We start from the raw sequence: 144,179 nt of genomic DNA, 5'->3' as shown, positions 1-144,179 counted from the left end.
CAGCTGTGAATTCTCTGTTTAGCTCTGAACCCCATTTTTTAATAGGGTTATTTGTCTCCCTGCTGTCTAACTTCTTCAGTTCTTTGTATATTTTGGATATAAGCCCTCTATCTGTTGTAGGATTGGTAAAGATCTTTTCCCAATCTGTTGGTTGCCGTTTTGTCCTAACCACAGTGTCCTTTGCCTTACAAAGCTTTGCAGTTTTATGAGATCCCATTTGTCGATTCTTGATCTTAGAGCATAAGCCATTGGTGTTTTGTTCAGGAAATTTTTCCAGTGCCCATGTGTTCCAAATGCTTCCCTAGTTTTTCTTCTATTAGTTTGAGTGTATCTGGTTTGATGTGGAGGTCCTTGATCCACTTGGACTTAAGCTTTGTACAGGGTGATAAGCATGGATCGATCTGCATTCTTCTACATGTTGACCTCCAGTTGAACCAGCACCATTTGCTGAAAATGCTATCTTTTTTCCATTGGATGGTTTTGGCTCCTTTGTCAAAAATCAAGTGCCCATAGGTGTGTGGGTTCATTTCTGGGTCTTCAATTCTGTTCCATTGGTCTATCTGTCTGTCTCTGTACCAATACCATGCAGTTTTTATCACTATTGCTCTGTAATACTGCTTGAGTTCTGGGATAGTGATTCCCCCTGAAGTCCTTTTATTGTTGAGGATAGTTTTAGCTATCCTGGGTTTTTTGTTATTCCAGATGAATTTGCAAATTGTTCTGTCTAACTCTTTGAAGAATTGGATTGGTATTTTGATGGGGATTGCATTGAATCTGTAGATCGCTTTTGGTAGAATGGCCATTTTACTATATTAATCCTGCCAATCCATGAGCATGGGAGATCTTTCCATCTTCTGAGATCTTCTTCAATTTCTTTCTTCAAGTCTTGAAGTTCTTATTGTACGGATCTTTAACTTGCTTGGTTAAAGTCACACCGAGGTACTTTATATTATTTGGGTCTATTATGAAGGGTGTCGTTTCCCTAATTTCTTTCTCGGCCTGTTTCTCTTTTGTGTAGAGGAAGGCTACTGATTTATTTGAGTTAATTTTATACCCAGCCACTTTGCTGAAGTTGTTTATCAGCTTTAGTAGTTCTCTGGTGGAACTTTTGGGATCACTTAAATATACTATCATATCATCTGCAAATAGTGATATTTTGACTTCTTCTTTTCGATCTGTATCCCTTGACCTCCTTTTGTTGTCTGATTGCTCTGGCTAGAACTTCAAGAACTATATTGAATAAGTAGGGAGAGGTGGGCAGCCTTGTCTAGTCCCTGATTTTAGTGGGATTGCTTCAAGTTTCTCTCCATTTAGTTTAATGTTAGCAACTGGTTTTGCTGTATATAGCTTTTACTATGTTTAGGTATGGGCCTTGAATTCCTATTCTTTCCAGGACTTTTTTATCATGAAGGGGTGTTGAATTTTGTCAAATGCTTTCTCAGCATCTAATGAAATGATCATGTGGTTTTGTTCTTTCAGTTTGTTTATATAATGGATCCGTTGATGGTTTTCCGTATATTAAACCATCCCTGCATGCCTGGGATGAAGCCTACTTGATCATGGTGGATGATTGTTTTGATGTGCTCTTGGATTCGGTTTGCCAGAATTTTGTTGAGTATTTTTGCATCGATATTCATAAGGGAAATTGGTCTGAAGTTCTCTTTCTTTGTTGGGTCTTTGTGTGGTTTAGGTATAAGAGTAATTGTGGCTTCATAGAAGGAATTCGGTAGTGCTCCATCTGTTTCAATTTTGTGGAATAGTTTGGATAATATTGGTACGAGGTCTTCTATGAAGGTCTGATAGAATTCTGCACTAAACCCGTCTGGACCTGGGCTCTTTTTGGTTGGGAGACCTTTAATGACTTCTTCTATTTCCTTAGGAGTTATGGGGTTGTTTAACTGGTTTATCTGTTCCTGATTTAACTTCGGTACCTGGTATCTGTCTAGGAAATTGTCCATTTCCTGTAGATTTTCAAGTTTTATTGAATATAGGCTTTTATAGTAAGATCTGATGATTTTTTGAATTTCCTCTGAATCTGTAGTTATGTCTCCCTTTTCATTTCTGATTTTGTTAATTTGGACACACTCTCTGTGTCCTCTCGTTAATCTGCTAAGGTTTATCTATCTTGTTGATTTTCTCAAAGAACCAACTTTTGGTTCTGTTGATTCTTTCTATGGTCCTTTTTGTTTCTACTTGGTTGATTTCAGCTCTGAGTTTGATTATTTCCTGCCTTCTACTCCTCCTGGGTGTATTTGCTTCTTTTTGTTCTAGAGCTTTTAGGTGTGCTGTCAAGCTGCTGACATATGCTCTTTCCTGTTTCTTTCTGCAGGCACTCAGCGCTATGAGTTTTCCTCTTAGCACAGCTTTCATTGTGTCCCATAAGTTTGGGTATGTTGTATCTTCATTTTTATTAAATTCTAAAAAGTCTTTAATTTCTTTCTTTATTTCTTCCTTGACCAGGTTATCATTGAGTAGAGCATTGTTCAATTTCCACATATATGTGGGCATTCTTCCCTTATTGTTATTGAAGACCAGCTTTAGGCCGTGGTGGTCCGATAGCACGCATGGGATTATTTCTATCTTTCTGTACCTGTTGAGGCCCGTTTTTTGACCAATTATATGGTCAATTTTGGAGAAAGTACCATGAGGAGCTGAGAAGAAGGTATATCCTTTTGCTTTAGGATAGAATGTTCTATAAATATCCGTTAAGTCCATTTGGCTCATGACTTCTCTTAGTCTGTCTACGTCTCTGTTTAATTTCTGTTTCCATGATCTGTCCATTGATGAGAGTGGGGTGTTGAAATCTCTACTATTATTGTGTGAGGTGCAATGTGTGTTTTGAGCTTTAGTAAGGTTTCTTTTTTACATTATGTAGGTGCCCTTGTATTTGGGGCATAGATATTTAGGATTGAGTTCATCTTGGTGGATTTTTCCTTTGATGAATATAAAGTGTCCTTCCTTATCTTTTTTTGATGACTTTTAGTTGAAAATTGATTTTATCTGATATTAGAATGGCTACTCCAGCTTGCTTCTTCTGACCATTTGCTTGGAAAGTTGTTTTCCAGCCTTTCACTCTGAGGTAGTGTCTGTCTTTGTCTCTGAGGTGTGTTTCCTGTAGGCAGCAGAATGCAGGGTCCTCGTTGCGTATCCAGTTTGTTAATCTATGTCTTTTTATTGGGGAGTTGAGGCCATTGATGTTGAGAGATATTAAGGAATAGTGATTATTGCTTCCTGTTGTATTCATATTTGGATGTGAGGTTATGTTTGTGTGCTTTTCTTCTCTTTGTTCTGTTGCCAAGGCGATTAGTTTCTTGCTTCTTCTAGGGTATAGCTTGCCTCCTTATGTTGGGCTTTACCATTTATTATCCTTTGTAGTGCTGGATTTGTAGAAAGATATTGTGTAAATTTGGTTTTGTCATGGAATATCTTGGTTTCTCCATCTATGTTGATTGAGGTTTTTGCAGGATACAGTAACCTGGGCTGGCATTTGTGTTCTCTTAGGGTCTGTGACATCAGTCCAGGATCTTCTGGCCTTCATAGTTTCTGGCGAAAAGTCTGGTGTGATTCTGATAGGTCTGCCTTTATATATTTACTTGACCTTTTTTCCCTTACTGCTTTTAATATTCTTTCTTTATTTTGTGTGTTTGGTGTTTTGACTATTATGTGACAGGGAGGTGTTTCTTTTCTGGTCCAATCTATTTGGAGTTCTGTAGGCTTCTTGTATGCCTATGGGTATCTCTTTTTTTAGGTTAGGGAAGTTTTCTTCTATGATTTTGTTGAAGATATTTACTGGTCCTTTGAGCTGGGAGTCTTCACTCTCTTCTATACCTATTATCCTTAGGTTTGATCTTCTCATTGAGTCCTGGATTTCCTGTATGTTTTGGACCAGTAGCTTTTCCGCTTTACATTATCTTTGACAGTTGAGTCAATGATTTCTATGGAATCTTCTGCTCCTGAGATTCTCTCTTCCATCTCTTGTATTCTGTTGGTGATGCTTGTATCTACAGCTCCTTGTCTCTTCTTTTGGTTTTCTATATCCAGGGTTGTTTCCATGTGTTCTTTCTTGACTGCTTCTATTTCCATTTTTAATTCCTTCAACTGTTCGATTTTTGTTTTCCTGGAATTCTTTCAGTGTTTTTTGTGTCTCCTCTCTATGGGCTTCTACTTGTTTATTTATGTTTTCCTGGATTTCTTTTAGGGATTTTTGTGACTCCTCTCTATGGGCTTCTACTTGTTTATTTATATTTTCCTGGAATTCTTTTAGGAATTTTTTATTCCTCTCTGTGGCTTCTACTTGTTTGTTTATGTTTTCCTGCGTTTCTCTAAGGGAGTTCTTCATGTCTTTCTTGAAGTCCTCCAACATCATGACCAAATATGATTATAAATCTAGATCTTGCTTTTCTGGTGTGTTTGGATATTCAGTGTTTGCTTTGGTGGGAGAATTGGGCTCCGATGATGCCATGTAGTCTTGGTTTCTGTTGCTTGGGTTCCTGTGCTTGCCTCTCGCCATCAGATTATCTCTAGTGTTACTTTGTTCTGCTATTTCTGACAGTGGCTGAACTGTCTTATAAGCCTGTGTTTCAGGAGTGCTGTAGACCTGTTTTCCTGTTTTCTTTCAGCCAGTTATGGGGACAGAGTGTTCTGCTTTTTGGTAGCGTGGTTTTTCTTCTCTACAGGTCTTCAGCTGTTCCTGTGAGCCTGTGTCTTGAGTTCACCAGGCAAGTCGTTTGTAGCAGAAAAGTTTGTCTTACCTGTGGTCCCCAGGCTCAAGTTTGCTCGCGGGGTGTTGCCTATGAGCTCTCCATGGCCTCAGCAGCCAGGAAGATCTGCGCCGCCCCTTCCGGGAGGTTCCGTGCACCAGGGTTCCAGATAGCTTTTGTTTTCCTCTGGGGTCAGTACTGTGTGCAGCGTGCAGTCTCTTCTGGTTTCCCAGGCGTGTCCGCCTCTCTGAAGGTTTAGCTCTCCCTCCCACGGGATTTGGGTGCAGAGAACGGTTTATCTGGTCGGTCCCTTCAGGTGCGGTGTCTCAGACACAGTGGATCTGCTGCTCCTGGGCCCTCCTCTCTGGTACCCAGAGGCCGTGTACAGTTTCCCTCCTGGGCCAGGGATGTGGGCAGGGGTGGGCAGCGTTGGTGGTCTCCTCCCGCTCTGCTGCCTCAGGAGTGCCCGCCCGACCAGGCGCGAGAACTCCCCTCCAGGGGCCTGGGAGCAGAGAGCTGCTGAGGCAGGATCCCACTGGTCCGGACTCTGGCCAAACACCCCAGGAAGTGTCCGGCCCCAGAGAACTCCGCCTCTGTGTGACCCGAGATCACCAGGCAAGTCGTTTGTAGCAGAAAAAGTTTGTCTGTCAGAGTCCAGGGTCAATCCATGTATAGTCTTTAGGTAGTGGCTTATGGACCCCATTTTTTAATAGGGTTATTTGTCTCCCTATAGTCTAACTTCATGAGTTCCTTTGTATATTTTGGATATAAGCCCTCTATCAGTTATAGGATTGGTAAAGATCTTTACCCAATCTCTTGGTTGCCATTTTCTCCTAACAACAGTGTCCCTTGCCTTACAGAAGCTTTGCAGTTTTATGAGATCCCATTTGTCGATTCTTGATCTTAGAACATAAGCCATTGGTGTTTTGTTCTGGAAACTTTCTCCAGTGCCCATGTGTTCGAGATGCTTCCCCACTTTTTCTTCTATTAGTTTGAGTGTATCTGGTTTAATATGGAGGTCCTTGATCTACTTGGACTTAAGCTTTGTTCAGGGTGATGAAAATGGATCGATCTGCATTCTTCTACATGCTGACCTCCAGTTGAATCAGCACCATTTGCTGAAAATGCTATTTTTTTCCATTGGATGGTTTTGCCTCCTTTGTCAAAAATCAAGTGACCATAGGTGTGTGGGTTCATTTCTGGGTCTTCAATTCTATTCCACCGGTCTATCTACCTGTCTCTGTACCAATACCATACAGTTTTTATCACTATTGCTGTGTAATACTGCTTGAAGACAGAGCCTAAAGAACTTAGATTTCTGAACGAACAATGTGGTTGATGCACAGGCTGCAAGGGTGTAACAAGCAAAACAGAGCCATACTCACAGGGGGCGTTTGCTTCTGAGGGAGATACAGTGCTACACAGAGAGATGACAAGATCACTGGGAGACTGTATTGAATAATGGGTTGACCTGGAAAGAAGGAAGTTTACTAGAAGCAAATATACTGGAAAAAGGTTTGGTCAGATGACCAAGGATTAGTAACTAACTCAGTTGTGCAGGTGGCAGGCAGAAGGATATATCCTTAGTCATTCTTGCTCCAACAACAGATGAATGTTGAGTGAGGGAACACATGGGAAAGACTGGTTTTGTAAAATGCTGAGATTTATTTGTGTGTCATGAGAATAAATAGGGAGATAAGGAGATATGGATCTGGAGTGTAGTGAAGATGCTGATGAAGAATTGTCAACAGGAATTGGTGCAAGTGTGCAATTACTTACCCACAATCCTAAGGCTTAAACACTTTGAAAAGTGACTTGTTTCATGCAAATGAAACAAAGACTGATACCAGTGTTTCAAACTGGTGCATATGTGTGTATGTGTATACTTCTGTGCCTGTATGTATACATACATGCACACGTGTGGGTGAACATGTGAATATGTATGTGTGTAAAGAAGGAGTTTATTAAGAAAGGCTCCATGGGTATTAAGGAAGAGAGACATATGCTGAAGACTAGGACACTAGAAACCTACACATGGATGTGACCTTCTCACCTGAGCTGGGTTTAATTTTTTTGTTTTTGTTTTAAGGCAGGGTTTCATGTAGCTCAGGTTGGAAAAAAATCCCTAGTGGTTTAACTTCTGTTTAACTTGTTAATTTTCTGGGTTGTCATGGTAGAAACCAACAGAAGACCTGCAAGCGCTCTATGTGTTCTCCTCACCCAGTCAGAGAGACGAACATGTACTTTATGCTCTTGATGTTTTTTTCCTTCTATTTAACAGTGTTTAAAGTCTGCTCTGTTGATCTCTGACTCCTTTGTTGACTGCTGACATTGACTGTGTGGTAGCCACTAGCCCTGGCCATCATTGCTTCTGTTGACTTTGCACCTGTCTTGCTGACTGTTCAGGAAACTGTTCTCTCTTTGTTCTCAAGTTCACATGACCACCTTGCTATTTCACCATGGAGCTGACTCGTCATAGCTACCAAGATGGAACTACAGTCTTGATTGCCTTATATTTAGCACCTCTCTGTGGCGTGGTCTGGGACAGTCTCCTTTCTGTTGGAATCCACCCTTTCCCGAAGTTTAGTCTGTTACAAATAGCAGCATTAGAAATGAAAATATATGAATAGCAACAGTTCCTAGCTCATGTTTCACAGTTGTTCATTGGGGCAGCTAGCTGGACAGTCATTTCAATTCTGTCTGTTCTTTCCAGAGCCCTGTCTTCCTTTGCCTAGTCAGTTTGGTTCTCTTATAACAAGAACTTCTCTTATTTTTCTTCCTCAGTGCTTCTGGCCTCTCTGTTTTAACCCTAACCTTCCTAACCCTAGCATCTTTTTCCACTGCAATATTTGGATCAACATGCAGCTTTCATCCTGAGCTCTTTTCCCACACTATCTATGGCAAGCTAATTCCTGCCTCAGTAATTTGAATATTTTAATGGAATCAATATTTGCACCCAAATCGAATATTGGGAAATGTGTTACATCATCAAAAACATAACTAATTTTGCTTTCCAAATGGAAGCTAAATGGCTACAAATACCTTGAAACAAAGCACTGTTTTGAAAGTCTAGCTCAACAGATTATTTTCATGCTACCAGGCAGAGACTGAGTTCTGGATCTGGTATGTTACTATTGTGAAAAGGAAAAGCTAGCAGATGTTCGAAAGATAGAAACAATACATTTCTGCTGTTTTGACAAGTACTGTGACTAGGCAACTTACGAAAACAAAGAGTTTAAATGGGCTTACCATTTCAGAGGTTCAGGTCCCTGGTGACAGAGCAAAGGCATCTGTTCACAACTTGATCTATGAATAGGTGGCAGAGAGAAGCATTCTGAGAATGTGTAGTCTTTTGAAACCTTAAAGCTAAGCCCCAGTGACACATCTTCTTCAACAATGCTACATCTAATCTTTTCCAAGTAATTCCACCAACTGAGAGCCAAGTATTCAAACATGAGACTATAGAGGGTATTTTAATTCAAACCACCACAATTGTCAAGATATATTAGCATGGACCCGATCTCTGTTCAATGTTTATGTGTGATGAATCAGAGATTTTAGGTCATGTATGTCCATGGATTCACACACCATCTCATCCATTCTCAGAGGTGGTGAACTCCAGCCATTCTTTGGGAAACACTGACATATTCTGATTACTGGCTTGTCATATTTTTCTTGTCATACTTTTCTTTTCTTTTTTTTTGTTCTTTAAAATTTCATTTGACAATTTCATGCATGTTTTGTTGCTTCTAGTTTCCTCTGAGATTAAAACATTCTATCCTGTAAGGAAGCTCCTTTAGCCAGAAAGTAGACAGCTCAAAGTTGCTCTAGGAAGTCCCTGGAACTGACTAGATTTGCTAGCGTTTCCCAATACTATATAAACAGGAAAGGCTGCCGAGAGTCACTCAGAGAAGCTATGCTGCAAATTAGACTCTGAGGCCAGACCAGATGCTTAGAGGAAGTAGGGACCAGCCAAGCTATGTGGAAAAGTTTTAGAGCAACAGAGTCACTTGGAACATCTACTTTCCAACATGTTGAGCTTCCTGCATGTTGTGCAGTATGTGCCAGGTTCCCATCTATTGTGAGCTGTTGCATGTGCTGCAGTGGCCTTTGGTGATGCAACTGTCCTTGAGTTATACCTCCTCCTATAAGTAATCAATTACTTATATTCCTATAAGTAATATAATAAAATCCCAATAAAATACATTGTTCTACCAAACTGGACTTCAATGATATCCATACTTTGGTTGGTCATGGGGTCTTTATCTGGGCTGAATAAATGTGTTGCTGTATCTCCCCAGAAAAAGATTTGTATACATGATTCTGTGACATCTCCCACCCCTCCCATTCTTGCTGAACCTCTTCCACTTCTCAGTTAGTCCTATTCTTACTTGTGTGTCTTTCATTTTTGTGGTAACTGGATTAATTTATTTAGAGTTGTTTGCATAAGTACAGGTGGCAGGGTATTTCTTAGAGCATGTGCAGCTTATCAGTGGCTACACTACTGGAGAAAATTATTTTTCTCTCATAGTGACCATTATCTGCCTTACAAGTACTTCTAGGATGTAAGGAGCCCCTTAAGCTTCTCCATCTGGGCTGGAATATTGGTGTTGAAGGGCTGATCTGGTACAGGCAACCCCTGCTGCTGTGAGTTCATCTCAGCAGGGACTCACATGTTCCTGTGAGCTCTGCTAACAGACATTGCCGCAATAGAACCTAATTGGTCATTAAACAAATACTATACACAGATGTTTTCTAATGGCTTATTATATTTTCAACGGCTTAAGAAAAACAAGCATCATTGTTAAACATAAATAGCACGTTCTCCTTAATAGGATTGCTCCTAGTTTAAGGAATTACTACTGTTGAACATCAATTCTGCAGCAATGATAATGTGTCTTGAAAAATGGAAACACTAAGTATATAATAAACTATTTTCCACTCAGGTACTGAACACCCAGAAGAATATTGGATTCCATCAGAGGCTCTTCATCTCTTAACGACTTTCAACTCTTTCATTATTTGTAGATTATAGACAGCTAATAACACTGGAAATACATTTTGGCTATAACCATTCAAGCAAATTCTGTCTGATAAAGAAAACCCACTATTGACTATTTCACCATTCTTTTATTCTATATAAATGAAAACTCACCAGCTCTTTCTTTTAATGTACTTCAATGCTGCTCTGGTTCCCAAGTGTATTACTGAGTCAAACAAAGTGTGGTGTTTTCACTTTGTATATACCTTAGAGTCATGATTAAAGTCTTCTAAAGTTGTCTTTTAACTTTGAATTTTGAAGTTGATATTTAAATTTTAAATACTTTTACTGGCATGAGAGTTTTTCCCCTCTTGACTTGCAGTAATTTTAAAAGTCAACTGTAATTATTGCTGGGATTAAACATTCTCAAAGAACTCTGACTTAGCCTGCTGAGAAACAAAGACTAATTCCCTCATAATTTTCATATTGTGAGGAATGTAATGTGAGACCTAAGAGACTCTTTGTTTCCCTTCTGGCTGTTAGCATTCATGTGAGCAGCCTCCTTGTTGTTATAACAGAATCCACAAACTGGGTGTGCGCATCTCTCATCTGTGAAATGTACAGTTGTGTATTGAAGGACTACAATACTAAGTCTGGTAAACAGGAGTTTACATGTGCAGAACTTTATGTACATTTTTTGTAAGCACAGAAATATGTAACCTGTTGCTCAGATTGTAGAAGGGGAGCAGAGGAGAGACAACAGACAGGTTTGTGACGTGCCGACTTAATAAGACTGTGTCATTATCAAGGTTAAGGGTGCAGACTCAGCTAGTAAAGTCATAGTTAATGCTGGAGTAACGACAACCATTAGTAAACAAGCCTGCAGAATTTGTAATATCTACTTATAAATATTTGTCCTTGTACTCACAGATAACTGTAGTCCTCTCTCCTCTCCAAAGAAACTTCACTTTGCAATAGATGGAGACCACTCCAGAAAACCACAGTCAGTCAGTATGTAAGGTTATGGAGCCCAGTGTCACTGGAAACATCTATAAAACCCGTCCACACGGAAGACTGAGGAAACCTGTAGAAGAGGAGGAATGGTGATAATACCTCCCAGAGGATTGGAACCTTGTTGTGAGTCTCCTAGTAATGTCAGGTGCTACACATACAAAAAGCTTCATCAGCATGATTACCCAAACCTGAGCTGAACAAGAGAGACACCAATGAACATGCCAAGGTGAATGGGGGAAAAGCCCACTAGACCTCAACCCTCCACAAAATACTATAGACTACTGAGGAAAGCAGAGACTGGGAGAGGTGGCCCTCCTCAGGAAAGCACACATGAGTTGGTTGTTTAGTGCCAAACAGCCCTGGAAACATACACGTTCTTAGCATCATATGAATGGAAAATGCTACATTTTGGAACATATGTGTGTGTATGCACAGTTAATGGATAAAAGAGGCCAGGGATTTGAAAGATATTGAGGAGGGATTGTGAGAGGGTTTAGAGGGAGGAAAGGAAATGGGGAAATGTTATGATTAAATTATAATCTCAAAAGTGAAAAAATTACACATAAATTGCAATTGAAATAATGATAATTATTTATAAAAATACTGATAGTGATTCAGAACTAGACAGGTCAGGGCTTTTCTTCCCTCATTGCCAGTGAAAGGGGCTAAAATAGCCTCGGTTTCTTTCAGATCTCCTCATGGAGCCCTATTAGTATTTCCAACACAATCTCATGAGCCTGGCACAAAGAATCAAGTGAGCTACTTGACACGCAAAACTAAATCGTTTCCTTTCTTTCCTAGTACTCCACCTTTGTGCAAAGTCTTTATATTGGCAAGTTGATTTTCTTGTAAGTGTTCTTAGTGTGCCCATTCGGCCCCAGTCCAAGCATCCCTCTCTGGAAGGTGAGAATAGAATAAAGAACTAATGTTTCCTGCAGGGTTCTGGCCATGGTTTTCAGCTGATGTCCTGTACTCTAGTGAAATCCCCCCCACTGGCCTTTGTCAGACTTTTAGGACTTTATCAGATTTTGTCAGACTTGCTCTTCTGACTGTAAGAAAATTATCAAATTCATCACTTCCTTATAAACTCGTCACATTCTTCTGTGCTGTTATTCTTGGGTTTTATTATCTTATTGTTACCAATGTGTAATATCTTTTAAGATATTTTTCATTAAATTGATTGATTTATTGTGAGAAGAATGCATGCTCACACAGTAGTGCATGTGTGGAACCAAGGATCTACTGAGCCGTTTCATCAGTGCAAATACTTTTGTTTAATATTTTTTTACTATTTAATAATCTTAATAATCTTACCCCCACACACAAATGCACTTTGCTCCTTTTTAACATCAACCTCTCATCCCCGCTGGACACCTTTTTCTTCACAAGGACCTCTTCTTACTTTCATCTATGTTGTTGTTGTTGTTTTAGTTCTTCTTTTCACAATCTACTGAATTTCATTAGAATTGCTTGAGAGAGCATAGGTATATAGTTATTTACTAGAATACTAGTGACTATACCATTTAAAATGATTACACCTTCTCCTATAGCAGCCATTTACTTCTAATAGTTCCTTGGGGAAGAATGGAGACTTTTGAGCCTATCCTGCATCCATGGATGGACAAGTCCTGTGCAGGTAAGAAAAGTCTCCATGAGTTCATAAACACAATGGCTATGCCACATCCAGATGACAGCATTCCATGGCATTTCTTCACAACCTCTGGCTTTCACGTTCTTTCAGTCTACTCTTTTGTGATGTTCTCTGAGCCATGGAGGGTATAAGGTAGGAATTAAATACTCAGCAACTATTTCTTTTCTATACTTTGATCAATTATGAGTGTCTGCAAGTTACTGCTCCATTGCTTCCCACTATACTCAGTAGCGTCTCTAACTACAACGGAAAGTCTCACTAACCTGAAGACGTGAACACAAACACATAAAGGAAGCTTGACAGTGTGTTATCTTAGAAAAACAGCATTAGCAGGGACTAAGCCACTACCTAAAGACTATACATGGACTGACCCTGGACTCTGACCTCATAGGTAGCAATGAATATCCTAGTAAGAACACCAGTGGAAGGGGAAGCCCTGGGTCCTGCTAAGACTGAACCCCCAGTGAACTAGACTGTCGGGGGGAGGGCGGCAATGGGGAGAGGGTGGGGATGGGAACACCCATAAGGAAGGGGGAGGAAGGGATGTTTGCCCGAAACCGGAAAGGAATAACACTCAAATGTACATAAGAAATACTCAAGTTAATAAAAAAAATAATAATAATAAAAAAAAAACATCTGTGCACATAAAATAAAACAATTCTTAATGATTTCTTACAAGATGATGTTATATCCTTCCTTCCTAACATGACCCACTCTCAAAATCATGCTCACCACTCAAATCAGGCAGTAACAATTAAATAGAATTTCAGTCCATTGGCAACTGCTGCCAAGATGCTATGGTATTGAAGAAAAAAAAAAAAAAGAAAGTTCTCTGTAACATTTCTAGCTATAGGCTTCTGACAATTACAGTACCAGGCATGAATACTATCTTGTGAAGTGGGCCTCAAACCCAACTTTTAAAAGGTTGTTGCCAGTCCAATAGACATTCCCCTATTGCACCAGAAGGTACATCTTTGATGGAACGTTGGTATTGAACCTCACAAGGCTCATAGATGGGTCTGATCATTGATGGATTTTATTCTCCAGAAACTTAGAATTTGGGGTCACTATAAAAGCTAGACTGCAACGAGGAAGCTTCTGTCTCAATTTAACTGCACTTCTCAATATCCTGTAAGTAAATATATATATAATCTTTGCCAGCAGGAACTTAAATCTAGGTGTAGTGTAATAAGTACCTGGGTTGTTTGGAGAGGGACTCTGTTGCCTCCTTGACCAATAACATAAAAAGAGTTGTTCCACATCTGGATTGAATTTTTTTAAATAATAATAATTAATATGTGAAGGTTTTTGTTTGTTTGTTTGTTTTGGTTTTTTCTTTATTTTTTAATGATTGATGTGGAAGGGCCCAAACACATGGCTGTGGTACTACTCCTAGGTATATGGTGGTTCTGGAGGGCATAAGAAAGCAAGCTGAGATCAGGGTCCCCTATGCACAGGGACCCAAAAGTAGGGGCAGGCCCTTCTGGTTGCTGCCCTCAGGGAGAGCTGAAACCTAGCTCCAAGGAGCGACTTCAGGCTCAAGACCAGAGGTAAGACCAACTTTTCTGCTCCAAGTGATCTGCCTGGTGGACTCAGGACACACATGCACAGGAACAGTTGAAAGCCAATGGACAGGAATGACTACATGCCTAAAAGCAGAACACTTTGTTTCCATAATTGGCTGAAAGAAAGCAGGAAAACATGTCTACAGCACTGATGACACACAGGCCTATAGGAGAGTCAAGCCACTGTCAGAAATAGCAGAACAAGGTAACACCAGAAACAACCTGATGGTGAGAGGCAAGCACAAGAACCCAAGCAACAGAAAACAAGACTACAAGGCATCATCAGAGCCCAATTCTCCCATCAAAGCAAACACTGAATATCCAAACACACCAGAAAAAGAAAGATCTAGATTTAAAATCACATTTGATCATGGTGATGGAGGACTGTACAAAAGACATAAAGGACTCCCTAAAAGAAATGCAGGAAAACACAAAAAGTAGAAGCCCTTAGAGAGGAAACACAAAAATCCCTGAAAGAATTCCAGGAAAATGCAATCAGGTGAAGGAATTGAAAATGGAAATAGAAACAATAAATAAAGCACAAAGGGAGACAACCTGGGAAAAGAAGACCAAAGGAAAATACAAGGAGCTGTAGATACAAGCATCACCAACAGAATACAAGAGATGGAAGAGAGAATCTCAGGAGCAGAAGATTCCATAGAAATCATTGACTCAACTGTCAAAGATAATGTAAAGCGGAAAAAGCTACTGGTCCAAAATATACAGGAAATCCAGGACTCAATAAGAAGATCAAACTTAAGGATAATAGGTATAGAAAAGAGTAAAGACTCCCAACTCAAAGGACCAGTAAATATCTTCAACAAAGTCATAGAAGAAAACTTCCCTAACCCAAAGAAAGAGATGCCCACAAACATAAAAGAAGCCTACAGAACTCCAAAGAGATTGGACCAGAAAAGAAACTCCTCCTGTCACATAATAGTCAAAACACCAAATGCACAAAACAAAGAAAGAATATTAAAAACAGTAAGGGAAAACATCAAGTAACATATAAAGGCAGACCTATCAGAATTACACCAGACTTCTCACCAGAGACTATGAAAGCCAGAAGATCCTGGACAGATGTCATACAGATCCTAAGAGAACACAGATGCCAGCCCAGGTTACTGTATTCAGAAAAACTGTCAATTAACATAGATAAAGAAACTAAGATATTTCATGACAAAACCAAATTTACACAATATCTTTCTACAAATCCAGCCCTACAAAGCATAATAAATGGTAAAGCCCAACAGAAGGAGGCAAGCTGCACCCTAGAAAAAGCAAGAAACTAATTGTTTTGCAACAAAACAAAGAGAAGACAAGCACACAAACATATTCTCACCTCCAAATACGAAGATAACTGGAAGCAATAATCACTATTCCTTAATATCTCTCAACATCAATGGACTCAATTCCCCAATAAAAAGAAACAAATTAAACTACATACATAATGAGGAATTTTGTTGCCTAAAGGAAACACACTTCACAGACAAAGACAGACACTACCTCAGAGTGAAAGGCTGGAAAAAAACTTTCCAAGCAAATGGTCTGAAGAAGCAAGCTGGAGTAGCCATTCTAATATCGAATAAAATAGACTTTCAACCAAATGTCATCAAAAAAGTTAAGTAAGGACACTTCATATTCATCAAAGGAAAAATCCACTAAGATGAACTCTCAATCCTAAATATCTATGATCCAAATGTAAGGACACTTCACACAATAATAGTAGGAGATTTCAACACTCCACTCTCATCAATGGACAGATCATGGAAACAGAAATTAAACAGAGACATAAACAATCTAACAGAAGTTGTGAACTAAATGGACTTAACAGATATTTATAGAACATTCTATCCTAAAAAAAAGGATATATCTTCTTCTTACCACCTAATGGTACTTTCTCCAAAATTGACCATATAATCGGGAACAAACAGGCCTAAAGAGATACAATAAGATAGAATTAATCCTGAGATCCCCCACAGTCCAGACTATGCCCGGACCTGAAGGGAATCGGTCAACAGTTCTCTGCACCCAAATGCCGTGGGAGAGAGAGCTAAACCTTCAGAGGGGCAGACATGCCTGGGAAGCCAGAAGAGACTACACTCTGCCCACGTTTCTGACTCCAGAGGAAAACACCTAACGTCATCTGGGACCCCGGTGCACGGGGGCCCCGGGAAAAGGTGGCGCAGGCCCTCCTGGTTGCCGCCCTCACCGAGAGCTCAAAATCAGTCCCCCATGAGCAACTTGAGCCATGGGACCACAGGTAAGACCAACTTTTCTGATCCAAATGACCTGCCTGGTGGACTCAGGACACAGGCCCACAGGAACAGCTGAAGACCAGTAGACAGGAAAGACTACACGCCCGAAAGCAGAACATTCTGTTCCCATACATGCCTGAAAGAAAACAGGAGAACGTATCTATAGCACTCCTGACACACAGGCCTATAGGATGGTCAAGCCACTGTCAGAAATAGCAGAACAAAGTAACACTAGAGATAATCACTGATGGCGAGAGGCAAGCACAGGAACCCAAGCAACAGAAACCAAGACTACATGGCATCATCAGAGCCCAATTCTCCCATCAAAGCAAACACTGAATATCCAAACACACCAGAAAAGCAAGATCTAGATTTAAAGTCACATTTGATCATGGTGCTGTAGAACTTCAAGAAAGACATGAAGAACTCCCTTAAAGAAACACAGGAAAACATAAATAAAAAGTAGAAGCCTATAGAGAGGAATCACAAAAATCCCTGAAAGAATTATAGGAAAACACAATCAAACAGGTGAAGGAATTAAAAATGGAAATAGAAGCAATAAAGAAAGCACAAAGGGAAACATCCCTGGATATACAAAACCAAAGGAAGAGACTAGAAGCCGCAGATATAAGCATCAACAACAGAATACAAGAAATAGAAGAGAGAATCTCAGGAGCAGAAGATTCCATAGAAATCATCAACACAATGGTCAAAGAAAATGTAAAACAGAAAAAGGTACTGGTCCAAAACACACAGGAAATCCAGGACTCAATGAGAAGATCAAACCTAAGGATAATAGGTATAGAAGAGAATGAAGACTCCCAGCTCAAAGGACCAGTAAATATCTTCAACAAAATCATAGAAGAACACTTCCCTGACCTAAAGAAAGAGATGCCCATAAGCATACAAGAAGCCTACAGAACTCCAAAGAGATTGGACCAGAAAAGAAACTCATACCATCACATAATAGTCAAAACAGCAAATGCACAAAACAAAGAAAGAATATTAAAAGCAGTAAGGGAAAAAGGTCAAGTAACGTATAAAGGCAGACCTATCAGAATCACACCAGACTTCTCGCCAGAGACTATGAAAGCCAGAAGATCCTGGACCAATGTCATACAGACCCTAAGAGAATACAAATGCCTGCCCAGGTTACTGTATCCTGCAAAACTCTCAGGATAGATGGAGAAACCATGATATTTCATGACAAAACCAAATTTACACAATATCTTTCTACAAATCCAGCACTACAAAGGGTAATAAATGGTAAAGCCCAGCATAAGGAGGCAAGCTACACCCTAGAAAAAGCAAGAAACTAATTGTCTTGGCAACAAAACAAAGAGAAGAAAAGCACACAAACATAATCTCACATCCAAATATGAATATAACAGGAAGCAATAATCACTATTCCTTAATATCTCTCAACATCAATGGTCTCAACTCTCCAATAAAAAGACATAGATTAACAAACTGGATATGCAATGAGGACCCTGCATTCTGCTGCCTAGAGGAAACAACCTCAGAGGCAAAGACAGACACTACCTCAGAGTAAAAGGCTGGAAAACAACTTTCCAAGCAAATGGTCTGAAGAAGCAAGCTGGAGTAGCCATTCTAATATCGAATAAAATCGATTTTCAACTAAAAGTCATCAAAAAAGATAAGGAAGGACACTTCATATTCATCAAAGGAAAAGTCCCCCAAGATGAACTCTCAATCCTAAATATCTGTGCTCCAAATACAAGGGCAACTACACACAAAAAAGAAACCTTACTAAAGCTCAAAGCACACACTGCACTTTACACAATAATAGTAGCAGATTTCAACACTCCACTCTCATCAATGGACAGATCATGGAAACAGAAATTAAACAGAGACATAGACAGACTAAGAGAAATTATGAGCCAAATGGACTTAACAGATATTTATAGAACATTCTAACCTAAAACAAAAGGATATACCTTTTTCTCACCACTTTCTCCAAAATTGGCCATATAATTGGTCATAAAACAGGCCTCAACAGATACAGAAAGATAGAAATAATCCCATGCATCCTATCAGACCACCACAGGCTAAAACTGGTCTTCAATAACAATAAGGGAAGAATGCCCACATATACGTGGAAATTGAACAATGCTCTACTCAATGATAACCTGGTCAAGGAAGAAATAAAAAAAAATTAAAGACTTCTTAGAATTTAATGAAAATAAAGGTACAACATACCCAAACTTATGGAACACAATGAAAGCTGTGCTAAGAGGAAAACTCATAGCGCTGAGTGCCTGCAGAAAGAAACAGGAGAAAGCATATATCAGCAGCTTGACAGCACACCTAAAAGCTCTAGAACAAAAAGAAGCAAATACACCCAGGAGGAGTAGAAGGCAGGAAATAATCAAACTCAGAGCTGAAATCAACCAAGTAGAAACAAAAAGGACCATAGAAAGAATCAACAGAACCAAAAGTTGGTTCTCTGAGAAAATCAACAAGATAGATAAACCCTTAGCCAGACTAATGAGAGGACACAGAGAGTGTGTCCAAATTAACAAAATCAGAAATGAAAAGCGAGATATAACTACAGAATCAGAGGAAATTCAAAAAATCATCAGATCCTACTACAAAAGCCTATATTCAACAAAACTTGTAAATTTGCAGGAAATGGACAATTTCCTAGACAGATACCAGGTATCAAAGTTAAATCAGGAACAGATAAACCATTTAAACAACCCCATAACTCCTAAAAAAATAGAAGCAGTCATTAAAGGTCTCCCAAACAAAAAGAGCCCAGGTCCAGACGGGTTCAGTTCAGAATTCTATCAGACCTTTATAAAAGACCTCATACCAATACTATCCAAATTATTCCACAAAGTTAAAGCAAATGGAGCACTACCGAATTCCTTCTATGAAGCCACAATTACTCTTATACCTAAACCACACAAAGACCCAACAAAGAAAGAGAACTTCAGACCAATTTCCCTTATGAATATCGACGCAAAAATACTTAATAAAATTCTGGCAAACCGAATCCAAGAGTACATCAAAACAGTCATCCACCATGATCAAGTAGGCTTCATCCCAGGCCTGCAGGGATGGTTTAATATAGAGAAAAAATCAACATAATCCATTATATAAACAAACTTAATGAACAAAACCACATGATCATTTCATTAGATGTTGAGAAAGCATTTGACAAAATTCAACACCCCTTCATGATAAAAGTCCTAGAAAGAATAGGAATTCAAGGCCCATACCTAAACATAGTAAAAGCCATATACAGCAAACCAGTAGCTAACATTAAACTAAATGGAGAGAAACTTGAAGCAATCACACTAAAATCAGGAACTAGACAAGGCTGCCGACTCTCTCCCTACTTATTCAATATAGTTCTTGAAGTTCTGGGCAGAGCAATCCAAAAACAAAAGGAGATCAAGGGGATGCAGATTGGAAAAGAAGAAGTCAAAATATCACTATTTGCAAGATGATATGATAGTATATTTAAGTGATCCCAAACGTTCCACCAGAGAACTACTAAACCTGATAAACACCTTCAGCAAAGTAGCTGGGTATAAAAATAACTTAAATAAATCATTAGGATTCCTCTATACAAAAGAGAAACAAGCCAAGAAAGAAATTAGTGAAAAGACATCCTTCATAATAGTCCCAAATAATATAAAATACCTCGGTGTGACTTGAACCAAGCAAGTTAAAGATCTGTACAATAAGAACTTCAAGCCTCTGAAGAAAGAAATTGACGAAGACCTCAGAAGATGGAAAGATCTCCCATGCTCATGGATTGGCAGGATTAACATAGTAAAAATGGCCATTTTACCAAAAGCAATCTACAGATTCAATGCAATCCCCATCAAAATACCAATCCAATTCTTCAGAGAGTTAGACAGAACAATTTGCACATTCATCTAGAATAACAAAAACCCAGGAAAGCTAAAACTAGCTTCAACAATAAAAGGACTTCCGGGGAATCACTATTCCTGAACTCAAGCAGTATTACAGAGCAATAGTGATAAAAACTGCATGGTATTGGTACAGAGACAGGCAGCTAGACCAGTGGAATAGAATTTAAGACCCAGAAATGAACCCACACACCTATCGTCACTTGATTTTTGTCAAAGGAGCCAAAACCATCCAATGGAAAAAAGATAGCATTTTCAGCAAATGGTGCTGGTTCAACTGGAGGTCAACATGTAGAAGAATGCAGATCGATCCATGATTATCACCTGTACAAAGCTTAAGTCCAAGTGGATCAAGGACCTCCACATCAAACCAGATACCTCAAACTAATAGAAGAAAAAAGTGGGGAAGCATCTAGAACACATGGGCACTGGAGAAAATTTCCTGAACAAAACACCAATGGCTTATACTCTAATCAAGAATCGACCAATGGGATCTCATAAAACTACAAAGCTTCTGCAAGGCAAAGGACACTGTTGTTAGGACAAAACAGCAACCAACAGATTGGGAAAAGATCTTTACCAATCCTACATCTGATAGAGGGCTTTGCAGGGAGACAAATAACCCTATTATAAATGGGGTGAGAGACAAACAAAGAATTCACCGCTGAGGAATGCCAAATGGCTGAGAAGCACCTAAAGAAATGTTCAACATCTTTAGTCATAAGGGAAATGCAAATCAAAACAACCCTGAGATTCCACCTCACAGCAGTCAGAATGGCTAAGATCAAGAACTCCGGCAACAGCAGATGCTGGGGAGGATGTGGAGAAAGAGGAGCACTTCTTCATTGTTGGTGGGATTGCAAACTGGTACAACCCTTCTGGAAATCAGTCTGGAGGTTCCTCAGAAAATTGGACATTGCAGTACCTGAGGACTCACTCTCTTGGGCATATACCCAAAAGATGCCCCAACATATAACAAAGATACATGCTCCCCTATGTTCATAGCAACCTTATTTATAATAGCCAGAAACTGGAAAGAACCCAGATGCCCTTCAACAGAGGAATGGATACAGAAAATGTGGTAAATCTGTGCAATGGAATACTACTCAGCTATCAAAAACGATGACTTTATGAAATTCATATGCAAATGGATGGACTTGAACATATCATCTTGAGTGAGGTAACCCAATCACAGAAAAACATACATGGTATGCACTCATTAATAAGTGGATATTAGTCCAAATGCTAGAATTACCCTAAATGCACAGAAGATATGAAACTCAAGAAGGATGACCACTCCTTCTTTAAAAGGGGAACAAGAATACCCTTAGAAGGGTATAGGGAGGCAATGTTTAGAACAGAGGCTGAATGAATGCCCATTCAAAGCCTGCCCCACATGTGGCCCATACATATACAGCCACCAAACTAGATAAGATGGATGAAGCAAAGAAATGCAGGTTGACAGGAACTGGATGTAGATGTCACCCAAGAGACACAACCAGAATAAGGGAAATACATATCCGAATGCCAGCAGAAAACCACTGAACTGAGAACGACCCCGTTGAAGGAGTCAGAGAAAGGACTGAAAGAGTTGAAGGGGCTTGAGACCCCATATGAACAACAATGTGAACCAACCAGAGCTTCCAGGGACTAAGCCACTACCCAAAGAGTATACATGGACTGATCCTGGGCTCCAACTGCATAGGTAGCCATAGCCTAGTAAGAGCACCAGTGGAAAGGGAAGCCCTTGGTCCTCCAAGAATGAACCCCCAGTGAACGGGACTGTTGGGGGGAGGGCGGTAATGAGGGTAGTATGGGGAGGGAAATACTCATATAGAAAGGGAGGGCAAGGGGTTAGGGGGATATTGTCCTGAAATCCGGGAAAGGGAATAGCATTTGAAATGTAAATAAGAAATACCCAATTTAATAAAGATTTAAAAAAAGAGAGAATAAGAAATGAAAAAGGAAAGAAAGAAAGCAGTTTGAGTAAGGAATGGGGAACAAACTAGCAAAGAGCATCCTCTCACTTGCCTCATCTGCATCATGGCCTCTGCATCTATTTGCTTCCTTCCTGTTCTAGCCTCAAGTGCCTGCCCTGACTTCTCTGGATGATTAACTGCAAGCTATATGCTGAAATGAATTCTCTCCTCCCCACGTTGATTTTTTTGTCATGGCATCTTACTATAGCAGTAGAAATTTTGAGTTATGTGTGTTTTGTTCATACATCCATTGTTGACCCCTCTCCCTCATCCCTGCTCCTATTCTGCTTTTATAATTGCTCTACTATTCCTTCCCTTTAAGATCTCCCCTCCCAATCCCACAGTGGTCTCATTCTACCTTCTGGCTTCTTGAGACATTTCACATTAAAACATACAAATCTAAAACTTTTGAATCCAGTGTTCTCATTTAAGGCAGAATGCGTGGGATTTGCCTTTCTTGGTCTGGTTACCTCATTGAGAATAATATTCTCCAGTTTCATCATCTTCTTACAACTTGCATTTTTTTTCTTCCAGCTGAATGAAATTCCAGTGTATGGAATCCTCACTATGATGAATATCCTTCCATTCATGGACACCTAGACTGTTTCACCTTAGCTGGAATGAAGAGAATGACAATGAACACAGACATGCAAGTGTCTCTGTCACAAAACATAAAGTTCATGGGGATCTGACCACGAGAGGTATAGAGCGGTCACAGTGCAGTTCTGTGGTTTGGCTTTTTGAGAATGTCCACACTGATTTGCAGAGTATGCTATACCACCAGTGGCTAAGGCTGTCTCTTTCCATACAAGCATGCCAGCACTTGCTGCATAAATCTTCTTGATGGCAGCCAGTCTCGAGAGGGGCGGGATAGAGTTGCAAAGCAGTTAAACTTTCCATTTTTCTGACGGTTAAGGGTGTTGAATACTTAACAGTTGCATTTTATGTGTGTAGATGTTTTACCTGCAGGCACCTGTGCACCACTTGCAGGCTTGGTGCTTGTGCAGACAAGAGGAGGGTATCAGAACCTTTGGGCCTGGACTTAACAGACATTTGCTAGCCATCATGTGGATGCTGAAAATCATACCCAGGTCTCTGGAAGAGCACCCAGTGCTCTTCCCTGCTGAGCCATCTCTTTAACACTGTTGAACACTTCGAAAAATGTTTACTGGCTATTTATATTTCTGTGTAGATTAAAGATTACTGTTAATATTCTGTAGTAATTAATTCATGCTGGAAATTAACATATTCTCAACTAGCTTTTCCACAAATAATCACACGAAGGCCTTTTAATATTTCAAAGCCTTAGGCCTTAGCTGGGCAGACTCTAAACTCGCTCATCTAAGTTGACCCAATCACCTAGCCCCATTCAGCCACATAGCAAGCTATGCCTTTCAGGCCCATAGTCATGTACGTCTCCTCTGATGTCTCTCTGGCAAAAAGCCTTTTCTAATTCTCCTTCCCAGAGTTCCTTTCTCCCTCACAGGAAGTCCCAACTTCCACTTCCGGCACCGCTAATTTGCCATTAGATTTTTATTAAAGCCAATCAGAGAATGCCTTAGGTAAGTGGGGAGGGACAGATATACAATTTCACACAGTGTACCCCAACATTTCTGTATTTGAGATCTGTTTAGTTTCTTTGTCCGTTTGATAGAGCGCTTTGTTTTCTTGATGGTATTTTTTGAGATTTTACTTTTATGTGTATGTGTGTTTGACTGAGTTTATCTATGTGCACCTCAGAGGCCAGAAAGGGGTATTGGGTACTCTGACACTGCAGTTACAGAGTTGTGAGCTGCTGTGTGGGTCCTGGGAATCGAACCCTGTTCTACTGGAAAAGTAGCCAGTGCTCTTAAACAATGAGGCAACTTTACAACCCCTTTGATATTATTTTTTAAAGCTGAATATATATTCTAGACACTAACCCTCTGAATATTTGTAAATATTTTTCTGAGGATTTTTTTTGGCTGTTCTTGGTCTTTTGTGTTTCCATATAAATTTAAAGATTTTTTTCTCTATTTCTATGAGAAATGGGGTTGGAAGTTTGATAGGGATTGCATTTATTCTATGCATTTATTCTTTTAGTGGGTTTGCAATTTTGACAATATTAACTCTTCCAATCTTTGTTAGGAAGAAGAATTAAAGAAACAAAAGAGAAAACCTCACTAAATGAATGTATGATATTGTGAAGAAGTAAAAAAAACTAATCATAAAAATATTAGTTCTTCTTTTATGAAACATATTCTAAATGTATCCTCAGACATAATGAAAAGAGAAAAGCAGTAAGAAATTGCTAGAGAACACAATCAACATATAATTCAGAAGAGAATGGAACTAAACAGAAACATGAACAGCTTTAGTAAGGTATTTTCACTTTTACTGATTTTAAATAGTTTCAAATGATAAGCTTGAATGTAATTCCTTAGGTGCTACTCACCTTGACTTGTAATTTTAATTATGTGTATATATGTCTGTATGGGTATATACTACTTGTTTGTGGGTGCCCACAGAGGCCAGAAGAGAGCACCAGATCCCCTGCCACTGGGTTTACAGACTGTTAAAATCCATCTGATGTGAATGCTGGAAACTGAACTCTTGCCCTTTGGAAGAGCACCAAGTGCTTTTAACCATCTCCACAGCCATCATTTTACACACACACACACACACACACACACACACACACACACACACACACATTGATTTTTTAGATAGCGTGTCTCTTTGACCTAGAATTTGATAAGCAGGCTAGGCTTACCATCCAGACCCAGAAACAGACCTTCCTCCATTTCCAGCCCTAGGGTTAGAAGTATGCTGTCACATACAGGTATTTTTATATTGGTTCTGGGGAATCAAATTCAAGTCCCCAAGCTGTCAAGGCAGACACTTTACCTCCTCAGCCAGGTTTTACACATATTTAAACTCTACATTGGATGGCCTAAAAAAATGGACAATTCTTAGTCTATAAACTCAAGAAGATTAAATCATAAAGAAATGGAAAACCTATGTAGACCAATAATGAAGAACAAGGTTGGATATGAAAATTGTTTTAATTTTTTATTCATTTATTTTTAATCAAAGTCCATAAAATAAGTTAATAATTTGATAGTTATTTCTTTTTTTTCTCTAGATAGACCTAGTAGAAATTAATTATTCCTATAAAGACAAAACTGGCATTTGATCTTACTTTAATGTTGTATCTCTGGCTTCTCAAACATTTGAATCATTAATCATGATTTTTATCAATTCTAAATCCCTTATGTAAGAACTTCAGAGATTACATAATCAGGGCAATTAAAATTTTCCCACTAAGCAGAAGAATTATTTATTTTCTGATTGCTTTCTTTCTAATTACTTTCTGTACATGGGGAATATACTGGAATACTTATTAATCCATTTTTTAGAAATTTGATTCATTTATCAAAACATTTTTTTTAACTTTTAATTGACATACAGCGATGCTACATGTCCATGGGGTAAAAAGTATTGTTTCACTGCCCAGTATGTGATGCACAATGATTAAATGTGTGCACTTAGATGGTCATCTCCTTAAATATTAGTCATTTCTTTATGGAAAACCTTCAGAACCTTTCGTGATAGAGTTTCTAAATATACCTTATATTGTTAGCTAGAACCAGTCCTTACAATAGAACACTAAAATCTACTCCTACTCTCTGTGGCTTTGTAACTATGCTACTTAACCAGTCTTAGTAAGCATAAGTCTGAAATTATTTTCCAATATCTTTTCCACCCACAATGCTATCGCACTAAATCAACAATAGGATGACCTTCAGAAACTTTCCAAGCACATAGGAGTTAGCCTGCTTCTGAACCACTAATGGTGAAAAAGAAAGTAGGAAGTTGTAGGCACATTGTGGAAGAGAGGCAAAATGAATCTAAGAGTCAAAGATCAGGAAAACTATATGCCCTCCCACCCCTAACACCCCACTTGGGCCCCTGTAAATTCTCCAGAAAAGGCATCATCATTTCTAGGGTCAAATGAATATATATTGTTATTCTATGGTCAAAGCTTAGAGTCCTCCATAATTATTTAGCATGAGAAATAACATCCATAGAGTCTATACACTAGTCTTTGGGAGTCATTTCTGCCTCAGAGTAGAGTCTCTGGGCTCTGCACCCAGCTCTGAGCATCCCCCTTTCCGCCTAGTGCTCCCTGTGAGATATGTCTTGTCCTGATTCTAATTGCTTTTTAATTTGCTCGTACCGGTCAGACATTTTGTTACATTCTGCCATCCTTGACTCAACATTTTGAACTCAAAACCCATTCAAACTGGGGTTCAGGTGGACACTGAGCTATGTACCAAAGCTTCTGGGACATAATATACCTCTGGCTGCTGCTTAAATGTCCCAGGAGGAAACACTGCTTCCTAATGTGGAGAAAGCGGAAGTGTGGCTCTTGGGCTGTCTGAAGCCCATCGTCACGCATGATACCCTTAAAATCTTCTATCTGTAGCATTTATGTAAACAATGCTTATAAAGATTTAAGCTAATCTTTGGGGTCTGGGAAGACTGCAGTTCAAACCAGGAGCCTGTAGTTTCCTTCCAAATCAGAGTACCCACTGGTGTGTGGGTGGGCAGCGGTTACAAGTCCTGACTTGCTGGGCTCATTTTAGCTCTGAATCCTTTTTCATTTGTCTACTGCAGACATATCAAAACAAAACAAAGAAACCAGTTAGGGGCAATTCATCTATAGCGAGATTCCTGTAGTGTTGTCACATGCTAATTGGTATGACCAGGTCAAACTGAAGCTTTTAATGTCAGGTCGAGCACTAGGTTCCTTGTGTCCCCGTCCTGGCTGCTTGATTAAATGATTCATTCTGTAACCTTGAGGCTGCTGGTCTAGGTTGGAATAAAAACATTAATTTCTTTTTTGTGTAAAGGAAAGAAGACTGTTTTTGCAATGCTCCAATCATGGGTGAAAGGAAACCATTGAGGTGCAAAAACAAGCTGTGAATATATTGCTCTCTCTTTTAGGAAAGTCTTTGTAAAACAATAAAAAAATATTGTCCTTACTGAAATATTTAAGCCCCTCTAAACATTACTGAGATATTCAGGTAACTGGGGTGACAAATAGGACTCTAGCTTGAAATATTTACCTCGTTTTTTCCTTTACTTTCAACGGGAAGGTCAACACCAAATAGCTAAGCTAATTGATTTACTTGTTAAAAAAAAAAAGGAAAAGAAACAGAAGGAAGGAGGAAATAAACAAGTTTTTTTTTTGAAACTTCAGAATTAAATTTATAGTAACAAAGAAAAATCTGCTTCAATTTAGCATGTCTACTGCCGTCCCCAAATCCTTTGTCTCTTCTGTCTTTGGGAAAGCATTCTTTTATTCATTCATCAAAAATATTTTTGAAGTACCTAAAATCTTTGAAAGTCTGCTATGGGTTACAAGCAAAAAAGATGTAAAGAAGACACAGCTGAGATCTTTACCCAAGTGACTTATGAAAGAGACTTAGTGAGTGGCAACAGAGCCATGTGACACTAGACTCACCTGGAGTGTGGCAGTCTGATCTCTGATGCTCTACGAGTCTATCTGGAGACTGCGTAATTTTCAAGCAATGGGATTGCGCAAACTTCTGAATTCTAGACCTCTAAGACTATGGCAACAGCATCTGCCAAACTACTCACCGGTGTCTAGTGTTGATTCAACTCCTGGTAGAAAACAGAAGCTCAAATAAGTACAAGAGGAAGAAGAGAGGCTAGACACGAAGAATGGCTAAGCCATTCCAGTGAGAAAGCATTGAGGACTCTGCCCTAGTGACTCAAAGACCCTGACTCAGCTATATCTCTCCTATACTGCCACACGGAGGAGCAAGGAATCTGAGATAACAAGCCATAGCAGAGGATTTTGCTGAGGACTTTGGGCTTTAAGTTTGAAGGAAAGCATTTAACAGGGTTGGGAGTTGGTAGAGAGACACTCCAGTTTACATTCTGAAAGGTAACCTCAGTTGCTAGGTTGTGGGAACCTACATAAAGAAGCATAAACAGCACCCATACTGCATACACTAAATGGTTGCAAATGTTTGCACAAGAGACCATGGCAACTGGACTGGACTAGGGGCTGTAAGATGTGCAGAATGATGGGACCAGGAATATTGGAAGTAGAGCTCAATGGTTGTGTTGTGGGTTGAATGATGACCCTGAAAAGATGTATGTCCTTCCTTATCTTATCACCTGGGAGCCATGAATTATGATCTTATTTGGAAAATGAAGATTTAATCAAGTTCAAATTTTCTAGATGATTTTATTCTGGGTTATCTAAAAGGAACCTAAATTCAATGATAAATTTCTTTATAAGAGATCAGAGCAGAAGACACACTCATAAAAGGGAAAACTTTAAAATAAAGCTATTCCAAGTATTATTGAAAGGGTACTTGAAAGAGCTGAATATGTGTGAAATAGATACTATCACAATTCCCATTTGTGCTGAGGAGAAAGTGGGTTGGAGAGATGAAACACCCTAATTCCACAGCAAGATTGGACTTCACAGCACTATTAAAAAAAAAAAAGACTGCATTAGGCTGTGGAGAATACCTGAATGCTTCCTCACAGAGCAGTTATAAAAGCAAAACCGGGAATTTGAATATATTCTCCAAAAGAAATGATGAAAGTTGATGTGCTAATTACAAAATTGAGTGTACCCAATACATACATGGATCAAAATATTACATTTTATTTCATAAATATATAAATATATGTCAGTAAAAATAAATACGAGTAAAAATGACTCAAACACTATAAAACGGTACATAAGGAACTATGGTTCAGCAAATATAGAAATTTGAAATACTAATAAATGATGAATATGAAATATACATGCATAATTTTAGGGCATGGATGCTCTTCCTTCATGTATGGTGTATACCACATGCATGCCTGGACCCTACATAGGCAGAAGAGGACATCTTCTGGATCTGGAATCATAGGTCATTGTGAGCTGCCATGTGACCGCTCACAACTTCAGCTGGGTCTCCTGCAAGAGAACCAAGTGCCCCTAACTGCTATTGAGACATCTGAGGGATACTGAGCCGTTTCTGCAGCCCAGAGGAATGTGTCTTATCACCGTACTCCAAAGTATCCTTTGGTAATCAAGATGTTACTTCATGACTTAGATTGATGGCTATATATTTCAACATGTTTATATCCATAAAACCAAGAAGTAATTCCATACCATTTCAGTGTAATTTTAAATATTTGTGTTTTATATTAACTACTTTGTAAAAAGTTAATCACAATATAAAATGGTATAAAAGCATACCCTGTGCAAATGTTTTCTATGGTGTTATTTTGGTCCATTCGAATAGAGACCATCTCTAAGGAGGAGTGAGTGCTTGTGAATACAATGGTGATGGTTTCCTTTGGACTTAGAGGTCAGGGTGATGAACATAATACGAGATAGTAATGAGCTGCATGTCCCTGCGGGGTTTGCAGAGGTATTGTATCGGAGTCCAGCAACTCTTACTACAGAGAAGAAGAAAGAAATGGGTTATGCTGAAAAAGCATCTGTGCTGAGGCAATGGACTTTAACACTACTCACAAGGCGGAGTAGAGAGCGTGAATACTGCACGCACCGCCTGGTTACACATGATTCGTCCATTTGGCAGAAACTCAATAGATAGCAGTAGACCGCCTGCAACTGGCATCTTCCGAGCCACTAATGCATTCATTCACAGTTCTAACCCAAACAAAACACAACAAAAAGCCCAAACCAAACAAAATGGAAAGTACAACAACAACAACAACAGCAGCAGCAGCAACAACAACAACAACAACAGCAACAACAACAACAGCAACAACACAACCTCTCAATGGGCTCCTGAAAATTTTTTAAATGGAAAAAAGTAACATTTGGAGGTTTTTAAATTATTACTATTGACACCCTTTTCTAAGTTTTTAACACAAACATTCCCTGGAAGTCTAGATTTAAAGAAAATAGGGAAAAAAAGAGGAAGAAACCTCTTGTGGCTGCTGGTTGGGGGCTCCTGAGCAGTCTTCTGCAAAGACCCTTAGGAGTTCTGGCTCCTGCGTTAACTTGGATGGCCACAACACATTGTGACATTAAAAGGGATGAAAACTTAAAGCCACCAATAGGAAGGTGTCAGTGGCTCCTGTCACCTGGAGCACTGGGCTCCTGTGCACTGCTTTGCTGTCTGCCAGCCAGGTGTGTCTGAGGCTGTCAGGATGCCCAGTCCCTACATGCCCTCCTTGGACAGCTCCAGACATCACAGCCCATCAGAATCAAGGCTTGTAACTAGCAGACGGTTTTGGCAGGGTGTGACTGGGGTGGGAGGTATCCGTGCACACTGGATTCCAAGCTGTAGATGCCGATGAAAACAAACCTCATTATATGTGTGGCGTAAAACCCTGAAACTCTGCTACCCTGCAGCCCTATTCAACATTTATTTTTTTCCTGATACTGAACACTGACGGGCCAAGACTCAAATTAAAAGAACCATCTCTGCCCTGCCATTATCAAATCCAGAAAAACCAGCGATGTACACATTTCTGTAAATTTCATGGCCAACCTGTATTCTAATCCTTGCACTGTAAAAAAAATCCCTGGATACAGAAGCCAAATGAATTTTGTAGCAAACCAGCTGCCCCATTGAATAGAGAGAAACACTGGGTACCATTTGCCTTTCATTCACTATCTGTTAGTTTAGAAATCTAACAGAGTTGATTTCCACTCTATTCCCTAATATAAGAAAGTATTAAGCAAATGATAGCTTTGTCTTCTTTAATGCCACCTTCGTCACCTGGAAAATCTCCTGATTGGTTTTTCTTAACATGGTTTCCATCCAGGAGGAAGTACTCCTAGTAGGGAACTCTCCGAAAGAATATTGCTTATCTTTATTTTCTCCCCCTCAGAATGTGCAGTTGGGAGTCTGATTATCAAAGAGACTCTTTGTGCCTCTGGTTCTATACATGACAAAGTCAGAAGGAATATTGAATTGGAGAAGCTGTGAGAAATATTTAAACAGCATTTCTGTTCATATGCATTCCATCACTTCTTATTTTCCACCTCTCTTAAAATCATTTCTCCCTTTCCCCATCTCCTTTCTAATTATACCACACACACACACACACACACACACACACACACACACACACACACACACACGCACACGCACACACACGCACACAAACACATACACACACATACACAGATACATACACATGTACAGACACCAACACACACACCCGACACACCCCATGCAATTGTAGATAATTGTAGACTAATTTTAACTCTAGGTTCCACACATAAGGGGGAAATATTTTGTTATCCTTCTGAATCCAACTCTTTCACTTGACATTGTGATCTCCAGTTCTATCCATTTTCCTGCAAATGTCATGGTTTTATTTTCCTTTACCTACTCACAGTTATCTATTGATGACTGTCTAGGTTGGTTCTATTTCCTGGCCTATGCAGATGTGTAAGTGTGTGCTATATTGTCTTGTGGGTATACTCAAGAGTAGCACAGGATGATACTGATGGCCTGCCTGCCTGCCTTCAATCCATCCATCCATCCCTCCATCCATCCATCCATCCATCCATCCATCCTCCATCCCTCCATCCATCCCTCCATCCATCCATCCATCATCCTTCCTTTCTGCCTGCCTGACTGCCTTCCTCACTGCCTCACTGCCTGCCTGCCTTCAATCCCTCCGTCGGTCCATCCATCCATCCATCCATCATCCTTCCTTTCTGCCTGCCTGCTTGCCTCCTTTTCTTCCCTTCTTCCTTTCTTCTTTCCTTCCTTCCCTCCTTCATCACTTCCTTCCTTCTTTCCATAAGGCACTTCCATCCTGAGCTGCAGCTGTTCACATCTCTCCTCACAGAGAACATGGATTCCTTTAGGCTCACATCCTCACTGACCTTAGTTGTCATTTGTTTTCTTAATGATAGCTCTTCTGACTGGAGTGGGATAGTATTTCAAAGAGGTTTGAATAGGTAGGATGATGCCATGCTGAAACCCACTACTCTGTGTGCTAACCTAAAACTTAATTTAAAAAGGAAAATGCATTCTTCAGCAATTTGAAAAGAATTAAGTGATTTGCAGGTCTAGATTTGTTTAAACTATAAACATCACTTGAGAGAAAGAAGTTTAACCCTCTCTGTGTGTAAAAGACTCTTGGTATAATCCTATTGGCCAAAGGATGTTTCCCTCCTGTTTAGCGAATGCAGTGGTAACTCCCCACTTCACACTTAATGAAAACAAATTATAGAAAATTTTCTGCTCATTGTCTCATAATTGGTCTTTAAGCAGTATATAATTTCCTGACAGTTGTTTCTATCTAAAACGCTGCAACAGATTCTGGCTGTGTGCCTAGCTAAACTCAGAGGATATGCTGGTATGTGCTCTACATGGAACATGGGTTATAAGGCTAATCAGTGATGGTGGTCTCTTTCTCATCAGATTCAGCTGTGATAATGGGCAAAACATTTTTCCTTCCACTGGACAATAGAACTGTTCACTATTTAGACTCCAAATTGGAGACAGATTTCTTATTTCATGACATTCAACATTTTCAGGAAAATGTAGCATTAATAACTATGTTTATAGCAGTGCCTCCAAAATGGCAGTGGGGAAGAATTTCTGAATAAGCCAATAGTATGTAGGGTATGCTATCCTAGGGATATCAGCAGTTATGTGGTGCCCTCATGATAAGCCAACCCAGAGGAATAATAACAGCTTATGATTATAATCTTTGCATGGGGCACACACATTCTGAATAGAGCAGACTTACCCTTGTGGTTTCAACTGATCTTTTGTCCCAGTGCAGTGGCCATTATCTATTAGTTTATGCGGTTTTGTGGATATTCCCATAGGATGAGAATCCATCAAACAAGCATCATGGATTCAATTCTATCACAACCTAAATTGAAGCCTCTGATTTCTCCCACTTAGGGGTATATCTGAGGTTTATTTAGGTGTCATTAGTGGATTAAACTCATCTATGACTTCATTATATAATTGCCTGTTTGATCAACAATACCCCATTATTACTAAAATCAAGGGATTCATTGTATAAGTGATTCTCAAACTTGATTACCCATATGTCTTCAGGGGGAACCTGATGCCCACACTCATCCAAATTGGCTACATTAGTATCTCAGAGGGTGGGAACCCAATTCCATATGCATTAACATTTCCCAGGTGATTCTAACATGTGGTGCAAGTTGAGAAGTACTTGAAACAAACAGACTGTTAAATGAAAATGTAATTTAGTAATATTTACAATAATAAGGAATCACCGTGTCCCTGATATGTATCATGCAACAGTCTCTGGTTCTCATAAATTATTTCGCTATTATCTGTTTTTACCAATGTTATTCATATCCCTCTGATACTATGCAGATCTCTATGTTAAAGCTGCCAAAATAAGGCACAAAATGAGCTCGATTGAAGTGGCACACATTTTAAGTGAGTCATGATTCTTTTTTTGCTCCATCAGTTTGTCTGTGAAGCTCTATCATTGTCCCTCTGTTCGTATATCTCCAGGAGTGTAGTTGTGGCTGGGGTGACAGCAGGCACTCCTGAAACGCTTACATTAAAGGTTAATTCCTTGTTGCTTCAAACACAGAAATGAGTGGCAGATACGAGAATCCATCTGCAACAAGCAGCTCTGATTAGAAACTGCTTGGCCTAATACCATTTAGAAACATAGCTCTGTGAATAAACCTCTTTACTCCTCACCTACAATCTTAAGGTCGTATAAATTGTAAATTGCTTCCTAGGAAATCTCTTTGACACTACTAGCATGTTTTGTCATACACTAATTGAACATTGCTTTCCAACATTCTCCATGGGCCTCCCATCTGTTTCCTTGACCACTGGACCTTAAGACACTGAGAAGAGAACTGGTTTAAAAAAAAAAACCCAGATGTGTGGAATGAAACAGAAAGGGGCTCTCTTAGTTGTAGACTAATAAGTGGGCACTCTGACTGCAGTTTCTGCTAGGAATCTATAGTCTTCTTTATTCTAGAAAGACACTAAGTTCCTATAAGTCCATTGTAAGTTTACAACATTGCATTCAATATGCCTACTAGATGCCACTGGTTAGCAATGCAGCACACTGTAAAGAAAGGGTTGTTAATTCCCTAGATTATGAATCTCATGAGGAACCTTGACTAACTGCACTTCCTGAGATCCTGGGAAGACAGCACCACATGTTGTGCGTCTGGAAATTAAAATACTGTCTTACTGTCTTATCTGATTGGTGCTTGTTTTCTCACATCAGGGCAACCATGTGCCGGGACTAACTGTCTATTCGCAATGTCTTGAGTGACTGGCTGGCTCCCTGATGTGGAGTCCTCTCTGAGGACTTCAGCTGATGTCACTGAGCTGCTGCTGAACTGTTGCCAGCTGTGATACCTGGAGTCAGTCTTCCGTGAGGCACACAGAGCAGTTCCTCCATGTAAAGCTGCACATACACTATGTCATTCTTGATTGACCTTTTCCTGTACTTCCAAGTGGCTTGTTAACTTGTTTCATTGCTATACTTTATATTTCAGTTTTACGAACTGGGCCTCTGTTTCCATTTTCTTTATACTTACCTTCATAGCCAAGAATATGACATACCCCTAACTCAAGGCAATGGTCCTTTCCAATTTTCTTAAGTCCCATTGGATTCTGTCATGCCTAATGCTAGCTCCCACTCTGAAATTTCCTCCTGCTGCCTGAGGCCTATAATATCCATTGCTTCATGGTCCCATGTAGGACTATTACCAGGAAAGCCATTGTCCTATGGCCATGTTCCTATTGCTGTGAATGGCATTGTTTCATGATCCCACATCTATTACCAGGCTGCTGTGATCATCTGAGACCTTTACTTTATTATTTCCTGCTGTGTTTTCTTGCTCTGACTTAGTCTACTTTGAGATTCTGGGGTATTTCCAAATGTCATTGTTCTCTATCCAGACCTATCCTGTGGGTCACTTCAGTCCGAGGTTCGGTAGATTTCTCTGCACTTACACTAAGCTTTGTAATAAATTATTTATATTCATATAGAATTTTGTTTTCACTCAGCTATGTTACATACTTTTATTTCTTCTGCTTCCATGGGGGGGGGCAATAGATGTAGCTGATTCCTTTTTTAAAGGGTCCAGATATTATTTATAAGTCATACAAGCACCTTATTTAAAATAAAAAAAACCTGAGAAGCTAAAGTGGCTCAGTGGGTAAAAGAACTAGCAGACAAAACAAAAAACAAAATGCAAACATGACAACCTTGGGTTTAGTAACCAGAACCTTGAACCCACTATAGGACAAAACCAACTCATGACGCTGTCCTCCATATGCACTGTCTGGCATGCTCAAGTTCATGTGAAAGAAAAATTTAAAGAGCAAATCTTCAGGCATACATTAATCCTTAGGGCACCAATAGCAAAGATTGTCATTTCTATGCACGCTGCGGTCCTTATCCTCTCCAGGATCACTGATGAGTCTTCAATATAATACAGATTCATTATTTACTTTACCATATAATACTCCCACTCCCACTCCCACCCCCACGGCTTTGTCAATGCCACTTGCTAAGCAGTATTCATTCTTCAGGCTGTGGCTGAGAACTGGGGTTGCACTTGGTTCATTCTAAATTAAATCCAAACGCAGCAGGAGAGATTGGACATTGATCGAATAATTCTAATGAAACTTTCAGCTTGGTAATCTTGGACTTAGAAACATTCAGACTTCTTGATTTCACAAGGTGTAGCCTGGCCCCACAAATAGCAGAGAGGGAATGTGGACTCTGTTTCATTTGTAAAGTATGTGTGATATATCCCATAGAGATGTGTTCTATTCACTGAAAAACAAAATTCAAGATAAAGGTCTAGGATGCAAAAATCTGGGATAAATATAAAAGTCTGGGGGAATTCAGGTGTTGCCTGGCCCCACAGATAGCAAAGGTCACCAGGCCACGAACTGTACCTTCAGTGCCTTCTGGGTAGAGAGCAGGTTATAAACGTCTTCTGTTGAAGAGATGACCCTTGCATGTTTAACATTTTTTTCTCTAGAGCTTGTCTGTGAGAACAAGGATTTTGTGCCCTCTGCATAGAGATTTTTCAAAAGAGCTGTATGGGGACACACAGTGAAGAAGCTTCCTAAAATATATCTATACACATATAAAAATATTAAAAATGGAATTATCCAATAGTGAAGAAATAATGTCTCCACTAGAGACCAGAGACTAACAAGTATAAGGCCCAGTACCTGAAATGCATTACTTCTTTTGGATTTACTGGCCAATAAGGTCCCACTGACCTCTAAATATTTGAGGCAATGGCCAGTGCTTCTGGCTGCCCTCCAGAATTTGACAGTAAGTTAACCTCTTCCTGAAGATCTCACATACTTGAGTGACAGAACATGGAGAAATCAAGCTGCAACTGACATAGAGGCTTCATCCTTACTACGAGGTCTCATGGTAGTAGCAGGTGTTGTGCGCGCTAATGGAGAGGGGGAAGAAGGAAAGGGAGAGATGGAGGGGGAAGGCCAGAGAGGCAGGGAGAGGGTGAGGGAGTGGGAGGGGAGAGGGATAGAAGAAGGGGAAGAAGGAAAGGAAAAGGGAGTGGAGAGGGAGGAGGAGAGTTGGAAGAAAAGGGAGGATGGAGCGTCAGGGAGAAGTGCAGAGGGAAAGGGAGGGGGAGGAAGAGGGCAGAGAGAGAGAGAGGGTGGAGGAGAGACAGGGATGGAGGAAAAGAAGGTGAGGGGTAGAGGGAGAGAGGGAGGGAGGGGGAGAGAGAAATGGGGAAGAGGGAGAGCAGGAGTGAAAGTTAGAGAACAAGATCGAGAGCAAGGGAGAGGGAGGAGAGGGCGATTTCTGGGGAAAATGTCACTTGGTCCTTCAGTTAATGTGATGGATCAGTCTATTAGAGTTGAATTCGAAGTCATTGTTTTAAAATACCCGTTTTAATTTTTTTAGGGGAATTTAAAATTTGGGAATATGTGCACACCTGCTTATTCTGGACTTCTTATTGCCAGAATATTTTTTAGAGACAGCTCTTCAATTGTATAAATTTTCTCTATGCTTTATTATTTCCCAACCTATTTCCATCTCAATGTAGAATCAAGAGTTTACTTACACAATAGGCCAACCAAGCTTACTCTCTTAATTCAGCAGCAAATCTACTCACTGCTGGACAAATCTTGCACAGAATACAAGGATCTCATTTTAGTAATCAGCGGAGCTTATGTCACTTATCTCAGATAGAACACAATTCTTGGGTCAAAACCTGGGACTGACAATTCATATTCGGGGCTGGTAGTTTGGGATGTGAATGGTTTCACGTGTTCTAAATTTTCTCTAATTGTGTCAAACCATCAGAAAGCAGCACACCCACCGAAGTTTGACTTTGAAAAGTCCCACTCATGTATTTGAACACTTAGTTTTCAGCTGGTGGCAGTGCTAGAAGGTTATAAAATGTTTATGAGGCAGAGCCTTATTGGAGAAAGTGAGTCCTTAGAAGTAGGCATGGAGGTTTTATAGCCTGACCCCACTTCCTCTCTACTCTCTGCTTCCTAACTGTGTATGCAGTATGTGCAACTGACTATTATAATAGGCTCCCTCTGTATCTTTCCAAAAGAAAGACTTCTTCCTTTAAGTTGCTACTGGTTGGCTATTTATTTATTCCCTGGGACAGGGAAGTAATTATTGCACCTTCTTCATGTTATTCTGCTTCTCCACAGAAATAATTTTTTCAGAAGTATGATTTGAATTAGGCCATAAGCTTACAACACAGAATGTTCATTCTTAGAAATAACCACTATAGAATCTTTACTCCCATTATGTACTTCATAGTTTCTTATACAAAAACTAACAAGGTAAATTCTTTCCCAAGGTCAGAGCTAGAAAAGCTGGCCTCTTCTGGCATGCTGGTTTGTCTCCTCGGTTTTCGCATAGTGAAACCTGTGTTGTTTCTTTATATTTCCCTTTTGGTCTTGATTCTCCATCAGAAGTTGGAAGCTGTTGTATGCTATGTTCCCCCCGTTTGTAATAATGTCCCCCCCAAACTTCCTCTGTGAGGGAAGGAGATGCTATGCTACTCTCAGGAGGTAAGCAAAAGGAGAGGAAAACTTGGAAGATTCTCAAAGGGCCCTACCAACATGATAAAAACGAGTTAAACAGTTGCTTGGGGTGGAGACTCTGACCAGCTGAATTTCAGGAAGAAGAGACGTTGGGAGAGCTGAGCTTCCTGCATGCTGTATACATAGCTCCATGGTTGCAGTTTTCAGTCTGCAGGTTGCAGTCATCGGTGGGTTTTCTGGTGATGCCTGCTCCTGATAAGTAACAAGGCACCCATGCTCCTGTTAGTAATCATTAAATAAATATTGATTAACAAAATTGGACATTAGCAAAAATCATTACTGTGGTCTGTCACAGGTTCCCTTTCAGGGGGAGAGTAGGCTGTGTATTGTGCTACCCCAGGAAAGGTCTGTTCCAAAGATAGTTAAGCCCATTACTCAGTTGCTATAGCTCCCTGTAATCTACATTTACAGGTGCAATTGCCTACTTCGCTTTTGAATCAATCTTAAGTCATCTTCCTCTTTTTATCTTGTTTTGTCCTTTTACGTTTTTAAAGTACTTTGCTAGAAATCAAGACTGGCTGCAATCTTAAAGGATGAATTACTGCTCTTCCATGTATAATCTGAAGTAAAATCCAGTTGAACTATGGGTTTTATCTGTAAAATGAAACTTTTTCATCTGTAAGATAAGAGTGGTAAAAGCTCATCCCCCCCTTAATGTTTCTCTTTTTCTTTTATTTACTTCCTTCCTCAGTGTTTGATTGTTTCCATTTTTACTGCAATTGAATATTCTTATAATTACTCTTTTGAATTCATCTTGGATTTCACCTAAGTCAGTCTCATCGGAATTAATTTCTATGGAGATGGTATTTGGTGTGGTTTTTGCTTGTTTGTTTCTTGTGTCTCTTCCCTGGGGCTTGCATGTCTGGGATCATCTCACTGGGTTGTTTTTATATCCAACAGTCTCATATCATCGAGGTACTTGTAATTCTCATTTTAGATTATATTGCAGTGGGGTTGAAGTGTCACTCCCTCCAAATAATCTAGAATATTGAAGAAAGAAAACTGAATCAAAGAACGAATTTGGGATATTGTTATGATCAACAGTGATTAAAGAATATGAAAGTTAACGACTCTGGAAATCAGTCTGGAGGTTCCTCAGAAAATTGGACATTGCACTATTTGAGGACCCAGCTATACCACTCTTGGGCATATACCCAAAAGATGTTCCAGCATACAACAAAGACACATGCTTCACTATGTTCATAGCAGCCTTATTTATACTAGCCAGAAGCTGGAAAGAACTCAGATGCCCTTCAACAGAGGAATGGATACAGAAAATGTGGTACATCTACAGAATGGAATACTACTCAGCTATCAAAAACAATGACTACGTAAAATCCATAGGCAAATGGATGGAACTAGAAAATATCCTGAGTGAGGTAACCCAATCGCAGAAAAACACACATGGTATGTACTCACTGGTAAGTGGATATTAGCCCCAAAGCTCAGATTACCCAAGATACAATCCACAGACCACATGAAGCTCAAGAAGAAGGATGACCAAAGTGCGGATGCTTCACTCTTTCTTAAAAGGGGGATCAAAAATATTCATAGGTGGGATATGGATGCAAAGTTTGGAGCAGAAACTGAAGGAATGGCCACTCAGAACCTGCCCCACATAGGTATGCAGCATATATATATATATATATATATATATATATATATATATATATATATAGAGAGAGAGAGAGAGAGAGAGAGAGAGACACTAAAACTAGATAGGATTAATGAAGCTAAGAAGTGCATGCTGACAGGAGACGGATATAGCTGTTTCCTGAGAGTCACAGTCAGAGCATGTGAAATACAGACGTGAATGCTAGCAGCAAACCATTGAACTGAGAATGGGATCCTCATTGGAGGAATGAGCGAAAGGACTGAAAGAGCCATGTGAACAACAATGCCAACCAACCAGAGATCTCAGGGACTAAATCACTATCCAAAGACTATACATGGACTGACCCATGGCTCCAGTTGCATATGTGGCAGAGGATGGCCTTGTTGGGCACTAAGGGAAGGAGAAACCCTTAGTCCTACCAAGGCTGGAACCCTTAGTCCTACCAAGGGGAATGTCGGGGTTGGGGGTGGTGGGAAGGGGGGTTGGTTAGGGAAGGGAACTCCCTTATAGAAGAAGGGGAGGGGGATGGGATAGGGAGCTTATGTCCGGGAAACTGGGAAAGAGAATAATATTTGAAATGTAAACAAAAATATCCAATAAAAAAGAATATGAAAGTTATTAAAAGTCATATTTTTGTAAGAAATGTTCATTTTCACAAGGCTCTTTGGTGGTCTCTCTCTGTTTTCATATCCACAATCTTCATTTGTCTAGTTTCAGATCAGGTCCATTTCAATGCGATGTAATATGATGAACCTATTTCTTAGCTTCTGCATTGTTTTTGTCACTAGTTCAAGCCAATGTGGGGATTCCTGGGGTATCACTTCAGGTGCCTGGGGAGAATCTCCCCTCCAGGCTCATGGGTCACACTTTTAGCGTCACCTCTACACTGGTGCTGATCCTGTGTTTCTCTGAAGACAGTGTCTTATATGTGTGGAACCAGATCCCTCTCTCCTGGCACTTCCTGTTACCCTCAACCTGAGCTCTGTAATCACATGGACACTGGTTTCCTCCTTGTCCAGTCTCTTCCTTTGTGTTACCTGGCCTATGCTTGATTTTCAGTTATTTCTTACAGGAACCTAGAGACAGTTCTGCCTTATGCTGACAGTTTTATTCATGGCATCATGGCATGTGGGGGCTTCTACCCTACCATCTTACCCACAAGTTCTATTTTAACCTGTTGACAATTGTAAATCTAACCCATGAATACAAAGTGTCTTCTCACTTGTCTCTTTAATGTCTTTCAATAAAAGTTTGTACTTATCTGAACGAATCACCATGTTCTTGGTAAAATATAGCCTGAAGTATTTTATCCTTCCTGGTGTCATTGTGCAAAGAACTGCTTTTCTGTTCAGATTGTTCATTGTCAACGCACAGATATGCAGTTGATTTTTGAATTGCTTTTGTATCCTCCAATTTGCAGAACCTACATATCAGTTCTACGACTTCATCCAGTAGTTAGATACAATTATTTTTAAGCAAAAACGACCTCCAGTTACCTTTTGGGCAAACTAAAATCCTCACTATATACGATTAAACAGTCTTCTTTCCCCCTCTTCTGTAGGCACTTTCACTCACTCAAACATACAAATTATTTTGTACTATCCGAAAGTCTTTATTTCTAGATATTTCTGTATTTGCATATGTGTTTATAAGTATAACTCTCCTATATTGGAATAAATATTTGTTCTCCAGCAGTATTGATGATGATTTTATAAACTTTTCAAGTGCCAGTGGATATAATGTCATCATTGTTTTCCATTGTGTTCTACTATGCTGTCAGTAATCTAAATGCCCATGCCCTTGTATCCTCATTTGTCAACTTCCATTGTGGAAACTGCAGCCAAGGAACCACTTATTCTTTACTTTGTCACCAGTTTGGCTCCTTGAAGCTGGAAACTCCTACCTGGAAATGTGTGGTGCGATCCATTTTATACTTTCTTGGGCTTCTATCAGTCTCACTTTGTCACTGAAAACTGGACTTCCTACAACCTCACAGTACTTGTGATCTTTACTGAAAGAGTTCACATGAAACACACAGAGTATAAGTAGTTAATTACATAATAAAATGCAACAGCTTACAACCATCTGTAGCTCCAATTTCAGAGGATCTGATAGTGTCTCTTGGCCTCTTCAGGCATCAGGGCCATGTGTGGTACACAGAAACATGTGCAGGGAAAACAGCCATATTTGAGAGTTGGGCAGGAGCTATCTCTAGCTTAACTGATGTGCTGCTTGAGTTGACTTCAGGATCCTCCTTAAAGAAGAGTTAGACACCGTGAAAGTCCGAAAGTACTTACTGGAAGAGGTTAGCAATTAACAATACAACAATTGCCTTTCTTAGTGTTTAGGGCACAGTATTGGGCCCATAAAAATAAATAATTCTTATGCTGAGCATAAAAAGGCCGAAATAAAAGTCTGGCCAGAAGCAGTTACAGAGAATAAAGCATGGTTTCTTAATGAGGGAAGAACAAACAATACATCATTTAACTGCTCATTTAATCATGTATTTAAGGTTGCTTCTTTGTTAATTTCCCCAAAGGTTTGTGGGATGTATTTCTAGGGTATTTTCCTTCTAAATTTTAACAGAGGATTGATAAATTCAGCCCACAAGTCCTAGGATGGACTTGTACAGATGCCAGGAAGGGATCCTTACACAGAATAATTAGTTGTTCCTGAGGGCCTTCCTGTGAATTCTAACTAGCATCTGTCTTCTCTTTACAAAAACAATCTTCATGCTCAGCAAGTGAGTGACACATTCTCTGTTAATATCAACTTTGATGACCTGTTAGAATCCACTGAATCTATTGGCAAATTGGTTTAAAGATGGATTGATTATATCAGGGAAGAGACTGCATTTACAAAAGGGCATCCATTAAGCACCTCAAGAGGTATTAGGCTGAGATTCAAATGAAAGCTAGTATGGACTCTAAGGGGAGGTAGGAAGAATTGCTTGACTCGGCTTCATTTATGCATGTTTTCTAGAGACTTTGTGAACTACAAGGTTGCTACAAATAGCCCGTCCCTCAGTTTAGTGAATGTTCCTTAGAGATTTTTTGGTTATGTTAACAGTCAGAACACTACAGGCAGAAAACATGCACTGACAGAATAGCTTCAAAGCCTTTAAAGGTCTGTATTATAGCACACGATTCATGTTAAGCAACCCTCTCTAATGTTACAAAATGTCTGCACGGTACCAAGGATCGTTAATGTGACTAAAATGGAGATGTTTTATTCATTATGAAGCTCATGCATTACAGAAGTCAAGATTTTCTTTTCCATACTTCAGTCTGAAATGTATTTGAAAAAATTAAGGATCATTGATTATAACCAACAGAATATCCCAATTTATTTCTAAATGATGGGAGACTGATTGCTGCCTTCAAAGATTACAAAACCAAATAGTAAAGGTGAAACAAGTAAAATAAAGTTCAATTTATAATGTAAGATACAAGCCTAAAGGCATATATAACTTTTATACAATAATATGACTTGAAGACTCTTCTAGAAATGCTTGATTAAATTACTTTTTATACACCTGAATTTATCAATTACCACATATTGACAGATATTTTTCTTCCCTACAATAGTGATAACTGGTGAATATTATCATGTCCCATGTGGCATACGCACATTTTTCAAGAAGATAAATATCCTATATTTTCTCATCTTTTCTTAATTCTTTGAGGATTTCATATATAATGGATAAATGTAGGTCTGATTAGCATATTTCATCTCTCAGGAGGAATGAGGTCTTTAAAATGAATGAAGATAATATCTAATTCCCAGAGGTTTAACTGTAGCTTGAACTATCTGGAAAATCAAGAAAGGACCATTATCACTTTGATGAGATCTTTGGAGGCCAAATGGGGGAATATTTATGTGAAGAACAGCCTGAATAGCTTCAGCAGCTTTAAAGAAAAGCTACAGTAATCATGTTTTTAGTTCTTTGGTTCTCAGGGTTACTTTATGGTATAAAATCTGGTAATATTTTATTGAAATAGGGTGAAGAACTAGATGGGCTCAGAATCTAATTCTGGGCTTTATATGATTGCTAGCTAAGGTACACAGGTATGGCTAGATGCTGTAGAAACCCACTAGCTACTCTTAAAAAATAGTATAAGGACTGCTATAGTACTTAGATTCTGTCTAAGTTACTCTCAAATTGCTATATAGACACCAGGACTAAGGCAAATTACAGAAGGAGGAGTAATTGGGACTTACCATTTCAGAATGTTAGTTAGAGCTTATGACCATAATTATATCAGGGAGCAATGAGGCAGGCAGGTATGGCACTGGTGCAGTAACTGAGAGTTTACATCCTCGTCCACTGAGAGAAAGCTAAATGGTGCAGGCTTTAGGAACATCAAAGCCTGATCCCAATAACACACTCAGTTCAACAAGGCCACACCTCCTAATCCTTCCCAAGCAGTTCTACCAGCTAGGGACTAAGCCTATGTAAACCTATGGCATCATTCTCACTGAAACTCCTACAGAGTCCCTTTCAAAATATAGACCAGTTCATTCACTCCTTTTGTTTTATGTTATTACCAATTATTTCATGGTATGACTATTGCCTACTATTGGGTGTTTAAGACCATGTGGGTGGCTGGAATTTAAGGACTGTGCTTTGCTATTTATGCAGAGTTTTGTAGGGTCTTTTAGGTTTTTGTCATCTGTTGTTCAGGGTCATGCAGACCATATAGCTTCAATTGGTAGTAAGTACTGAGGAAATTACCTCTTGTAATGACTGTCTTCTTTTTAGAATGTGCCCTGGTTAGAATATAACCTCTGGTGTCTCCAGGACCTCTCTAACCAAAGGATGGTGACTTACTGGCATCTAGAACCATTTTAGAAGGGCCCATTGTCCTGAGAACTGGCAACTGAGAGCATAGTCCAAAATATTGGTTGTCTTTTCAGCTCCTTTGTCTTCAGAACAGATTTTGGCTTCCAAGCATGGTTGCTGAACATCCAGAAAGCCATTTTTTTCTGTCCTGACAAAGGAGCTGTGGCAAGTGGCTTTTAAAAAAGATTTATTTTTGTTTTTGATATACGTGTGTTTCGCCTGCTGTATGTATGTACAATGCATGCATACCTAGTGACCAAAGATGCCAGAAGAGTGTCTGTACTGTAGTGGCAGAAGACTGTGAGCCTCCCGTGGGTGCTGGGACCCGAACCTGGGTCCTCTGCAAGTATAGCAAGAACTCTTAACTGCTGAGCCATTTCTCCAGCTGAAAATAGCCTTAAAATACATCTTGGCTTTGAAAACTCGGTTTGTTTGGTAGTTAAAAGTCTATCAAACTCAGGGGGAAAAAGTAAATTTTTTTTTAAAAGAAGATTGAGTTTTTAAATGTTAAGTCATTTTTATTCTTTTGTGTTTGTTATTTTTGTGGTTTTGTTTTGTTTTTGCAAATGTCACTAAGAGTGGATCAATATTTTTGGAAAATATTACTGTAAATAGTGAGTTTCGTTTCAGGGAATCAAATGTCAATTTATCATACTTTAACATGAGGAATTTTAAGTAGTAGTCTTATTAGAATCCATAGCAACTTTGTATTTGGGCCATCTTTCACAGCCTTTAGCTAGTTTGTTTGCTTTTTGTTTTTTCTCTGTTTAATAGTTCTGTCTGTCCTGGAACTTTCTTTGTAGACCACCTTGGCTTCAAGCTCACAGAGATCTGTCTGTTTCTATCTCCCAAGTGCTGGGATTAAAGGCATGGGCCACCATATCCTACCATAAACTTTAAAAAACAAAACAAAACATGTTTTGACCTTGTGACTCATCCTAATTTCTATTTTCTTTTTGGAATATCTCTTGACTTGTAGAGCAGAACTATATTTTACCATGATTTATTTATTATATATGAGTACACTGTAGCTGTGTTCAGACACACCAGAAGAGGGCATCAGATCCCATTACAGATGGTTGTGAGCCACCATGTGGTTGCTGGGAATTGAACTCAGAACCTCTGGAAGAGCAGTCAGTGCTCTTAACCACTGGGCCACCTCTCCAGCACCGACAAAGCAATGTTTTAAACCAGAAATGTATCTATCTAGCTTTAACTGTTAGGTATCTTTTTAATATTTCCTGGTTTCTTTCTGTCTTTCCTTTACAATATATTTTGGTGTAATTTGAGTTTTTAAAACCACCAGCACCTATACATATGGCATGTCCGACTATTTTTTCTTTTCTTTTTCTTTTTTCATTTTTGGTTGTTTTCTCCATCTAGCTACAGAATCACTGTAAATTTTAAAATACCAGTTACTAGGATTACTCTAACACATAGCAGTCATTGCACGGCCAAATTGTCCGTAATCATCAGGAACTTTTACATTACTTGAGATAATTTCTTTAGTAACTTAAAAAAGGGATAAAAATAACAACGTTTAAAGTCAGTTAAACCGTTTTTTGTTTTAAAATTTAGAATTTGAATTGTCCTAATCATGGGGAACACTTACGAATGGTGAGTTCATGGGCGCATCAAAGGGGAATTAGCAACCTAGTAGAGAAAGAAAAAATACAAGGTGCTTATGGAGGAGGCAAGCAGGTGATCTGAGGCACATAAAAACAAATACAGGAAAGGGAGAGATCTCATATCCAGGTATAGAAGTTCATACACAAAGGACCTCATAAGCATAAAGGGACAGATAATTCCATGACCTCACCCCTGTAGGATTGTCGTACAGGTGAAGGCAGGTACAAGATAGAATGAGGCTTTTCATTGGATGAGAAGGAAGGATGGGCGGGAGAAAAGTTTGAGGGAAGAGGAGGAGACTGGAATGGAAGGAGACGGGAAACAGGAGGAGACTGCGGAGAAGCAGCGGAGAGAACATGGAGGCTGACGTTAAGACTCTGTATTTACAGGTTGTTATGAATGTTCTTAAGGAATGGATGTGTACAGGGCTTTGTATGTTTAGGTGGACAATTATATCTTATCGATTGGATCAGAGGTTATTGTGTTGTGTGTTCTTTCATGTAGCAATTTAAGTTTAAGAGAGTGTGTGGTGACAGAGACACTGGGTCGCCACAGAGTTGGGATGTGTGTTTCTGGCAAGATATCTACCAGATATCTTGGGGCACTGCGGTGCTGGATCTAGTAGGGGAAAAAGAAAGCCATTTTTTAAATAATTTTACAACAACACACCCCAAAGAAAAGGAGACCATAGCATGATAAATGTAGAAAAACTATGGCCAGTATAGGAAAGAGGCTCCAGTGGGTGGTTTTGAGGACTCATTCTGCTCTCCTCTTGACTCCTTGCTCTTTAGCTCTTCATGAAACATCTGCAGACAAAAAAAAAAAAAAAACCAAAAAAACAAACCACTGTGCAGATGCAAATATAAACAGAGTCTATTGTAATGTGGTGCCCAGTGGATGATGTTGAATAATGCCCAATAAAGCACTGTATTAATCTATGCTCTAGACAAATATAGGAACATTTCTAAATTCTTTAAGAAGCCTTTTCTGGGGGACTTAGTCTTGTCTAAGTGATTGACAGGCCCATTTGATTTGAGTGTTACAGGAGGGGTACTGTTATGTCCTTAGCAAAAAGCTTCCTGATAGACATCCTGTAGGGCTCAGGGCTCCTGGAATCAGGTATAGATAGTTTTCTTAGTGTTTTCTCTATCAATGATCCTCCAGGTAGTCCAAGATGTCACACCTCTTCCCAGAATCAGAAAGGAGTAAGGTTCCATCCCTGTGATCAATAATTAGGATCCTGCTGTTTCAGTCCTTGATTATGAAGGAGGGGCCCATCCCCACACCCTCCAAGCCTGATAATACCCAACATCTCACAAGCTACAGTTATATCACCAATTCTTTACGTGCTGATCAGAATTCAGAACAGAGAACTAATTCTATGGGAAATAAGTATCCTCCCTTTTACTCTGTCTTCCTCCTAGACCAACTTATAGTATACTCTGCTTTCTCTAAAAAACCATTTATGGTTATGATTAGTTTAGATTCTTAGAACACAACTTCTCTGCTTACTTGTTGAGCTAAGGATACTATGGATATATAACCATTCTGCCATACTGACAGGATCAGAGGCTGATAAAACGTTTCCTGTAAAGTATCAAATAGGAAATATTTTTTGCTTTGGGGTGATTTCACAAATGAGCAGCTGATATGCAACTATTATATAGTAGCAATATATGTGTAGATAATGTATGAATCAATGGGCAAGGTTATCCTAATAAAACGTTAAAAGTTTTGTAAACAATGAAAGTTGAGTTTTATGAAACAGCAGAGAGAAATTGGTCTCTACACTCCCAAAGCTGGATAGAGTCTTAGATCCCTCTGGGAATATAACGACACTTGACTTTTATATCACCATGAGACCAGATAGGCAAAAGGTTATGTATACCTGAGAAACTAAGGAAACTGAAGATATAGCTTGGCACTTGTGCTTCCTGATAGTCAGGATGCCCCCTTGTGGTGTCAAACTCAAATGCTAAGAGAATTTCCTCAGTTGCCAAACACGCACACTAATTTAGGCTTTGTAGACATGGAAAAACTAGCTTGCTGTTATGCATGCATGTATGTATTTTACTTTTTTTTTTTTTTTTTTGAGACAGAGTTTCTCTGTGTAGCCCTGGTCTTGAAACTCACTTTGTTTACCAAGATGACCTTGAACTCAAGAGATCTGTCTGCCTCCGCCTCCGCCCCCTGCCCCCCCCCCCGCCCCCCCTCCGCCCCCCTCCTCACCTCCGCCTCCGCCTCTGCCCCCCGCCCCTGCCTCCGCCTGTTTTGGGATCAAAGCTTAGTACTAAGGTGCTTGTTGCTAAGCTTTATTAGAATTTTTATTTGCATTATGAGTACTGTTCTGCCTCATAATAATTTCAAATGAGATATTGGGGGAAAGTACTCTGAAAGGGATAACTAATCCATGATTGGGGTGGATAAGCCATCTCATAAATAATCATTAAACATCCTCTTTTATCAATACCCACCTGAGATTTCTTACTGTTACTCGTCCTGGCTCAACTGTCTGGACTATATTATCACTTTGCTGAATGAACTGGATTCCTCACTTCAAGAAGATAATAAGAGAAAAACTGTAATCCTCCAATATTTAAAGTCAAGGAAGAGAGAACAAAGAAGATATGGCTTAAAAGGGGATATAGAGGGCTGGAGAGATAGCTCAGCAGTTATGAAAAACTTTTGCTCTTCCAAAGGACCAGGGTCTGGTTGCCAGTACCTACAATGGTGGTTTACAACTCTCTGAAATTCCAGGATCATGGATGCTGCTCCTTCTTCTGACTTTCATTGGCACTAGGTACTTCTGTGGTTCACATCCATGCATGCAGACAAAACATTCATCCACATAAAATAAAACTAACAACTCTAAAAGAAATTTAAAGAAGTAATAAAGGCTAAGATGTCTTAGATATAGTAAAAAACAGGAGTTCTGAATTCAAGACCCTCAGGAAATCTAAAATAAGGTAAGCTCAAGAAGTCAGCATGAAGGCAGATGCCCTGTAACTGCTGTGGCAGGACGGAGATATGTTTACAGAGAGACACTCGTGTCCCTCAAGCTGTCTATCTGACTACTGAAACAATGGGCCTCAAGAAACTAGAGTTCCTCCAGCGAGAAAACCAAAATCCTGGGCTAGCCAGAGACTGACAACTTGATGACCATTTTCCATGGAGTCGAAGATGGCCAATGGAGGCCAGGACTGCACGGACTAGAGGCTACTTAGCTATGTACTACTCTGTCGTTAACATCACATCAGGATCCTGAGCACAGCCTGGGGCTTCATTTTCTTTCTTCACAATTGGATACCATTGAATAAATCCCCATTTTCCTTCTTTTCAGTATTACTTGGCTCATTTAATTAATTTATCTAGGACAGGTGGCTAAACTTAGCTTGTTGGGACATAGGCTAGAACCCCAAGTCTGGTAATATCAGCAAAACTTATGAAAGACAAGGACAATACCAAGAGATGATATCACACCTGCAGAAAGAAACAATCAAAGTAACAATAGGTTTCACCTTAGAGACCACAGAAAACAGAATGAAGTCAGAAAGTCTTTTTCAAATATTGGGAAAAAAATTAAAAAACCTTCCAAGCCAGACATGCCCATAGAAAATGTTCTTCATATACAAAGGGGGAAATGGGGCATTCCTTACTAAAGAAAAACAATGAGAGATTTTGATTCTAGTATTCTTAAGTAGAATGTCTACTAAGCAAAAAGAAAATAATAAAAAGAATTATTTAGGGTTAATCAGTCTTATTAGGAAGAAGTAAAGGCCTCATAACCCAAGTTTGATCACTAGATCCCATAAGGAGGACTGAGAGAACAGACTCTTGAAAAGTTGTCCTCTAACCTCTTTGTGTATGTTTGTGAGTGTGTCTGCGTGTATGTGTGTGTGTGTGTGTGTACATGTGTGTTTGTGAGTGTGTGTATGTATGTATGCGTACTGTGGGTCTGCATGTATGCATGTGCATGTATGTGCGTGTGTGTGTGTGTGTGTTTTAAAAGGAAAAGAATTATTAAATAGGAAATATTGGCATAACAAGAAGGAACAGTAGAAACAAGCAGAGTAGGAATAAATTCAATAGATTTTCCATTTCCTCTTAAGGATCTTGAACTTTCTTAACAGGTGAAATAAAATTGCTACAATAATGGGTCATTCTAAATGGCTGTAGAAGACATATTTGAGACAGTTATATTTGGAGAAAGCTAAAGAGACGTAAAAAATGAAATTTTTACATTTGGCTTAAAGTAGTACACTAACTTCTCAGAGTGTGATGAGTTGTATATATATACGGTCATAAATAAACTATTGATATACTTTTCGGTCCACTAAATAGTCCCATTGGAGGGGGCACCCCAACTTCAATACTCAAACACTCCACTCAGCTTTAAAAAGCCAGATAAATCAACATTGCCCTTTCTTAAATGTGAGTCAAGGTCAGAGAGGAGAAGGCTGAGAAGAGGGCACGGCAGCCAGACAGGCAGTTAGTGTAGGGATCTGAAAGCAGCTCTGTCAGAAACATCCTCAGGCCTCTAGTGAGCAATGCAGCCAAGAATTATTTATCTTCCGGATGAGTCATCTATCCAAAGACTCCATGTGAAGGTGGGGACTAGAATGCCAGTCCAGTCACCAAACTCATCTACTGAAAAGCTAGTTATGTTTGGACCAGATCTTTAAGTCTTCATGGCAAAATATGTTGTGTCCTCCCTAAGTTTGGGCCATTTTCCAAAAGTGTGCACAAATGTGTAGCATTAAAGTTTTATTTTGAACTATAGGGCTCCCAGAGCTTCTTTCTGAATTCCTTCTTCTCATGAAGCTAGAACACAACTGGTGACCCCCATTTCAATGGTCCAGAATCACCTCAGTAGGTATAAAACATAAGGACAAAAGAAAGCTGGGGAGAAAAGGGTTTATTTTAGTTTCCAATTCTCAAGTCATACTCCATCACTGAGAGAAGCCAGGGCAGGAACTCAAGGAGAAAGCCTGAAGGTAGAAACCGGTCAAGGCATGAAGCGGTTCCACTTGCTGGCTTGCTCTCTCATGGCTTGCTCAGCCTGTTTTCCCGTCATCCAGAATCACCTGCCTGTGTTGGCACTGCCCACAGAGAGCTGGGCTCTCCCACATTAGTCTTTAACCAAGAAAATAGTCCCAGACTTGCCTATAGGCCAACCAATGTATGAATTTTCTCAACTGTGGTTTCCTCCTCATGTGTGCTAACCTGATAAAACAAAACAAGACAAGTAGCCAGGACAACATCATAGACTAGACACACTACTTGGTGCTTCCTATAATAAAAGTGCAAACTATATCCATACAGAAATCAGTCCATGTTTCTTCAGGGATAGACCAAAGCCGGAGACACCCCAACTGTTTTACAAGGAGGGAACAGTTAAATAAACCAGTTCATGTTAGCCATACATCCCACAACTTTGATTTGCAATACACCTCACAACTTGGATAACTTTATAGCATATTGTGTCAAGGGGGAGGAGATCACATATGGACAAAGTATTCATTATCTGATTCTGTTGATATTATACTCTTGACAGATGTGCAGAGGTTAGAGATGATGAAGGGAGGAGTGTGACAATGAAGTTCCAGAGTGATATCTGGGTGGTGATGGAGTTTTCTATGTTGATTTAGGTGCCAGTTTTAGGATTCTAATCCTGTTTATCATAGTGTCTTGTCTGTCTGTCTCTGTCTCTGTCTCTGTCTCTGTATCTGTATGTCTTTCTCTGTCTCCTTCACTCCATCTCCACCCCATTTCTTTGTTTTACACACACACACACACACACACACACACACACACACACAGTGTCTACGTCGAATTTCTAGATTTGTACTGTCTCATACACAGTTATGACACAACAGAGAAAACTGTATGCATGACAGCAACTTCTCTTCTGTAATTACTATTTCAGTGCTGAAAAGACTTAAACCCCATTTTGCCATGGATAGTAGTGGCACGTACACGATTTTACAAGAGGAAAACCAAGAGGCTTTCCAAACCTCAACAGCAGTTTTTGTCTTAGCATCATCAGCCTGGGCTGGGGCAGCATGGCTCTGGGTGGCTACAGCAAGGCAGGACACTCCATGCTGGGTGCTTTGCTGCAGGAGGCGGCCCTCCAGGGGCTGGGGAGTGCGCGGAAGGGCGGGGTTCGGCTCCACTAAGGTCCAGAAAACTGGACACTGAGCCTCGCGTGGCGCTGCGAGGTTTCTGAGGACCGCAGCGCCTGGCTGGGAACTTTCTTAGAACTGCAAACAGTTTGGCCGGCAGCTCTGACTTTGCTTTGGTCACTGCTAGCCTCTCTCCCGCGGCTCGCACAGAGGCGCAGCTTCTGGCTTCTCTCCCATACCTCCGGGACCTAGGACGGCCCCACGCGCGCCTACCGAGCCCAACATGTCGTGGAACTTGACCGCGGAGCAGCTCTCGGCGCTGCTTCGGCTGCACAACCTGACGCGCGCGCAGTTCATCGCGCGCTATGGGCTGAGGCCACTGGTGCTCACCCCGCAGCTGCCCCCACGCGCCAGGCTGGCCCTCCTGCTTGCTGGCCTGCTCATCTTTGCCCTGGCGCTCTTCGGCAACGCCCTGGTAGTCTATGTAGTGACCCGCAGCAAGGCCATGCGCACCGTCACCAACATCTTCATCTGCTCCCTGGCACTCAGCGACCTGCTCATCGTTTTCTTCTGCATCCCGGTCACCATGCTCCAGAACGTCTCAGACACCTGGCTGGGGGGTAAGGAAGTCCCCGCTAGGCATTCTCCTTTCTGGTCACCTTTTGTTTCTCCAAGAGAACCCCTGAATTGTTGGAACTTCTCTGCAGGGCTTACTTGCTGAGGAGGTGTTTGTTTCTTTGTTTTATTTTCTTTGCCTCTTCTGCTTGGGGCCAGCATCTCTCTTTGTCCCGTAGATATATTGATTGTGGTAAGCTTTAAGTACAGTCCAGGGCAGCGTGATTCTTCACTCATTTCGGCCTCTCATCATAATTACACGGTTCCCCTCACACGCTGTTTAAAATAAACCATTACACTTTTAACATAATCTTTCAAATAATAAAACATTGCAAAGGTCATTTTTTTCTCCTTTCCCCCAACTTCCAGTTCCTTTCCAGTTATTTATGTGGCTCCCAGACAGGTTTTTGCATGTATTAACTAATAACACCCAGAGTTAAATCCTTTCACAACAAATATACATTGGAGTAAACATGTCTTGGTTTAGTAAAGGATATGCGGTGAAATTGCTGTTCAGTAGAACAAGGGGTGGGACTGGCAAAGAAATCACATAGACTGGAGGTAATGAGAGAGGCAGAGTGTTGCACTGAAGAAAGGTGGAGGCTGGGTTCCAGGGGCCTCTGGACTAGTGATAATGTTCTCCCCACTGCTCTCAGAGCACCTTAGGCAGGAAGTGACAATCCTACCCTTGCTTTCCGGAAGGCTGTATCCTGTGGATACATTAACATCCTTAGAAATTGGTTATAAATGCATGAGAAATGGATCCTTATGCCTCCTTATGCTGCCATTTCTGTCCCTAGGCTAATGTATTTAAACTACTGGAGGCTCTATCGTCCCACCTTACCTACTACCACTAGGAAATTACCAGGGAATACTTTCAATATTGCTGTTTTTTCATGAACTTGAGTTGCACTAATTGTTGGGCATAAGGATACTAAATTGCTGTCATTTCATCTATCATATATTTTCTTAAAAGCATCAAATATTGAGTACATAGCTTTGGCTTGAAAGTGACCCAGGGTATAGAGATCAGTGTAAATAGATTATTGACTAGAAACATTTTATGCTCACTGATAAAATAATTGCATTTGGCATTCTAGAGTTACCTGAGATAGCTAATATCATCAATCTAATGGAGAGTTTCGGATTATCAAATATTACATTTTAGGAGAAGTCATAGAGTTACTTCTTTTCCTGCACATACATGTATTTAGAAACGTATTTGTTCTACTGAGTGGTTACATCACCACTGTGACACGGACCACAAGCACTGAGGATCTCTGCTGGCCGTGGAAAGACCAGGTTTACTACTTTGCTCTAACACAGGCTCGTTGAACATGTCTGGGCCCTGATTTTTAAATAACATGATAAAATCTGAAGAACTTGATGAGAAGAGTGAGGCAGATCTTCTGTTCCAGGCCAGGCTGAGGGATGTTGCCCAGGAAGGTCACAGATCTTCCCTAAGAGGGAAGTCTGAGGATTCTCTCAAACTTTCTGCTTCCCTCCTACTCTGGGAAAGATATGTCATTCTAGATTCCAATTATTAACCAAGGGTCATATGATATTCTTATATTTTATAGAGATCGTGCAAGAATAAAATGTGTTGGAAAAATTGGTTTGTAAAACATGATTATCCCCAGTTCAGCAGAACATATTTCTAATTTCAATACTGAGAGAAATAGAGAGGCAGGAGGATTTTACGTTTCTGGCCAGCCTGGGCAGTTTGGTGAAACTCTGTCTCAAAATCCAGAAACAAATCAAAAAAGTTGTCAAAACATGGAAGCACAACGTATTAAGAAGTATTATGGATGGCCTCTTCTTACTTATCTAGAATAAGACTTATAGAATAAATAATACCCATATATTGAATGACCAACAACAAAACTTCAGAGGAGGAGAAATTGTCTTCAGAGTGCCTGGACAAGGATATGAAAGAGAGGTATCTTGTATATTATACGTTAGGATAGTATTGCAAATTTCCTATGATAAATTAACACAGGTTAACCAAAACTAATGAGAGCTAAAGCTAACTCTTAATTTATTCATCTGATAAAGTGATTAAGATTCTGCTATATGGTAAAGGATTTTTCCTTGCGATCATAAAAACAAAGAAGCTGATATCATTTCTTGCAGGGATTCTCAGAGAATAGAATGTAGCCCAAGGGAGCCAAGACATATTTAATATTTAGAAGAAGATCCAATTTGCTCTTGGACCATGGGGGCGATGGGAAGGATTTCTGAGGCTATGTCATTTGAACTGGGTCTTGAGGAATGATTCTGATCATTTTCCACAGAGAAGAATGATCTGTGCTGTAAGCATGGTCCATCCACAGTTTGGGGAGAGAAAGGTTTGATGTTCTAAGAACACTGTGTAAGGTGATTCAGAAAGGAAATAAGGAAAGAAGGCTACTGTAACTGGGGAGGAAAATGTTATATAAAAGTGCAAAATATAAATACCTCTCAGATGCCTCCAGGGATAAAATGGGGCAGACAATGGGAGAAAGGAGGCTGCTTCCTGTATGGGCAATGAAGCCTCCTCCAGAGCTGTGGGCAGGGCTGTCACATTTTCTAGTGTAATCACTATTTTCAATTCTTTCCCCCTTTCTTTTCCTAAGAGAAACCATGAACATAGATTTTTTTTTTTAGTGATACTGGCATCTAACTCAGATTTAAAGAGAAAAATGCACTTGAGCTAAAGAAAGCACCTGTATAGCCTTGGCCATACATAACCCATAAACTCTGAGTTCATGAATTTGCTAACCATTTCTCTCCTAACCGTTTTTGACAGCAACAGTCTTCTATGGATGACTGCCTTTCCATCTAGTTCACTTCTCTCCTGTCCACTTGGCTTTCCATTGCTGGGATACAGCAACTCCGAGAGGAAAGGATTTGTTTGTTTCACATATCTGGGTCTCGGTCCACCATAAAGGGAAGTTGGGACGGGAACTCAAGGCTGGAGCTTGGCGGAAGGAACTGAACAGTGGGCAGAGAGGAAAACTGTTTCTTCCCAGTACGCTTGCTCTCTCTACTTGCTTATCCCATCTAAGAACACCTTTCCAGGGTGGCGCAGCCCCCAGTGGGTTGAGTCCTCACATCTTTCACTAATGGAGGAAGTGCCCTGCAGACTTGCAGGCAGGCAGTCTGATGGAAGCCACTCTTCTTAATCAAGGCTTCTTCCGCCCAGACGACTTTAGCTTGCATCAAGTTGGCACAGAACTAAACTTTCATTTCCCTTCCTAGCAACCACGGCACCAACTGAATAAGCCTTTCCCCCAAATCCTCAGGTCATGTCTGTGCGGCTGTAAATGGCACTGTATGAAGCTATTCTCAGACCTGCCTGAGTAGAGACTCTTAGAAATTGCTCGGTGTGAGTCCAAATAACAGTAACTCTCAGCTCACATCCAGCTTGCTCTGACTTTTCGAAGCTGTGGTATATAACAACTGTACGCAGGAATCATGTCAGGATGTCTTGTTGTGGTCCTAAAATTATCCCTACTGGGAGTATTTACACCATAGAAATCAACAGTCACAAATTAGGCCTGCAGAACAGAGAGCCAAACAAATGAAAACACCAGTCAGCCTCTTCTACGGAAGCATGGGGCAGAGATGTTGTTTCTTTTTGATATTACTAGTGACAGCTGAGTCACTAAATCTGTAAACATGAGACAATTTGCCTGAGTTTAGGAGATGCACCTGATTTGCAGCAGTTACATTTATGTTCAGCGGGAGGTGAGCTGGTGTGCGGTGCCCTTCATCAAACCAAGTCCCATGCTGTTGTCTTTGGCCCACTCATCACCACAACCCGCCCACCCCCAGCCCCATTTCTCAGAGCTAGCAGGAGAGGAGCTTCTCTGCCTTGGGGTACCTTCAACAGCATAGTTTTATATCCTTTACTGAGATGGGTTCTGGGATGTTCTGTCTGCTTTCCTTTGAGTCTGTTTGGTCAGATGTCAGGGCTGAATTGGCCTGTGACTATCGTGGGACTATGACATTTACCTGACCTCCTTTCAAGACTCTTCACCACGTCATCTCCCTTTTCTTCCCTTTGTATCTTGCTTTGCAATGTGTTGAAGACCAGTTTCACTAACCAAAAGTGTTTCATTTCTAGGTACATTCAGAATAACTGATTTTGCTCTCACCAATTCTCCAGGGTACGTCCTTCTGGCTTTCATTAACTCCTATATTCCTATTGTTCCCTTCACATTTCTGTAACCCTTTACTCTTAACACATCTGTCTTAATGCACGAGCACGGAAGCAGCGTGTAATCTCTTCCTTCATATCTTGTCCTTTCGACCAGTCTCAACTACAGTCACACAGTCTGAATCACACAGGTATTCAGCGTCTTTGCAGGTGCGCTGTAGATGCGAGAAAGCAGTGTTCTTGTAGAATATTAAGAAGGGGAGGGAAGTGTTCAAGGAAGAGCTGGGGGAAGTGGGGTGAATTTGTAGCGCTCAGGGTTCCTTGAGTGCACAGCAGGACTCAGCAGGGGATGTTCAGAGCCTGATGGGCTGAGACTGGGGACAAGGGTTTAGGAGAGAGAGGTAATAAAAGCTTCAGACACTGCTGGGCTGTTTTGAAGATCTTCCAGAAGGAAGCAGAAAATAGGTTCTAATTCTAGCTACATTTTAAATGCTAGGCATTAATAAATTGAGACAGGAGTGTTTGGGAGAAGCCTGCAGTGGCCTGTGCCCATTTCTTGCTACCATGGGTACAGAGCAGACCAGGGTCAGGAAACGTCTTTTGAACACACAGAGCTCAGTGACTCCTCCCATCCTCTTGTGTGGGGAGTGACATTAATTTTTCGAATAGTGACTGGAAAACCAACCAAAATCAATTTCAAAACTGAAGACATTCCAAAAAACAAAACAAAACAAAACAACAACAAAACAAAAACCAAAACCTAAGTGGTGGTGGCAAGCTCAAGAGTACTTATCCCAGACGGTTTCCTTTTGAAAGGTGCTCGTAGGGAAAGGAGAGGTAGGACATTGAATTTCCCCATGCCTGATCTGAGAATTCTCAAACAAGGAATGGTTCTTACTTTTGACAACACAGAACACCTTGAGTTTTACAAGCTCTAGATAGCCTGGTTCCTACCCCTACACATACTGAATGAACTGGCATGAGTGTAGATACTGATACTATGCTTTCAAAGTCTCAGAGATCAGGAATTATGATTTACAGCTGACACAGAACCACAGAGACAGCGTAAATGCCTACAGCACCAACCCTGTTAAAATAATGAAATGATAGGTGCAGTGCTTTAAATAGCCCAGTCCTGTCCACATGTACCAGCTACACTTTGATTTTAATCTACTTAAGGAATAGAATTAATTTAAAACTGCTTACAAAATGCAGATGGTGGTGGATATAAGGAGCCCAGCAAAGATTCACGGCAATTGCATCACATGCAGACTGTTCTATCTTTACTGAAGCCCTGAACCATTTTGGAGTCTCTCAAGATGACTTTAGAATACTCAACTCAATCTCTGGCCACACGCATACATGCACAGGTGAACATATTCTGGCACACATATGCACACATACCACACCACCACACATACATCATATATACATACCACGGGCCATATATACTTCAGAGCGCACACACACACACACACACACACACACACACACACACACACACACAGAGAGAGAGAGGGGGGGAAGAAGAAGAAGAAGAAGAAGAAGAAGAAGAAGAAGAAGAAGAAGAAGAAGAAGAGAGAGAGAGAGAGAGAGAGAGAGAGAGAGAGAGAGAGAGAGAGAGAGAGAGGTTGGAATTCAAAACACAGAGTAGAATAACCTCCTTTCTAGAGAACTTAACTTTATAGTAATTAGCCCACCTCATATCAAGGTTTCCAGTCTATTTTCCCTACAGGTGGTAGTGTAGGTGGATGATGCAGGAGGATGGTTCTCAGCCTTCATCAGAACAGTACCTGCATTTCCTATTAACAAGCAGACCTTTGCAAGTGATTTCATGTGAGGTATGTAATAAAATTTCGCTCAAAATGGGGGGGAGAGAGAAGAGAGAAGAAAGTGTATGCCATACACAGAGTATATTGTATCCAACTAGTTTTTAGAATATGGTATTACTTGGCAAGACCTGTTCTAACTTCATTACTTGGAGAGGTGTTATAAAACATCAGGTATGCTTGTTATTAGTTCCCCTTTTTCCTATGACACTTTGCAAATTCACATGTGATGACATTGTTGTAATATCAGAACAACCGTGGGTTTTCCTTTTAAAATCTGTTAACAGGGATGACGGCAGCTATTGAGAAACAGTCCTGTTTAAAAAGAAGTATTAAAAGAGGAGCAACATGAAGGACAGCAGCAGAGTTACTCTTGAAGTGAAGGCAGGAACCGGGCCATGTGGTGAGCCTCTGGAGGCTCTTGGCCACCCTCACATTTTGCAAGGCAATGACACTGTAAGTCAAGAGTCACTAAGTTTTCCTGAGAGACAGAAGCAGCACTAGCAGCCATCAGTTTTTCTTTGGGAAGGCCTATCCACCTGGCTCAACTGTAGTTAGGGTTACATCATGGGAGAAGAGGGCAATGACAAAAGCCCAACAGTTCTCCATGTACCCTTAGCTGACAGCCCAACTGCGGAACCATCTTTTCAGATAGTATTACTCTCATGTCCTGCTGGAGGTGAGCTTGTGGGGTCCTGTGATGGCCATCTGCTGCAGGTGAGCTTGTGGGGTCCTGTGATGGCCATCTGCTGCAGGTGAGCTTGTACAGAGGGCTGGACTCACTCCTACCTGTGTAACGTGGGTAGAATAGGTAGTGTAGACAGGGTTTCTCTGCCATGGCACTCTGGCTGACTTACAAGTTTTCACCCAGACTTCTGCAATGTCCAACCCAAGTCTTCACAGGATTTCTAGAGATACCTCCTGGAGCAAGACACTACTCAAGATTGATTCTTGTCCCTTCCTCTGGGAAACTACTTTCGGCCATCTCCCTACTTTGGTTTCAGTTGCTTTGAGAACTTCTCACCTCAATGCAGGCTGCACAGTGGCATGGACTACTCCGCTTTGTGACTATATCACCTCAGGTTTGCTGTCTTCCACCACAAACCTGCTGGGGAGGGATGCTTGACTGGAAGAGAAGTTTTGCTGGAGGATGAGAGTATGCAGGGTCATCCAATGTGTTCCCTACGGGAGGTCACATGCATCCTTGGGGCTGAATTCAGTTGATGGTCTCTAAGATCCTCGAACATACATCCTCCACCTTTGATTTCTTTGATGTTCTTCTTCATAGCCCAAGTCCCAAAGTAGGCTTTTTGAGATCAAAATGAACCCCAGCCAAACTCTCCTACTCTGGGATGAGTAGGGCTCTCTGACACTCCTTTTATGTTTATGTCCTCAGTTGTGGACCAACTCCTCTGCTCAGTTTCCTTCACTGCCTTTTTTTGCTGAAGCATCATGGTAGGTTAGTGGATGGAGTTCGGTACCTTCTCTGGCCAGTTCCCTTTCAGCCTGTGGTGTCACTAGAAGCTGTGCTCACTTCTAGTCACATCTGAACACTCACTGCAGGTTCCTGATGTATTTGTACTGAAGTACACAGATAAAGGCTTATTGTTTGATGTGATTTCACAAAACTAAAATTAAATAGACTACATTTATTCTATGACTATGTTTTTAAGAAATGTATCCTCATACCAACTAGACTGCAAGTCATTCATACAATGGAAATCTAAAAAGATAGTCTGGACCTTTCCTGGGAAAAAGACAAATACGGTGTGGGGCAGAAAAACAAATGTGTCTTGTGAGATCACACAGCCTTGGCTGTCAATTCTGTTTCCCCACTTATTGCCGTATTAACTAGATTCTACAATACATGCCTGGCCTTAAATCATTCCCTGTTAGAGGACAATGCAGAGACGATTTGTAAAATGGTGCTCAAAGCTGTCCCCGCAGTGCCTGATGAAGCCGCAGAAGAATTGTATGGCAAAGATGTAAGTTGTACAACTTGCTGAATTTTAGCAAAAAATACTAATGCATATCCAGTTCTTAGCATTTTCAGCTTATCTTTAAGATGAATGTAACATTTACACCTCGGAGCTGGAAGGAGGGATTGCTCAGTGGTTAGGCTCACTTCTTTTTTTTTCTTCTCTCTCTGTGTGTGTGTGTGTGTGTATGTGTGTGTGTGTGTGTGTTTATTGGATATTTTATGTATTTATATTTCAAATGTTATCCACTTTCTTGGTTCACCCCTCTCTCATCCCCCTCTCCCTGCTTCTATGAGGATGCTCCTCCTCCCACCCATGCACTCCCACCTCAACATCCTGGCATTCCCTTATACTGGGGAAACAAGGCTCACTTGTTCTTACAGAAGACAAGAAGTGGGTTCTAAGCTACCATGTTAAGCAACTCACAAATACTGTAACTCTAGCTCAGGGGATTTAATACCCTCTTCTGGCTTTCAAGTACTACACACACACACACACACACACACACACACACACACACACGCACACACACACACACAATTAAAAAATAAAATAAATCTTATAGGGTTATTTGTATTTGTCACCTTAATGCTCTTTCAAAGGCAAGTATGATGGTTCATGGTTACAATTCAAGTATCTGGGAGGCCGAGGCAGCAAAACTGATGCAAATTTGAGGACATCTTGAGTTATTGAGTGAGACATTGTGTAAGTAAATGGGGGGGTGGGAGCTGGGGGAATCTTCAGTATATGCATGAGAAGAGAGCAATATTTTTAAAAATTCCTTGTGGGACTGAAATAAATTTACAATCTGTTAACAATAGAACTTGGCAAAAGCCCGTGTTTGACATTGAGGTAACTATTTGATTTTTTTTTTAAAAAATATTGTTTCTTCACCTGTACTCTTGGGAAAACATATGCACTTGGAAGGACTGATATGAGAGAAAAGGATCTCATGCATTAAAAGGGCTGAGCACTTATGAACACCTCACTGAAGGGAGACTATACTAGTTACAAAGTCAAAATGTTACTTTGTATTTATTTGGTGTATTTGTGTGTACAATAGATTTTTATCAAATAAAATGATGTTTAAAAAGGAACTGGGGACAAGGATGAAGCTAAGTTGGAAGAATGTTGTTCCAGCATAGTTAAGGCCCTGGGTTTGACCATAGCATCACATAAATCAGGTGCACTGGTAAACACCCATATTCCTAGGAAGATCAAAAGTCTAAGGTCATTCTCCACAACATAGTGAGTTCTAGGCCAGGATGCCTAGGCATAAGAAATGGCTCTGTAGTTAAGAACACTGACTTCCAGAAGAACCAGGATCAGCTCGAGCACCTGTATAGTGGTCACCTCCAGTAACTCCAGTTCTAGGGGACTCAACAGCCTCTTTTGACTTTCCTTAGCACTGCCCAAACAATCATGCAGGCAAAACTCCCATATACATAAAGACAAACCTCAAATAAAATAAAGTGACAAGAGGTTAAAAAACTGTCACTATATTGTTAGTAATTTCTTAAATGTGTACATTATATATTTGTACAGAACAATTGCTTTAATCCTATCCATCTAGAGATAATTTATATTAACATATTGAATACTTATACAACAACCATCTCTTCTATTCTGAAAGTATTAGGCTCCCAACTGGTCCTTTTTACTTAGAAAAAAGAGCATAGTGCCGCTTTCATTTATAGCAGAGGCAGGGACAGTTCCCTAGAGCAGGGTAGTGGAGTGGGGCTGTGAAGGCTTGTTGGGGTTCACATTGCTTCAGTAATACTTGCAAGACTTCTGTGGCTTTCCAGACTGTAATTGATAATGTCGACACACCAGATGAGCTGACTTGTTCCCCACTCTTTTAATTGAGGAAAGTCACTTGTGACAATACTGCCTCCTCCACCCTGACAACACACACTAAATCTTCCATTAAAAATGTACAGGATCATTTTTTTGTGTGTGTGTGTGTGAATGTTCTTGCCATCTGATTCATGGCCTGGAGAGGGGAGTAAGATCTGCTGTCTTTGACCACCTGGTCTAAGCTACTATGAAACAGTACTGGTTCCACGATGTTGACTGCTTCTCCCCACAGTGCATAGGTTTCCTCCATCTGGACAGTAATGGGTGACCTGACTATGCATATCAGAGAAGAGATAGTAACAGTGAAAGAATACCCAGCTCAGAGCAGAGCTTACTGTGTACTAGGTACATCATCTTCATTAGTGAGGAAGGGGGCTCTAAGGTACTGTGTGAGTAATTACATGTCCTGTGTAAAAAGCCACTCAGAAGTGGGTGATTTAAGAAACCGTTGCTCACATTCTGAGAGGCAGCACATTCATTTTGGCTAAAATGGAGGCTTTTTACACTGATCTCTCTGGAGTCACTCACGACACTACATTCAAATAATGACCTGTTTGGCACTCATTATACTTGTCTCAAGCAAGGGGCAAACCATCTCTGCCCTAGGTAGTTTCCTTCATCAGGAGAGCCCACAGTTTTTTAAATAAAGTTTTATTTATTTTATTTTATGTATGTGAGTACACTGTCACTGTCTTTGGACACACGAGAAGAGGGCATCCAATCCCATCACAGATGGTTGTGAGTCACCATGTGGTTGCTGAGAATTGAACTCAGGGCCACTGGAAGAGCAGTCAGTGCTCTTATCCACAGAACCATCTCTCCAACACCCCACAGTTTTTTTTGAATGGTACTATTTCAAGCAGGTTAGCACCAATGTCTTGCCTCCCAAGATTTGAAGATGAACAGTGGTAAGCTGGGCATAACTCCTTTGATCCCAGCACTTGGGAGGCAGAGGCAGGTGGATCTCTGAGTTTGAGACCAGCCTGGTCTACAGAGTGAGTTCCAGAACAGATAGGGGCACACAGAGAAACTCTGCCTCAAAAGACAAAAACAAAACAAAACAAAAAAATGACCCCCCCCCCAAAAAAAAACCTAACTAAACCAAACCAACTAAACAAATACCAAAAAAGAAGTTGTATCATGTCATCTGGTGACAGAGCAAGTCATATTCAAAGGTCTGAGCAACCTGCTTCATCATGAGAAAGGTAGTCATATCTGTAGAGGGGAAGGTGGAATTTGTAGCCTTCTGTTCCTCGTCTTATAGTAAATGATCTGTGCTCACTCAGGAGGGAAGTATGGATGCCAGGATATAACCTGAAGAATGTGCTCCAGTGTGAGGTTTTAACTGTAGTGGTTGTACTAGAAAGTTCTCTCTGTGCCTCATCACCTGCTGCCAGCGCTACCTGTAACAGCTCTTCTCTTGCAGTCAGGTTCTGTGAAGTGAAAAATGTCCACATTCTTAGAGCTTTTATGAAAACAACATTTCTGTTAACTAACTTTCCTTGGCCCAGCATTTACACCTGTCGTATTGTACACATGCTCTGTGTTAACTCAGGACATGGGTAACTGTAGCGCTGCCCGGTAGATGATACTTCATGCATGGTTTTAAATGTTTCTTTACTGCAACAATAAAGAATGTATTTTTAATAGCAAGTATTTTATTGAAATAAAAGCTAATCTGAGTATTAATATGAGCCTGACTCAAGCAGTGACTTCACCAGCATGTTCTGAGGAAGAAACGGGAGTAGAATCGGAGACTTTCTTAATGGTAAATTAACAAAGCCTTAGCAATTAGTCATGGCTTCTGTTTAAATAATTAAATCAGTATTTAATGAAATAAAAGAAAACTCCAGGAGAGAAGTACATTCAGTTACATTTATATTACAGAATAATCACAAAGTATAATATGTTGGCAAGATGATGGTTGATTTAGTAAACACATTCAAAATTCAAATTAAATGTATATTTTTAGCATTGAGAAAATAATACATCTGGATAATTTTATGACATTGTTATGATTTGTTTATCTAGTTTCCATCCCACCTCCTAGTGTATAAGTACCGTAAGGTCAGAAGCAGGTATTTATAATCTAAAATAACCTGTTGAACAGTTCCTAGCACAGATTTTAGGCACTTATATGAATGAATTCATGAATATCATTTTTCCATTGTAGTCATATTTGAAGCTTTTAGAGGGGGTCAATATTCATTTCTATGCTGACCTATGGAATTGTACCTGCTTTTTCTGTATTTTCTATAGGCTTTATTTAGTTGCAAGGAACATTGATTCAATTTACTTCAAGTAGTTGATGTTATGGGATGGCTTATTTTGTGTCAGTAATGAAGGCGGGTAATGTTTTTTGACTATGAGGCAAGAGGTAGGTAGCTGTCATGGAAACTGAAATAGAACAGCTCTGTGAAGCTCAGCAGAAGGAATTTGCCATCTCCAGGCTCAGCCTCGAATGCAATTTTGTCCTATGAGGCAGCGAGCAAAGGACAACATATTAAAGTCTATTGCTCTTTATCACCAATTTCTCTATTTTGATTTCTTCTGTCTTGTTGGATTTCCTAGCGTCTGCATTCATGGAAGGGTGAGTAAATCCTTGGCCTCAAGAGTTTGCTAAAGCACAATGTAAAATTCAACTGAAGTGTGGTTCAGTGAACAACACTATGTAAATGAATTTTACTGTTTAATTATTTATTGGGAGGAAATTTAGAGGAATTTCAATTTGTTGCTCATCAGAATCCTAGTCTCCCTCTCTTACTTGAATATATTCAAGTCTTTCCTGCCATGCTCAGTGCCACCCTGCAGCTCCACTTTGTAAGGCTCAAAGCTCATGTGTCTTCTCAGCCCACCAGTACAACACAGAGCTGGTGTTCTGACTGGGGCCTGCCTTGATTGTAGAGGGGACCTCAAGGACCCGAAGCTCCTTAATGCCAGCTCTGCTTCTCATCCTATTTGAATCCCCTTGATTAAACAAGTTTATCAGGTCGTCCTTTGGACTTCTTGGACATCTGATTTTTCCCCTCTGCTATAGTACAGGACGTTTTCACTCCCCTCCCTTTGTCCTTCTCTTTACTCTTGACCTCTCCATCCCCAGCTTCACTCATCCAAATATCCCTTTCTGCTTTCTTGACATCAACTACCACTTATTCCACCCACCTGGTTAATTAAATCACCAGCAGAGGGAAATCACCATCAAAGATTTCCTTGAGTTAAGAATGGCAGGAGGAAGAGAGGAGGAAACCAGAAGGACTCAGACCATGGTGTTAGACTTTGAGTAAATACAAAGGAAACAGTTTAAAGGCACAGACTCCATTTTGCTGCATGGTTCCTGTGCTCTCGTCCTACCCCAGAGGGAGAACTTGACAACTCAGAGCAGCTTACAGCAGCTTAGCTGGCTTCATAGTGGCCACACTGCAAAAGAGATCGGGAGAGCTGTACTATTCCACACCCTGCCCTCAGCTTATGGGGGTCCCATGTGGTCTTTGAAATAATCCTCCCTAGAAAGGCTTTCAAAGATCACCAGAGTGTGCCTTGATAATCTTCTAGGCACTTCTTAATCTGTGCAGTTAGCATAATGATTAGGTATCACAGGCCTTAATGAATGTTTTCTGTCTCTGTATTACTATTTTCTCAAATCCCTTTGGCACCATTCATTTTCTCTACATCTTTATGAATTCAGCTTCTATTGCAGCCTCATTAGTTTTTTCTTCTTCGTTTCAAGAAAGACGATTATGAAATGATGGAACCGAGTTTTCAAGTTGATTGGACGAAGAGAGCTTCACATCAAGTTTGTGTTGGGGGTATTTACCATGTGGGGGCAAAACCCAGAACCATCCTGCATTGCAGGGGGGGGGGCCCTAGTCCATCCTGGATGCATAAGGGAGAAGTGAGAAGGCAATGTTAGCCAGCATGCTTCTAGGTTCTGAGTGACTCTGGGTGTCCCTGCTGCTCCTTCCCAATGTCAGACTCCAGCTTCTTCAGCCCTTCACCACACATTCCTTACTTACCAGTGACTCTCTGCAGAGCCTCCATGTTTTCAGTGTCAGATCAGAACTACTGTGGTGTCCTATTTCCAGGGCTGGAAACCTGATTCTCGGCCTTAAAACCATTGAGATGGCATTGCTAGAATGCTTTGCTCAGTTGTATAAGTCAATGCAAAGAAATCCTCTTTGATAGCTGTATTAGGCAGGGTTCTCTAGAGGAACAGACAGAATGAGAGAGAGAGAGAGAGAGAGAGAGAGAGAGAGAGAGAGAGAGAGAGAGAGAGAGAGAGAGAGAGATTGATTTGTTAGACTGGCTTATAGGCTATGGCCCAAATAGTCCAATAGTATCAGGCTCCTGATGGAAAATTCAAGAGTCCAATAGTTGTTCAGTCTACAATGGGGTCCTTAGTAATTTCAGAATCCTAAGAATTTGGCTTCTTTAATACAAGTGAAGGAATACCTCTTCAGTGGGATGTATGAGATAGCCGTGAGAATGAGGAGAATGAGGGCAAACAGAAAAAAAAATTAAAGCTTCCTTCTCCCAAGTATTTTTATGCAGGCTTTCAAGTGCGGCCCAGATATAAGGTGGGTCTTCCTACCTCTAGTGATCCAATCAACTAAAAATGCCCCTCAGGTATGCCCAGCCAGTCTTTGTCCACCTGAGTCTGAGCTAAAGTCTTGTGACTAATAGACTAAAGCCTTTTAAAATCTATTAACTGAGCAGATGACTTCCGCCAACTCAGACAGCATCTTGTTGCTGTAGAAAAGCTCCCCTCCCCCCGACTTGCTGTACCTTCCTCTCTGATGTCAGTCAATGTATTTTAAATTGCCTTGATGTATGACTTTCTTTGTTCTGTAAAACTATAAAAAAACTTCATGAAAACTGCTTCCGTGTTGGAACAGGGACTTTGGCGTAACCCCAATATCTGTTCCTGGGCAATGGTGACTCCAAGTGCCTCCAGAATAACCTCTCTATTACTCCCTTAAAGGCCATCCGTAGTCTCAGCACTGACAGAACAGTGCCTATGTCAACTGTTACTACTTACCTAAACTGGCTTTACTGCTCGAAGGGCAGTATGTGCTGAGCTGCTCGTCAGGGCAAGGCAGGAGGATTACTGGTGCTCAGGAGGTAGAGTTAATACAACACAGTGCTACATCCTCTCTCTCCCTTTTCTCTCAGAGGAGAATTGGATTTGCTTCACCCTCATGAGATAATCTGAAAGGGGAACATGTGTTTGGGGTGGGACTCAAAGGAGAAAAGACACTAAGGAAAGGGAAGGTACTGTCATGATGAAACCATCTCATCTCAGTTACAACATATAGAATGCCTTCTCCAACATGGTTTTTAGTAAAACAGGTTTTTTTTTTTATTCTGGGACAATACACTTTGGGGAGTGGGTAGGTGTTTGGGGAGGATGAATGTACATTATCAGTTGGGGCTGAGGTGCTAGAAATTCTTCATTTACATGAAGAGGAATTTCAGGTGCTTGCTGGACATATCCTTATAGGGAGAGAGGAAGTTAAATCTTAATTTAGCCGAGAGTCTACCTCAATGGTGGCGGAAGTGGAAGTCACAGGGATATGTACACCAGAGGATGCAGGCCCAGAACAGGGAGGGAACAGCCTTTACTCCTGCCAGTCTCAAGATGAGACTTCTGGGGTTTGGACACATCTTGACTTCACTCCGGCTTTAGGCCAGTTCCTCCAGTCATACTTGCCCTACATATCCCCCCACCTTTTTTTTTTATATAAAGAGAAGATGTCATCATAGTCATCAGACGCTATGCCGGCAACAGTTTGGTATTGAACCAGAACCCAATTGGTAGTAATATTTACAATGCTACTTATCTGCTGTTTTAGAATTTGAATGAGGCAAAGTACCAGGAAAAGTATGACTCCTATGGCCTGTATGGGGTCAAGGAGGGGGAGAAGCTAAGCTATCGGAAGGTTTGGGTGCCATGGGGTGTGGGTGCTGGGCTCATAGCATGCCCAGAGATCTCACCTGAGATCTTTGAGCATTTGTCTTGTTCTACCAGCCCAGATTGATTGAAACAGAAGCAACATTCTTCCCTCAACATAATGCAAGTCCCTCCCTGTTCACCAATCATTACTTCCAAGGCCCTCCAGTTTTGGAGAGCAATACCCTCTAGAGATCTGTTGTTGAAAGGATTGGAGACTGTCCATATTGGAAGTCACAGCCTGGCCAAGCCTGGCCTGGAGTTCGATGACCAGAGGGTGTGTTTGGATGAAGGCCGCTCCAGTGGCTTCGGTGGTGCCCAGTGAGCTGGTGGAGCCCAGTCTGATGAGCAGAAGGATGGAGGTCTCTCTTCCCATTTCCTCCCAGCTGTAGAGAGAATTCTTGGGATCATAGAGATAAACCTGAGGAACAATCATTATGGAGGTGCAGAAACCTTGAAAATGGGGTTTAATGCAAGAACCAGTAGTGTTGTTGCACCAGAGAAGCTGGGATGGGCATTAGTACATATTGGCTTGATGACAGGGATCATATAGGATGAGAACTTGAAGAATGTCCTACAAGGAGAAAGGGGAAGGGTAGATTGAAGAGAGAAATGTTTTGTGATTTTCATGGGGGTAAATGTCCATTGGCTTCACGGAGTGAGATGTTCATGAGAAAAGCTGCCAGCAGTGGCCAGGAAAGGGAAGGACAGGAAACACTGAGAGGAGTAGGGTGGGAGGTCTAGGGGAAGGCGGTCAACTGTATATTGGACATATTACAGCCAGGAGAAAGTAGCTTAGATCCTTCTCAGTTTGATTTTCCTGTTGAGGAATGTTAACGTGGCTAACAATTGATTTGGAGGCAGGGTCAAGCTGGCAAGACACACGTTGATTGGCTGTGGGATATTTAGCATAGCCATTACAGTAGAGCTTACCCATGACTTCCGTACTCCATTGTTCATCCCTGGGATCATTGATGGAAAGCTGAAAATGAGTTTTGAGGTTGGTGAGCATGGTGACATCATGACTGGTGGATTCAGTTTGGCATCCCCAATGTCTGCAACCTCGATATATGGATGCCTCCTGGAGGCAGTCACCTGTACTGCAGTAAGAAAAACAGAAGAAAGGGCTGGGGATAGTGGAGATGGAATTGGAGTGCAGAGGAAATTCAATCCTAGTCTGGCATTTTTCAAGTGGGCAGTCCTGGGTTCTTATGATTTTGTTGTGTCCATTGTAGGCCTTCCTAGCAAGGAACCTCCAGTGGTGGTTATTGGGAGGGTTAGGGGAAGGCTGGGCAGTAGCAGAGTTAGAATGAAGAATAACAAAGACAGCCAAAAGGAAAGAGGAAAGGGAAGCCTGTGGAGGCCACATGGCTTGGGCAGCGGTCACCGGGTCATGGGTTTCGTTCCAGGAGATCTTATTCTGTCAGTAACAGTGCCTCCTCTACCTCTTCAGGCCTTTTGCTCTGAAAACATAGAAACCTTTATGGGTAACACTGTAGGTATATTTCTGCATTAACATGTGTATGGAATGTATGGTGTGTACAAATCAGCTCATGATTGCTTTCGCTCTAAGTTTGAGCAGGTGATAAGCATCAAACTGTAAGTTCATTTGGACTGCGTTTCTTGGTAACCTTTTAAAATGGACTGTAAATGATCTGACCTCCATTAAATTTATTGAAGGCTAAGTAAGAAAAGCAAAATAAAAGAGGTCAAAAACATATCTCCCAGTTAATTTTTTTTACCAAGGTTTTTCTGAAGTAGCATATTAGGTAGATTGGTAAATAAAAAAGAAATAATCCATAGTTCATTTGACCTGTGCAAGGTAGATCCAAGATGATTTTTCTGAAGCTTCAAATATTTTTTAAGTTTACTGAAACCTATACAGTAGGGAAGGCAATGGATTTAAAAAGAACTTTACAATCTCCCAGTTATGTTTTTATAATATTAAAATAAAGTACTTTTGAAGAGTAAAGTCAAAGCATAGCTGTAATGTAAGAAAGCAAACTAACTAAAATACAACCGAGTTCTAGAGCCAAGAAAACCATTTGAGTGCCCACTGGCCTTTAGCTGAGAGGCAGCTAAGCAGCAAGTGTGTGCAGTCTGCCCAGGGGACACTGGGTGGTTTGTCTGGCTGTTCAAGTGGCCCTTCCTGGTATCACCCATGCCTGGCCTGGATCAAGGGTCTGTACTACTAACTTGTGGCTCAAGTTACTTTGGTTTCAAAAACACTTGGGCTTAGAACATGTTTCCTAGGCGCAATAAGAAGTCTCCAGAATGCTGTGCATTTTCCCCCATTGCATGAAGTCAGTTTCATGGGTCAGAAACCTTGGTGCCACTTTTCACTTGGAACACCGTTGAAAACACAACCTCAGTCACCATCCCGAGTGTGCATGGTTAGGTTTCCCACGAGCACTTGTTTCATTTTGCTTCTGAAGACTATGGGGCAGATTATTATTTTCCCATGTACAGGTGAGCTCTAGCTGCTTCTCTTGGCAAATCAGTGTGGCTGCATAGTTCTCATGCTTCCACACTGTACCCACAGCATGGCTACTGAAGTCATTAGAAATTTTTGTTGGCAGTGTCTATGGTTCCACATCATTATGCCAACAGTTGGTATAAACTTTAGTACACTGTCTGTCTGCCTGTCGGCCTGTCTGACTTGTTGTTTACTGACAGACATTTGGATGACCAAAATTAAGTGTTACCTTTCATATTGTTGTGACAAATAAGCAAATTAAGGGAGGAAAGTTTTGGGTCACAGTTTTGTTCTGTCATATCAAGGAAGGATGGTGATTGGTGGTTTGGTCTATGTAGATCGGAATGTGAAGGGTAGTTTGTTCACATGTATGCATATCGTGAAGTAGAGAGCTGGGAGCTGGGCTAGACCCTTCCAGGCATATTTCTTATAGGCTGTGTTTGGCTCTAATTTCCAAAGATGCCACAGCCTCCTAGAATGTGCCAATAGCTACAGACCAAGTGACCAGCCGCATGAGTCTCTGGAGAATCTTTTCACATTTAAATCTTAGCAGTAAATAAAAATGTCTTCAAAGCAAATGTAGTCTTTATGGAATTTTTTACTCTGGTATATTTGTTCACTTTTCATTGCTACAATTAAATACCTGGGTCTCAGTGGTGTTTTATTCAACTTACCATTCTGAGGTCCAAGGACCCACATTTAGTAATGGCGTTCTTCCTGGTAAATTCTCTAGATAAGATAAGATAAGATAGGGTATGACATCACAAGATCACAAGAGTCAGGGAATGGGTGTGTGTGTGTGTGTGTGTGTGTGTGTGTGTGTGTGCATGTGTTCTATGATCTTTCTTTCCCTCAAACTATCTCTTCTCAGTAGTCATGGAGACCTCATGGACTTGTAACACCTTGGAAGGCCACACTTCTGTACACTCCAGTCAGATTTGTGGCAGAAATATTGTAGTCAGATTGGTATCCAAGAGATATTGCAGAATTCATTCTTCTGGAGAATGCCATAATCTGAATAAAGGAATTTAAAGCTAGGAGTTATAATCTGGTAGTGAATTAGGAAGTCTTTTGGCGAGCATTAGCCATTTAAAAAACTGAAGTATATTAAAACAGAAAGCTTCAAACAGCATAGTCATATAAACTTTTAACTATAAATACACACTGCTACATGTTTGCTGTAATTTGAACCTCAAATATCCTCCAAAACTCTGGTCATGTGTTAAAGGTCTGGCTCCTTTGGTCATCATTGTTAGGAGATTTTTGAACCTTTCTGAGGTGGGCATTAGGGGTAGGTCTTGGGCCATTGAAGGCATGACTTAGAAGGGCATAGTGAGAGCTCAGCCCCTTCTTACTCTGTAGCTCATTTCTTGTCATGAGGTAAAATAGATTTTTTTCTTCAATGGGCAGTCTTGCCCCAAAATCAAGCACACAATTCTTCATGTACCAGAAGCTTCAAAACGAGGCAAAACTAACCTTTTTTATTTCTGTTAATTATCTTAGGCTTCCATTAGGATGATGTAAAATTGGTGAGTACTTCCACTTATACATATACCATGGTCATAATCAAACCCCTAAAGGAATCATCAAATGTACTTGATGTAGGAAATTAAATCAGTCTCTGAAGACTAGCATGAGACCCAGCCCAGAACTGCTGCCAGCCGGCTGGAGGAGTCCATTAGCCTATGTGGACGTCCAGTCAGTTACAGCTGCATCCTCAATTGACCACAGAAAGGAATTTCAGGACAACTTACTACAAACAGATTTGGAGTTTATTAGGAATAAAGTTTGACATAGATTTAAGCATGGGGAGTTAATAGAAAGAGAGGCTCTTTGGGGACACTCTCAAAAGCCTGGGAGAGGGCTTCTCAAAGGGCAGCTTTTTACTGAACAGTCATCAGTTATGGGCTTTGGGGATTACAGTGCTCCGAGGATCTCTGAAGGACACCTCTCCATCTCTTTCCATATATATACATATATATGTATATATATAATGTATATATGTGTGTGTGTTTGTAGTGTTTGTGTGTATATATATATATTACATATATTTACAAGTATTTTTGCAGATATCATATATTCTACCAGAATGCTAGTAAAAGCCACCAAAGCATAAGTTGAACTCTGCCATAGATCTGAGTATGCATATCTTTGAGACCTGACGACGTGGTCCTGGAACTGCAAGGTATACATACCCGATCTCTAATAATGCCACAGGTTCTCTCTTATGCTGCTGTCAACATTTCAAGGCATTTTGGTTTTGTACTAACAACTGCCCTTATCTTGGCATTTGCATTTAGGCATGAGATCTCTTGAGCTTTAAATAAACATACTGATGGCTGTGTATTGAGAATCTGCCAGAGATGAAAAGCATGACTCCAAACAAGTAACCAGTGGTGAAATGGACAAAAAGGAAACACAGTGTTAGATTTTAATTATTGGCTATATAGTATGACAGTAGTGCTTAAAAGGGAAATAATGAAACAAACACAAACACAAAGCAAGGATACAACTGATAAGTTTATTAAGTGAAGCTTCTGTGACCCTAGGAACATTACAGGCAACTGACCCTGCTGCTGGTTGCCTGCCAGCACCAGGTAGTAGGACTTCATTGCTGAACACACCACACACCCAGTTTGCAGGACATGGAATGGTCAAACTGGAATTAAGCTGGAATTTTTATTCTTTCTGGTTAGCCCCCATATTGACAGGAACTACTCTGTAAGATATCCATCAGCAGCAAGGTTACTTAGCTGTGGTCCCTGCACAGTACATTGCTAACCAGTTTCTAATTGAATGTGAGGCGACTCCAAAGGAGAGACTTCATATCTGGCTCTATAAACCTGGCCCAAATCACACAGCTAAGAGGCCACAGACCCTAGTATGGAAGCCACTGCTGCCAGTTTGTAAACCGGGCATGATAAACCTACATGGTCACAGAGGTGGGCTGCTGCCAGCCAGCTTCGGTTGGAGAAGCTTCTGATTGCGGTGGGCAGTGATAAGCAAACACATGCATAACTTGTCAAAGTGCTGAAAGTAAGTGACTGCTGAATACTTAGCCATGAGTGAGGCATCCCTGTCACTTCCTGCAAGGTTCAGAGGACATCATGGAAGAGGAGGCAGAAGGAAGGTAAGAGCTGGATGAAGGGATAGCGTGACAATGAGTGCTGTCTCCTGGGCACAATGATTTCTTTGTATTTGTGAATTCTTGGAGTCACAGATTTAGCATTCTTTGGACAAGATCTATTTAAGAGTGCACCCATCAAAATCCTGCCATGGAGAATGGTAGATTCATGAGAACCCACCCCTGCCTGGACACCAGTAGGCAGCTACTGGTTGCTGGTGGAGGAAGAGACGTTTTCTTCATTGGCTTAGCTACTTTGAAGCTGCCCAGGATCCTGCAGATAAAAACTCAAGTTCTTACAAATAACCTCAAGAAACACAGATAAAATAACAAATAAAACCCTATGAAAATAGAAAGATGGGGTAGTTGGGGGAAGGAAGGAAGTAGAAAGTGGACGAAAGCGGTTAGCGTGGTGAACATGGTTAAAGAGACCATATACAGGAATGAAAATGTTACAAGTCATTGTGTGGAATTAATATATGCTAAAATACTTTGTAAAAGAAATAATTTGTTTTGGAATAAAATCCTTATCAAAGTGTATAACCAATGTAAAATGTGCAGTTTAATATGTTTTATGATTACAGTGAATTCTGTTTTCACATAAACAATCTATATTCACAGCAAGGTATTTTAGATATTTATTGTTTGTGTAAAATACTTGCTTCAGAAGATTAGCTATGTGGAGTAGCTAGCAGACACTCCTGTGTGCGGTCTCTCTGGATGTTGAAATAATAGGTCCACCAAAAGGCTCTCTCCAGTGATCTTTTCATCTGTGTGGACAGAAAATGTCAGAAGACATAAGAGAGCAAGGATCTGGCTCTGGATAAGAAGGAGTGGCCAGGATAGGAAGGATGGCAGGAGAAATAGAGACTGGATAGGATTTAGAGCTGAGTCTAAAGAAAAGTAGAAAGCTATAAAGGACAGGGAAGAGAACCCACAGACCCTGGTCACAAGAGGAGTTCGAAAGAACTGGCAAGTCTCCAGCTGTGACAGGCACTGCTACCAAGAGCTTAGGAATCACAACTTCCAGACATGGGAACAAGCTGCAGCACCAGGCATTATTACCAGCTGCATCCTAGCTCCCGGAGCTGCTACCTTGTGGACTCAGGTACAAATATCCTCTGCCTGGACATCACCTGTAACACTAAAGGCACCATGTGCTGCCACTCACCTTCCTGAGACCAGCACTTGAAGAGCAGCTGATAAACTACTGCAAACTCCACATCCATCCTGCTCTCATTTGAAAACAGACATCTATTTTTTTTGTCCTTGCATAATTGGCATCAATGGAAGGGGAGGCCCTTGATCCCCGTGGAGGCTTCTTGTCCCAGTATAGGGGGATGCTAATAGGGGTGAGACAGGAGTTGGTGAGTGGGTGAGTACCCTCTTAGAGGCAAAAAGGGGAGGGGGATGGGGCAGGGAAATGGGGACAACATTAAAAAGACTGCACTAGTAATCCTGTTTGTGTGTGTGTGTGTGTATGTGTGTGTGTGTGTGTGTGTATGTGTGTATTTCCATATGAAGTTGAAAATTATCCTTTCAATTTAGGTAAAGAATTTTGATAGGGATGGCACTGAATCTGTACATTGCTTGTGGTAGGATGGTGATTTTTATTATGTTAATCCTACTGATCCATGAGCATAGGAGATATTTCCCTCTTCTTCTGATATCTTTTTTAATTTTTTTCTCCAGAGACTTGAAGTTTTTTTTATACAAGTCTTCATTTGCTTGGTTAGAGTTACCCCAAGATATTTTATCCTATTTAAGGCTATTGTGAAAGCTGTTACCTTCCTGATTTCTTTTTCCTTGTGTTTGTTATTTGTATATAGGAAGACTGATTGACCTTTCTAAGTTAATTTTGTATTTAACTTCTTTGCTAAAAGTATGGATCAGTTGTAGCAGTTTCTTGGTGTAATTTTTAGGGTCACTTATTTATACAATCGTATAATCTGCAAATAAAAATACTTTGACTTCTTCCTTTTCAATTTGTATGCCATTGATTTCCTTCAGTTGTCTAATTGCTTACACTGAGAATTTAAGTACTACTCTATTGATTAGATTTAAAGAGAGTGGACAACCTTGTCTTGTTGAGGATATTCATGGAAATGCTTTGGATTTCTCTCCATTTAGATTGGTGTTGGCTGTAGGTTTCTTGTTGATTGACTTTATTATATTGAGATATATCTCATATCTCTGATCTCTCTATGACTTTTATCATGAAAGGGTATTGGATCTTGCCAAGCCTTTTTTGCACCTAATAAGTTGATCATGTTTTTTTTAATTTAATTTGTTTATATGATGGATTACATTTATTAATTTATGTATTCGAACCCTACCTGAATCTCTAGGATGAAGCCTACTTGATGATGATGGATGATTTTTTTGATATATTCTTAGATTCAGTTTACAAGTATTTTATTAACAAATTTTGCATCTATGTTCATAAGAAAAATTGGTTTGCAGTTATTTTTCTTCTTTGTGTATTTTTAGGGTTTAGGTATCAGGTTAACTGTGGCTTCACAAAAAGAATTGGGCAGTGTTCGTTTTGCTTTTATTCTGTAGAGTACTTTGAGGAGAATTGGTTAATCCTTCAATGAAAGTCTGGTAGAATTTGCACAAAAATTCTAGCTCTGAGAATTTGGAGGAGGCGAGAGACTTTTAATTACTGCTTCTATTTTACTGGGTCTATATAAATTGCTTATTTGATCTTGATTTAACTTTGGTAAGTAGCACATATCAAGAATCCTTTCTGTTTCTTTTAGATTTTCCAATTTGATGGAATGAAGGTTTAAAAGTATGTCTTCATGGTTCTCTGGAGTTCTTCAGTGCCTATTATTGTATCTCTTTTTTCATTTCCAATTTCATTATTTTGGATCTTCTCCCTCTGCCTTTTGGTTAATTGGACTAAAAGTTTGTTAATCTAATATTTTTCAAAGAAGTAACTCTTTGTTTAATTGATTCTTTGATATTTTTGTTTTGTTTTGTTTTTCTATTTTATTGATTTCAGCCCTGAGTTGGATTTTTCTTGCCATGTACAAGGACGTGATTTTCTTTTTCATTCTAGAGCTTTCAGGTGTGACATTAAGTTACTAGTATGAGATTTTTCCATTTTTTTTTAAAAATAGTCACTTAGTGTCATAAACTTGCCTCTTCAAAGCATCTTCAAAATATCTTTTAAGTTTGGGTATGTTGTTTTTTATTTTCATTCAGTTCTAAAACAATTAATTTATGCCTTGATCAAATTTTTATTCATTAAAGAGGTGTTCAGTTTTCATAAATTTGTAAGCTTTCTGTCTTTCTGTTTTTGTTGATATCCAACAATAGTCCATGGTGGTCTGATAGGATACAGGGGCTTACTTTAGTTTTCCTGTATCTGCTGAGATTTGCTTGTTTTGGAGGATGTAATAAGTTTTAGACAAAGTTCCATAAGGTAATGAGAAGAAGGTATATTCTTTGGTGTTTGGATGAAATGTTCTGGAAATTTGGGTTTCTAGGGTGTTGGCTGGTAAGAGAAAGGTCTGGGGTGAGGAAGGAAGGTGGTGGGAGAAGATCTGCATGGTTCCCTGGGTGTCTGGCAGAGGGAGGAGAAGCCATATCTAGGGAAGGTCTACTACAAAAGTGGGGGTTAGCTCAGGGATTAGGGGGTGGGAAAGAGAGTGAATATCATCTACCTGGCTGGAGAAGTGACCAGTGGGATTCCAGGGAGGGAGCACAGCAATGAGAGGATTTACACTTCCAAACAGCTGGATAGCAGGACAGCCAGGAATACATAGCAGAATGTTTGTGTGAACCAGAAATGCCTAACAACACAGACAAAACTTACAGGCACTTCCTTCTTGAGATAAAAACAAAACAAAACAAATCAAAAACCTTGAGAAAATAATTACAGAGGACAAAAACTTTTGGAAGACAAAGGTCCTTGTGGTAAGTTCAGTTAATGTTAAAAACAGCAACCAAAACCAAACCAAACTAAACCAAACCAAACCAACCAAAGAAACAAAAACCCAAACAAAAACTCTGAGTCACAGTGGAGAAGAGGGGAGGGAGATGATGCATGTTCATGGCTTCCTGACAGGACCTGTGTCCACATGTTGCACATGCATGACTCCCTAACAGGAAGCATGTCCTGTAGTTTGCCTGTGCCAGCAAAGCTCAAGAGAGCTTCTGTTGTATCTTCTAAGCAAGCTAATGAGAATCTAATTTTAAGGCTACCTTTGGTGATCAGGAGTCTTTAAAGGACACTGCTAACTTTTCTACAGTTCTACAGGAGCGGACAATTCTGGGTACTCCCAGAATTCAAACTTCTCAAAAAGAATTGCTGGCAGACATGGTCCAGGGGCAAAGCAGGTTACCCAGAATAAGTCTTTCTATTAAAGAAGAGCAAACAAAGGAGATAATACAGAAAGAAGTTAAAAAACTCAACAGAGACAATTCTTATCCTGACCTCAATTGACCCAGTAATTAAGAAACTTGGAGATGTGTTAAGCCCAGGAAAGTGGCCTGAGTGGCCCAGAAACCAGAGAAGCTTTTGGAGCAATGCCAGTACTGGGCTGCTTATTAAAGTGGGATGAATGTGTATATCATCATCCGTTTCATCTCGCTGAAAACAGTGCTTGTTTGTGCATCTAAATTATGGTGCAGGGTGTTAAACCAGACTGGCCCTTTATGCATGTGAATAGAATTCCAAGGCTGGCACCAGCTTCTAATGGTCATCGCTGCCAGTACTTCCCAGCTAGAAGGAAATGGAATGTCCTTCCTACCATTCAAATCACTGTAGGTTTAACACTCATTATCTGATACCAGGCTGTACAAATTGTCATCTCACCAAGACATGCCTTGAAAGGGATTTAACTTCCAACCAGAAAACAATAGCCCAGTCCTACTGGCAGATAATCATATAGTTTGAAAGCTTAGCCTGTGAAAGAGTCTACAGAGCTTACCATGTTGTTGAAATTTAGAATATATCACTTTCATAATATGAATTTTATTGCCCTACTTAATACCTAATTTTTCAAGTTTGTAATAGGTTTTGTTCACTTTGACTATGAAAAAGTTTAAAGAAGAAGGAAATTTATGAAACCTTCAAGGCATGTTTATTCATGGTTGTTCAACAACAGTGGTCATTGGTACTTCAGCTCAGGGCAGCAGTGCTATGGGGAGACCTGTGTCTTCAAAACCAACATTGCCTTCAATTTCCCCAAAGATGACTTGGTGTTTTCTACTCACCACAGAACCAGCAGTAGTCACAAATGTCAAGGCATCATTGAACCAGCCATTTTGAGTTGCTTCTTAATGTCTAATCAGTTTGTTTTGAGAAACCCTTGATTTGAGTGCTACATCGGAAAAATGGTCCCTAGGTCATTTGCTTTCAGTAAGAGACGACAGAAGAGGGAACAAAAGCAAAACTGATTTTACATGACACACTAAAATCTAGGGCCATGAAGTGGCTGGCAGGCATAAAGCCCTAGTGTGTTCAGAGAGTGGCTATGCTCTCAATGCTCTGTGTCTCAGAAAAGAAGAGGAGATGGATGAGGGGAGAGAGGAAAGGTTGGCTAGAGAGGCGGGTGGACTGGGGTGAGGGACGCCCAAGCCCTCACCTTGTTTCAGCACTAAGTGTTAAATCAGGATTGATGAAGACAACATGGAAATAGAAGAAAGCAGAGAGGGCTTGTCTAGGAGCAAAATTGGTCTTTAAATCAGAATGACTGGCCACAGTCTCCATGGAAGTGAAACCATGTGGGAGTGGCATGGGACATTGAAGCTTTATAGGACTGAAGTGGGGGAAATTGGGAATGGAAGGATACACGTGCAGATCAGTTCTCCTGTAGTCAAGGTATTGCTATCCACAGATGATATGATAGTTTAATAAGAGACTCCAAAAATTCTACCAGAGAATTCTCCTAGCTGATAAAACACCTTCAGCACAGTGGCTGGATACAAAATCAACTTAAAAAAAAATCAATAGCCCTCCTTCATACAAATGATAAATGGGCTGAGAAAGAAATTAGGGAAACAACATCTTTCACAAAAGCCACAGGTAATATAAAATATCTTGGTTTAACTCTAACCAAGCCAGTGAAAGACCTGTATGACAAGGACTTCAAGTATCTGAAAAAAAAGAAACTGAAGAAGATATCAGAAGATATAAAGATTCCCTCATGCTCATGGATTGGTAGGATTAGCATAGTAAAACTAGTTGTCTTACCAAAAGCAATCTACAGATTCAAAGTAGTTCCCATCAAAATTCTAACACAATTCTTTACAGATCTTGAAAGAACAATTCTCAACTTCACATGGAAGCATAAAAAGCCCAGGATAATGAAAACAGTCCTGAACAATAAAAGAACTTCTGGGGGAGTCACCTTCCCTGATTTCAAGCAGTACTAAAGAGCAATAGTTCATGGTATTAGTATAAAAACACACGGGTAGATCAATGGAATTGAACCAAAAACTCAGAAAAAAAACCATACACCTATAGACACTTGATTTTTGACAAAGATGACAAAACCATACAATGGGGCAGGGAGGGGAGGAAGCATCTTCAATGAATGGTACTGATCTAACTGGGTATCTACATGTAGAAGAATGAAAATAGATCCGTATTTATCACCCTGCACAAAACTCAAGTCCAAGTAGATCAATGACCTCAACAAAAAAATTGGATATACTAAATCTAACAGAAGAGAAAGTGGGAACTACCCTTGAATGAATTGGTACAGGAGACAATTTCTTGAACAGAACACCAACAGACTAAACACTAAGAGCAACAATTAATAAATGGAACCTTATAAAACTGAAAAGCTTCTGTATAGAAAAGAACCATCAACAGAACAAAATGGCAGCCTACAGAATGAGAAAGGATCTTCACCAATCCTACATGTGACAGAAGCTAATATGCAAAATATAAAGAACTCAAGCACAAACAATCCAAATATCCTCCCCCACCAAATGTTGGAGAAGCACTTAAAGAAATGTTCATCATCCTCAGTCATCAGGGAAATGCAAATCAAAACCACTCTGAGATTTCATCTTATACCCATCAACATGACTAAGATCAAAAACTCAATGTGCTTATTTTGGCAGCACATATACTAATAAAAATCAAACAACAGCTCATGCTGGCAAGGATGTGCAGCAAGAGGAACATTCCTCCATTGCTGGCAGGAGTGCAAACTGGTACAGCCACTCTGGAAATCAATTTGACACTTTCTCAGGAAACTGAGAGTAGTTCTACCTCAAGACCTAGCTATAACACTGCTGGGCATATACCCAAAGGATGTTCTACCATACCATAAAGACACTTGCTCAACTCTATTAATAGCAGCTTTGTTAGTAATAGCCAGAAACTGGAAATAACTCAGATGTTCTGCAACTGAAGAATAGATAAAGAAAATGTGGTTCATTTACATCATCTGATACTACTCAGCTATTAAAAACAAATGCATCGTGAAATTTGCAGGCAGATGGAACTAAGAAAATATCATCCTGAGTGAAGTAACCCAGACCCAGAAAGACATGCAGGGTATATACTCACTTCTAAGTGGATATTAGCCATAAAGTACAGGATAACCATGCTACAATCTACAGACCCAAAGAAGCTAAATAACAAAGAAGCTAAATAACAAAACTCACTCAAAAGGAATCTCACTCAAAAGGAGAAATAAAATAGATATGGGGGAAGTGAATAGAGAGAGGGAAGTGGGTGGGAGAGAGGTTGTGGAATGGATGTTGGGACCAGGTATGGGGGGATAGTGTGGGAGAGAGAGGGCTGGGAGAGAGAAGAGAAATCGGTAGGGGATGGTATCAGCTTGAGATCTGAGGATATGGGGTGATCCTAACTGAAATTCCTAGCACCAGGGGATATGGAGCCCGAAGTGTCCACTTCCTCTAGCCAGACAGGACTTCCAGTAGAGAAAAGGAGACACCAGGCCATCCACAAAACTTAGACCCAACTTTGCCCTGCCTTAAGATGTGCAGGGATAAAGATGAAACAGAGATTTTTGGAATGGCCAACCAATGACTGGCCCAACTTGAGACACACCCTCTGACACTATTAATGATATGTTGCTATGCTTGCAGACAGGAGCCTAGCACAACTGTCTTCCTGGGGGGGGGGTTATACAGAAGCTGATGGAAATGGATGCAGAGAGCTACAGCCAAACATTAGGCAGAGCTCAGGGAGTATCATGAATAATCGGGGAAGGAAGGATTGAGAGGGCTAGAAGTATCTAGGATACCACATGAAGACCTACAGTTCCAACTATCCTGGGCCAATGGGGGTTCACAGAGACTAATCCACCAACCAGAGAACATGCATGAACTGGACCTAAGCCCCTTAAACATAGTTACCTGATATGCAGCTTGATCTTAATGTGGGTCCCTCAACAAATGGAGCAGGAGCCGTCTCTGACTCAGACTCTGTTGCCTGCCTTTGGATCCCTTTCTCTTAGTTGGGCTGCTTTGTCTGGCCTCAGTGGAAGAGCATGTGCTTAGTCCTGATGAGACTTGATGTTCTAGGGAGGGTTGGTACACAGGTGGTGGACTTCCCTTCTCTAAGGAGAAGGGGAGGGGATATAGGGGAAGAGGATGATATGATGGATCTGGGAGGAGAAGTAGGAGTGGAGGGCATAGATCGTGACATAAAGTGAATAAATAAATAAATGACAATACATATTTATTATCACATTCAATGTATATATTTTTGGAGAAAATTGACATCTTCATAGTGTGGTGACTGTATGATGCTGAGTTAAGTTCATAGTGGAAAATAAGATGCTTTAAGGGTTGTTTCCTAACACTTATGCTAATGAGCACACTCCTTTGTACAGCAGAGGAGGCACTGCTGGTACAATTTAGTTATAGATCTGTTGGTGAGGTATGGATTATCCAGGGGCTCAGTGTAACTAACAAGGACATTTATGAAAGGAAGAGGCTGACAGGGACATGTGAAGATTGTCTGAGAACTTGGGCTGATGAAGAGGAGCAGATGAGATTGTCAGTGTGGCTACTTTTTGACCAACAATAGTTGACATAGGTCAACCGACCTACAACCAGGACCATTCTTGACTTAAGAGTTGACTGAGACTGAATCTCCTACTACCTCTTCCCAACATTTTCAGCCAATAACACTACACCAATGAAATACTGAGTCATAGAAGTGAGTAAAAGACTAATCTATTTTGTTTAATTGGTTTTAAATATGGTTTCCAATGAGGTTTGTGGATGATTGGAGTGCTGTGTCTTTATTAGATGTTTGTCTTTTGTGCTGGAATGATATTAATATCACTAATGGTGACACTCTTCAGTGTTGTTTCAATTTGACTCCAAGCACAGAACTTGTTCCTCAAAACTATTTTGTTTTTAGTAATGGACTCATGGATTGTATACAGGTCTGTAAGGAGGGGCCCCAGAAAACATCGTAGAAGAAAATGAGAAATTTTGGTGGAACTCTAGATGTAGAGTCTCAACTCTCTCTCTCCCTCCCTCTCTTACCTTCTCTGCTTATTTGAACATACATCTTACACAGGGTGTGTGTGTGTGTGTGTGTGTGTGTGTGTGTGTGTGTGTGTGTGTAGTCAAAAGAAATCTCAGATGTTGGTCCTTCCTTCCCATTTTGTTTGAGACAAGGTATCTTTTTCCAGAGATTCTGTTTTTGTCTCCCATTTTCCTGGAAGACTGGGCTATACAGTGTGCACTGTTGTGTTTGGCAATTATGTGGGTTGTGGGGCTTCAAGCACAGTAAGAGTGTTACCCACTGAGCCATTGCCTCAGCCCTGGATGCCTTTTAAAAACTAATTTGGAGGATTACGAGATGGCTCAGTAGTTAGTACTTGCTTGCTGTTCTTGCAAAGGATTAGGCTGTGTTCACAGCATCCCCATGGCAGTTCACAACCATCTGTATCTCTAGTTCCAGAGCAACTGAAGCCCTCTTCTGATTTCCAAGGGCACTGGACACATTCATGATATACAAGACATACCTATAGGCAAAACAATTGTATACATAAAATAATATATAAATCTTTAAAAATTATTTGGACTGAGGCATAGTTACCTGTTCTGTTTTGCTTTGCTTTGTTTTGTTTTATTTTGTTTTTCTTCATTTTGGTATGTATCAGATCTTCTGAGCTCTCAGGAGAAAAGGAAATCTGCATACCAACTGTGGCTAGAACTCTGGTTGGATTTACTTCAGTAACAGAAAAGTCCACTGGAATTGAAAGAAATAATAGAGCCTAGGAAGTTTTCTTACAGTGTACTGTGCTGATTTGTCTGCTAATGTTTCTGAAGACGGCTTGATTTCACTCGCCTGGTGTGCTGTGAAAAGCCCATGCCCACAGTGTATTGGCATGGCCATAAGTTGTAAAGATATGCTTTCTGAGAAACATTGTTGGTATGCACAATGGTTATGTCCTGTTTACATTCCGAGGCACCATTTATTTCCTATTCTTGTTTGCTTGCATACATGTTTGGTTGGTTTTGGAGACAGTCTCATTCAGTAGGACTAGCTGGTCATTCAGTAGGACTAGTTGGCCATTCAGTAGGACTGGCTGATCAGGAACTTGTAATCTTGTTGCCTTGGCCTTAGTGCCAGGTTGACAAGTATAAGCCACCCAGCCCAGTCGCATTGCCAACTCCATTTCACAGCTGCTGGGACTTAACAAGCCATTTGATGTCATAACATCAGATGTAACTTTATACATAAAAAAGTTATACAGTTCTATGTTTTGGCATGTATTTTCCTTATGAAGAACACTTGCTAAAAAATAGGCATTTATGGATTATTACTAAGCTGATTTTTCAATTAATTAAAGTTATTCTAGCTTGTTCTTCATGATTAAATCATATTAATTTGAAAGTGGAGTTTTTTACAGAAACACAATAATTCTAATTATATAGCTTCAGTTATAAATAACTATAGCCATACAAGGTCTTACTCAGGGGCTGATAAATGGCTCAGATAGTGTGTTTGCCTTGTGAAGACCCAAGTTCAGTTCCCAGAATCCACATAAAGAAGGTTAGACACACTGGCACACATCTGTTATCCTGGTATCCCTAAGGTGAAATGGAAAGTAGAGTCATTACAACCACTTTGGAAATCAATCTGGTGGTTCATCAGAAAATTGGACATTGCACTACCTGAGGACCCAGCTATACCTCTCCTGGGCATATACCCAAAAGATGCTCCAACATACAACAAAGACTTATGCTCCACTATGCTCATAGAAGCCTTATTTATAATAGCCAGATGCTGGAAAGAGCCTAGATGCCCTTCAACAGAGGAATGGATACAGAAAATGTGGTACGTCTACACAGTGGAGTACTACTCAGCTATCAAAACAATGATTTTATGAAATTCATGGGCAAATGGATTGAACTAGAAAATATCATCCTGAGTGAGGTAACCCAATCACAGAAAAACACACAAGGCATGCATGCACTCACTGATAAGTAGATAGTAGCCCAAAAGTTGGAATTACCCAAGATACCACAGACCATATGAAGCTCAAGAAGAAGGATGACCAAAGTGTGGATGTTCCACTCCATATTCATAGGAGGGGATATGGAGGAAAACTTTGGAGCAGAGACTGAAGGAATAGCATTCAGAGCCTGCCCCACCATGGGTATACAGCCCATATATATACAGCCACCAAAACTAGATAACATTGATGAAGCTAAGAAGTACATGCTGACAGGAACCGGATATAGATGTCTCCTGAGAGGCACAGCCAGAGCATGTCAAATGCAGAGGTGAATGCTAGCAGCAAACCATTGAACTGAGAACGGGATCCCCACTGGAGGAATGAGAGAAAGGATTGAAAGAGCTGAAGGGGCTTGCAACCTCATAAGAAGAACAATGCCAGCCAACCAGAGCTCCCAGGGATTAAACCACTACCCAAAGACTATACATGGACTGACCCATGGCTCCAGATGCATATGTAGCAGAGGATAGCCTTGTTGGACAATAGTGGAAGGAGAAATCCTTGGTCCTACCAAGGCTGGACCTCCCCAGTGTTGGAGAATGTCAGGGGGAAATGGGGTGGTTGGGGAGGGGAACACCCTTATAGAAGAAGGGGAGGAGGATGGGGTAGGGGGCTTATGTCTGGGAAACTGGGAAAAGGAATAACATTTGAAATGTAAAGAGAAAAATTCAATAATTAATTTTAAAAAAGAAGGTAGAGTGAGAAGAATGTCCCAGTAGCTGATGAGACAGCTGGCTTAGAGCATACAGTGGGGCAGGAACAAGAGAGACCATATCTTCAAAACGAGACAGACAGAAAGAAAGTTGTCTTCAGATAACCATGTCATAGCCTGTTACACAAATCCATGATCAAATCATACACATTTGTATGCCTGCATATAACTAAAATATGAAAGTTTAGGTGGAACACTCAAGTAACACTGTTCCTAATATTCATCTCTTATAAAGATTTTTGTCTTTCTTTCCTATAATTTAGGTGACTAGTGATTTCTACTCTGTCTTCAACTCAATTCTACTTTAAAAATGATACTTCCTATTACTAAAAATTTAGAAAATAATCCAGAAGTGATAATAATTCAGCATTCTTGTGGAGAAAAAAATCACTTTGAATTGTGGAGCTCAATCTCTGAGATTATTAGATATTAGATATTAGATATTATAGAGTAATCTTATTTTACTGAGTATGCTCGGTACTGCAGAAATGTTTAAATTGTGTATTAAATGATTTATTTAGAACCCCTAGGTCTTGTACATATTTAAATTATGTAAATAAGTAGGTAATAAAGAAAGCAATAGAAGATAGTCATCCCATATTATCATTCATTATGGCCAAATAGCACATTGATTTCTTTAATTCGAACACATTATGTTCCCACCCACATTTTATTGCTTAAGGCCTCAAGTGAGCTACATTTCCTCTGATTAAAGAAGTGGCTAGCTATTCTTTTATTGTATCTTCCCTGAGCCACCAACCTAAGAGCATGCAGGGATTGGACCTAGGCCCCAATACATTTGTAGCAGATGTGCAGCTTGGTCTTTTAAGTGAATCCCCTAACAATTGCAGTGATGGCTCTCTGTGATTCTGTGGTCTGCCATTGGATTCCCTTCCCCTACCTGGACTGCCTGTTGGGCCTCAGTGATAGAGGATGTGCTTTTCTGCTGGGACTAAATGTGCCAGGGTAGGATTATTCCCAAGGGTAGAATCTTCACTTCTTGGAGAAGGAAAGGGTGTAATGTGGGGAGGGGTTTGCAAACATATGACCAGGAGGAGGGGGTGGAGGGCTGAGATTGGGATATAATATGAATAAAAAAATAAATTATGAAAAAAGAGAAGTGGCTATTTTTCCTATATAAACCTGAAGCAGTCATTTGTGTGGTGTGGAGTTCTCTGGGTTTGATAAAACCTTCCTTACTGAAGGTGAGAGAATAGTGACACAGTCCACGTGACCATGGAAAGTTAAGGTTTATTTAAATATGGAACTGCAGCATGGCTGTCTCTTGGGTAATAGAAAGAGGATAGCCAGAGGCATTTGTGGAGACTAAGGCTGCCTTGGTTGCCTCTTGGGGACAGAGAGGAACAAAATGAGGAGAAGTTTTGCCAGTTTTAAAGAGAGCAGTTGGGGAGGAAGCTGTAAGCCAGAACAGCCTGGGAACCAACTTAGCCTGGGAGATGAGCAGAGCTGCGAGGCCAGTGGTGTTGGGGCTTTGAGGTGTGCTACAGGTATTCATCCATAGGGACTGAACAAGCCTGAGGGGGAGCATGGAACATTTATGTAAGCAAATGTCCACTTATGTGAGATAGGAAGAGATAACGGGAACAGCTTGGCAGACAGAGCCCCCTTTGCAGGTTTGTAAAGAATGTTTGAGTGTAGGCTTTTATCTCATCATCAGAAACTGTCAGCCGAAGCAGAAACCAGACTGTCATTTTGAGACAGTCAGTGACACTGACGTCTTGGAGTTTGGGACCTAACACTTCTTACTTCTGACATAGAGGAGTTTCTGTCAGTTGTAGTAAATGTTCAGTTCACTCAAAGTTGAATCTCCAGAGGAAAATCCCATTGCATCTACACTGTTAAAAATAAATGGCCCTTGCACAAGAGCAAATCTGACTCACTAACACTTTAATTTACACAGTCGTTCTTTGACTTTTGACATTAATTCTGTCTACACAAAAACTACAGCTCCCATCTTTAAGGGACTAAGAGGGAGTTTATTCTGGACCCATCTTGAGTAACCATGGCTCAGACACAGATTTAGGTTATCCCAAATTCCATGTTCCAATATGGAAGCAGTTTCATAAAGTTTTATAGGACAAAGAAAGCCATAAATAAAGGCAAATTTAAAATACATTGCTATACACATCAGAGTGATGGACACAAGCAAGATGGGGGAGCTTTTGCTCCAGGTCCAAGATCACATCTGTAGCTTTTGGATTGGTAGAATCTGGTGATCTGCTAAGTTAAAGGCTTTTTCTCCATTAGCCACAAGATGTCAGCTCTGACACAGAGGTGGCCAGGGAATGGCCATTCTGGAGGGCTAGAGCTAAATGCTACTGCAATCACCAGTCAGTCTTTGCAACATAGAGAGCTGTGCATTTGGTACATGTACATAACGAACTGCATAAAATCCCTATATGTCCCGTATTTTAAAGGCACTTTTGAAGGTCACATTATAATACATTTTGTTGACTCAACATCTTCTTTCTAATGCTTACTCTGAGCATTTCTTTTCATTTCTAAGTATATATTAAAAGCAACCCCCCACCCGACTACTTCATAATGAGTTACTTTAACATTCTCAGCACAATGAAACCATTATTTCTGATTTTTATATTATTGTCCTAATGTTCAACGCATGCTCATTTCAGTCCATTAGTGGGAACTAGAAAGTCAATTCAGTTACTTTTAATAGCATTTTTAGGTCTTAGAATAATAAAAATTAGAGACCACTATTATAGATAGTTTTATTCTGGTGTATTAGTCTTTTGATACAGATACATCAAGGACATTTTTGTACAATGCGATTGAAGGAGCATCCCAAGGACAAATGCAGAAGTCCTGTGAGCTTCAGGCCTACTAGTTGGAAACCTCCAGGTGTGCAATCCATGAGGTCCTTAGGATGGGTCCATCTGTCTAGACCGAGCTGCTCAAGCCACTCGCTCCCAAAGAGAGATACTTCCCTGCTCTACTCTTAGATGCTTGAATTTTACAGGTTTGTCTAAGTCTGGAGGGCAGGATCTGAGGACAAAGTGGGGACCCTGCAGTGGTGAGCCAAGATTTTGTAGTGAATATGTTATAGGTCATTAATATAGCAGACATATTCATATAATGTTCATATAATGTGAGCTTTTCTAAGCATGCTCCTTTGGTTGAATGAAGTCTAGGTAAGGAAGGGCTTCCAGACATTTTTGGTGCTGCTATTTGTATGTTAATCCCTGGTACCTTTCCTTCCTCCACATTTCTTGTTCTGCTGTCTCATGTGGGCAACCAGGAACTGTTGGACAGTGAAAGTAACATTTCAGAGTAAAGGACTACCAGACTGATGTATAAAATTTAGAAAGAAGAGCTTTTGTTTGTTTTGTTATTTTTTATAGAAGGGAATTTAGAAGCAAACATTAAGTTGTAATTTTACTTTAATTAGATATTTTAATAGATATTTCTTCACTTGCTATGTTCCCCATGGGACTGTTGTTGTCTTCTGAGAGGAATGTGTCATCCACTATAGATGAGTATATAAAAAGAAAAATGGGGCCAGCAAGATGGCTCAGAACATAAAACTCACTGCCAAGCCTGAGTTGGATCCCTGTAGGCATCTATAGTGGAAGGACAGAATGGACTTCCTCACAGAAAATGTTACCCTCAAACTTAATAAAACATTCTAAAAAAATCATTCTCACACACACACACTCACACTCTCACACTCACACACACACACACACTCACACACTCTTAAGCTGTCTTCCAAATGAAATTGGAAGAACATCAAGATCACAAGTAATTGCCTTGGAAAACATGCCTGTTATTCTCAAAGGGAGGTCTGTGCTTAGGGTTAATGATACAGGAGTAGGATGCAGTGTGCTACCTCATTTGACTCAGTGTGAGGTGTTCCCTGCAATTGTTACTTAGTAAAAAAGACTGTCTTTAAAGGGGCCAGGAAAGATGCTAAAGGGTCGTTTGGTGTCATGTTGTGAAATCAGATGATCAACTTCATTTAGAAAATCGGTCCGCAAAACTTAAGCACAGTGATAACCTGAAATGTGTCAAACAAATGGATATCACTTGTAGACTACAAAGCGAGAGTGACAAACTTGACCCTGAATGTTGCGCCCTACAATAGCCTCATTTTTCCTGTACCACTGTGCAAAGAATTCTGTAAGCATAACTTGAGACTGAAATGAGGTGCAGCTCTTTAGTTTTGTAGCCTGAAATGACAGCTACGTCTGAAAATCCATCTAGAGGGTCCTACCAGGATATAAAGATGATAAGGAATGTACCAATTTACCCCCTTCGACGCAGTCATCCATCACTGCCCTTCATGCTTACTGTGAATGAAGATATCTTAACTCGTTCCTGCTTCCCCTTTCTCAAGTCCTCAGTTTTCTCTCTTTTTCATGAATTACTGGTCACCTGTTTCCCTATTTCTCTTGCAGATTTTACCTGAATCTCTTTACCTGTTTATTAATTGGTATGTGCTGACTACTCTGCTTTGTTGGAAACATGTTACTAATATAGAGCAGACGAGCACAAACTATTTAATATTTTTTAAGAATCTTGTAAGAGTTTTGTACCAGAGACAATGTCAGGTCCAAAGGAAACTCCAACTCCCCTCAGTTCTAAAAGCAGTCCAAATATCCAGATAGTGTTCCGCTGGCCTACAGGAGGATTTCTGGGGTTTAGAGAGGAGACAGCATTCCTCAGGAACATGTGAAACTGGTCCCTATCTACTAAAAGAAGTCATTTTTCTTATCTCTAGCAGAAGGGACATATGGCTACCTGTGGGGCCTATCAGCTTATCGAAGCCCATGCTGGCCTCCTGGATCCCTCAGTGTCACAAATACCTGTTACACAGTTCAAAGTCCATGCTATTATCCTGCCCTCCTTACCCTAAACTCTCTCCAGCTCACAGGCTTCTTCCCCTAGCTATTTATTGTCCTTACCCTGCCATTCTTGATATTCTCTCGGTATCTCTCTCTGTGTCTCTCTGTTTGTCTCCGTCTCTGTCTTTCAGTCCCTGTCTCTGTCTCTCTCTGCTTCTGCTTCTCTCATGATGTTGTCTCCATTCTCTAGCCCCTGCTGTCCTCTCCTCTTCCACAGATTGCCTTGGCCAGGTCCAGTCTGATGCTCTGTTCAGTCAACTTTTGTCTTTCTCTGCCATGGACTCTTCTAGATGCCTCTGGTTGTTTTTTCTCTCTCATCGGCAATAATCTTCCCTTTAACTGTAACATGCAGTGATTATGCTGTCAGTTTATACAGGAAATTATTTTAAGAATATTACATATGACATGATAGTCTTTCTGTGCTTTGATTACACCCAATAGAATCTATAGGGAATGGGACATTTTAAGGGATCAGAACACATTTTCACAGAGACTGCCACACTTTCCGAGATAGGTTACTAAGGTAAACTGCTGTTGTTTGCTTCAAGAATGTAGTGACCTTGCAGATCAGAAGCAATCTCCATTAAAAAGACTTTTATGAGCAAGAGAAGGTGCTGATCAGTGAAAACACAGGTGCTGAGAGTACCTATAAAGAAGAGGAATCAGAAGACAAAGGCAGCATTTCTATACAAGGGGATTTATTCTGTAAACATAAAGGATCTGATTAACAGGAATGCCATGAAAACTACAGGAAACTGGTTCCTAGATTTGAAGGGATCACTAGGGCTAAGGAGAAGGAGAAAACAAACAAAACCCCAAATTAAACAAAAAAAGAAATTTGTATGCTTCTGCATGCCCTAATTTCAGAATTCTAATAGTAAAGAAACCAATAAAGGCTTCCTAGTAATTCACCAGTAGGGTCATAAAGAAATAAAAAGCAGGGTGACAATGCTTACTCATTAGCACTAGCAGTGCATGCCAAGAGCGAGTGAAGCCAGGCCCTCCACACTCTCATTTAAAGGGAAGGCAATATTGAGTATTCCATTATAATAATCATTTTCAAATAGCTTATTTTGCTCATTTTTCGAAAGTTACTTAGAAAAGACTTGTTAAGAGCAAGAGTAAAATACAAGAAACACATTCACTGATGCAAGGGCTGCAAACTGGTGCAGCCACTCTGAAAATCATTGTAGAGAATCCCCAAAAGGCTAAAAAGAAACCTGCCACACCACAGAAGCACACATGGCAATCAGCAGATTGTTAAGGGCAATGACAAAATGTTTCCGCTGTTTCTCCAGGTCACTCTGTTTCAGGGAGCAAGTGAAGTCATGATTAACAAGTAATCATACAAGCAGTGCTCTCAGTAAATCACCAAATAAAAGAACAAATCAGAATGATTGGTGTTTTCTACCTTATTTTACTTCATTAGCTCTATCATTCCTTGCCACATGCCCAAAAGACTTGACATTCTACTCCAGATATAGGCTCAATTATGTTTATTGAAGCTTTATTCATAATAGTCAGGAAATCAAAACAACCTAATGACCTTCAGCAGATGAAAGGATCTGATAGGGCTTAAGTCCCACTGCTCTTTTTTTTTTTAACCTTACTTGTTTTTTTAATGGTCTCTCTCTCTCTCTCTCTCTCTCTCTCTCTCTCTCTCTCTCTGTGTGTGTCTATCTGTCTGTCTGTCTATCTGTATGCATGTATATCTAAATTTCTTTTAAATTTTTTCTTAGTTTTTTTTGTTTCAGTTTGCTTCATATTATTCTGGTCATTGTTTGTTTATTGACTTCTCTGGCCTGTTTGTTTTCTGAAGAGAGAGAGGAAAAAAGGCATGGAGTTGGATGGATGTGGACATGGGAGGATCTAGGAAGAGATAACGGAAGGGAAATCAGGAAAGGGAAATAATGATCAGAATATACTATATGAAAAATATTTTCAATAAAAATATTGTATATAGGGAATACTATTCAGCTATAATGAAAAATTAAATAACAAAATTTGTATACAGTGGATTACAGAACTAGAAAAGATATTGAGTGAAGTAACTCAGACCCAGAAAAACAAATGTCTCATGTATATACAATATGAGGTTCCAAGCTACAAATGTGCAGATGTGATCATATAGCTAGGGAGACTGCAGAAACCAGGGAAGTAAAGAGAGTATATTGGGGGGTGTAGGAGTGGGAAGCAATAGAGAGGGAACTATCATGGTACAAGTGATCTAATTTGGGGAAAAAGAGCCCCTCATTAGGGAGGGAGGAGATAAGTACAGAAGAAGTATGGGGGAGAGTAAAATAATAGTAACATTATCTGAGAAAGTCATAAGGAATCACATTATTAACTACCATCTTAAAATATCTATAATATATACAAGTGTATATATTATATAATATATAATACATAAGTATTTTTGAATGAGATTTTCCCATTTGGGTTCCCATTGGTAACTAAAAAGAATCAAACAAAAACCTCAATCCAGAACAAGAGAGTTGTTGGTCAGAGCTGTCCAAGAGATGCCCAAAGCATTGCAGGTTATTGCTATCGCCTTTGGTTGCTAGGGGTAAAAGTTAAATTCCTATTGGTAAGGACTCCATGCACTTCAGAGAAAGGGCCCAGAGGCCCTTGAGCTATAATTGACTTCAAAGACTTCTCCCTGAGGGCTATCTTTACTGTACCAAAAGGCACCATGCAAGCTTCATGAAGGAGGGAATCAACCAACAGAGCTACACATCAACAGAACTATAACATCTATGAACCATATCAATGAGCAGCATGCCATGAAAACTCTATAGGTGCAATAGTGGCACCACATACTTTGCTAGTAACCAACAGCTCTCTAAGTGCAATTAAGAAAAGCTCAACAAAAGTCTTCCACTAGCACCACTAGCAGCCTTTATGTAGAACTCTCAGCTCTGCCTGTACCGTGCTTACCTAAATGCTGCCATGTCCTACCTTGATGATAATGGACTTACCCTCTGAAGCTCACTTCCTGCTACTGACTTTTGTGAAGTGGCAGGAAGCCTACTCCACAAAAATACTTCAAAAATCCAGAAAACAGATTTATCTTTCTACTCTCCATATGTGCCCCAGACCTAACCCTGTGGCACAGACCTTAGGACTCAAATCCTGCCCAAACAGAGCTGGTCTCACAGGAGTGCAGTCACTCATAAATTCACAGTTGAGACCAACATTTTTGCTCCAATAACTGGCCAAAGAAGGACCCACCAGGAGATCACTGGACATAGGAATTGTGGGACAGCCCGAGACAGGTTTTTTCCGGTCTCCATCAGCATCCCAGAGCTAACCCTGTGACATAGGTCTCCACACCCAAATCCCACCCATAGAGAACTGGTCTCCCAGAAGTGCTGACACACCTAAGATCACAGGCTCACAGGCTTACAGGCTCACAGGAGGGACAGGCTCCAGTAGGAGACAGAAGGACCACCTGACACCAGAGATATCCAGATGGTGAAAGGCAGCCAGAAAAATGTAAAAAACAGAAACTTAGGCTAATTGGCATCATTAGAACCCAGTTTGCCCCGAACAGCAAGTTCTAGATACCCTTAACACATCAGAAAATCAAGATTTGGATTTAAAATCACACCTCATGATAATGTTAGAAGACTTTAAGAAGGACATAAATAAATCCCTTAAAGAAATACAAAAGAAACCAGGCAAACAGGTAGAAGCCCTTAAAGATAAAACACAAAAATCCCTTAAAGAATTACAGGAAAAGACAACCAAAGAGGTGAAGGAATTGAACAAAATCACCCAGGATATAAAAATGGAAATAGAAACAATAAAGAAATTGCAAAGGGAGACAACCTTGGAAATAGAAAAACCTAGGAAAGAGATCAGGAGTCATAGGTGCGAGTATCATCAAAAGAATACAAAAGATAGAAGAGAGAATCTCAGGTGCAGAAGGTACCTTAGAAAACATTGACAGAACAGTCAAAGAAAATGCAAAACAGAGAAGGCTCCTAACCCAAAACATCCAGGAAATCCAGGATAAAATGAGAAGACCAAACCTAAGGTTATAGGTATAGAAGAGAGCAAAAATGCCCAACTTAAAGAGCCCATAAATATCTTCAGCAAAATTGTAGAAGAAAACTTCCCTAACCTAAAGAAGATATGCCCATGAGCATACAAGAAGCCTGCAGGACCTTAAATAGACTGGAGCAGAAAAGAAATTCCTCCTGTCACATAATAATCAAAACACAAAATGAAAAAAAACAAAGGAAGGATATTAAAAGCAGTAAAGGGAAAAGGTCAAGTAACTTATGAAGGCAGACCTATCAGAATTACACCAGACTTCTCAACAGAGAGTGTGAAAGCCAGAAGATCCTGGGCAAATGTCAAAGAGACTCTAAGAGGACACAAGTGCCAGTCCAGGCTACTATGTCCAGCAAACCTCTCAATTACTATAGATGGAAAAACCAAGATATTCCATAACAAAACCTAATTTACACAACATTTTTCAATAAATCCTGCTCTACAAAGAATAATAGATGAAAAACTCCAACACAAGGAGGGAAACGACACCCTAGAAAAGGCAAGAACATAATCTTCTTTCAACAAACCAAAAAGAAGATAGTCAGATAAACATGATTCCCCTCTAAGAACAAAAGTAACAGGAAACAATAATCAATACTCCTTAATATCTTAACATCAATGGACTCAATTTTGCTATAAAAAGACATAGACTAACAGACTGGATACATAAACAGGACCCAGCATTTTGCTGCATACAGGAAACAGACCTTAGTGACAAATATAGACACTAATTTAGAGTCACAACTGGACAGTGTGAAACTTGTAAAAGGCTAGGAAAAAATTTTCCAAGCAAATGGTCCCAAGAAAGAAGCTGGAGTAACAATTCTAATATTGAATAAAATCAACTTTCAACCAAAAGTTACCAAAAAGCATAAGAAAGGACACTTATACATTTCAAAGAAAAAAATCTACCAAGATCTACCAACATCTATGTTCCAAATGCATTGACAACCACATTCACAAAAGAAACTTTACTAAAGTTTGAAGCACCCATTGCACATCACACAATACTAGTAGGAAACGTCAAGACCACGCTCTCATCAATGGACATATCATGGAAACAGAAACTAGAGCCACAATGAAACTAGCAGAAGTTATGAAAATATATATTTAACTGATACCTGTAGAACCTTTTATCCTAAAACAAAAGAATATACCTTCTTCTAAGTGCCTCATGGTACCTTCTCCAAAATTGACCATATAATTAGTCACAAAACAGGCCTCAACAGACACAAGAAGATTGAAATAATCCCAATAATAATCCTATCAGATCACCAAGGGTGGTCTTCAATAACAAATCAGAAAGTCTGATGGAAGCTGAGAAAACATTCTACTCAATAATAACTTGGTCAAGGAAGAAATAAAGAAATTAAAGACTTTTAGAATTTAATGAAAATGAAGTTACAACATACCCAAACTTATGGGACTCAATGAAAGCAGTGTTAAGAGGAAAACTTAGAGCTCTGAGTGCTTTAAAAAAGAAACAGGAGAGAGCATACACTTGCAGCTTGACAGTATACCTGAACACTCAAGAACAAAAAGAGGCAAATACACCCAAGAGGAATAGACTGCAGGAAATAATCAAACTCAACCAGAAATCAACCAAGTAGAAACAAAAAGAACTGTACAAAGAATCTACAAATCCAGGAACTAGTTCTTTGAGAAAATCAACAAGATAGATAAACCCTTAGCCACTAACCAAAGGGCACAGAGACAGTATCCAAATTAACAAAATCAGAAATGAAAAGAAAGACATAACAACAGAAACTGATGAGATTCAAAAAATCAACAATGACTTTATGAAATTCATAGGCAAGTGGATGGAACTGGGAAATATCATCCTGAGTGAGGTAACCTAGTCGCAGAAAAACACACATGATATGCACTCATTGATAAGTGTATATTAGCCCAAATGCTCGAATTACCCTAGATGCACAGAACACGTGAAACTCAAGAAGGATGACCAAAATATGAATGCTTCACTCCTTCTTTAAAAGGGGAACAAGAATACCCTTGGGAGAGAATAGGGAGGCAAAGATTAAAACAGAGACAGAAGGAACACCCATTCAGAGCCTGCCCCACATGTGACCCACACATATACAGCCACCAAACTAGATAAGATGGATGAAGCAAAGAAGTGCAGGCTGACAGGAACCGGATATAGATCTCTCCTGAGAGACACAACCAGAATATTGCAAATACATAGGCGAATGCCAGCAGCAAACCACTGAACTGAGAACGGGACCCCCGTTGAAAGAATCAGAGACAGGACTGAAAAAACTTGAAGGGGCTTGAGACCCCATATGAACAATAATGCCAAGCAACCAGAGTTTCCAGGGACTAAGCCACTACCCCAAGACTATACATGGACTGACCCTGGGCTCCAACTGCATAGGTAGCAATGAATAGCCTAGTAAGGGTACCAGTGGAAGGAGAAGCCCTTGGTCCTGCCAAGATTGAACCCCCAGTGAACAGGATTGTTGGGGGAAGGACAGTAATGGGAGGAGAATGGGGAGGGGAACAGCCATATAGAAGGGAAGGGGGAGAAGTTAGGGGGATGTTTGCCTGGAAACCGGGAAAGGTAATAACAATTGAAATGTAGATGGAGAAAAAAAATCATCAGATGCTACTACAAAAGCCTATATTCAACAAAACTGGAAAATCTGGAGGAAATAGACAACTTTCTAGACAGTTACCAGGTACCAAAGTTATCAAGATCACATAGACCATCTAAACAGTACTATGATCCTTAAAGAAATAGAAGCAGTCGTTTAAAGTTTCCCAACCCCCCCCAAAAAACCAAAACAAAAACAACAAAAGCCCAGAAACAGATAAGTTTAGTGTAGAATTCTATCAGACCTTCAAAGAAGATCTAATACCAATTCTCTTCAAATTATTCCACAAAATAGAAACAGAAGGAACACAACCCAATTTGTTCTATGAAGCCATAGTTATACTGATACCAAAACCACACAAAGACCTAAAAAAGGAGAACTTCAGATCAATTTCCCTTATGAATATCAATGTCAAAAATACTTAAAATTCTCACAAACTGAAGCCAAAAACACATCAAAATGATCATCCATCATGATCAAGTAGGCTTCATCCCAGGGATGCAGGGATGGCTTAATATACAGAAATCCATCACTATATAAACTATATAAACTATATAAATCCACTATATAAACAAACTCAAAGATTAAAAACCACATGATCATTTCTTTAGATGCTAAGAAAGCATTTGACAAAATTCAACACCCATTCAAGGCAAAAGTCTTGGAGAGATTAGGAATTCAAACCCTCACCTAAACATAGTAAATGCAATATACAGCAAACCAGTAGCCAACTGTAAACTACATGGAGAGAAACTTGAAGCAATGCCATTAAAATCAGGGACTAGACAAGGTTGCCCACTCTTTCTCTACTTATTCAATATTGTACTTGAATTCCTAGCCAGAGCAATCAGACAACAAATAGGTCAAGTAATACAATTTGGAAAAGAAGAAGTCAAAATATTACTATTTGCAGATGATATGATAGCATACTTATGTGACCCCAAAAAGTCTACCAGAGAACTCCTGCATCTGAAAAAATCTTCAGCAAAGTGGCTAGATATAAAATTAACTTAAATGAATCAGTAGCCTTCCTCTACTCAAAGGATAACAGGCTGAGAAAGAAGTTAGGGAAATGATACCCTTCACAATAGTCACAAATAATATAAAGTATCTTGGTGTGACTTTAGCCAAGCAAGTGAAAGATCTGTATGACAAGAACTTCAAGTCTCTGAAAAAAGAAATCAAAGAAAATCTCAGAAGATGGAAATATCTCCCATGTTCATGGGTTGGTAGGGTTAATATAGTAAAAATGGCTATCTTGCCAAAAACAATCTACAGATTCAAAACAACCCCATCAAAATTCCAACTCAATCTTTCTTAGAGTTAGAAAAAGCAATTTGTAAATTTATTCCGAATAACCAAAAGCTCCAGATAGCCACAACTATTCTCAATAATAAACAACTTCTGGGAAAATCACCATCCATGACTTCACGCTGTATTACAGAGCAATCATGATAAAAACTGCATGTCATTCATACAGAGATAGGCAGGTAAATCAGTGGAATGAACCCACATACCTATGGTCACTTGATCTTTGTCAAAGAGCTAAACCCATCCAGTGGAAAAAGCAACAAATGTTGCTGGTTCAACTGGAGATCAGGGTGTAGAAGAATTCAAATCTATCCATTCTTATTGCCCCGTACAAAGCTCAAGTCCAAGTGGATCAAGGACCTGCACATAAAACCAGATAAATTGAAGCTAATAGAAGAAATAGTGGGGAAGATCCTTGAATACATGGGTACTGGGGATATTTTCCTGAATAGAACACCAATGGCTTCTGCTCTAAGATCAATAACTGACAAATTATACCTCATAAAATTCCAAAGCTTCTGTAAGGCAAATGACATTGTCAGTAGGACAAAACAGCAACCAAAAGATTGGGAAAAGATCTTTACCAATCCTACATCTGATAGATGGCTAATGTCCAATATATACAAAGAATTCAAGAAGTTAGACTCCAGAGAATCAAATAACCCTATTAATAAATGAGCTGCAGAGTTGAACAAAGAATTCTCAACTGAGGAATACTGAATGGCTGAGACGCACATAAAGAAATGTTCAACATCCTAAGTCATCAGGGGAATGCAAATCAAAACAACCCTTAGATTCCACCTCACACCAGTCAGAATGGCTAAGAACAAAAACCCAGGTAACATCAGATGCTGGCAAAGATGTGGAAAAAGAAGAACACTCCTCTGTTGTTGGTCTAACCACTCTGGAAATCAGTCTGGCCTTTTTTTTCAGAAAACTACCTGAGGACCCACCTGTACCACTCCTGGGCATATATACAAAGGATGCTCCAACATATAACAAGGACACATGCTCCTCTATGTTCCAGCAGCCTTATTTATTATAGCCAGAAACTGGAAAGAACCAAGATGTCCCTCCATAGAGGAATGGATACGGAATATATGACATATTTACACAATTGAGTACTACTCAGCTATTAAGAACGATGACTCCATGAAATTCATAGGCAAATGGATGAAACTAGAAAATGCCATTCTGAGTGAGGAAACCCAGTCACATAAGAAGACATGTGGTATTCACTCACTGATAAGTGGATATTAGCCCCAAAGCTCAGAATACCCAAGGTACAATTCACAGGTTATATGAAGCTCAAGAAAGAAGAGCAAAATGTGGATGCTTCAGTTCTTCTTAGAAAGAGGAACAAAATATTTATGGGATGAGAGGGTTTGAGGGATTTGGGAGGAAGAGAAGGGGGAGGGGAAAGGGAGGTTAAGAGCAGATATGAGAGGATAAGGGGATGATAGACAGAGGGTCAAGAATTTGAAAAGAGGTGTTGCTGGGGAACTGGGAGTAGTCACCAGCAAGTCCCAGATGCCAGGAAAGCAGGAAGCTCCCAGGACCCAATGGGGATGAAATTAGCCGAAATGCCCACGAGGAGGAGGGAGAACCTGTACTGACCATATCCAGAGTTTAGACAAGGGCCCCAGTTGGGGATGCAGCCACCCCCTCATCTCCAATTTTTTAACCCAGAATTGCTCCTGTCTAAAGGAACTATGGAGATAAAGTGTGGAACAGAGACTGAAGGAAGGCCTTCCAGAGACTGCCCCACCTGTGGATCCAGCCCATATGCAGACACTATTGTGAATGCCAAAAAGTGCGTGCTGACAGGAGTCTGATATAGCTGTCAACTGAGAGGCTCTGCCAGAGCCTGACAAACACAGAGGCAAATGTTCACAACCAACCTTTGGACTGAGCACAGGAACCTCAATGGAGGAATTAGGGGAAAGACTGAATTTTTTGTAACTGCATAGGAAGAACAACATTATCAACCCCCCTCAGACCTCCCCTCCCCCCCGAGCTCTGAGGGACTAAACTACCAACCAAAGAGTATACACGGAGCAACCCATAGCTCCAGAAGCATATGTAACAAAGGATGGCCTTATCAATGGGAGGAGAGGCCCTTCGTCTTGGAAGGCTGGATGCCCCAGTGTAGGGGAAAGGTAGGGTGGATGTGTGGGAGTGGGTGGGAGTGGGAGCACCCTCTTAGAAGCATGGGGAGGGGTGATTGGATGGGAGTTTCCAGAGGGGAAACCGGGAATGGGAATAGCATTTGAAGTGTAAATAAATAAATTATCCAATTTTAAAGAAAAGAAAGAAAGAAAAGTTCAACAAGGTAGAGACCGTGCCTGGTACTCAAAATCTAGATAACTAACCAGTGCTAATAAAATCATGATTATTGGAAGAGAAACCACACCAATAGTTTACTAAACCACACAATCCCTAACAACAATCTATAAAGATTTGTCCTTTTACCCACAGGTCTTCAGCCTTCATCAAGAAAATTTCTTATTGCAATACAGGGAAACTAACATAAAACAACAACGAAAAGCAAAAAAATAAACAAAACCCACAACCCATCAATACGTAAAGTTTTGGAGCCAGATTCCAATGGATACATGTAGAAAATACTTTTCACACCTTTGGCTCAAGGAACATTGTGGAAGAGAGGATGAAGCGCTTGTAAGAGCTAGAGTCTCAGGGAGTTTGCTGTGATATTGTGTACCCTAGTAATTCCAGAAGCTACACCTGCTAAAATTTCACCAACATAACCACTCAAATGTGAGCTGAATAGGACACCACGCACATGCCATGTGCATAGGGAGAAGTCATTCCTACAGAAAGAACTACAGGCAAGTGAGTAAAGCTGGGAGCAGCTGGGGTAACCCTCCGTAGGGAAGATCACACCAACTGGTTTTCTAATGCCAAATGGTCAGCCCTGAAAACATACATATAAGTTATATTGCATGGACTTAACAGGTTATATTTGGGAATATGTAGGTTTATAGTACTACATTTATTCATGCAACAACAACTGCTGAAAAGAGAGGCCTTGTATTTGAAGAAGAACAGGGAGGGAGGAAAGAGAAGAGAGAAATGTTGTAATTAAAATATAATCTTAAAGCACCAGTGGAAGGGGAAGCCCTGGGTCCTGCTAAGACTGAACCCCCAGTGAACTAGACTGTTGGGGGGAGGGCGGCAATGGAGGGAAGGGTGGGGAGGGGAACAACCATAAGGAAGGGAGGGGGAGGGGGGATGTTTGCCTGGAAACCGGGAAAGGGAATAACACTCGAAATGTATAGAAGAAATACTCAAGTTAATAAAAAAAAGAAAATCTAAAAAAATACATATATAATCTTAAAAATAAGCCAAGAAACAAAGAAAAGAATGTGCAGTGATCTATCCACTACGGAAAAGATGCAGCAGCTTTTAAAAAACCAAAAACACAGTCACTAACAAGCTTAGAAATAGATTTGGGATGTTGATCTTAAATAAGATAGCAGTGGAGTGGGACAGAGTTCCATTAAAAATTCTATTGCTAATAACCAGGACAACATATGCTCATAGGAACAATAGTGATACAAATATGGAGATAACCAACTTCTCTCTGTTGGATTTCATGCCTGCTACTTGGGTAGCTCACAAGGGTCATCCTACTACTGTTTTTATGCTAAATGGATAAAGTATCAAACTGCCCTCTAAATTCTTGTCTTGGTTTATAAATGAGTCAAGCTCTGAGCCTTCATCAGAAAAGTTTCTCTGTACATCAGATAGTGGTTAACACGGAAGTTCACGATTGTCAAAGTACAGAAGATAAGAAATAGTGGAGTGCTCAACCAAAGATGGGACATCTGTACACCACCTTCCACCCTGAAGTCTTAGCAACCTTCAGGAGAAAAGAAAGACTATGAAAGCCAGAGGTCAGGTAGGACTGGGAAAGGTAGGGCACAGCAGGGTCTTTTCACCCTTGAACTCATAGCAAATGTGATTGCCCTGTACAATGTTTGCATAATATCAAGCCACTCAAAACTCCAGCCTAGAGAGAGTAGTTCCAGATCCCCCACTCCTGACTAGGGGAACTATGAACAATTGTTGGCTTCTGGGGAAAAGAGAGCCAGTTTTCTTAGAGGTGCAGTTTCTGATAGGTCACCACAAACCCAGGAGTTTATACCAGCACAAAATGGTCCCAGTGGGTTAATTTTTTTAAAAAATAGAAAACTAAGCTGGGGGATGTAGAGAATACAATGTATCTTGAAGGAGGGATAGAGTGACTATGATTAAAGCACATTATAAGAATTCTCAATAAATTTTAAAATTAAGAAAATATGTTTTGTTGTGAAAGTGGTTGGCTTCATTGTGAAGAAGAATCCAGTGTTGTCCAGAGAAACAGAGAAAAACAGTTTTAATGTTTAGAGGCAGGCTCTCATTCTCATTCAGGCTGCTGTGTTCCATTATCTGCTCTCTGTAATCAGGAGGCTCAGGAAATCTGGTGGTGAAGTCCCGTACAAACCAGAGGGGCTGAGAACCACTTATCTAAGGAAGGGGGAGAGGGATGTTTCAGAGAGCAGTTTTGTTTCTTCAACCTTACTTTTTGTTCAAGTACTCAGTAGATTAGATGTTGGCTATCTACACTGAAGAGAGATGATCTTTATTTAGTTCATTTATCAAAAGGTTAATTTCTTTCAGAAACACATCGCTAGTTATAGTCAGAAATGGTGCTTCACCAGCTGTTCGAGATATTCATTATCCCAGTCAACCTGACATACAGAATTAATCATCATAATGGCACTTGAAGAGAGATTTCTGTGAATTATAGGAGGAAGTTATTTTAGAAGGAAATTTTCAAGTATAGAGAAATGCCATTGAAAGGCTTCAGGTGGATGTGTACAAAAAAGTAGGCTGCCTTGGAGATGAGAGTAATTTCTAAGAAATTTTTAAAGAATTATAAAAATATCTTTAAAATTCTGTGGTTAAAGTGGATTGACCTCATTATGAAGATGATCACAGGAATCCAATGTTATTTGGAGAAGCAGAATGGGTATAGCATGAGTTTGAAATACAAAAACTTTCAGGTGTCCTCTGAGTTGCTGCATCTCTGACAGCAAATAGTTAGGAAGAGATAAGACGGTGCTGCTGTATTCAGTCAGTGCTGTCAGAGCAGGGTTCTCAGCCTTCCTAATGTTGTGACACTTTAATATAGTCTCTCATGTTGTGGTGCCCCCACCCATAAAATTATTTTTGTTGCTACTTTATAACTATAATTAATGTAAATCTCTGTGTTTTATTAGAGTCTTAGGAGACCCTGTGAAAAGGCCATTCAATCCCAAAGGGTCATAACTCACAAGTTAAGAACCACTGCTCTAGAATAAAAGAACTTATAGAATAAATCTCTCTGTGTATCAAAAGGGAAATTATTAGAGTGACAAACAGGCTGATCCAACAATGGCTGACTGTGAATGAAAGTCTCAGAGTCCAGTTATTGCTCAGTCCATGAAAGTGGATATCTCAGCTGGTCTCAGTATGTACCCGAAGAATTGGGCTCTAATGACAGTGAAAGAATGAACTTGCTAGCAATGTGAGAGAAAGCAGCCAAAGAGAAGATTCTTCTTTCTTCCATGTCCCTTATATAGGTTTCTTGCAGATTAGATCTGGATTAATGGCATGTTTTTCTACCTAAAATCTGTAGATTAGTGGTGGATCTTCCTATTTCAATTTAAACAGAAACTTCTTATTTCTTAATTCCACATGTGGTCAAGTTGACAACCAAGAATAACCATCACAGACACACCAGAAATAGCAGACATGACAGAATACAGCTTATGACCCCAATGATAAAGGGCCAGGAGGGACAGATAAACATCTAACACGTTTAGCAATGCATTTAACTACTTAAAAATGTTCACACAAACCAAATGATGTGTGTTCCCAGTGCAGCATCATGCTCAGCCACAGCAGAGAAAATACATTCAAAAGAATAGTGCTAGGAGACTTATATAAAGCATTGGGCAGAGGTCCAAAAGAAAAGTAAAAAAATAAAAGCTTCATTTTGGGACTCTGGTAGTAGTTATTCCATTGCTATGACTTCGCAGAGAAGCTATAGGGGAGTGAGCAGATGACTCTGTATCTAAGACCTCTTCCTTAAACAGGAGTCATTGCTGTTGTCTTTTATTTTATTTTTGAGTTGAGGTCTTACTGTGTAACTCAGGTTGATTTGGACTTCAATATGTAACCCCGAGTGAACTCAAACTCTGGATCCTTCTGCATTTATCTCCTGAGTGCTAGGATTGTAGATATGTTCCATCATCTCTACCTACTCATATGAACTTGTTCCTGCCTATTATCAGTAGCTAGGTACAGATTTGTTCTCTCATTGTTTTGGGAAGCATAATTACTTGACATTTAGAACATGAAAATCAGTCAGAGAAAGAAGATATAAGTCCAAATACACTTTTTCAATTATGTTGTGTCTGCAACGTTATTATAATTATGAAGCCTCAAGCAGAGAGAGGTTCAGAATTAATCTATTGTGACAACTAATAAGAGACAGACTGAATGTCATTGTTTTTCATATATAATATTTTTTCTTTCTTTGCTATAGGTGCCTTCATTTGCAAAATGGTGCCATTTGTCCAGTGCACTGCCATTGTGACAGAAATCCTTACTATGACCTGCATTGCCGTGGAAAGGCACCAGGGACTTGTCCATCCTTTTAAAATGAAGCGGCAGTACACCAATCAAAGGGCTTTCACAATGCTAGGTATGTTTGTCATTTCGTGTCACCATCACAAAGCACCTGAGTTGAAGAACTTAAGAACAGATTCATCTTTGCTGGTCATTTCAGTCTGTGCTGTCTTGGCTCTGTTGTTTCTGGACCCTTGTGTGGTGAGGTAGATCATGTGATGGGAGCATTGCCAGAACAGAGTTCATACACCATGCTAGACAACAGGCAGGACAGAAAGCAATGGTCTAGGAAGAACAAAGGCTGGTAACCTATACCTTGCATCCAGACTTACCTCTCAATAATTGAACTCAATTTTATCAATGGATTAATCTGCCTTTGAAGTTAGAGCCCTCACTTCTGAAGTCCATTAGCTGATAGCCAAGCCCTTACCATAGGAATCATTAATGTACATTTAAAATTCAAAGTGTAACACTCAGTAAGACCACAAGGTATATCAACTCTATGTTAATGCCACTACAGAACTAACCATATCTAGGCACTTTTAGTAGTAGCTTCTCACGATGTATGTTAGGATGTGATTTGAGGGTACAGTCTTTTCTTTTCTTTTTTTTTCATCTTTATTAACTGGGGTATTTCTTATTTACATTTCGATTGTTATTCCCTTTCCCGGTTTCCAGGCCAACATACTCCTAACCTCTCCCCCTCCCCTTCTCTATGGGTGTTCCTCTTCCCATCCTCCCCCCATTACCACTCTCCTCCCAACAATCACATTCACTGGGGGTTCAGTATTGGCAGGACGAAGGGCTTCCCCTTCCACTGGTGCTCTTACTAGGCTATTCATTGCTACCTATGAGGTTGGAGCCCAGGATCAGTCTTTGGGTAGTGGCTTAGTCCCTGGAAGCTCTGGTTGGTTGGCATTGTTGTTCATATGGGATCTCAAGCCCCTTCAAGCTTTTTCAGTCCTTTCTCTAATTCCTTCAACTGGGGTCCCGTTCTCAGTTCAGTGGTTTAATGATGGCATTCACCTATGTATTTGCTGTATTCTGGGTGTGTCTCTCAGGAGAGATCTACATCCGGTTCCTGTAAGCCTGCACTTCTTTGCTTCATCCATCTTATCTAGTTTGATGGGAGGATATGTGTGGGCCACATGTGGGGCAGGCTCTGAATGGGTGTTCCTTCTGCCTTTGTTGTAAACTTTGCCTCCCTATTCCCTGCCAAGGGTATTCTTGTTCCGGGTTTAAAGAAGGAGTGAAGCATTCGCAGTTTGGTTATCCTTCTTGAGTTTCATGTGTTCTGTGCATCTAGGGTAATTTGAGCATTTGGGCTAATATCCACTTATCAATGAGTGCATACCATGTGTGTTTTTCTATGATTGGGTTACCTCACTCAGGATGATATTTTCCAGTTCCAACCATTTGCCTATGAATTTCATAAAGTCATTGTTTTTGATAGCTGAGTAATATTCCATTATGTAGATGTACCAATTTTCTGTCCATTCCTCTGTTGAAGGGCATCTGCGTTCTTTCCAGCTTCTGGCTATTATAAATAAGGCTGCTATGAACATAGTGGAACATGTGTCTTTGTTATATGTTGGGGCATCTTTTATGTATATGCCCAAGAGAGGTATATCTGGGTCCTCAGGTAGTTCAATGTCCAATTTTCTGAGGAACCTCCAGACTGATTTCCAGAATGGTTGTACCAGTCTGCAATCCTACAAACAATGGAATGAAGTGTTCCTCTTTCTCCATATTCTCACCAGCATCTGCTGTCACATGAGTTTTTGATCTTAGCCATTCTCACTGGTGTGAGGTGAAATCTCAGGGTTGTTTTGATTTGCATTTCCCTTATGACTAAAGATGTTGAACATATCTTTAGGTGCTTCTCTGCCATTCGGCATTCCTCAGCTGTGAATTCTTTGTTTAGCTCTGGACCCCATTTTTAATAGGGTTATTTGTCTCTCTGCAGTCTTAACTTCTTGAATTCTTTGTATATTTTGGATATGAGCCCTCTATCTGTTGTAGGATTGGTAAAGATCTTTTCCCAATCTGTTGGTTGCCATTTTGTCCTAACAACAGTGTCCTTTGCCTTACAGAAGCTTTGCAGTTTTATGAGATCCCATTTGTCGATTCTTGATCTTAGAGTATAAGCCATTGGTGTTTTGTTCAGGAAATTTTTTCCAGTGCCCATGTGTTCAAGATGCTTTCCCACTCTTTTTTCTATTAGTTTGAGTGTATCTGGTTTGATGTGGAGGTCCTTGATCCACTTGGACTTAACCTTTGTACAGAGTGATAAGGATGGATCAATTTGCATTCTTCTAAATGCTGACCTCCAGTTGAACCAGCACCATTTGCTGAAAATGCTATCTTTTTCCATTGGATGGTTTTGGCTCCTTTGTCAAAAATCAAGTGACCATAGGTGTGTGGGTTCATTTCTGGGTCTTCAGTTCTGTTCCACTGGTCTATCTGTCTGTCTCTGTACCAATACCATGCAGTTTTTATCACGATTGCTCTGTAGTACTGCTTGAGTTCAGGGATAGTGATTCCCCCAGAAGTCCTTTTATTGTTGAGGATAGTTTTAGCTATCCTGGGTTTTTCAGTCTTTTCTTTTGAAGGCACCCAACTGGTTCTGTCCTTTCTGTCTTAATCCTGAAAATGTGTCATGTTGAATATTCAGTTTAATCTATAAGCTTGTAAGCATTTATTTCACCTAACAAATGATAATACATCAGGAGCATTGCTACAGTAATATTCATTAGACCAGGAGGCTATTACTTTGAGGTAGGCTTTAGGTTTACAAGGGCAAGTAGATTTTGCCAAAGAGAAAGAGATGTGCTTTTTTTTAAAAAAAAGAAATTGGAAAACTAACTTACTTTCCTGAGAAGTGTCAGGTATTCAGTATGTGTTACAGAAGGTTGTGGGGTACTTGGGAGTCACATAGACTCGTAGAGATGCCTGACAAAGACCAATGCATTCCTCTTCATAATTTCATTACTGAAGATCGGAAATGTTTAGCTTACTATAACTGTCCCCAATGTGTAGTGACAAACAACAGCTTTAAGGATGTGTTCTAAAGCCTAGCACAGCAGAACAGAAGAGTTTACTACTCACCGATAACAAAAACTCAATGTGCAGATGTTCATCATTGTTTGGCTCTGTCATTTCTAAAGGCCCAGACCTGTGATGAGAAAAGAGAGGAACTTGACTAATGTTCATGTGGCAGGAATAAGCAGAGTTATTCTAATTACAATAATGGACCCAATAACAGAATGTAGAATCATAGAAAACACTCCTGAAGTCTTTGTAACCCAAATTTTTCTTTTTAAGCAGTTGGAAGTGAGCAGACAAATCTACAGGAAAAATGTCATTAGTTACTGTAAAATTTATATCATATCTTATTTAAAAATAACTCAAATATCTCTGGGCTTCTAATAATTAACAACTTTCCAATATGCCAACACCAGTGTATAGGTGTGGAAAGAGTTTAAAGTAAGGAACACATGGTGAAGGAATGGTATTAAAAAGGAAGAGAAATAGGGTGAATCTCAATGTCACAAAGGCGAAGATGGTAACAGGCAGCTAAAGCTGTTCCAACTAAAATAATTCAGAGAAAATAGCAATGCTTGAAATCCAGGTGACTCATCTCCCTGTGAGATCTGCTGTGCACTCTTCCCTGACACTTTCTGTCATGTAATATCATGGACCATGCCTGCCAGTCACACATTCTGTGCCTTCTGCCTAAAACTGCCTAGACTCCAAGCTTATGCTGAGGGAAGCATCCAGGCTTTCTCATCCTGATAATGTAACTAAGTGCATCAGTAATGTTCTTCTCACCCAAAGGTTTCTCTATCTGGAAGGTCAGGGGCCCAGGAGAGGCAATGAGTTTCATTCAATTAGACTCAGTCCCTTCAGAATTTGATATATTGGAAAAATGATTGGGCAAAAGATACTCAAGTAGAGTAGAAGAAAGGGTTTATTGATGTGGAGACAGAGACACCCAGACTTAAAAGCCTTTAGAACTGACTTGGAACTGAATCGTGGTGATATTCTATGGGTAATGGTAAATTTGTTTATGTCTTTCTAGGAAGCTCCAGTTATAGATTGAGTTTCAGTTCCTTGAAGCTATAAGTAATATCCTGTTTTCTAAACAATACAAAAACAGTTAAAAAAAAAAAGGACAAGTAAAAATTTATTCCCCTCTTACTGTGATAAGATTCATAGCTTGAAATGGCCTTTAGTAGTTAATCCATTTTTCTATGCCAATGGCACATAATTAATTTCTTTCAACAGACTCACAAAGGACAAGCAACTTGCAAAGAATGCTGTTTTTCGTTTGTGTTTGTTTTATTAATACCCATTTTCTAAGTAAGTAAAATGCTGCCATATAATAGTGCCCAAGAGAAATTTATTTTTACGCTTCTGAGTAAGATGATGACAGAACACAGTGGCTTCTTTTTCCACAATATCAAACTTTGCAAGAAAAAAGAGAGAGAAATGCTCCACTAGCTTCAAAAATGTATCATGGAATAAACCCAACCAGGGAAGTGAAAGACCTCTAGAATGGAGCCTTAGGAATGCAGAAGGAAGAAACTGAGGAGACAATGGACGTGGGAAAGGTCCCCATGCTCATTCATCCATGAGTTAATATTGGGAAAAAGAAAAAAAAAGAAAAAGAGAGAGAGATCATATTTGCAGAAATCAGTTCTCTTCTCCTTTGTGGGTTCTGGAGCTAAAACTCAATCATCAGACTGAACAGCAAGCATCTTTCCTTGCTGAATCATCTCTGTGTCCCCAGCCACGTGTGAGAGAGGAAAGGTGGCCTCTTTATCAAATGATGTTTGGAAAAGTGCTTTCTATATGTTCAAGAGTGAAACAACAACACACACACACACACACACACACACATTTTACACTGATCAAAAATAAATTAAATGGATTTAAATAAGTAAGAATAGATCCTGGAACTTAGAAATTGCTGAAGGAAAACATAATAAACATTTTCTTGCAACATAGTCCAAAATAGTCCTAAGAGCTGACAATGTGGTTATGTGAAATAACATTCACCAGAGTCTGTGTGGCAGCCTACAAGATGGGTGCCATGTACTCATCAGATGGGACTAATATCTACAACATATAAAGAGCTGCAATATTTAAACACTAGAAAATTTATTCACACATTAATGGGCTAAAGACTTCAATAAACAGTTCCCAAAAGAAGCAACACTAATAGCTGACAAATACTTGAAAAGGTATTCATCATCCTTAGCCATGGAGAAAATGAAACTTTAAATTGCCTCAGATTCCATTGTGCTGCACTGAGAATGGTCAGCATAAAGAAAAAAAAAGTGCACCAAACAGTGATGAAGATGTGGGTAAAGGAACACATCACTGCTGTGGGATGTGAAACTGCAGCCACTAGGAAAATCAATCTGGAGCTCTCTCAAGAACATATAGCTAGCATGTAAAGAGTTCTCGTGTGCCCCAGCTCTGCTACTCAGCCATATTCTATATACCCAAAGGGCTCCAAGTCAACACCCCACAGGCACGCATCCATAATTATTGCTTTCATTCACCAAAAATAGGTTGTGAGAACAGCCCAGATACCCATCAACACATGCACGGATAAAGAATATGTACATTTACATTTACAAGGGGAATTTTTCAAATGATGAAAATTAAGTTATGCTATAAGGAATGTAAGATTTAATGATTATGTTAAGATATCTGCTTTTCCTTTTATAGCCACATTTCTAGACTCTCCTCTCCTCTCTCTGTACGTGTGTTTCTGTATCTCTCAATCTCTCTCTCTCTCTCTCTCTCTCTCTCTCTCTCTCTCTCTCTCTCTCACACACACACACACACACACACACACACAGAGAGACAGAGAGACAGAGAGACAGAGACAGAGAGACAGACAGAGAGAGACATTTTTCTTTTCTAGTTTTTAATTTCTATATATGAGATGAAGAATACATTACTGCTCTGGGGTGTGAAACTGAAGCCTCTAGGGAAATCAATCTGGAGCTTTTTCAAGGGAACAATACCATGTGCTCCAGCTCTGCTATTCAGCTATATTCTATATACCTGAAGGTCTCCAAGTCAACATCCCTTACGAAAGTATTAGGGGTCTTGCAGTTGGGGTATGGTATGCTAACACTGGGTGTAGGAAGGAACCAGCTGGAGTGGAATAGAATATTGGGGACAGCAGTTGGGAGTGGACCTGATGTACAATGACAACTAAGCCTAAATAATGTGAGGCTCATCGATTAATGTAAGATACATGTTTTTTGGATGCTAAAGAGATTGCTCATCAGTTAAAAGAACATTATGCCTTTTGAGAAGACCTGATTTCTGTTTCCAGTTCTAGGTCATATGGCTAACAACTGCTTGTAACTCTAGTACCAAGGAATCCGATACTTCTGGCCTCCAGAGGTATTTGCACACATGTGTCATTCATTCATACACACACACACACACACACACACACAGACTACACATAGATACAAATAATAAAAAATAAATCTTTTAAAATGATACATGTATGTTAGACTTGAAGAATAAATGAAAGAAGGTAGTCTGTAAAATGTTTAAAAGTTTTTCATTTCAGCACTGGAGAGATGGTTCAGGGGTTAAGAGAACTGGATATTCTTTTAGAGGACTGGGATTTGATTCCCAGCATCTACATGGTGACTCATAACTGACTTTAATGCCAGTCCCAGGAAATATAGCACTCTTTCTTGGGCTTCCTGGACATCAGGTATGTACATGGTGTACATTCATACAAAATACCTATACAAATTTATAAATTTAAAAATTTAAGAGATTATTAATTGGTTCAACAAACATGGATCAATTCCTACTAAGGGATGAGAGTTTTCCTTAGATTCTCATTTGGAGAAACAAAAATGTAAGTGGATTGTACTTGCCCTCCATGACTTTAGGGGAGGTTGTGAAGACATGAATAGTGTCATAATGTGGTAGTGCCAGAATCACTAACCAAGTAATTCATTAGGAAATGACAACGTTCAAGTCACCTAGGGAAGGTGACTTCTGAGTTATCTTGGAAACAGATGAACAGTGATGATAGAGTAGCCCATCCAAGGTATAAATATGATGTGGATCAGGACAGGGCATTCTGGGATGCAGGAAGGGACGTGAACCATACATATCCTTCCCCAGTAGGGTCTAGGTGAGAAGACATGCTCTGGTGACAGGAGAGAATGGAGACCTGGTTAGGCTGTGCTATAGAATTTGGATTCTTACCTTCTAGACAATACAGTCATATAAAAGAGATTGGAGAGATTGCTCAGTGGGTAAAGGTGTTTGCTATGCAGGGATGAGGACCTGAGTTTTGATACCCAACACTGACATAAAAAGATAGGCATAAAATGTGCTTGCAATTCCACATGCAATAAGGTGGAAAGTTCTAGATCAGCAGACATGATGTTCTGCTCTAGGATTCTCACACACATGGGAGAGCACACACATACATGCATAGGTACATGCTCCCCCCTACACACACTGGAAGACCAGAGATAACTGCTGTACTGCATGACAGAGAAGATGGGGACACTGGAGACCAGTCATTTTGATGATTGGAGACTTAACCCATGCTATGCTACACTTTATAACTGTCATATTTTTTGCAGGGGTGGTGTGGCTGGTGGCCATCATCATAGGATCACCCATGTGGCATGTGCAGAGACTTGAGGTAAACTCAGGCTTGAAATGTATTCTCATGCCTCCTCCTTTTCATTTTCCTTCTTTCAAGAATATTGTGGCAAAAATTTGACATCATCTATTTCACTGGAATCAAAACATGTTTGAAAATTTTTCTTCTCTGCTGTGTAAGTCTACTGGATTGCTAATATTTAATGTTAAATTTACAAAAAAATAAGTTCCAAATGACCTTCTCCATTTTCTTAGCTTAATGTGTTCTTTCTAGAATATCTTAGTCTTGTTAGGTATGACAGTTCAATGACTGTTTTGACTTTCTTTTAATTCACCTAAAATTATAAGAGAGTGTCTCTTTGCCAGCTGATTTTCCTATTGTCCTAACCATTGACAAACTGAAATGTAAATTAGAAACATTTCCAGTTCTTGAGTTTCTCCATCTTTCTTCTATTTCCACATCTTTTGTGAGATTCTTTTCACCTACCATACAGCCTGGAACGTAATGTAATGTATGTATGTATGTATGTATGTATGTATGTATGTATGTATGTATGTATTTTAAATCCAAAACACAAGTCAAACTTTCTTTTAACTGCATAAAATTCAAGCCCCCAAAACAGATTGCTGTGATGTCCAGCCAGGGAAAGTGATTTTAATGGAAGTGGCCTGTGGGGGACTTTAAAGAGAATGATACTCTCAAAAACAGTAAAACAATTAGAATTTAGAAATAAACACTTAGAAGGGTAGCTAACCAGATAGCAATCCTGACTCATTTTAAGAAACCAGTTATACAGAACACAAACAGGAGTGTTTCTCTCAGACTGAGCCTAAGGGATTCACACTTGTAATCTCAGCACTGAGGAAACTGTAATGGGAAGATTCACTTTGAATTTAAGGCCATCATGGCTGCATAGTGAGTTCTGGGACAATCCTAACTATACTGAAAGACACTGTCTGTAGAAATAAACAAAAACTATAAGCACACACACACACACACACACACACACACACACAAGCTAAGCAGAGATAGGAGTAATGTCAACCACCAGTCTGATTTTAGGTAAGACGATGAAGCAGTTTTATGCTGAGCACTGAAGAAACAGCGCAGCGATGAAGCAACCTTCCCCCATTTCCCTATCCCCCCATTCCTCTCATCATCATCTCAGATAGAAGGTACATATACCCAAGACGGCACCTCCTGAGCAACATGTAAGACTTCATTCTGCAGGGGCAATAGGCAATACCAAAACTATCCATCCAGTCATTAAACAACAAATAAAATGATCTCAAAGGACTGATGAAGTGACTTGGTACCCAGAGCTACTGCGGTGAGTAATGGAGAGTCCACTTCTGAGTCAACAGAACATTACACAAATAAAACAGCACAGTGTGACACACAGAGGCATGAAACCAGTTTTGACAAGCCCAAATATGGTGTGGCTTCTATTTGAAGGCTTACTGCACCAAGTCTGGGTTATCATTGTGTAGTATCGGTATGGTGACAGGCACAGTAAGGTTTAAGTGTGACCTGTGCATGAATAGACCCATGCTTCTAAACATTCTGTGCCCAGCTGTGTGCCAACTTGGGAGGTTGTGGCACCTTTCCGAGATGGAGCATGGATGAAGCATACAGATAATGCATATAGATTATGTCCACCCTGTGCCACAACTACTCCTCTGCTTCCTGTCTTTGATCGGTGTAAGCAGCCACCGTGATTCCTGCTCTCACGTCCCTGACAGCCTAACCTTCTCCAGGATGAAATCACGAGCCCAAACTGTTCCTCCCAAAAAGTGATTCCTGTCAGGAATTTATTTGTCACAGAGAGAAAAGTAGCTCATACGAGGACCAGTGGAACTGAATTGAGACACTAGAAATCAATGTTTCTAATTGGTTGATTTCAGCAAGGATACCATATCCTGCAACAGAAAGAGAAAAGTTTCAAGTGATCCTGCAAAAACCTGCAGGCTCAAGTGAAGGACAATGGCCTCCTACTCTGCCCACCATTCAAATTAACCCAAAATGTATTTGAGACAGAACACTGAGCAGTAAAATCACATACAACTCATAGAAGAATGAAGAAGAAGAAACTTGAATTAATTTGAATTTATCAGTAGTATGTTGTTCTAAGGATGTGTCAGGGAAATAGCAAGCCAGGGGAAAAGTCCTTACACATTGCCAGAATCTTGCATTTTAAAGTCCACGTGATGATTGTTGGGGGGAGGGCGGTAATGGGGGGAGGATGGGGAGGGGAACACCCATATAGCAGGGGAGGGGGAGGGGTTAGGGGGATGTTGGCCCAGAAACCAGGAAAGGGAATAACAATCGAAATGTAAATAAGGAATACTCAAGTTAATAAAGAAAAAAGAAAAAAAGAATAGCACATGCAGGTGGAGGCTAGAAAGATAGCTTGGTGGTACAGTACAGATTTAGCATGAACAAGGCCCTGGGTGTGGTCCCCAGCCCTAAAAAAAGAAACACAATATAAAAATGTAGTTAAAAAAAAGTCCATGTGCAGGAAAATAAACCTTGGAGATGAGAAAGTGTTTACTGACACTTTGTAAATTATTTTTAATTAAAACTGTAAAAACACCTCTGTAAGATAATGCTTTTTAATAGAGGAACAACATAAGCTAATTTGAAATATATGCCAACGTCTTCATTATATTTTAACACAGACAACCTAGACAAAATTGAAATCTTGCAGAAGGTTTTGATAAAGTTATTTGTTTTAAAATAACTGGAATGTAATTTATAATGCAATGTGTTCCTTTGTACCTTGTTAAATGGAGATAGACAAATGAATCTTTTCAGGGCACACCATGTCCTTTAACGGGGTGAGAGAGCTATTCCAATGTTAGAGTCCTTGTTCACCAAGTGAGGTGCACCCCCCTCTCTGTGTGCATGGTGTGTGGGGGGGTTCCAATATATTGAGCCATCTGGCCTCTGAGAGCAGCAACTTTACTCTGTTGCCACCTTTGAAAATGTCACCTGAGAACTTAATAATGAAATATATATGAAACGTCCAGCAGGCCCTGCAACTCAAGTCATATAGATGATTAAATTCTTGTGACTTCTTTCAGTCACAAGAACAGTATCCACTCTGCCACAAGATGCCAAGGCCAGTGCCGTGGTCACATAAAACCATAATAAGGATCTTGTTAAAACTTGATGATCATGCTAGCAGCACGCATACAAAAATTGGAATCATTTAAAAATCTTGTCTTTCCCCTAGCTTGAATTGCTTGTGGGTTCCTGGGTTTGTCACCTCCTCCCAACACCTAGGCACCTCTCTCCGAGAGCAATACAGGGAGGAGAGAGGACTGAGCACAAGGGTGTGGTCCAGGCTGATTCTTTTCTGGGATTCCCGATAACATCTTTGAGGTTCCGAATGTGTCTCCATTCTCCAGCCCTTTACTCATCTCAACAGCCACTGCGGCTGCTTCCTCCTGCTGGTGGCCCCCCTATACCAGCAGTATGTTTTATAAATGAAAAAAAAATCTAGTTTTCATCCTGGACTTCCTTTCCTGCCCACATAAATTAAACAGATCTTTCATTTTAATAATTTTTTATCATATATTCTCCGTGTATAAATCATTTAATTTGTATAAAATGTGTCTGCCTGATCTAATAGGCAAAGCCATGTTTACTGCTAAACACCAGTCAGATCTGATTTGCTTCTTGTCAGGAAAAAGTCAGATTTCAGTTTTGAAATAGATACATTAATGTGCACCCCAGAACTCATTCCAAAACTCTATTAGAGAGAATGGAATTGAGTATAGGAGCCAAAGCCGGCTCCCAGAAGACAGGCAGCATCAAAACCAGCCATTCCCGATGATGCTGTCTTACTCTGCTTTCCCTGGGTTCTCTCAGCAGTGAGTTGACTCACAGCCTACAGGGGTGTAAATGAGAGAATTCAACTAAAATTGTCCTTAATTTTCCCCTCAGTAAGTAAATATATGAATTTACAGTGCTTCAGACCTCATCAAAATGCTGTGACTCCCTAATTCTGGACTGCCTTGAATAGAAGTTTACTCAGGATAGGGAAAAGCAGAAGGCTTGCTCAGTGGATGTATGATGCCGGGATCAGGACATGAGTCATTCGACTTGTCCTCAGCAGCAAGGCTAAGCTTGGATGAGGGATATGGCTGGCTGAGTTGGAGTAGTTGGTGGTGGAAGTGGGAATATAGTTAGAGCTCAAGTCCAGCCACAGTTGTAAACAGTGGAAGATTATAGAGGCGTTTGCTCAGGAAAAAACAAAATCAGGGTCGGGTGCAATAACTTCTTTGGAGTGCATTTGGCTTACATGTGTGCAAGGCCCCAAGTTTGATTCCTATGGCCATAAAAAATGGCAAAGAGAATATGAAACTGGTTACCGTGAATCCATCTTAAGATGTGTTTGGGGATAATTTGCTTGTTTCTGGCACCATATGAACCCATGTAGAGACCATTTAAGATGTGCTCATACATGGCCTAGGATGTGTCTGTGCATGGGCCATTATGGTCACTAACACTAGGATGTGTCTATGCATGGCCACTATGGTCATTAACCCTAGGACGGGGCATGGCTGCTATGGTCACTGGTCCTTGTGGGTGCTACCCTCATTGAATCAGAAATAATTCACAAATATTTTCATTGAGCTTATTGGTCATAAGTGTTATCATTCCTAGTTGTACTCATGAACAAAACCAACTCAAATCTTCCTAACTTTTGACTTGATGCTGAAGACTGGTAATTAAATTTGCTGGGAGGCTAGGCAGAAATCTACCATCTGGAACTCCACAGTGACTGAGATTCAATATGTTCTCTACTCTTCATTCCTGCCCAGAGATAAGACTTTACTTGGCATATATTTTAAATGCTTACTTTCCCCCCAAAGGAGCCATTAGCATTTGGTACTACCTATCATTGCTGTGGACAGTGAATTTAGAACTTGGAAGATGAGTCCATTGGAAGATTCAGAATATCAATTTATTAAACACATACAATTAAAATATGTGTATATTGGAAATAGGCTAAATCTAGCATGTCGTTCACTTCAGTATTTAAATGCTATGAGCTGCTTTCCTTTGTAAAGACAGTCTGGTGAGTCTGACATGAAATGATGGCAGAAATACAGCTAGGTTCCTTTTACTCTAAAGCAGATTGGTGCTTGCCCAGGCTATTTTACCAGAAATTAAGAAAGCAAATGTGTCAGCTGCATAAATATTAAACTGGCTAGTGTATGATGCACAATATTTTCCCATGTATACTCTCTCAGCAAACTGAAAACTTGCAAACAGTAGAAATAAAAGTTGAAAAAGGTTAAATTAACATAGCAAATGCAGTCCTAGGTTCCATTTAAAATCAAAAAGTACAAAAAAACCCTTAGTGGCCGAGGGAAGACCTACAATTTTTAGCAGGATAAGTATAGAAATTGATTCAAATTTGAAAATTCAGCAGCAGGTAGCATCTGGGAGATCTTAAAAGAAGTCCCAATGGAATGACTTTGGGCTGCATCTTTGTTTTGGATGCTGATTCCTGGGGTTTGTAACTGAATTGTTCTTACTGTAAAGATTAAGTATGACTTCCTATATGAAAAAGAACACATCTGCTGCTTGGAAGAGTGGAGCAGCCCCGTGCACCAGAAAATCTACACCACCTTCATCCTTGTCACCCTCTTCCTGCTGCCTCTGTTGCTGCTGTCTGTCCTCTATGGGAAAATCGGTTATGAGCTTTGGATCAAGAAAAGAGTGGGAGATGGCTCAGTGCTCCGAACTATTCATGGAAAAGAAATGTTCAAAATAGCGAGGTCTGTTTATCCTTTAAAATATGTTTTATTAATTGTCTTGGAAGGGGCAGTTGCATGGGTAATTCAGCCTTACCATCATTTATAATTCAATTTGCAAGTAAGGGCTCCTTCGAAACAATGACACTGTGGGGTGGTGTCAAGACCCCCTGTCCTCCTCCTTCACTGCCAGCAATATCAGTAATATGCAGAAAGCCTTGCTTCAGAGGATCCTAAGAGAACTCACATGTACAATGGCACACAATTACATCTGCCCTAGTTCCTCCTACTTGAAAACAATGTTAAAAATACTGAGACTGCCTGAAAAGTCTTTGAAACCCTGGAATGCTACGTATTCTAAATGGTTATGATTGGTGCCTGGTATTTTAACTCAAAGGCAGTGCTATCTCATTTTAGTGTCAATTTCAAAAATACTTTATTGCTGTATTTGCAGTTACCATGACACAATCTCTGTCGAAAGACTGCTAAAACAAACAAGCAGTACCTTGCCTAGATTAGTGAGTTGGTGGTAGTTCATTAATTCTTCAAGTGTGCAGTGACCTCTAGTGCCCAGTTTGTATAAAGAAAACTTTGCTCTGAATATACAATAAAGCTTTGGGACAGGAGAACACTTCCCCAGAAAAAAAAAAAAAAAAAAAAAAAAAAAAAAAAAAAAAGGTTACCAGACTGAAATGACAGACTGTGAACCTGGACATTTGATACTGAAAACAACAAGCAAATGTGTGAATCGGCACAGATGTAAATCTAGTTTCTGAGGGATGGAGAAATTGAATCTATGACTCACTGTATTAAAAAGTTATAGTTCTATACTTGAGCATAGTTCAGCATATTTTATAAGTACCGATGTTTGGCTATCAGAGGTGTGGACTGCTTTAAACATATGCTAAGCAAGTGAAATTTATGTCCTTGAAGAGACATCCCTAAATTCAAACCTAGAGGACATCATTTATTAACCATGCTACTGTGAATTAAACCTCTCTTTCTCAGTTTCTACCTCTGGCTTATTGGGAAAATGGAAGACATACTGTATGTCTGTACTGTAGTAGAGTTCCAGATCTGTGCTAAACACGTCACAGGGAAAGGTAAGGTTTGAAGACTAAAAATGGGGAATGCTGATAATCTTCCCATAGCCTCAGGAACTCCATTAGTGCGTGAAAACATGTGGCTAAGTGGAGTAGGCTCAGGTAGTAATAATGCATTTGCTATCAACCTGACATGTCTGCTGACACAAAGTTAACCAATGCAATGTTTGTTTGTGGGTCTAGAAAGAAGAAGCGGGCTGTGATCATGATGGTGACAGTGGTGGTTCTCTTTGCTGTGTGCTGGGCACCTTTCCACGTCGTTCACATGATGATTGAATACAGTAGGTCTCTCTCTCTCTCTCTCTCTCTCTCTCTCTCTCTCATATGTAGTTCTTTTTTTCACCAGAACATATGTGAAGTCATTGATTTCTCATTGGTTGCTGTCCACTTGGATAATCAGATGTCAAATACTGAACATTGCTTTTGTACCAGGTCATCGCATGCTCGGTGACTGTGCCTGACTAGGACTAAGTTATTAATAATTACAAAAGACAAAGAAACACTCTGCATGTTTCTCAGATCTTCTCCCTCCTTTCCCTAAGCTGTCTAGCATTGGAAAGACACCTCCAGAGTCTTTTCTGTTTAGAACCTTGCCATGCACTTTGTGTACTTAATGTATCTAGGATTCAAGTCAAATGCCTAAGTGCAGTTACCCTTCATGTGTTCTTGGGGGTTCAGCGTGATTGTTTCTAGAGTTCAGGAGAGCATTTGAAGGGTAACTGAGCTTTTATGGTATATGAAGCTTGGTGTCTTAGGGTTTTATTGCTTGGAAGAGACACTGTGATCATGGCAACTCTTCCAAAAGCATACATGTAACTGGGGCTGGCTTACAGTTAGAGGTTTAGCCCATTGTCATCATGGTGGGAAGCATGGCCTCTTGTAGTCAGATATGATGCTGGAGGAGCCGAGGGTTCTACGTCTTAGTCAGCAGGCAGCAGAAAGAGACTGTTTATCTCTCTAGGCATAACTTGAGCAAATATCAGGCCTCAAGGCCCATCTCCTCAGTGACACACTTCCTCCAACAAGGTCACACCTACTCCAACAAGGCCATATCTCCTAATAGTGCCACTCCCTGTGAGACAAGCATTCAAATGCGTGTGTCTATGGTGGCAATACCTACTCAAACCGCTACACTTGGTATCATTGAGTTGAAAGTTGTTGAGTTCTAAAGTATATACCAGGCACCAGCCAAAGCATGGATGAATGAGTACATATTACAGACGTACTTTTATTCAGATGCCAGGGCTCTTTGAGTCATGAGAATGTTTCATATCATTAGCCACTTGCACAACTGCAAATCTTTATAAATATACATGAGAAAACTCTAGAGTTATTTCTTGATGAAGTCGGTAAGCATTCTAAAGTATTACTTTGTTTCAGGTAATTTTGAAAAGGAATATGATGAAGTCACAATCAAGATGATTTTTGCTATAGTGCAAATAATTGGATTTTTCAACTCCATCTGTAATCCCATTGTTTATGCACTCATGAATGAAAACTTCAAAAAGAATTTTGTGTCTGCAGTTTGCTATTGTGTAATGAAAGAAACCCCCTCTCCAGCACAGAGGCATGGAAGCTCCGGAGCCATTGTGATGCACAGAAGAGCGAAGTTAGCTGCGGGAGAGAATCCTGTAGAGATCAAAGGGGAAGCATTTGGGGGCAGCAACATCGACATCAAGTGGTGTGAACAGCCAGAGAAGAAGAAGAAGAAGAGATCTCAAGTGGCTTCTTGTCCTCTTTAGCTCTGAGTTCCTGAGAACTCTGCTGTAGACGTGGACACTGACTGTAACAGTGTCTTCAGAATGAGGACCTGTTGTCCTGTAATCTAAAGAAAATCATTTCGAGACAAAGTCAGAGGGCTTTCATATTTAAAATGTTGACAAGCACTTGGAAGGCAGGGGCAGGGAATTCAAGAGATTAAAGTCTTCCTCAGCTGCATGATAAGTTTGAGGACAACCTGGGCTACAAGAGACCCTGTCACAGGAAGCCATTTTAAAACAACCATACTTACTAATGATAATGACAAAGTATTTTTCCATCGAAAACACATATTAGCCGCAATTTTGAAAAATTATTTAACCACACTTGTGATTAATAGGTGGAGTTTAGAAACAATTTTAATGTGTTTTTATTGTATGTATGTGGGTGATAATCTGTGTACTACATACATGCCTGCATTCCCACAAGGGCAAGAAGAAGGCACCTAGTCCCCTGGAGCTAGAGTTACAGATAGTTGTGAGCTGTTGCATGGATCCTAGGAATCATGTCCACCATAAGAGCAGCCGTCTCTCATTCTCTCTGCTGAGTTTTCAATATCTTGTGTAAAACTCAATGGTCTTAGATAGTAATTTTCTTCTGTATGGTCAATGTAAAATGATTTTCTCCATATTGCTAAATTGGATGAAAGCATTAACAATGTGTTTTCTTCCTAGAATATTAATCTAGTAGATGAGCATCACACGTGACTGTCGAAGTTATGCCTCATTCTTTTGCAAAGAAAGCTTGTACCAAAGTGAGTAAGTCCAAGAAAATGGAGAAGCAGCCAAGCATGAGTGAAGTCAGCACTACATTGATTGGAGCTGCTTACAGCTCAAGGGACCATTTCTGTGGTTACTGGACTCTTTCTTACCTCCTTTTCAAAAATCTCTGTTTCTGTGCAAATTGACACTGATATCTGCTCTACTTCATGAAGTCACTATGAAACTAAACGTGAGACACATGGAAAATAATTTTGCAGTCTAGAGCAGTTTTGCATTCTGAAGCATTGTACTGCTCATATCTCCAGCCTCTTGTCTCCCTGCTCTGAGTTTATTCTTGACCCTGTCCAACTTTTCCCTCATATACATATCTTGTTTCTCTACTAAAAGGAATAGTTTAAGGGGCCTCATGTATTGACAGGGTATATATATATATATATATATAATATAATTATTTAAAATATAATTACTTGAAATGAACTCTACTGGTATGAAAGATCTTTCCTTATATAAATGTAATATATTGATGAGGGTATATGACATTTTGCGGTTCCATGATTGACCCAAGAGATGGGTGAGGATACTCAATAGATTTATATACCCTCTGAAACTTCTTTGTTCTTCTAACTCCCACATGTCACAGACTCAGAGGCCACCATCAGAACACATGGCCCTTTCCTCTCCAACGTCTAATACTTTCAAATGCTAGTCGTAGCTTTGTAGCCTAAATGTTTCTTCTGCCTCCACTTTCTAGCCTTGACTCTTCTCAGCTGATAACAAAAATGTCAAGAACGCTCAGGCTGTTTTGTGGTTTAAGACCTGGGAACCAAAAAGTTCAAGCTACTAGCTCCTCAGTACAGACTGTGAGTGTCAATGAAGCATGCATGGAAACAATGAAGATGAAATAATGTGTGGTATTAGAGGAGAGGAAATGCCAATATGACAGGAAAACTAACAAATCAAAGAGAAGGAGGGTGTTTTATATGTGTGAGAACGGGTTGTTTAGGTCATGTTGTGAGCTGTGTGCCTGTTCTGCTTAGCTATCCTGTTACAAAGCATTAAAATAAATCTAAATCATTGACTTTGGTTACCTTCATTGTTGGCCATATCTATTTGACTACTATTCCAAATATGATAGCACAAATTATGTAAGTCAGCTGGTAAAGCCTCTCCATTATTGAACATTAAAAGGTTCTTAAGTAGAGCAGAGCTGAGTTTTCAGTATTTAGATACTAGAAAATAGCGAATAATTAAAATTGTGGCTATCCTATGAAAGTGTCTTATGCCTAAGGATGTCAAATACTTCTTCAGATGTTCACTGACTAGATAGATAATCTGTATTAATCCCCCAACTACCTATTTAACCGTTAGTTCATTTATTGATTGGATTATTAAGGATGTTTAACTTGGGCAGATCCTCACTGATTCAGAACATTAATGTCATTTTATCAAAATGGCAGAAAATTAAAAGATTTTTGTACATTCCCCAGTCCTAGAAACACTCCTTTATATTTTTCTAATATGCAAATTGTTTCTTAATTTAAAATGTTTAATTTAAACATTGATTAAAACATATTAATTCTTTTGTCCTGGAGCGTAATTTTCAAAAAGAAAAATTAGACACTTCATTGAATGGAGATTTAAAAGATGAAGCATAAATTTTCTTTTGGCTAAAACACAGGGAATTAAACAAAAATAAAAGCTTGCCCTGAAATTGCAGCCTGAGTCATTAAAGAGAAAAATGTTCAGATGAAGTGGACAAGTTAACGAAAATGACCTGAGACTTCAGAGAATTGGCTCCTTTGAAATGGGAGTGTTGGAGATGATGAAGAATGGGAGTGTGAGCAAGGAAGAAAGTAACAGCAGTTGATCCTAAACCAGGAGGCAAAAAGACCTGAGATAAACAGAGATGCTTTTGAAGCACTAAGCATCCTTCGTCAGAAGGTGGTTTATGGGGCATTAAGTTTCTGTGTTTGAAACTTTTGAGAGCTTTGAGATATTTCTGCCTTCTGCTATTTACTTACTATCCTGGTTTAAATTTTTATGGACATTTCCTCTTTTCTAAAATGGCAAAATCTATGTAATACAAACTGTGCTCTTCTAGCTTACAAATCAGATACCTGGACCTGTGACTGTCTTCTCATTCTCCCTTCTCCTGCCCCAGCAGCCGCCACCCTCACTCCCTTCATCTGCCTCTGAGTCCTCTTATTTCTTCAGGAGGAACGAGTTCTAAGGGCTTGTTTAAAGAGACAGGCTTATAAGTGATGCAATTTGAATGCATTTCTTTTCTTGTTGTTTTTCATGTCCCCCTCTGATAGTACAGGTGTCACAAGTGAAAGAATTGTTTGCTAAGAATCTGACAGCAAATAGATGATGGGAAGTCTATACAGTGCCTGGTTTATTCTCAATTTCAGCATTTCTGACATAAACGTATGACTGCATGTATTTCTGATGTTTCCTCCAGGTGTTTAGTGTACAGTGTCAGTTTGAGAACTTTTAATAGGCATGCTGCCAAAACAGCCAATTACCTTTTGGATCTCCCCATGATTTTTAACTCTCTACTACCCTTCCTTAAACTCTTTCTGGGTGTTATCAGTTTTCCTCTGGAACCAGACAGGGATCTGGTACCTGTGTCATCTCTCAGTTTGCTTCTGATAAATGCTTTCCCTCTACAGACTCTGTTTGTCCTTGGTTTCCAGAATGCTTCTACCCATCAGCCCAAAACGAACTTGATATATGAAGCAGTAGCAAGTGAACTGATGGTCTTGGCTGAGCAGTTTCATGTTAAATAAGCCAGAGTTTGGCCTCTGCTTGGTGCTTCTGCAATTTTACATGTACTGGATTGAAAGTCCCACAGTGTCACTGGCTGCCTTTGGGGTCCCTAGACATCTGTTGTAAAAAGGAGTCAAGCCTTCAGCCTCCGAGCTGCGTGTATGAGGTATCAAGACAGATATGAATCCTGTGGTCTTATGTCAGCCTCTTGGTGTGCTTGTGCTGTGGGTTGAGTTGTGCTTCCCCTCTTTAGAGAAATGGGAAAGTTAGAGGGGAGTAAAGGGACAACAGATGATCCATGACCTAGTCCCTATGTGCAAGACCATCCCAGTGATGATTTTCCCATGGGGAGCCAAACTTCTTAGCATGTTGGTTTGCATATTTCAAAATGGTGGTTTTTCTTTTCTTTCCGCCACGGGGGCTTTATCCTGTCACTTTATTGCAAAACATTGTGGGACTTCTTGGAGGTAAAACCCATATTCTGTCTCTCCATCAGCACTGCAGAAACGAGTCATTTCCCGTTTATTTTAGTAGTGTTAGAACATTTAGCTTGTGCACATTTAATAAAATGTCAGAGTGTTCACGAGAGCCACCATGTTCAAAGGGCAACAAATGCATAAAAACAAAGCTTACTAAGAATAAGATTCAAGTTTGGTCTCTGAAATGTGATGTCTAAGCAAGCCAAGTTGGTGGAGACTCAGAATCAGCATAAGTTCACAGTGAACACTGCGGTATTCTCTTCTCTGAGGTCATTGCCAGATATATGAAAGTTTGCTTGTTGTTTGCTTCTTAAGTGAATTAGCCTCTCTGTATTTATTTCTTCTTTAATAACATCATGCAACATTGTTGCTGCAAGGGTTTACATCACAATGTTTATTAAAATCTATTTGTGTGGTGCTTGCAAATTACGCCTGTCTTAGGGTTTCCATTGCTGTGAAAAGACACCATGACCAAGGCAACTCTTAAAAAGGAAGGCATTTAATTAGGGCTGGTTTACAGGTTCCGAGGTTCAGTCTATTATCATTATGGCAGGAAGCATGACAGTGCCCAGGCAGGCACGGTGCTGGAGGAGCTGAGAGTTCTACATCTTCATTCAAAGAAGCCTGGTGCAGACTTTCTCACAGGTAGCTAGAAAAGGGGTATCAAAGCCCATCCCAAAGTGACACACTTCTTCCAACAAGGCCCGTACCTCCTAACTGTACCATTCCCTATGAGCCAAGCATGTTCTAATCCCCACAATACCTATATCTGGATTATAAGAGCAGGTTTGGTGCTGGGTTACTTTGATTTTCTATGTATCACGATGACTTTAAATCATGATCACAGGAAAGAAAAATCCCAGCTCTTGAAAGCATAAACGAGTGATGCATGTGGATTCACACTCTAATGGGTAAGGCAAATTCATGTGTGTTGAAAAATTTTTTCTCACTAATTTTTGTGATAGAGAAATCTATCACATGTGGATCATTAGGGGACTCAGTTCTTTCCTTTTACCATGTGGGGACCTGGGACCACAATCAGGACTTCAAGCTCCAAAGGAAGTGCCTCAACTGTTGAGCAGTCTCACCAGCCCGCAGCAGCGAAGCAAAGGAAATTGACTGTGTCATTCATCTAACAAGATAAGTGTTTTCTTTCAGGTCACAAGTTCATTTGATAGGTCAGAGACTCTAAATTATTAATAGAACAAACAGACAAGGTAATTGTTTTTCAACTGATAGAGAGACGTGTTTTGATAGAAACAATATTTGAAATAATATGGAATTGATAGCAATGACGTTTGAGTAAGAACAGCAAGTGGGTAGAAGAGTGGGCAGAATGAGCTCATTCCATAAGCCACTAAAAACAACTCTGATGACCTGTGCTGTTACTGTTAGAGTGGGAAACACTGCCATGACACCCGGGACGCTGACATTGTCTTCTGTCTTTTTACTGGAGCCTGACTCTATATCTCTCTGCAAGAGAAGAATACTTTTATGAGTTAGTATAACTACTAGGAAGAAAAAGATGCTGCCGTAGCCTCACCTCATACAACACACCAATATAAACTAGAGCTTCACTTAAATGATTTGGTGCTACTACTAACCACACTATCCTGACTGGAGGAAACCCTTAACCTTGAAAGCCTTCAGACAGTCCTGTGGTTGGTGATGGGCACTGTTCTGTGCTTCTCAGATGGGCAATGCTACCCTACCAAGTTTGTGCTTCGTATTCTCTTTCTACCAATAATTCGAAGCCATATTCCTTGGTCAAAGTGTGTTCCCATTAGGACTATTTTCTGCCAGGGGCAGAGACAGGCCATGGTAGGACTGGCAGGGAGCCCTAGAAGGCTATTCGACTTTTCCTCTGAGCCATCGCCTGTGGTTGAGCTTCACCAGGAGTTGAGCTTTATTCTGTTTTCATTGTCTTAGCTCTTGCCTAGTATGTGCTCTGTGTCCATATTAGACCCTCAGCACCAACAAAAGAAAACAAATAAAAACAAAATCGTGGAAATAAAATGGAAAAAAGATAAAAATGATAAAGCATCGCTACTAAATCTCAAAAAGGAAAGTTATAACAAGCAGCTCCCCTCACACTCAACAGAGCATTGTTAGCCATGCAGTGGGGTTATGGTAAAAAGCATACAGTGTAGAAAGAGAAAACTAAATGTTTCTGTCTATAAAATATTCTCAAGTACACACACACACACACACACACACAACACAACACACACACACACCTAGAAGCAAATGAATATACAGTTATGAGATAGAAGGTTAACATTCAAGCCAATTTTATATTTTTTGCTAATGAGAGAAACGTGTATACATAGAGAGATTTACTTCAAGGAAGCTCACAAGATGGAGAGACTTTTTGAGTCAAATCCAAAGGTCATCTTCTGGAAGGCTGGGAGAAGCTGATTAGTAGTTGATTAAATCCAAACACAGTCTACCAGAGAAACACCTCATGCTTCGTGAGGCTTTTAACTAATGAGATCCACTTGCATTATTGCATAAAGAATCTGGAAATGGACACACAACTGCTCAGGCAATGTTGACAGAGGTGAGAAGATAGTTCAGGACGAAGAGGAGCACTTCAGTAGGGGCAGAGAAACAGCTGACAAGCCACTTTCAAAACACCAAGCCTCAAACTGAACCCTGCAATGTGTGTAGAATTTAACTTAAAATGAATTATGGGATTAAATTCAAATGTATAATGATACAACATAAAAAAGACAGACATACAAGCCAAGAGTTCTTTGAAATGCCCCCAGAAGCATGTCTTAAAAGGGAAAATTGGGAAATTGACAAGACAGAGAAAGATTTCATTAAAAAGGATGGGAGCTCCCAGATAGAACAGATATTTAATGTTCTGAGTCATCAGGACATTGCAATTTAAAAGCAAACTTAGTAGCTTTTCTACACATGCATCTCAATGGTTAAATAAAACATAGTAGTAATGCTGTATGCTGACGAAGATGCTGAGAAAGACATGGGTCCACTGCTCTGGGATGCACAGAGCTGTACAGTCTCCAGGGGCAGCAGCCTGACTGTGTCTATAAAAATCAGGTTTGAATTGTACTCACTGGTGTCGCCATTTAAAATAAAATCATTCAAAAAATAGCAAATATTGGATTGAACACTGAGAAATTGGAAATTGTATTGCTAGTGGTTCCTCCAAAAAAATAACTGTCAAGCTTTCATGAGATAAACATATGATGAACAAATTCCATGCCTAAGCACCGGACACAAAGGAGCAAAAGTAGTGTCCCCACCAGGTTGCTGTGCACAACACTCATGGTATCATATCAACAGCCAAAGGGGAGGGCAGCCTAGCTGGCAACAATGAACAAACGAGCAAATGTCATACACACTTGCAGTGGTGTGCTGCCCAAAATTTGGAAGGGTGGACTCCTATCCATGGTACAAACGAATTAGCCTTAAAATACACTGAATAAAAGGATCCAAAGAACAAATACTGTAGAATGCTTCTTCTTCCCTCCTCCCTCCCTCCCTCCCTCCCTCCCTCCCCCTCCCTCCCTCCCTCCCTCATACCTGTTCTCCATTCCCATTTGTCTTTCATGCTGGGAATCAAATGCAGGAAAATGCTGTACCACTTAGCTACATCCCTAGGCTTGTATGGCTCCTCGGACACACAGTCTAGAATGGGACAAGGAAGGGTCTGAAAACAAACTCAGAGTCTCGGGGGTGGAGGTGCTGCAGAAGGACCACGCTCTGGAGATGGGTGGTGATCATGAGCACTCAGTAATGCGAGTGAACTTGGTGCAGTTTAACCACATACCTAAAGCGACTAAACTGGTGGACTTTATCACGTATGTTTAGCTGTGCACATCAAGGCAAAAACTAGCCAGGCTGCATCTGTGAGATGACGCAGTGGGTGAATGCATTTACTTGACAACCCAAGTCTGTTCCCTGTGGGCTGCATGGTACAAGTACAGAAGAGACTGCCCCAAAACTGTTCTCTGTCCTCCACACACATGCTGTGGCACACATATGTCCCCATTCTACACACACACACACACACACACACACACACACACACACACACACACACACACACAAAGCAAGTAAATAAAATATAATGAAAAATCTAAACCTGCAATTATCTGAGACTGAGCAACCCCATTCTTGGATTCTTGAGAACTTGTGCTCAAATGGAACAGCACACAAATATTGAGGGATCCTTCACTAGCAACAGTTTAAACTTGAACTCAATTGTTCTCTAAGAGATGACTGGTTACCTAATATGTGAATATCCTTAATATAATAAATGTATGCTAATAATTATAACTATCTATCTAAAATATGGACATGGTCAACATTTGATACGGAAGTAAAACGTAAATTGCTTCCATAATAACAAAAGTTCATAACATTTATAATCTATTACTAGCTTATACCCAGGAAATGGCTGATGACAATGAGCAGAGGTGAATTTAAAACTCACTTTAGGAATGATGTGTTTTGCCCATGAATCCCTGGCAGTTCCCAAGGTACTCTGTATTAATTTTGACACAGCAAGGATGGGAGAGTTAATAAACTCCTCCCTAAGGCCCAAGGCTTCCCACCTGTAAACTTTTGACCAGTTTATAGTACCAAGCATGTATTCTCTCCCATGGAGGAGGCCTCAAACCTATTTAGACATGGTTGGTCACGGAAGAACAAGTTTTAAAACTGGCACTACTTTTAGTTTTTTGCACCTTTCCCCCAGACCCCAACATAGCCACTAGTCTACATGGAAGCCAAGTTACCACATGCAGAGGACATATAAATCTTTGCTGGCCGAATAGCCATCCATTTGCGTGACTGCATAGTGGATGTCAGATGACTCGGCCTTGGCCTTGAAGTAATCCTGGCAGTGAATCAAATAGAAGTCTACTTGGGCAAACATGTGAATAGCTCACCTATTTTCATTTTCAAGGATGGTGTGGTGTTCACTCTATAGCATTAGAAAATGACGCTGCATCACCCAGCTCTTGATCCAACATGGTGGATTTCTTTTTGCTGTTGCTCTCTGGGAAGATGTTGGGTTTTGATCAAATGTAATATTTGATTATATTACATGAAAAAGCACATAGCTCTATTTTGTACCAACAATCACTCACAGGCACAAACACGGCTTCTAAGTTTTGTATTTGAGGTCAGCTAAAAAGGCATTACCTTCACATGGTTTGTTTCAATACTAAGTAGACAGACCCAGGCTCAGCTTCAAGCTGATGACTAAGAGCCAAAGTCTGAAGATATCATCTGGAGATTATGCTTGGTGGCAGGTTTGACAAGACCAAGAGATGCCATTTCCGGGAATCATTAGTATCTTGCTATGACTCACTGTGACTTTGGACAGTTCCTTCACCTTTAAATATCAGAGACAGTTTGTCCACATACTGCAACCTTTGAAGAACAGGTGACTAAGCACGAAGAATGACAAATAGCAATAATTCTTCTGACTGTATTCACATGACCCAATATGATGATATCAACCTTTAATTAAACTCTTTCTACCTGATGGTCCTCACTTTAAATAATAAGTATTTGGCTCCCCCTCTTTGTTGGGCACTACGGTAGGTGTCTGAGTGACAACCTTGAATATGAAAACTACAGTAAGAAAAGGGTTTTAACCACTTGGCAAGTGCTGGTTTTCATGAAGACTTTCCGTGGATTATGGGATCAGAATCCAGACTGGATGGAAGATTAGGAGAGAGGAATGGAAACGAGGGTGTAGATTGTGTACAGACCAAGATAGGGGTGGGTTAGAGGAAGCAGTTTCATACAGTTGTTTTTCTGTATTTGATTGACGGGCTTCTACACTTTAGTTTTATTTTGTGTTAGTATTAGTATGGACACATATACGAAGACTAAGATGTGTGAATGGAGACCATCGAAGGAAACAACATAGCCACATTTATACTTTGGAAAAGCACTAGAGAAGCTACATTAGGGGAGGATCAAATGAGCAAAGCTGTTGCCGATAGCTACTGAAGCAGAAAGCTATCCCAGTGACTTTCTCAATGCTAAGCCTCCCTCAGGGCCTGCTTATGTGATGATGGCTCTTATTTTTTCATTCATGCGTATCCAGTGGCATCATACACCCTGTGTTAGTCTGTGGGGCCAGCATCTTTCCCCACTGTCTTAGGGTTTCTATTGCTGAGATAAAATATCAGACCAAAAGCTACTTGGGGAGGAAAGGCTTTATGGTGTATTTCAACATACAGTTCCACATCACAGTCCATCATTGAAAAAGGCACGGTAGAAACTCAAGAAAGGAGCCTGGAGGCTGGACCTGAAGCAGAGGCCATGGATGAGTGCTGCTTATTTGTTTGCTCTTATGGCTTGCTCAGTTCACTTTCTTATATGGCTAAGAAGTCTGAAACCCTGAAGAAAGACCAGCAGTCTCAATTATCCTGGACCCCCGAGATCTCTCAGACACTGGATCACCAACCAGGTAGCATACGCCAGCTGAGATGAGGCCTCCAAACACATAGACAGCAGAGGACTCCTGGGTCTGGGTTCAGTCAGAGAAGATGCACCTAACCCTCAAGAGACTGGAGTCCCCAAGAAGTTTAGAGGTCTGGTGGGGTAGGGACATCCTTGTGGAGATTGGGGTTTGGGGAGAGTTGCAGGGAGGAGGTATGGGATGTGGAACAGTCAGTGGGGGGGGGAGTGGATCGGGAGGGTAATAAAATCTGAAGTGTATATATAAATAAATAAATAAATAAATAAATAAACAAGAAACAAAGAAATGAAGAAATGAAGAAAAGAAAAAAAAGGAAAGAAACCTGATGAAACACCAATTAACAAAATGAACCCACAGGTTTGCTTATTGACAGATCTAATGGAGGTGTTTTCTCAGTTACTTTAACTTGTATCAAGCTGAAAAACAAAACAAACAAACAAGCAAACAAAAACTCAAACAGGACAGGACACCCCTCCCTCCAGAACCCATCCAACTGACTCAACATCCCAATTTCTCCCCCTGCCTTTCATTTAATTCTGTTAACTGTCTTGAATGAGGAATGAAAAATAATTTCCCTGCTGATTCCACAATCACTACTTGTGAGACAAGCACAGATCACAACAGCCTATTCCTCCTGAGTAGCTATCAGCACCTGAGCTCTTCAGGACGGGTAGTCACTGGAAGTAGACAGGATTATTCCCTGTAAAGCTCACCAGATTTTCAAAAACAAATTAGGCAACTTAGTCACAATAGTACTTACATAGGGAGCTGTCCTCAGTAAATGCCTAGAAACCAGACACTCCACTTACACTGCAGGTCTTCATTGCAAAATACAGAAGGAAGCATAAGCCCATGGGCTAGGTTTCACTGTGAGTGAAATCAGTTGCTAGCACTTAATATGCATATGGCACAGCTTATGATAATTAGTCCCCCGGAGTGCTAGATGGTTACCTCCTGTATTAGTTTTGAAGATCAATTAAAATTATACATGTAAATTACTTAGTTCAGTGCCTGGCCTGAGGTGAGCAGTTAAATGATGTCAGATGTGATCAAGAGTTTCAAATACTACAAGCAGGGTAGAAAGACATAGGCAGAAAATAGCCTTTCGAGTTAGCTGAAATGTGAGCAGCTTATAATTGACATGGATACATTGTTTCAACTCTGAGCACGAGACCTTATGTTCTCAAATATCTGGCCCCGAGAGATGTATCTCTAACCTGATGCAGAAGGGGAATAAGGCAGGAAGAAATCTCAGTAATGTGGTTTTGTTCAGCATCTTCAATGAGCCAGGTTTCATGAACTACATGCTATAGGGCCATATTCTCTTAACCCTCAGGACTGCTATATATAAAACACAGGATGGACTCTTGTCTTGCTGTGTTGAAATTCCCAGTATTATTTGATTTCTGCCTGAGGAAAAAGAATACAACTGCAAGTGCAGGTATCAGTTCTCATTCATACATTTGGATGAGAAATTATAAATTCTGCATAGTTTAAAAGATCTTATAATATTATAAAGAAAATAAGCATCATTTTATTACATCTTTGACAAATATATACATGTAACACCTTTTGGCAAAATTTTTCATGGAATAGTCTGTAATCACTCCTTAAGTTTTTATACTTATTTATGTGGTGTTCAAAATTGTTCCAATTTCATACCTAACTATATTGGCTTTGCCATGTACCTTTGCATGATCTGCATTTTGACTGTGGGCTCAGCCATCTAGAGTGGGTCAGGTGTTTGACACAAGCTAGAGTCACCTGGGAAGAGGAAATGCCCGTTGAGAAGTGCCAGCATCAGATTGGTGCTAGCCCTGGACAGGTGGTTCTGGGTATAAAAAAATAAGGCTGAGCAAGCTCCGGGGAGCAAGCCAGTAAGAAGTATCCCTCTGTGGTCTCTGCTTCAAGTTCCTTTCCTGGCTTCCCTCAGTGATGGATTGGAACCTGTTAGCTAGATAAACCCTTTCCTCACCAAGTTGCTTTTGGCGATGGTCTTTATCTCAGTAAGAGAACTGGGGCCAAGCAGCTATATTTGGTTATGAATGAATCTGAGCCAAGTAACTCCCACTCGAGTGATACTGTCCCCGCTGTGCTGTTCTCTTGAAATTCTGCTTTTATAGCTAGGATATACCTAGAGGAACCTGGAAAGGCATGCAAACCAGAACCCAATCACTCTCTTTGTCACAACTGAAGCTGGCTAGCAAGCCAGGACCCAAAAAGCCAACTAGTCAATTATCCTTTAATTCTATCCCCAGAAGCTGGGATTATTATGGTTGAGTGTCATGAGGAGTTACAGCTTTACAATACATAACCTTACTGAAGCAGTGGACAAATAAATTAGATATTATTTCAGCATAGTTAAGTAACAACCAACTTTTATTATTGATTTAGAAAAGCTCCCAAGGAAAACTATGGGCAATGCTAGTATTTTATAATATCCTTATTAGAAAAGGAATTTTGAAGTCTCAAAGATGAGAAGTTGTGAAGATGAAAAAGAACTTCAAATGACATAATAAAGAATTTTATTGATTTCTACTAAAAAATCTAATATCTCCAATTCTTACTAAGTTTAGATTTCTCTGTTGACCAAAGAATATTTTAACGCCTTCATCAGAGACCTTAATTTCTCATCTTATACGAGTTTCTAAATGCAATAAAGTTGCATTCCCTTGTAAGTTGAAAACATTATAAGTCAAAACAATGCTTTTAGCAGAGCCGGCAGTCATAGCTCAGCCTAGATTAGCTTCCATACTCTCCGAACCCGAACTTTTCATTGCTCTAATGTTGAACAAACTTGTCTGGCACAAAACCTATTTTATAATCAGTTTTAAATATCTTTGTGAAAAGTATTGAAAAGGTCAAGACTCAAACTTCAAAGTACGGTTTCTACTAAATATGGACAGCTTCATGATGTCATTACAACAAAACTCTCCAGTTGAGTCATCATGACCCAATGACACTTTGTAGTCATGCTTGCTTCTGAATACTCATTAGATTAGGTTATCGCATTTTCAATAACAGTATCTCTAAGTGGCCTTATTCATACATTTATCATGATAATCTGTCTAAGGCCAAATTCAAAACAGAACTTCATTCCTATAAGAGAACTGCACTGCTGTGGTGATTATGTTTACTCTACTGTGGAGGATGACGTGCACACTTGTATCTGATGAAGATTTTAGACTGAGCTAGTGAACACAGTCAGCATTGCTGTTGCTCTTAGAGTCTCTGAGCCTGCACCCATGGTTTCTGACTCCAGCACTAAACCACACATGTTCTCAGGAGACAGCACCAAGGCATTCTATCTCTACATCGACAGTGGGCCATAATGTTTATTCCTTCAAAATACTATGTATATATATTATATATGTATATATATTATACATACATATAAGTATATAAGTATATATATTATATATATTATATATAAGTATATATGTAATATATATATAAATTTGTGTACTGACATGTTATTTTGTTTTAGGTGAAATGGAGACATACCTTTGCTTTTGTTGCTTTCAGTTTAGATTGTAACATTTTTATTTTCTCTTAGGAGAAAGAGACCTAAGGTTAAAGGGAAACTGAGTATAGGCAGCAGCCTAAGTGATCTCCTTTATCCATTGGCTTACTTATTTGTCTTGTAGCCTTTGTCTTGTGAAGTCAGAGAGGAATAAGGTCTCTCTCTCTCTCTCTCTCTCTCTCTCTCTCTCTCTCTCTCTCTCAAACACACACACAGAGACAGACAGACAGACAGACAGACAGCAGACAGATACACACACAGAGGGAGAGAGACAGACAGACAGACAGCAGACAGATACACACACACAGAGGGAGAGAGAGAAAGAGGGAGAGGGAGAGGGAGAGGGAGAGGGAGAGAGAGAGAGAGAGAGAGAGAGAGAGAGAGAGAGAGAGAGAGAGAGAGTTGCGACTATAGGGTTCACTTCTGAAGCTTTAAGACATCATTAAGTCATGATATGAACCATGCTACTGTAATCCTGAGAAGAATTTCAGAAGATACCTAAACTTTCAATTGTGTTTTTCAAAGAACACTGAGCCATGAGATTAACAGTGGCACAAAGAATTCAAATCAAACAGCTTTCAGGGGAAAGAGCTTGTTATCAATTTAGTGTGGGTTAGGTTGTGTTCACTGTTATGTGGAGACATAATCAGAGCTGCTTGTGGGTATCTTCACTGTCTATTGAGAATAAATCAACCAGATTGGAGAGAGATATTTTTAATACAAAACTCTATGTTGCACATCTCCATTACAAGTTATTTTAAGTTTTACAAAATTTGTACATGAACATGAATGTTTATTTGTTGGCACAATAAACTGCTGTAGGGAATAAGGTGTGCATTATTGTTGGTGTGTATACAAAGAGATTGAACATTTGTGCTGTAAAAGTCACTTATAAAAGATGACAAAGCTGAGCTTAAGTCCAAGTGGATCAAGGACCTCCACATCAAACCAGACACACTCAACCTAATAGAAGAAAAAGTGGGGAAGAGTCTCAAATATATGGGCACTGGAAAAAACAGAACACCAATGGCTCATGCTCTAAGATCAAAATAGAGAAATGGGATCTCATAAAGCTGCAAAGCTTCTGTAAGGCAAAGGACACTGTCATTAGGACAAAACAGCAACCAGGAGATTGGAAAAAGATCTTTACCAATCCTATGTCTGATAGAGGGCTAATACCCAAAATATACAAAGAACTCATGAAGTTAGACTCTAGAGAGCAAAATAACCCTATTAAAAATGGGGTACAGAGCTAAACAAAGAATTCACAGGTGAGGAATAATGAATGGCTGAGAAGCACCTAAAGAAATATTCAACATCCTTAGTCATCAGGGAAATGCAAATCAAAACAACCCTGAGATTCCACCTCACACAAGCCAGAATGGCTAAGACCAAAAACTCAGATGACAGCAGATGCTAGAGAGGTAGTGGAGAAAGAGGAACACTCCTCCACTGTTGGTGGGAATGCAAACTGGGACAACCTCTATGGAAATCAGTCTGGAGGTTCCTCAGAAAATTGGACATTGAACTACCTGAGGACCCAGCTACACCTCTCTTGGGCATATACCCAAAAGATGCCCCAACATATAACAAAGACACGTGCTTCACTATGTTCATAGCAGCCTTATTTATAATAGCCAGAAACTGGAAAGAACCCAGATGCCCTTTAACAGAGGAATGGATACAGAAAATGTGGTACATCTACACAATGGAGTACTACTCAGCTATCAAAAATAATGACTCCAAGAAATTCATAGGCAAATGGATGGGCATAGAAAATATCATCCTGAGTGAGGTAACCCAATCACAGAAAAAATACACATGGTATGCACTCATTGATAAATAGATATTAGCCCAAATGCTCGAATTACCCAAGATGCACAGAACACATGAAACTCAAGAAGGATGACCAAAATGGGGTGTTTCACTCCTTCTTTAAAAGGAGAACAAAAATATCCATAGGAGGGGATAGGGAGGCAAAGTTTGGAGCAGAGACTGAAGGAATGGCCATTCACAGCCTGCCCCACATTTGGCCCATATGTATATAGTCACCAAAACTAGATATGATGGATGAAGCTAAGAAGTACATGCTGACAGGAACTGGATCTCTCCTGGGAGATGCAGCCAGAACACGTCAAATACAGAGGCGAATGCCAGTAGCAAACCACTGGACCGAGAACGGGACCCCCGTTGGAGGAATTAGAGAAAGGTCTAAAGGAGCTGAAGGGGCTTGCTACTCCATAAGAACAACAGTGCCAACTAAACAGAGCTTCCAGGGACTAAATCACTACCCAAAGACTATACAGGGACTGACCAACTGGGCTCCAACTGCATAGGTAGCAGTGAATAGCCTTGTTGGGGCACCAGTGGAAGGGGAAGCCCTTGTTACTGCCAATGTTGGACACCAAGTGTAGGGGATTGTTAGGGGGGAAATGGGGGAAGGATGGGGGGCACCATATAGAAGGGGAAAGGGAGGGGTTAGGGAGCTGATGGACAGAATTCCAGGAAAGGGACTAACATTTGAAATGTAAATAAGAAATACCAAATTTGTGCTCGCTTCGGCAGCACATATACTAAGAAATACCAAATTTAATAAAAAGTGAAGGAAAATACATAACTGGTAAGACTCAGAACCCAGGCTTGTCCAAGTCCTTTACCAGTGACCTTCCTATGTAGTATCCCATTTTCAGTATTTAATATATACTTTCATTTTGAGGACCTGAGGTTCTAGAAAGACCGCCTGTCTCCCTGTTAATTAATTTTGAGAGATAGGGAAAATCTTTATTCCCATATCAGCAGCGAATCCAAAATGTTACTCCCTCAAACATCATTTTTTTTAACTTACTCTTTCCAATATTTCTTTTCTTTGACTCTCATAAATTAACTCACTATTTTCAAACCCTAAACCACTAAAGGGCCAAGAGCCTGATGACTAGAGACCATTGTATATAGCCAGGATTCAGGCAACATTATTCACACTAACCAGTCCCAAACTGCTCACCTTACATTGCCCATTTCTCCTACAAAGGAAGGAAAAAATCATATATAAAGAGATGGAAGAAAAAAGGAAGAGAAGGAGGAGATGGGAAGGAAGGAAGAAAAGCCTTCTGTTGTCTAATCAGTAAACTAGTACCCAGATCTTGCATCAATTTTTTTAATGCTTATTTTTTTACAAGTGTTTTTGTAAACCACTGAATCTCTTTAGTACTTCCCAGATGTGCATGGGTGTGGTCCTTGAGCCTATGGCTCTTATAATCCTTTTGTCCTTTCTTTCATAGAATAGCATGAACTTTAGGTGCAGGTGGAGTTTTTGGATGTATTCATTGGCACTTGGCTTTACAACTCTACATTTTGATTGGTTGTGGTTTTCTGTAGTGGTCTTTCTTTGTTGCAAAGAAAAGTTTCCTTGATGATGAAGACCATAATTGTCTTTGGTAGTGATTATAATTAGAGATCCTGATTAGGGATTATGTTTAGTAAATTAGTGGCTGCAGATTCTCCTTCAAGCATGACTTTGCTAACACTGAGTAGCAAGGTAGGTTTCCAGTGCCTTAGGTTCCTAGTGCCAGGCATGATTTCCTTCTTGTTGAGTAGGACTTAAGTCCAATTAGAGAGATGTTGGTCACCATCAAGGTATGGGTGCCACTACTGCTGCTGTAGGATTATTGTGCCATGCTGGTGGGATTCATAGAGATCATAGTTGAGTAGGATTGCTTGTTGCTTCCCTTGTTTGGAAGCTTGCACTGTGACATCTGATATCATGGAAGCTACTACTCAGGAAGGGGGCATTCAGGTCAGTGCTAGTTCAGGGGTCTCTGGGTCCTGTGACTGAAGCACATGATATGTTCAGAAATAGGGTTTTACCTTCCACCTCTGCAGGAGAGCCAAGGGCAAAAGCAATAGGCTGTGTGTTTTCAGAGTCTCGTAGACAGGCCTGGCCAGCAACTCAAAAGAAGACTTCTTTGTGTCTGGTATGGGTTTTTTGTTGTGTGATCTTTGGCTCTTAGAGGAAGCACTATTAGCCCAGATGAGAAAAGTTCACTAAAACTATATATGTGTATTTATATGCTGAATTACATATATTACAGTTTTTGTAGGTATATAATAGTATATAATTCCATGTGCATTTTCAGACATTACTATTGCTGTTTTACCTGTAGCCCTCCTTATACTGTATGTACCTCCCTGCTCCTCCCCTGAGGAGATCTGTAGGGCTCTGGCGCCGGGGCTCTTCCATGGGAGATCTCTCACCCAGCTAAGTTTGTGGGTTGGGGCGAGGGGGGAGAGAACTTGTGCAGGGAGGGGGAATAGCTTTGAATTCCCCCAGCTGCTGGTCCTTTTTTGCACCACTGCCTCTTGGGTTGCCCAGCTGGGCTGAGCCAGCCGGAGACTGATTAGGGGTACAGGGGAGCTTCTGGCGGTGATTTCAGGAGAGCAGATCTCTTCCAAAGCAGTGGTGTTACAGCTCTTATGACAGAAGCTCTCAGATGATGGAAAAATTCCTGCACCTTTTAGTTCTGAACACGGCACTTAAGTACAGTTTTTTGGATGGGTCAGTGTTTGACAGCAGGTACTTCCTATTGGTTTGGCCTGAGAGCTTGGGAAGACCTCATCTAAATGTTCAGGGGTGTGGTCCTGTTTCTGTCATCTGTCTTGAGCCTATGTAACCTGTGGTTATATCCTCACCTGTGGAGGAGGGGCTTGAGGCATTGCCCTACATGACTGGTCTGTCTCAAACCTCTCTACAGGGGTTTGTTGGGGGCTGCAGTTAGTGAGGCCCTGATCTGGGAGGCTGGGATGCACCTGCCGTCCCTATTAGGGTCTCCCGGGGATTCTACCTGTCTGGGTCAGGAGTCAGGGTACCTTTCACTGCCTGCCACCCTCAGAGATCCATCCACTTTTTCCGTTTTCCCTATCAGGTCACTGTATCCTCCCATTCTCCTTTACCCTCTCGCCTACTTTCTTCCATATTTACCTTCCTCCTTTATCTAAGAAGCCCTTCTCTTTTTCCTTTTCCCTAATCATATTCTTCTCCTTCCCAACCCATCTCTCTCTCTCATATTCTGGAAATGGTCCTGTTTTACTTTCCTGGTTTCTGTAGTTACCACAGGCTATGTACTTATACCCAAAGATTTGGAGCAAAGAGCCTCTCAAGACAGAAGGGTCCATGTTTGTCTCTTTGTGTCTGGGGCCCCTCACCCAGTATGAGCATTTCTAGTTACATCTGTTTTCCTACAAAGTTCATGATTTTATTTTTCCTTACAGATGAATAGAATTCCATAGTGTGCATATATTATCTTTTCATTATCTACTTCTCAGTTGAAAAACTTCTGAATTACTTTTACTTTCTAGCTATTGGGAGTAGAATAGTAACAGACATGGCAACTCTCTGTGGAGTTCAATATTGTTTCCTTTTGGCATATGTTAAGGAGTAAAATAGCTGGGTCATGTTGCACATTTATTTTTAGCCATTTAAGAATACTCTACACCATTTTTCATAATTCCTGCACCAGTTTGCAATCCTACCAACAGTGAATGAGTACTTCCTTTCCTTTATCTCCCATAGGTGTTCTATTGATTTGGGACATTCTGACAAGGGTAAGATAATATCTCAGTTATTCTGATTTGCGTTTCCCTAATCACTGGAGACAATGGTCATCTTTTTGGATTTTTAATTTATTTTTTATTTCTTAGCCATTTTTTTCTTCTTTTGAGAACACTTTGTTCAAGTCCCAGGCACATTTTTGAACGTATCATTTGTTTTTTAACTTATTTTTCAAGTTTTTATATATTCTGGATATCAATTCTTGGTCAGAGTTTTAGCTGGTGAATATTTTTTTCTATTCCTTTGGCTCCTACCTCAACTTACTGTTTCTTTGGATGTATAGATATTTTTTAGATTTATCAAGTCCAATTTGTCAACTGTTGACTTTAATACTTGGGCAAATATTGTCTTGCTCAGGAAGTCCTTTCCGACATCTATGTCTTTTTCTAGAAACTGTTTCAGGTTCTACATTAGGTCTTTGATCCATTTGGAGTTGGTTTTTGGATAAGGTTATAGATAAGGTTCTAATTTAGTTCTGCATATGGATATCCAGTTTTCCTAGGACTATTTGCTGAAAATGCTTTTATTTTTTTCCCCATAATTTTTGTCATATTTTTCAACTACTAAGTGGTTTATGTTGTGTGTGCTCCTGTTTGAATCTTTAATTTTGTTCCACTGGTCTTCATATTTTTTGTGCCTCTACCATTTTGTTTCTATTACCATTGCTCTATAATGTATCTGAAGATCTGGAATGGTAACTTTTCCAAGCAGTGTTCTTTTCGCTAAAATATTTTGGGGTAATCTGGAGTGTTGTTGCTGTTGTTGTTTTGTTTTTGTTTTGTTTTGATTTTTGTTTTTGTGTATATGTTTACATATGAATATAAGGGTGTATTTTTTTTCTGAAGAATGAATTGGGAATTTTGATTGGAGTTACATTAAATCTGTAAGTATATTTTTGTCAGAAGGGTCATTTTTACAATGTTATTTGTACCAATCCATGAGCATGGGATGTCCCATTTTCTAGAATCTTTCTTTATTGCTTTCTTAAGGTTTTCATTGTAGAGATTCTTCACATTTTTGGTTAGATATTTTCTTTTCTTTTTGAGGATAGTGTCAACTAAAGTATGACCATGATGTTCTCTGTATGTTTGTTGTTGATATATAGAAAATAATTGATTTATTCAAGTTAAACTGTATTTTGCCAAGTTGCTAAAATTATTTTAATCATTTCTAGAGGTTTTCTGTTATAATTTTGGAAACAGTTAATGTATAATGCCTTGTCATATGCAAATAGGAATAATATGATTTTTTTTCTCTATTTGTATTCCATTAATTTCCTTCTCTTATGTTATTGCTCATAAAGGCATGTTGGATTTTTGCCAATGGCATTTCTACATCTATTGAGATGATCTTGTGATTTTTGTCTTTAAGTAAACTATTATGTATAGTGACTTGCACACATTGAACTATTTCTGCATTCAGAGATAAAGTCAACTTGGTATATACTCTTTTTGATATATGTCTTTACTCTGTTTACAAATATTTTATTTAATATTTTTGAATGTATGTGCATTGGGGATATTGGCCATTAGTTTGTTTTTTTATTTGTTTGTTTGTTTTATATCTTTACATTTTTTGATATCAAAGTAATATGGGCTTCATAGAGTGTGCACCTCCCCCATGTTTATTTTCGCATAATTTGAAAAGGACTAGCTGTAGATCTTCTCTGAAGGTCATGAATCTATATGGTTCTGAAATTTTTTAGCTGAAAGAATTTTATTACTATTTCAATCTTCTCATCTGTTATGTTTAAGTTCTTCTTCATGCTTTGGCTAAACTAGAAATTCACGTAGTTCTTTAAGATTTCCCAGCTTAATGGAGTAGTTTTTTTAAAGATATTACAAAATATTAAAGATTTTTTAAAAATATATGTCCTTATAATATTCTGAATTTCTTTGGTGCTTGTAATATTTCTATGTTCATTACTAACTCTGTTGACTTGAGTCCTCTCTCCTTTCCCTTTGCTTAGTTGGGACAATGATGTTTCAATTTTGTTTTTCTACTTGAAGAACCAGCTGTCAGATTCATTGATGCTTCCTATTGTTTTCTTTGTTTCTATTTCATTGATTTCTAATCTGATTTTTGTTATTTTTTTTTGCTGCAAACTGTGTAACAAAGTTTAGATTTAGTTTGTTCTTGCTTTTTTTTATCTTTTTGAATTGTATAACTAAGCCATTTATTTGTATTCTTTTGGACTCTTTTTCTTTTTGAAGTATGGTTTCTCTGTATAGCACTAGCTGTCC

General features: G+C 40.0%; 1 protein-coding gene across 1 annotated transcript; it reads left to right on the top strand.

Annotated features, from left to right (window-relative positions):
- The first annotated feature begins 52,493 nt into the window (after positions 1-52,493).
- Positions 52,494-124,166, top strand: LOC116902779 (pyroglutamylated RF-amide peptide receptor-like). Its single transcript, XM_032905121.1, has 6 exons — positions 52,494-52,985; positions 105,986-106,144; positions 113,715-113,776; positions 119,294-119,529; positions 120,792-120,889; positions 121,989-124,166. Exons 1-6 carry the CDS (start codon positions 52,649-52,651, stop codon positions 122,348-122,350), a joined length of 1,254 nt encoding a protein of 417 aa, XP_032761012.1. The 5' UTR covers positions 52,494-52,648; the 3' UTR covers positions 122,351-124,166.
- The last annotated feature ends 20,013 nt before the right edge of the window (positions 124,167-144,179 follow it).

This window comes from Rattus rattus, chromosome 6, assembly GCF_011064425.1.
Source record: "Rattus rattus isolate New Zealand chromosome 6, Rrattus_CSIRO_v1, whole genome shotgun sequence".
NCBI lineage: Eukaryota > Metazoa > Chordata > Mammalia > Rodentia > Muridae > Rattus > Rattus rattus.
This window is presented reverse-complemented; position numbering and strand designations above follow the sequence as displayed.

What these genes read in the sequence shown, in the direction of transcription:
- LOC116902779 (XM_032905121.1), top strand. Translation starts at nt 52,649, where the DNA reads ATGTCGTGGAACTTGACCGCGGAGCAGCTCTCGGCGCTGCTTCGGCTG. An exon ending in CTCAGACACCTGGCTGGGGG is followed by an intron (nt 52,986 to 105,985) that starts GTAAGGAAGTCC and finishes TCTTTGCTATAG; the next exon opens with GTGCCTTCATTTGCAAAATG. An exon ending in GGCATGTGCAGAGACTTGAG is followed by an intron (nt 113,777 to 119,293) that starts GTAAACTCAGGC and finishes CTTACTGTAAAG; the next exon opens with ATTAAGTATGACTTCCTATA.